The sequence below is a fragment of the Carassius carassius genome, chromosome 7 (assembly GCF_963082965.1).
Source record: "Carassius carassius chromosome 7, fCarCar2.1, whole genome shotgun sequence".
Classification (NCBI taxonomy): domain Eukaryota; kingdom Metazoa; phylum Chordata; class Actinopteri; order Cypriniformes; family Cyprinidae; genus Carassius; species Carassius carassius.
The window spans coordinates 11,039,297-11,163,474 of record NC_081761.1 but is presented as its reverse complement, the minus strand read 5'-3'; the positions used below and the strand labels follow the sequence as shown (position 1 = coordinate 11,163,474).

The 124,178-nt window shown below is 37.6% G+C and overlaps 1 protein-coding gene across 8 annotated transcripts; it reads right to left on the bottom strand.

The window, feature by feature from the left end:
- Nucleotides 1-2,780: 2,780 nt before the first annotated feature.
- On the bottom strand, nucleotides 2,781-107,908 carry LOC132143519 (protocadherin Fat 1-like). 8 transcript variants are annotated; one of them, XR_009434253.1, is made up of 31 exons: nucleotides 107,663-107,907; nucleotides 100,832-104,115; nucleotides 68,068-68,382; nucleotides 55,076-55,137; nucleotides 45,269-45,598; nucleotides 44,523-44,733; nucleotides 44,075-44,143; nucleotides 42,701-42,840; nucleotides 33,047-33,322; nucleotides 32,566-32,776; nucleotides 27,775-31,845; nucleotides 26,967-27,163; nucleotides 26,358-26,511; nucleotides 21,348-21,581; nucleotides 19,855-20,244; nucleotides 19,062-19,276; nucleotides 18,531-18,668; nucleotides 18,297-18,440; nucleotides 17,251-17,448; nucleotides 14,131-14,953; nucleotides 13,910-14,041; nucleotides 13,457-13,614; nucleotides 12,609-13,065; nucleotides 12,364-12,517; nucleotides 10,977-11,087; nucleotides 9,744-10,390; nucleotides 9,489-9,626; nucleotides 7,589-7,649; nucleotides 5,830-5,889; nucleotides 5,360-5,395; nucleotides 4,326-4,455 (listed from the first exon to the last, which is right to left on the bottom strand). XR_009434253.1 is itself a non-coding variant. In XM_059553799.1 (30 exons), exons 2-30 carry the CDS (start codon nucleotides 104,088-104,090, stop codon nucleotides 3,782-3,784), a joined length of 14,004 nt encoding a protein of 4,667 aa, XP_059409782.1. In that variant the 5' UTR covers nucleotides 104,091-104,115; nucleotides 107,663-107,906; the 3' UTR covers nucleotides 2,781-3,781. The 8 variants fall into 8 exon arrangements, 6 of the variants coding, with proteins under 6 accessions (XP_059409782.1, XP_059409784.1, XP_059409785.1 ...); XM_059553799.1 differs by lacking the exon at nucleotides 7,589-7,649 and having other exon boundaries at nucleotides 2,781-4,455; nucleotides 107,663-107,906; XM_059553801.1 differs by lacking the exons at nucleotides 7,589-7,649; nucleotides 107,663-107,907 and adding an exon at nucleotides 105,721-105,837 and having other exon boundaries at nucleotides 2,781-4,455.
- Nucleotides 107,909-124,178: the final 16,270 nt, after the last annotated feature.

Below are 124,178 nucleotides of genomic sequence, written 5' to 3'. Positions count from 1 at the left end.
GCACAAAAGATGTCTTAAACATAAAATTAACAATAACAATATTTATACACTCCTAAACATCAACATTTGAAACACAACAACAGTGTTTCAAATGATTTCATTTTATGTCAGCTGAGTTATATAAACCAATTTAATGCAGTCATTAGACTGTTATTAAAACGGGTATGTTCAACTGCTTTATCAATGCAGAAATGTTTTCTGAAAGCAATCGCAATTGCTGTAGAAGAAACAACTTAAGAAAAGTCGAAGTTCAAGATCCCAACTGATGGAAATACTTATCACCATGATGGTGACCTCAAACGAAACATTTTAGAATAAGACGTCAACATATAAACCTTTGTAAATTCTCAATAAGAACTTCTGTAGATGTGTGACACAAAGAAAGTCAATCTGGTTAGTAATAATTGAAGCTGGTAATGCTGTTTGTGGAGTTGATTGATAAGATCTTGAAAGATTTAATGTCTTTTAACTTCAGTTCATCTAAGGCTGTGGCTGAAGTTAAAGTTTGTTTTGTGCAGAAACACACAAGAAAGCAAGGCATGGGTTACAAACATGAAACAACGCCCCCATCGAACACAAGACGCTAGACAAGCCAATATATAGGGATGGGTAATGAGAAACAGCTGTTGCTGATGACAATTAACGGAGATGCCCACAAACTAATCAGTGCTGACGCGTAACACACAGACTTCACCCACAAAGTGCAAAACCCAGAGATCACAACCGTGACACATCATTTAAATAAAATTCTATTAACATTAAGGAAACTGGATATTTTTTTATGTTCTTGGAATGTTACAAATCAACGTTCCTGGATTGTTGAATTTTAAATCAAAATGAAGTTGAAAGAATGTTTGGGGAACATCATACTTTTTAAAAACGTTGCTCTAACGTCAAGACAACTGGATATTTTTTTAGGTTCCCAGAACCAACACTCAATATTTGGAGGACGTTCTTATAACACAATTCTGTGTACCAATTTTAATGCTATCCCACAATGCTATGCAGTGGCTGTAAAATAATGCTTCTACGGTGTAGTTTCAATAATATTACAGGACTGTCCATCAACTTCCCATCATGCATTTGCATTTACAGTAAAAACATGAATACAATGCATTGTTGTAAAATTTATTGTAAAAATGATATCAATTTCTGACAGTGTAGTCTATTTAGTTTATTTTTAGTTTATTGTTGGAATTATTATAGGCTACTTTTATTTGTAAAAATACTAAAGTAAGACTAGAGCACAGGTAAACGGTTAAATCGGTAACGCTTTACACTTGTCGTATTGATCGGTGGGATTATTATGCGTTAATAATTATCAAGAGTGTTTTAAGATAAAGAAGAATATAATTTGTGTGTGCAAGTATTTTTAAAAATCATAATAATTCTGGATTTATGTATCAGCCTTCCTGAAAATTCCTCACAGACAGCCACAAATTTGTCTAAATAGAGACACTGACACAAAAGCTTAAACAGAAATGTTTTAACTAATTTGCAACATAATGGCTTAAAACGCCTTATTTTAAAATTTGTATCATGATGACATATGGCCATGGAATTTTTGTCCTGGTCTGTTTTATTCGATTAAATACCACATTTCCCCCTTCAAACTTGTTGATGACTAATCAATTAATGTGCATTCAGGAGCAAGTAAAGCTGCCACAATCCCCCCAAAAATACTGAAGGATCATAGTGTTGTAGGCTACTATTAGCCTATTTGTGTCATTTAGCACAACAAACTCAACGAGTCTGTCAAATGATAGGGCAATAAAGCACATTATTATTATTTCAAACAGGCAAAAGTGCATATCAAAACAAGCAGTAGGCTATTTATAGATGTTAGTATTATACACAAGAGAGAGAGAGAGAGAAAAAAAATACAGGAAGACTAGTTTGTCAGAATGTAGTTGTCAGAATGACCCTCCAAAACAATGCACATTTCAGACTTTTAAGGAAATGTTTAGACTTCTATAATAAAAGCATTATAAATAAAATCAGTAAATGAGAATTTGCATGCAGTTGTTTCAGAATTACTTCAGATCAAGTGTTATTCAACAGCATTGCTCTGTGTTCATTCATTCATTATTTATTTATTTATGGCATCAAAGTGTTGAAAAACATGCCAGTACGTTGGCGACAAGTGACCATCTTTATGCACGAGTCATTTGAATCACTTTACCAATTCCTTTGAAAAGTATTTATGACTTTATGAGCAAGTGACTTTATGAACATTGAATCATCTAGGAAAACACACTACTGTTGAAGCATTGTGTGTTGTTTGGTTTTGCAACAGTTCTACTCTGGTTTTCTGTGGTTTGTTAGAAATCATTCTACATAATGGTTATCATTATAAAATTTGAAAAAAGTTTTTGCTGTTTAATATTTTTTTCTAATTTCTGGAAAGACGAGTTTTTATTTGAAATGGAAATCATTTGTAAGATTATAATTTTTGGTAAAGTATTTTGATCAAATAAATGCAGCATTGGTGAGCATTAGAAATGTCTTTCAAAAACATTAAACAGCTTTTATTGAATTATTTTCATGCCATAATGGAGCTGTTAAAATTCATAGAAAATTAAATGCACTACAACTAAGGGTTTCTAAAGAGGTTTGTTTCCCTTCTTGTTGCTGTCACAGTTGCTGACAAGAATAATGCATCTAAATTATAATCAACACAGCATGCTCTAATCACAGATCAACACATTGATGCATTGATCTCCCTTTATAATTGTGAAGTATACAAGTATAAAAGTAAATAAATGCATGCAAGACAATCACCCATTTTAGAGAATAATTTATTGCCAGTAGTAAAGCAGTTAAGCTAGTGGCAGTATTTATTAAAAATCACAAAACAAGACCATAGCATTGCTCACACACAAGCAGACCCTGAAAAAGTCACATGTCTGTGAATAATCTCGCACTATAAATATACTGGGTCATTTTCATGGTCAAAAAATAAAGATGTTTCAAAGTCACAATTTACAAACAACAACAAAAAAAGAAAAAGAAAAAGAAAAGAAAACATAACACATCACAAGAATATGTAGACATAATTTCAGGAATAAACATGTTGTGACGATCACACATTCACAACTTTGACATTTTTTATTATTATTTTTTTTAAGATTCTCTTGTGTTTTTTTCTTTGCTTGTCAATGAACATACAGTAAGGCTGATAATGACACAGCATTTGAGTTGGCACACTACTTTTTCCTGTCTTTCTTAAAAAAAAAAAAAAAGCATAACATATCTACAAAAACCTAGTAAAACCTTGAAATCAAAACTGTACATGAAAATTTACATTACAAATGAATGAGGATTTGTATAAAAAAATCAATTTGCATGATTATATCTATACAAATACAGATATCCCCTTGATGCTTGAAATGATGCTTTTCTCCCAGTATCCATGACAACATATCAGTTATATTTTCTGTGTAAATTGTACATCTCAACATGATCTTGTGCATGATAATCAACGTATTATTTGGCACAGCCAAGTCTAATGCTCTCCCCAATACTGTTAAATAATAATATTATTAATAACAGCCCACAAGAGCTAGCGAAGAGAAGTCATGTTTAAGCAAGTCTTTTCAAATCCTCTCTCTCGAGTGAGATACAGATGTATACAATGTGTGCGTTTGGATGTTTGGCATTAACGTTAAGTGTAAGACTACATTAGTGTACCGTGTATGTGGTGTGGTAAAGGTTTGAACACACAGTCAAGTCTCCTCTAGCAGGGTTTCATTTAGGCACTTTTGATATTCTGGATCCAGTGTCAGACTTCAGTATGCTGTTGATGTTGAGAGTCCAGCGGCGGTATGACGAGCCTCTGAAACTGCGCTCCCTCCTCCTCTCCACCGCTCTCGTAATCGCTCATCATCACTTCTGACTCCTCGCAGCAGGCAGACATGTCCGAGCAGGACGCTGTGGACGTGTAGAGCGACAGCGACATGTTATCGGCAGCAGGGGGATCGAAGTCACAGCCGTAGCCCAGCGGGAATCCTCTGCGTCCGTATCCTCCGGTGGAGGACGATGTGATGGTGCCGGTGGGGTTGGTCTGGGGTTCGGGGTCTGACGAGTAATGGTGGTTGGGAAGGAATTGGGTGAGGCTGTAGAGCTGGGGTAAGGGTGGGCGTTGGCGTACTCCAGACCCTCCAGGACTAGAGGGGGCGCTGTTTAACACTCGTGTGGCGGGCTGCAATGTGTTGTAGCGCTCGCCGTACTCCGGCACGGGTGGAGGAGGGGGCAGGTCATCGTGGGAAGGAAAGTCATTGGGTGGGGGAGGGAAGTCATTTTCAATGTCGTATCCGCCGGGATAGTAGTCCGTGTCCAGCAGGGCGGGGTCACTGTAAAGGGTGGGTGGGGCCTCCACTACCTCATACTGAGGAAACTCCTGGATTCCAGGAAGTTGAACTCTCGGCATCCAGTCAGACGTGTCCCAATGATAGCCTGTCAGACAAAAATAATAATAAATATCACAGTGCCACAATATGAAAAAATAAATAAAAAAATAAAATAAATAAATGATATATATATTATGATTAGATTAGGTTATACACATTGAAAAAAAGGCTGGGGTCAATTCAACTTCAGAGAGGTCAGTTTTAATTTTGAGAATGGCATTCATAACCTATTTTAACCTAATATTTAGTAGTATAAAAAAACGGAGGGTGAGCAGGAAATTGGTAAAACAATGCTAGCCACCAATCCATTGTTTTAACGCTTCTGCCATAACTTTTATTACACTAATGTTAAGTTGCATCATAAAGATGTTTTTATTTAGAATAATATGCATTTGTTTTTATACTAAACAATTATAATTGCAATTTATTCTGTGAACAGAAGTTGAATTGAATTCAAACCACTCAGTTAATACCAGCCAAATCATTTAAAACCAACAGCATGCAACGTCAGTATCACACCAACAAATATTACAGGAGTGCACACAAATATACACATCACACATGTACATTTAACTCTGAATATGTCTATTGTTTGTGGATTTACAAGACAACTTCACAATATCAGTTAGTCAATGCTTTCAAAGATCCATTTGTCCATTTTGAGGGAATTTTCGGGAGACGACACCAAGTTAGACTGGAAACACTCTCTCACACACACAAAAACTTTATGACATGAAGCTGTGACAAAAATTGCACAAACTCCATTCATTTCTAAATACCAAAAGTAGTGAGTTGATTTGAAAAGGAGAGTTAAGTTGACACTATTTTTGTCACAGAGTTTGTGGACATGCAGAGTTGTGTTATACTGAAGGGCGTAAGCAAGCCAAAATAAAACAAAAAAATCAAATTGAAAGGCTTCAGGCAAATTATACAAAATAAAAATAAATCACCTCTTGGGTTCTTGTGTTCATGAGCCGAGAAAGACTCTTTAGATAAAAGGCAAACAGAATTGCAGAGAAAAGAGAGTTAGAGAAAATGTCAAATACAACAAGATCAAAAAACACTGTTGGGAAAAAAAGAGTGCAGGCCAAGGTGGATACAAATGTAGGAACCGTGAAAGTATGACATGATCTTCATGCCATTTGCTTGCACAGAAACGTGGTGGGAAGGTGAAATCAGTCTTGGTAAGATTGCAATTTTCCACCTCAAATTAGCTGAACAATCATGTGCCACTGAAATCAAATAAGGCACCTGATTAGCTAATGAGGCATTTGATCGAATTTCTTAAGATGTGATTAGTCATTTTACATTTTTTGTCTTTGTAGATGTAATTTAAGTGAAGAAAATGGCATTTTGGAGACCCACCGAACACTAACGACACAGATACCCAATTATCAGCACTGAAGCAGCAAAATACTACCTTCTTTCTCCACCGAGTCAACAACAGAGCTGACAAGGTGGATTACTGTCACTAGGGAGGCTTGTAAAAGGGCAGATAAGAGAAATCTAACATTAATTTTTCAGAAGTAAACATGACAGGAAAGAAACACTGGAAGGCAAGATTGCAAGGGAGAGAGGAAACAGAGAAAAAAATGTTTCTCACGATGAGACATTGCATTCTGACATCTGACAAAGATGATGGATTTGAACTGATTGACTGGCACTGTCAGAACAACAGATACTAATTGGATTTATGGGATTTTGGCTTCTGCCAAGGGGTGATCTAAGAGATAGGTTAATGGCAAGAGGGATTCGGTAGTGTCGGTAAGGCACACGTCTGGGTTGAGCTCTGGTGAAGACAGTGGGAGTGACGGCTGATGTTGTGCTCATGATTACACACATTAACAGAGTGGTGAAAGGAAAGATCAGGAAAATTCTCAAAGATAAAATAGAACAAAGACACTCTCTGGCCCCAAACCAAAACCAGCAGATGGAGAAAAATGAAAGAAGCAGGGTTCAAGCTTTAGAGGAAAAACGGGTACATGGGCTTTAAGAAAATATGAATAATTTATTCAATATAATGCATTAGTGTTTATCAGAGATTCAGTGGGGGAGTTGTTAGGTCAAGGTCAGGGGTTGAAAAGGTCAAATGAGGGTCAAGAGTCAATGGTTAGATGACTGCAGTCCCCTTCACATGACTCATGTAAGGTCAAATGACATTTGAAAAATCATCTAGCAGGTTCAGACACGATTGTTTAGCGGTGCTGATGCATTCATTGTTTGGAGAGCAACAACAGAATTTGAGATGAGGTTTAAAAAGTTATTGTCTTTTTTAATGGTTATACTGTTGATGCTTAAATGGGACAAACCAAGAGATTAAACTAATACTGCTAAAATTAAGTTCAGCTTAATTTTTTGTAATTAAAAATGAAGCTGAACTGAAATCAAATATAGTTACAAAATTAAAAAATAACTATAAACATAAATATTAAAATATAGTTAGATCAAAACTGAAATAAGAACTGAAACTTAAATTAAATAATGCCAGATTAAATATGACAAACGCATATAAAATTACTAAAAGATAAACATTAAACGAAAAAAAAAAAGCTAATTCATGATATTAATGAATAATATAAATAATACTAAAATAAAACATCCTGACCCATCCCTAGTTTCAATACATTTCTCAACACAACTATCGTTTGTTGCTTTGATCAGCCAATAAAATCTGAAACTTACAAGGTTTGACAGTACTGCAAAATAGTGCATGCATGGATATGCTATAGCTTGACAGTATGTTCCACACAGTTCTGTCATAAGTCATGTGACAAGGCCTTCAGACACAGTAATCAGGGTCAACAGAAACCTTGTTTTGTGTGTGCTGGAGACCCATCATGTGTACTTGTCATAACCTGTTTTTACACTCTGTGCTGATGTCTTCAACCATCCATTGGCTTCATTAAGAGAAACAAAGAAAGGAAGGGGAAAAAAAGAAGAGAAAAAAAACCCCCCAAAATATGAATTTCACACAGAGAATTAATAAAGATACTATATGGCACATTCTCAGATGTTGCCCTGAAATGATGAAAAACTTAAGAGAAGTTGCTCTGGGCAATGGCAAAAGAAAAAGACGAGGGGGCTTAGAGGGAAGACAAGCTTTCTTCTTTTTATGCATTGAGAATTTCGCAGGGCCTTTAGTGATCACTTCCTTCCACCGTGGGCGAGTGTTCACTTACGAGCAGGCCTTTATTTAAAACCTTGCTCGGTGTCTGTGGTGCGATTTGATCCAAATGGGAGCTGAAGCCCCAGTGCAGCGATAAGGAAGAGAGAGAGAAACGACATAACACATGACCCAAAAAAATATCATCCTTTACACTCAGTTACATCAGTAAAATAAAGACAGACAGGGTTAGCAGATGTTCAAACTAAAAAAAAGGAAAAAAAGAAAAGAAAAAACTGTACAGGGGTCTGTCAACTAAAAGAACAAGCAAGAGATTAAGATTATGTTTGGAATAGAATACTGGTGAAGTTTCTACACTGTGTATGTACTGTGCAGTAGTGTGTAGAATGTTGAATGAACAAATATTACCAGATACAGGTTTATTTATGAGATGATAACTAAATATCAGTCAAGCTCGAGTAAGATTATGTCATAGTGTGCAGCATAGGACTGGTGGAAAAGTACAACTGTAATGTCTATGTTATCCTCATAAGAATAACGTTTTGACAAAAACAAATATTTTCATAAAATGATATGCTTTACATTTCAGAAATATATGAGCGATACAAGAAATTTGGCTGTATATCGATATGGCTTTATATATGATACACAGTCATATCTCACGTCTAAGAGTGTGATATTGTGTTTATACAACAGTTTGACAACACGAGTGTGTTAAAATGCGAAAAATTTCGTATATCGAAAAACGTCACTTTAGAACAAGTAGTTCTGTTGACAGCACTACTCACCACATTTGGTAACTCCGTCTTACAAGCTGTTATTAAAAGTTAAAATAACTTCCATTTCAGTCTCTTTCAGTGTAAAGTCTTTACTGCTCACTCGTAAAACAGTCTCTTGTAGAACAATGTCACTAAAATCACCGTCAGGAACACACTGTTTCCCAATACTAAATACTATTATCTATATAAAATATTATTTATTAAATAATAAACAACAACAACAGCCATCATCTTAAGTCTCTAGCCAATTCAGTCAAAAGTACAAATGCAGCGCTCTAATATACAGCATTAAATTTACATAAAATGTAACGTGATGAGATTTTGCCCTCAGCCAAAACTATTTGCTCTGGAACAAATTATAGATAAATGAGACCAAAGACTGCCTATAGAATTACCCAGAACTAATTATATCTAATGTTTAATTACTAAAGAGACATCAGAGCCAACGGCAAATTACAGAAGATCTGGCCAATTTGAGGATGCTCTTGGCGGGTTCATGAACGCTGAATGGCCGTTGACGCCCTCGAGCTCAACTCTCCGAAAATGTCGAAGCAAATTTTCAAACAGATGCTATCATTATTAACAAACCACATATATGAAGCCTTAACAAGTACATTATCGCCTAAAAAAATCTAAAAACTACCTTCCGTGACACAAAAACAGTATTATTTTTAAATTATAGTGGATTTGAATGTCCGCCATGACATTTACTGTGAGAAATATGGCAAGCGGAGTGATACAAATTTCGAAAGGGTGTTCCTGTAGCAATACCAGTACAATATCTCACGGTTCTCAACCAATAAGATTTAAGAACCAAAACAAACTGTAGTATAAATATAATATCCTTTTGAATTTTTGTGTTTGTATGTGCAGCTAAAGTAACTGTTTCTTCGCAAATGTTTTGGTTTAAATTAATATACGGCATTTGTCGTATACTGTCAGGATATATCCCAGTATAAGGTACATTAGGTGTTTCCATTCCAAACATAGCCTTTTTTGTCTGCTAAAGAAGTATTCTTTCAATAATATTTTTTCTTATTCTTTCTTATCTTGTTTACAGAGAAACATACAGTATAAATATCAAAGAAGTATTTCACAAATATTCTGTAGTTTAACTGGCTGGTTATGCTCATCTATAAGATGAGTAAAAGCAAATGCATTCTATTCCATACATACCATTGTCGTCACATGACTCGGACTGGAAGGAGCTGAGAGAGTGGACCTCAGACATGCTACCTCTGGTGTTGTAAGGATGACAGGCGCTGTCCTCTACCGGTTTCTTACTTAGACACGGATCCAAGTCCACTACTTTAGCTGTGAGGAGAAGAAAACGGTCACACAAACTTTCCCTCACTTTCGGAGCCCATAAAATAGATTGTCTTTCAAGTCACAAGCATGACATTTCGATTCCGGATGGGTCTCTGTACATACCATCGTAGTCGTAATCCCAGCTGGGCTTCTGTATGGAGTCACTGTCAGACACGGAGTTGGAGGGTGGGGGAGGAGGCAGGTTAGGTGCTACACTACAGACAGCCACCGTCTTCCTGTGCCCGTGCACTGAATCGGGGTTGAATGTGCTGAATTCTGGGTGCTCTGGTATGGCTGAGCCCTCAAACGAATTGCGGTCCAGATTGTTACGGGAGTCACTTGGAATGCTGGGAGTGTAGGAGATGGGTCGTACAGGGACCTGCGGCGGGATGTCGGAGTAAATGCTCTTGTTCAGTTTGGAGTCAAAGTACGGCCGATGGAGGAAGGCATGCGAGGCTCCTGTGCCTATGCCAAGCTTGTCGTCATCGTCAGATTTGGACTTTGAGCGCCGGCAAATACGCTTGCGAACCACAACGAAGAATAGGACCAGAATGAAGATGCTGGCAACGAAGACGACAATTCCGATTACTTCCTCCAAGCCGATGTTCCAAGAGGTGGAGACAAATTCGTTGCGGATCTCAGAACGGAGTTCACAATGATGCCCACTGAAGCCCACAGAGCAGTTACAGTTGAAGGAGCCGTACGTGTTCTGGCACTGACCACCATTGCCACAAGGGTTCTTCAGACACTCATCTACATCACTGAGGCACCTTAACACACATAAAAGCATGCACTATAAATACAAAGCTGCATATTCAGTCAACACTTTCAAAAGTTTGAAGTAAGATTTATGTAACGTTTCTGAAAGACATCTCTAATACTTGCCAAGGCTGTTTATTTGAACTAAAAAACAGTAAAAATGGGAATATTATGAAGTATTATAACAATTTTAAATAACTGTTTTCTATTTGAATATATTTTAAAATTTAATTTATACCTGTAATGCAAAGTAGATTTTTTAGCAGCTATTATCCCATGGAAGTTGAGAAATCACACTAATATGCTAATTCTACTAAAAAAAAAACTAAATTAGATAGTTTTGTTTCAGGATTCTTCAATGAATAGAAAGTTCGACAGAACAGAATTTACTTAAAATGGAAATCTGTCACTTTTAATCAATTTAATGTATACTTACTGAATAGAATATATATATATTTTTTCATTTAAAAAATCTCATCTAGGTATCATCTCAACAGATGTAGCATCTCAAAGAAACTTTTCATTATGCCAATTTAATATATGTTTGACTTATTCAATCAAGTCTCAAAGGTTTATTAGATGGGTCAAAAGATGTACCTGTCTCCTTGGAAACCCAGCTCACATTCGCACACAGGACCATCCAGGCTATCGATGCACTTGCCGCTGTTCTTACACGGGTTATCTGTGCAATATGGACCCAGCTGACACCTGGTAGAAAATTACAAAGAGCCAAAATGTCATTCAGAAACTTCACACATGCACAGCTTTAGATAAACTTTAAATAGGAAGAACTGTGTTTGGATAGTTTTTAATTGCAGTAGAAATTTCTCAGAGAAAATTGATTCTGTCTTACTGAATTAAATCTGATTATTAATCACATCGCCTCCCAAAGCTTCTGATTAAATTTCCAATTTAATAGGAATTACTGAGAATGCCACATGGACTTCTGAAGTTTTTTTTTTTAGTTTGAGTCACACCATGCATATTAATGAAGTTTAATTTATGAAAATATTGACAGAGCTTACTTTTATTTGCCCTACACATGGAGTGTACAAAATGACATTAAAATGGAAAAATAACTGATTTAATGAAATATCAAACTTTAAAAATAATTAGACAGAGAGGAATGTGGTGTAATGCTATAAGGTCAGTGTAAAATCTTAATTTGAATTAAAAGTATTAGGAACAAATCAGAGACTTAACATTTAAAATAAAAAAAGATTTAAAATTAGACACATTTATAACAGTGTCATATAATATGATATGATATATGATATGATTAAATATTTCTTTATTCAGACAGTGTAAAGTTATCCTAAAAATACCTGGGCACTTAAACCACTCTTACAAATGTATGATTGTCATTGCATTGCATCTTTTTTTTTTTTTGGAATAAAGATAACACATGTTCAGAATGATCCAAGTTATCAAAAAAAGATGAAATATTAATGTTCAAAAATAATATAAAAAGTACCTGAAAACCTTTTTAAAAGGTTAAAAAAAATTATCTATAGACATATTGAATTTGTACCAACATATACCGTATTTTCCGGACTATAAGTCACACTTTTTTCATAGTTTGGCTGATCCTGTGACTAATAGTCAGCTGCGACTTATTTATCAAAATTAATTTGACATGAACCAAGAGAAATGAACCAAGAGAAACATTACCTTCTCCAGCCACGAGAGGGCGCTCTATGCTGCTCAGCGTAGAACGCCCCCTCGCGGTTGTAGACGGTAATGTTTTCTCTTGGTTCTTGGGTCTAAATAAATGCCACTTATAGTCCGGTGCGACTTATATATGTTTTTTTCCCCCATCATGACGTATTTTTGGACTGATGTGACTTATACTCAGGTGCGACTTATAGTCCGAAAAATACGGTACTAAAATGACAGAGACTTCACATCATTTGATTACAGGTATAATGGAAATATTGCTCAGTGTCAGAATAACTTCTGTGGTCACAAGTGCATGTGTTCTCACCGTTGGCCAGAGTACTGTCCTCTGCACTGGCAGTAGAAGTCTCCTCCTTGTGGGATACATGTGCCTCCATAGAGGCAGGGATTAGAGGCACAGGGGCTGATAGTGACTTCACAGTGTGTGCCCATGAATGCAGCGGTGCACTTACAGAAATACCCTACAACACAATACAGCATATTAGTCAGTCTTATATCTGACTGAACTACAATGACTCCAGTCAAAAACCTAACAAAAATGGACACACATACCTCCGTTAAGCAGTGATGAACATGTGCCTCCATTGGTACAGGGGTTACTGGAGCAGCCCTGGAGTGGAGGAGCCAAGCTGCAACCGGGAGCCGCCTCAACCAGCTCCTCCAAGACTGAATGAACTCCTCGAACCTGAGATAACGGCAGCTCTCTTCCATTAAACACGATCCCCTCGAGACAACCCCGCAGCCCATTTACCACAAGTCTTCCTGAGCCAGATGTTGGCCGTGCATGACCCCCGAAGTACATGCTGGTGTCCAGGTTGAGGGTGCGGAGAGTCCCCGGAGCTTTGCCAGACGCAGCATGGACCTGATCTAGAACCAGTCTAGCGTAGTTACCATCTACCTCAAGAGAGACAGTGTGCCACTGTCCGTCACTGACCTGGGTACTGTGCACAGACACCACACCAGGTCCACTGCCACAGTCAAACTTGTACTGCAGGCGGCCGTTCACAATCTGAAACACACACAGATAGTTTTGTTTTTCATGCTGCCCCTATATAAGAATGGCAAACACGTGGAGTCCATTCAAATATTTAGTATCTCAAATCCACATTTAGGCAATTGACATTATATATTTCTATTTCTAAAATAAAATATCAGCTCACACAAACATGTCCATTAAGTTGTATGTTTTATGCATAAATATATAAAGGAGGGTCTCTCCAAATGCAATGTTTTTGGGCATGCTATTTTTATTTATTTTTTCACATTTTGGGCATCACCGGCATATTCTGTGTCAACTATTGTCAACTTATGATGGCCAAATATGTGTTCTCTTTTCTGTTTGTATTCTGTTTTCTCTTCTTTTTTTGGAAGGATTGAGGGGGTTAAGAGTACACACTCACCTCCAGTATGCTGTAGTCTGTGCCCTTGGCATACATGACAGTAGCGTGGGTGGAAAATGTTCTCAGTCTGAGGGACAGCTTCATTTCTTCCTTATTCTCGTTCTCCATCAGCCTGTACCGTGCATATCCATTTCCGCTGAATGTCAGTGACAGACGCTCTAAAACACAGGGCAAACTTATAAGTGCTGTTATCATAATGTTCACACCCAACATTACATTTCTAATGCAGCAAAACTAAATGTCCATTTCATGAACAATACAAAAATAACACTTATCTCCATGTATGGCTTGGTCTCTTTATTTAATATACATCTATTGCTTTGTACTATAAATACAGCAGGACAAGTTTAACTCAAGTAATATGGATACTTTAAGCAAGTAGCACTAATAAAAGAATGGGACATTAATATGGTTTTAATAGAGTGTGAGTTGCACTAATATGTGTGTTCATACCTGAGCACTCTTCCTGTTTCCCCTCAGGACAGATGCATTTGTATTTGGTGTGTGTGGGGTCTTCTACACACTCCATGCCATCAGGACAGGGGCTTCCCTCACAGAGTTTACTCAGGACAGGACACTCAGCTCCTATAATCACACATAGAAGGGTTATCATCACTCTAGACTGGAAGTGAAATATATCTTTGATATACTTGGTGTCTGTATGTCTGTGTTACCTTCACAGAGACATTTGGAAGTGCGCATGTGACGTGGCGAAACAAAACTAATCCTAGCCGTGCTGTAGGCCGACACTGCTCCCGTCTCCAGTGAAACGGTTTCTTGGCAGTAACTAAGAGGACAGTCCAAACCAGCACAGAGTTTCTTCACAACTCGTACAATACGGACTCCAGTCATCTCTTCGATTACCCCAACGGAGGCGTTCAGCTTCCTGTACACCACCTCCTGGGGCTGGAAAGGACCTCCTGACCGTTCTAGAGCTAGAAGTACTTCTAGGTCGCCGGAGGCATCGGCAGCAGGTTGCAAGCTGACTAACTGCACGTCTCCGCGTCTGACACCGGCGATGTTCCGTAAAGCCCGCAAAAAGTTACGCCAATAATCTCCGATAAACTCCTCTGGTGCTATTGCAGAGAATCGCACGCCGATGGAGTTATCGAGCGCTTGTGCTGTTGCCTGCCGAACGTGAATATTGACTCGGGCAGCTGCAGTAAAACGGCCATCTGTCACTGTAATGTTAAGGACGTATTGACCAGCATCCAGATTCCCACGGGCTACAAGTTTCCCATCAGCAGGAGAGACAGAGAAGAGGCCAGAGTTTTCGGAGGTAGAGGAACTATCGGGTGTGAGGCTGTAGGTAAGAGTGTCGTAAACATCCTGATCTGTGGCGTGGATTTTACCCAAGACCCCGCCTGAATATTCGTCTGTTGCCGTGGTGATAAAGATGTCCAGGGGGAGAATGACAGGAGGGTAGATGCTCTCCTCAATCAAACGTACACTGACAAATGCTGTGGAGACCAATGGTGGCCGACCACTGTCTGTTACCTAGAGCAAAAGAGCCAAGAGATTTGGGATTCAAAATTGCAACAATTAGAAATCATTAGTTTTATACTTAGGTGTCATGATTTCAAGAAGACTTATTATGCCCCTTTTTACTAGGGATGCACCGATTGAGCGGCCATAGATCGGAACCGGACGGTTTTTGCTTAATTTCACCTGTGTTTCCAGAAGTGCGCCCGCAATGTACTACAATGTATAATCATTCGCTATCATGTCATTTCTGTGGAAGTATTTCGAAATCTGTGCGCAGGACACGGGCAGCTGTTCAGCACTGGAAGTGCAGAGCTACATGTCTGAGGCACAGATAGCAGGAAGCGAAAAGCCTACTGCACAAAATAAGAGCCTTTCCTGCGCGCACTGAAGTTACGTGAGCGTACTGTAACTGTTCGCGCCCTACACACGTGTAGACAGTGAAGGGATGTTCAGCTCAACTTCTCGCGTGTTGGATGAGAAACGAAACTAAACTGTGATAAAACAGAAATGTTTTTTTTTTTTTGTAAAGTAGAACTTGCATACACATTTGAAAAGCCAGAAGTAAACGTCAGTTCTGTATAGGATGATTATTTTTATTTTACCTTCAAACTACATCGACTGAATTTGATTTTAAAATCACCTGCTGTAGCACACTGAAAAAAAGTGTTTCATTCATCCAATTAAAAAATTTTAGGGTAATGATTCACATCTATATTTTTATTTCCAGACAATAGTTATTTATTTTTCCCTGGCTAAAGTAAAAAATATAGATGTGAATCATTACCTTAATTTTTTTTTTAATTGGACGAATGAAACGCTTTGCATCTTTGTTTTATTCGCACCAACATTTATTGATTTTAACATTTTGGAATAATTTATTTATATAGCATACTTTTATTTAGTCTCACTGGTAAAGACCTTTTTTTAATTTAAAACCAAATTCCAAAATTCTTATTTGTTGCTTAAAGAAAAAAAAAATATGGAAATCGGTATCGGAATCGGCCAGCTGGCCTGTAAAAAAATCGGTATCGGAATCGGCCATGAAAAATCATGATCGGTGCATCCCTACTTTTTACAATACTTAATATAAGTCCCATGTATCCAATGAATATATCTTTGAAGTTTCAGCTCAAAATACCCCACAGATAATTTATTATATCATTCTGAAACATGTCTTTGTGCATGTTTCTTTAAATGCAAATGAGCTGCAGCTTCCCGCCACCTTTTCCAGAATAGGACTGTGCCTTTACAGCTAGGACCTCAGATACTCTGCTAAAACAATTTGTTTGATTTTGATTATCAAGTCTATAATGCGATTTAAACCATTTTAGTTAAAAGTTCTCATATGTGGTTTTTCTGAGCGCACACATTCAAAGCACACGCAAAGAAAGCAGCTGTCACGTGGTATGTGAGTATTAAACTAAGACAGAACTCATAAAGGAGTCAGTGTCAAAACAGTTTTGTTTTCATACCTCCTATGATATATTTCACTTCACAGCATGGAACAGTAAGCACCATAAATGTTGTTAAATAAAACAATAGATTATAAGTCTTCTACCATATGGTGCCAAATTATCAAGTCAGCTGTTTGAAGTGTAATTGAGTATTGAGGGCAGAACGACTTTGGCAATTATTTTCAGCCTTTCCATGCAAAACGTCCAGTCAGAGTCAGTAGAGGGAGCACTCGGGCCTGGATTTACTCTTGAAACAATAGACAGCTGCACAAGTTTGAGCCTGGCTCATGTTATTTACTTCTGTTCTGTCCTCTTGTACCTATCACTTTGCCTCCCATTTCACAATCCATATTAATTTCGCAATTTTTACAAAATGGGTGCAATCTGTAGCCCTAATAAAACATTAATGAAGTAGTGAAAAAATGTATGATATATACATATACATTTGTGACAATGTATTAATTCAATGACTAGAGGTCTAATTTAGTACATCAACCCCTGTTACTATAATAAACTGTTTTATATATCAAAAATATTCATAACAGCATCTGTCCTTTAAAAAAGTCAAATGCAATTTATTAAGACTTAAAGATATTGAATTTACTATCAAAATTGAAAAGTGGCCCATTGCATAGAAGAGGAGACTGGGAATAAGACAGCTGTAATGATTTTCTTGGCTGCTCCTTCATCATACTCTATTGACCATGCCCGGTCTGTGTGGGGAGTATTGAACAAGCGCTGCTTCACCTTAGCTCTACTATTCATCTATCCCTTCAGACCTCCAGTGATAACTGAACAAGACCCCTCTAGCATCAGTGGGAGTTGGAGAATCAGAGGGGGAGATTGAGGTCTCACCTGGGCCTGCAGAAGGTAGAAGTCTTGGCTCTGGCGGCTCAGAGTTGCTGCAGAGACCAGCATGCCCTGAGAAGTGATTCGGAAGGCATCACCCTCGTTCCCATTGATGATAGAAAATGTGAAAGGAGGTCCATTGTGGGAGGCATCACGGTCAGACACGGTCAGCTGGAGAACACTGGTACCGACTGGCTGGTTCTCCTATACAACATATGCAGAATGTGTTAAAGGTTTTATCATTTAGACCTACAACATTCACACTTTTTTTTAACATCTTAAGGCGAATTTGGCATGTAACAATTTTTACAGCTCACATTGAGAAGCTATGATTATATTTAATATGAGCCAGCAAGCTCTTTATGGTGACTAATAATGATTTTTCCTTAGAGCAATGTTTCAAAAGGCATATGGGAACAGTGATCAAAATGCTTTTAAATTTCATGATGAATTTCAGCGTGAAACACAATAATCTGTCGAAAATAATGTAGGGAGTCATTATTTCCTATTTTCTAGGACATGTTTTATCATTTATTATCTACTGATATTTATTTGCATCATAAAAAGTAGAAAAGATGATTGCTTACTGTTTATACTGAGTATAAATTAATTAGTAAATTCATGTACATTTTTATAATTTTTATTTATATAAATTTTTGTACTTATTTCAGTGATTTTATTAAATACATTTACATATATACATACATATATATATATTTTTTTCTTTATTTTTTCTTTATTTTATTTTTACTATTTCAACAAACAAAAAAGCTAAAGATTTGAAAGCTTAGGTGTTTAATTTATTGTTTTATGAAAAACTATTTTACGTTTAAGTGTATTTTAACTAACAAATAACAAGACACATGTTAGGACACATCAATATTAAGAATAGTTACTTTTTGCATTTTGAATAAAAAAACATATTCTATGTGAACATGCCAATGCATCTGTGTCTAGTGACCCTAAACCAGAATAAGAGTGAATTCCTTAGAATAAGCAGGTATTAGAGAGAGACTATTGATCACTGTATCATCTCCTCTGAGGAAACAGACCTGTATAATGATGCTGTAGTTTGCCTGAGAGAACAGAGGTGGGTTATCGTTTATGTCCGAGACATCTATGTTGACTGTAGCGCTGCTGGAACGAGCCGGGCTTCCATTGTCAAAGGCCAACATAGTCAGAGTGTAACCTGAAGTCTAAAAAACAAACAAAACAAAATGTCATCATTAGGTTTCAGGAACAGACTGCCAATGTACCTGCTGCCGAGACACCTGAGTGTTCTGTACCTTCTCTCTATCGAGCTGGCGGGCCACCTTGACCTCTCCTCTAATGGGGTCGATGGTGAAAGGACTGCCTTGATTGCCATCAATGATTGAGAAGCGCACCTGATTACTGGATGGACCATCTGCATCATCAGCCATGACCTAGACACACAGAGAAACACACACACCTGGTTAAGATAAAGATTACCACAGACTCAGGTATGCAACACCCCCGCCTTTCGCCCTTCTTGCCTCACGAGTCAGTAACTATTGGCTGAGACTCTCGCGGGAAATCAGAAGACACGCAAGTGAAACAGAGCTGGGTATCAAAGCCTCACCTTCAAACTGACAATTTATATTCAGCACGATAAGGCAAGAATATCTCTAATAAATGACCAGAGTGAGAGCGAGATAGAAGACTGCAGATTAAAGGTTGGTGTGGGTCACCGAGCTTTAGTTTGACATTGGGCTGTGTTGATTTTAGGAGATGATGTAAGACCTGAGCAGGACACAACAAAATCAGAAGTGCTTCAGAGAGAGAAGCTGATGACTCACAGTGAGCACGGTCTTTCCCAGTTCTGCGTCTTCGCTGATCACAGCAGAGTAAATATCTTGGTTGAAGATGGGGCTGTTGTCGTTCACATCAGTCAGGTTAATGTTCACTGTGGCCATGTCGCTGAGCGGTGGCGTTCCTCCATCTGTAGCCTCCACTGTTAGATAAAACTCGTGTGCCGTTTCATAGTCCAAGGGCTCGATCACGAAGACACCGCCTGGGAAGAAAACATCAGTGAGATGTCAAGGAACATGAAAATATCTAAATAATGAAGAATTTATTTCCCATATAATTAAATAAATAAATAAAGAATGAATAAAATAACCAAATAAACCATTGTTATGATAGGACAGATCAGAGCTGACAGGAAGTAAATTGAGAGAGAGAGAGATAAGGTTGGTGGGGGAGCGGGATCAGGAAAGGTCCTCAAGTCGGGATTCAAACTCGGGACACCAATGTCAGCGTGCTGCCCATAGCTATTGGCACCGACAAATATTTCAATATTTATTTTTTTTGCTTCACAATTTCATCTGAAAGTAGGTTCCACATCTTAGGTGCATATGTAGAAAAAGCTCTAACACCTAAGGAAGGTGGAAACGTGTTTGATGGACAACCGAAAGAGCACGCTGAGAAAAGTGAAGATTACTGTTTGGGGTATACATTGTTATAAGATGAGACCAATATTCTGGAGCCAGGCCATAAAATGCCATTCATGTAAGCATAAGACCTTCGAAATTGAACTGAGAGCCAGTGCTGCAGAGATCTCAACAGGTTCATCAAGGCTGTTGTGTTTACCTGTATGGGGGTCGATGCGGAACGCTCCTCTCTCGTTTCCATTGATAATGGAGTATGTAATCTCAGCGCCTGCTTCTGTGTCTCGGCTGGCTGCGTGTACCTGCAGCACCTGTGTGCCCACCGGAATGTCTTCTGCGATGGTGGCAGTGTACTCGCGCCGCTCAAACACTGGAGGGTTGTCGTTGATGTCCAGGATGGAAACACTGACAGTGGTGAGGGAGGAGAGAGGGCGCGGGCTCCCACGGTCAGTGACGCGAGCACGGAGGGTGTAGAGTGACTGCAGCTCACGGTCCAGAGGACGTTCCAGACGCACGACGCCTGTCTCCTCCTCGATGGAGAACACACCATCAGCAGAGTCCAGCAGTGAATAGAGGACCTCTGCGTTAGAACCTTAACACACACACAAAGCACAATGACATTAATATAGACATTTAACTCCAAACTTCTGAACAACTTCACAGTAACACTTGCTCTATCAGTTATATTTGTTAATTATTCCTTCATTTAATGCACAACTGAAACTCGCAATTTTTTCACCCTCTATTGCTGTTGTCATATTTTTTTAATAAGAAAGGACAAACAATTCATAGAGACTGCCAACAAATCAATACAATTTGCAGATTAAGACGCTCTCAAATCAATGGCAAAGCCTCCAGCAGTTATAATCATTTGCAAGAACCTATAGTGTGTCTGTGTCTCATTTGCTTAACTATAATGACTTATAAATTCATTCTACACAAGATTCAGTTGTAAAACCTCTGGTCCTGAGCTGCATATTAAGAAGTGAGTGAGTGCCACTTATTATATTGGGGAAAACACACACACAACAAACAAGACGAAGATAGAGTACACTAATCCCTCTAATGTATTTTTGAGTAAGCCTCATTTGTGGCTTGCTAGTACAATCCTATCTATCAAGACACACTCTCTCATTATAGCCAGTTAACACAATCTCTTGTGTTCTACAAAGTTTCAGTCAGACCAAATAACTGGAATGCAGCTGCTTTATGGCAGTTCAGTATGCATGTAAGTCTACTGATCACTTGAAAGGCAGCTTCATTTCAAGTCTATGATGCAGCTGGCTAGTTGTAGGCTAGTCTCATAGACCTCCACTATAAGTGCAGGTAAAAGCATATCATAGTAGTGGCCAATAGAGTTGAACTAGTATTTCACAACTTTAGGAGGTTTCAAAAAGTAACCGGTGATCCGAAGGTTGTGTGAGGTAAGAATAAAAGATAGGCAAGACTTAAAGTAAGTGAAATAGGAACATACACAGAGCACAAAATGTTTCTGCTTGAGGATATGGAGTGCAGAACAAAGGATGATAAGAGAAGAATCCATGAAAATGAAAATCAGAGTGGATTTTTACAGGCCATAGTGTTGCAAAATTGGAGAATATTTAGGGAAACCTATAGGCCTATATACAAACACAATTTCTATTTTGATATATTTTTAAATAAATATATTATTGATCTGGATACTGAAGATCTCACCTGTGTCCAGGTCTGAGGCATACAGGCGAGCCACAGGTGTGTTTATCTCTGTGTTTTCGAACACAGTGAAGGTGTAGGGGTCAGAGGTGAACTGTGGAGCGTTGTCATTGACATCTTCGACTGTGATTTCAACTTCTGCTTCACAAAAGCGTCCACCTCCATCCAGAGCACGCACCTTCATCTTGTGCGCCTCCTCTTCTTCACGGTCCAGAGGGAGCAGTGTTTTTAATTCACCTGATAAAACAAAAAAACACTTTATACTGCGTCCTAACAAGAATGTCATAAGAGATAACAGCTATTCCATGTGTAAAATGGGTCATAACTGTGTCAGAATGTTTTGCATTTTGAAGGTAAAACCTTCTAAACTTTTGGTCACACAACACAATGTCACCTTCACAAAACTTAGTTTTTTTTGTGTGTGTCTTTGCAACCATTTTCATCAAACGATGATTCAACAAGCAAACAAACAAACATTCATCTTTGAAATGTAAATTAAGATATTTTTAATGAATCTCAAGAGATTTCAGATTTTTATTTAGGATTTACCATATTTAATTTGAACTATGTATGTGCATTGATCAATGTTTTTATTTAAATAAAATGCTTTTTACAAAGTTTTAAAATCCCAAATTTTGGTTGTATGGACTTTAAATAGAGGGACAAAAATCTCTCAGGTTCTATTAGAAATACATGTAAAAAAATTCGCAGAATTTCCATTTTAGGGGAACTAACCCATTAATTAATTTGCAATTTCTGTGAATTTATGTAAACTCTACTTCGAAGGATCCCTGATGCTCAGTTTATTGCTCTCTCATTCTTCATTTCTGCAAAGCTTCTTTATGTAAATTTATTACAGTTGTCGCTTTCTAAAAACCCCAAAATTCACTCCCCATCAATCACTTTGAACATCAGCTGGCACTGCACTAATGAACAAGACACAATCCAATTCCACTTTAATCTATCTCATCTGTCAAGTGTAGTCAAGTCAAGTCAACAGGACACTCTAAATACGCCCTCAAAAAAAAAAAAAAAAAAAACCAGCAAGAGAACGAGAAAGTCATCTTGTGAATGATCTGACATAATAATTTCAGCAAGCATAAGCTAAGTTTCATTGGAGCAGTCACTGATTAAAAACTGCCATTTTGTGTGCCAGCTGTTTGGTGTCGACCTCTTAGCTGAAGCGCATCTCAAGGAGGAATGAATGCAGGGTGTCCAAAATTTCCCCCTTGTGGGAAGCTAAAATCATCCTTGTGCTGAGCGGCTTTAAAAAAAAATAGAAAAGATTAAAGAGGAGAGGGTTAGTGAGAAATGAGAGAAATAGCAAAGGAGAATAAAATACAGTCGGCATGTGGGCTCCTCAGACAGAGTGAGCGGGGAAAAGAAGCAAATGGAAAGTCACCCTAAGAAAAGCAGCCGCCAGCTTTCAGGGGTCTGGCTGGCTCGCACGAGAGCACACTTGGCATTGCTAACTTGCAATAATGCAACTCTTCTTTTCCATGATGGAACGAAAGGGAAAAAAAGCGAAGTGAAGAAATTCTCTGTGCACATTAAACCCACACAGAAGAACAGTAGTGCTCCTTCAGATTGCGAGCCAGAATTCCCTGCTGTCACACTTGTGAGTAGCGCCTTTACAATAGCTTTTGTGTTGTAGCTGTGTGATGCTGTCACAAACCCACTATTGATTTCTGCTCTCTTTCCGCCTGGAACTGATGTTTAATTCACACAGTTGAGAGACAGATGATCTGAGTTAATAGCTGAAGTGGGGCAACACTTGAAATGCTTTATTAAATATTTTGTGTGAATAAATCAGGCAAGTAAAAAAAATGAGAAGAACAATACTGGGAACACAATTCCACGGTATTCACTGTAAAAACTGTAATAATAGCCCAAGGGTGTACACCCTTCCCTGGAATTATACAAGTAATTGAATTAAAAATCATTATGGTTTTAAATGGGATGTGTGTTTGACTGCGGGCAAAAGTAAATTATGTTGAAAATGTTCTGTTTGTATGAAGCATATTTTTGTCTGGATGTTGAGACAATGGTCTTAGCCCGTTCAATGTTTTAGAAAGAATGATCATCAAGCTTGCATTTATTTCATAAAATATTTAGTAGAAACAGCAATATAAATGTGAATAAAGCAAAATATTATTAAAACATTGAAATAATGATTTTATATTTTAATACATTTTAAAATGTAATGGCAAAGCCGAATTGTTCAGTAGGCTATTACTGAGAAAAATGTCTTATTATCAGTGTAGATAGATACTTTCAATATTTTGTGGAAACAGTGATACATCTTCTTTCAGGATTCTTTAATGAATGTAAAATTCAAAATAACATGATTTATTTGAAATAGAAATCAGTTGAAACATTATAAATGCTGTTACTGTCACTTTTGATCAATTTAATGCTTTTGTGCTGAACAGCATAAATTAATCTTTCTGACTGCAAACTGTTCATCATTAGTGTTTGTGTGTGTATTAGTGCTGGCAAACGATTAATTGCATCCAAAATAAAGGTTTTTGTTTACATAATACATGTGTGTGTACTGTGTATATTTATTATGTATATATAAACAGAGGTGTCAAGTAACAAAGTACAAATACTTCATTACATTACTTAAGTAGAAATGTTGGGTATCTATACATTACTTGAGTAATTATTTTTCAGACCGACTTTTTACTTCTACTCCTTACATTTTCACGCAAGTATCTGTACTTTCTACTCCTTACATTTTAAAAATAGCTTCGTTACTGCCATTTCATTGCGGCTTGTCATCATTCAAAAAAAAAAAAAACCTATCCAGATAAATCGCGCCATTCGGATGGAGTGAATTTGATTGTGGTTGGATGAGAAGTATAAACATATACCATTCCGACATCCTATTGGTTTGTACGCGATCCATCGCACCTTCACGACACAAATCACATCACACCCTAGCCAGGACATAGCCAGTTTTGGGTTCGTTTATCAAAAATATATTTCTTAAAAGTAGGGTTGGGTATGGAACCAGTATTCGATCGCCTCAGAGTCAGTCCCCTTAAATTTCATATGAGACCGGCGTCAGACCGGTCTCCTCTCCAACTTTCAGCGCGCTCTTCAAACCGCAGACAGCGAGCGGACTCATACAGAGACAGAGGACACAAGGTATGTGTTTATCGATAGATTGTTAGAATATCAGTATCTGTGCAGTTCTTTGTCATAAATACAGTTTACAAAAGGTCACGAGGGAGCAGTCGGTTTCTCATCTAGCTACTGTAAAGTTTTCGTTTGTCACACCACATGTGTTTCCTCCAGCGAAAATCTAGCCCTTAACACAGATGAACGAACAAACACTTTAATTACACTTATTTAAATATACTTAATTTAATCATATGTACTTTATAAATACACTACTGTGCAAAAGTCTTAGTCATGTTAGTATTTTCACCCAAAAGAATGGCGTTCGGCCAGTTATTTATATATTTTGCTGTAGTGTGTCAGTATAAAATAACAGTTTACATTTCCAAACATTTATTTTGCCATTGTCAAACTGCTTGTGCATTCAAAATCGCACTAGATTGTTATTCAAATTAATGGCAAACTGATATTTCCTACTGACACACTAAAGGAAAAGATATAAATAACTGGCTTAAAACCCTTTTTTGGGGTGAAAATACTAATGTGCCTAAGACTTGCACAGTAATGTACTTTACAAACGACATTGTTGCTACTTTATAAAGAATGAGCATACAGTAATTTACAGAACTGATTAAAGACAGTGACAGACCGCACTCATCTTAACTTAATATCAGAGTGAGTGACAGAGATACAGTAGAAGCATTATGTGTGGTTTTGTATTAAATAATGAGCCAGATTGTGAAATTCATCTATTAGCCTTAGATTAAGGGAAGCACAACTTGAGAAATGAGAGCATCCAAGGTGAAAGCTATGGATTTATTTTAAATATTTGTAATGTTCTTTAATGTTATCCATAGTTTTTTTTTTTTTGTAGTTCTTTTTTTTAAGTATTGGTTCAGGCACCGATTAGGCGCCGGTACCATTATAAAAGTATCGAAAAGGCACTGGACCCTACTTAAAAGTTATTATTTCTCACTGGCTCATTTACCAAATGGGTGCTTTCTCTTCGTCCTCCACAAATTAAGCTACTGTAGGTACTTTGGTAGCGAGACGTTTTAATAAATTATTGTTTGAGATTGACAACGCGATTGACAATGTTGTGATAAGTAGGCTATACCAACTTTGTAACTCGTTACCCCCTCACACTGGACATAGCAGACGTATGTAGTGAATACAGGAAGCTATCAATCAAGAAGGTATCAGGATTATGAGTTATTTTTCATTTTTAGTTTTTGATTAAACACTTGGATTAATCATTCATTTTGACAGCACTATAACGTTCATTGTAAATAGACAACCATACAAGGGTAATTGTTATTAAGCCTGCCCTGGGTACACCAGTGTTCTTGTCTACTGCCCTCGCAGATTCCTGCAGCTAAGCTTGGATGTACATTTACATTCCATTTAAAGGTTATTGGTGACATGCCTCTGAAGTTTGACTTTTTGCACCATTACAATACTTATAGGCAACTAGTCATCATATCTCTAGTTCTTTAATGTATTTGCATTGTACTAAAGTGCGTTCATTTTCAATGGGCATATATGTGACTTCTACAAAAGTCTTTTTAAACCCTAGTATCTATACTTCTACTTGAATAATGAATTCCAATACTTTTGACACCACTGTATATAAATGCACACACATGCATGTATATATCTAAGAAAAAAAAAGTTTGTATTTTAAATTTATATAATGTAAATTGTATTATATTAATATAAATATACACGCAAATATTTTTGGAATTTATATTGTATGTGTATTTATATATACATAATATATGTACACACTACACACATATATTATGTAAAAAAAACTTTTATTTTATATACTATATACTAATATAAAATATATATATATCTTTACAAATACTAAATACTAATGCGTACCTGTCTCAGAGTCAATGCTAAAGTGCTCTGATCCGGCCCCGAGCAGCTCGTAGGAGATCTGTGCGTTGGAACGGATGTCAGCATCTGTGGCAGAGACCTGCAGGATAAGCCTACCGGCAGGGGAATCCTCTGGGATGCTTTCCATATAGAATGACTGTAAAGAACAGAAAGGGAGGCATGTGAAAAGTAGAAGTGACTTCACAAATGCAATGACAGGGCCAAAAAAAAGAGAAATGAAAGTAAAGAGAAAGGAGATTGGTGGTAATTGTGACCCCAAATTGAAAAAAAGTTCTAAAAGATTTTCACCGCAGGAGCTCTATTAAATTAACATTATTCAAAAAGGAACACAATATGTAAAAGAAGCACATTAGCCCTCACAAAACCCCTTCACAGCGCAAAATCACTCTCTTTGTTTCTTAAATGCTGCATTTCACATAAGGACCTTTTCAAATCCCTCCTGACATTCTCTCTTTCTCTCCAAGTCTCGTCCCATTTAGCATGCACAGCGGGTAGGCTGCACCTTCCCCTTAACTGACAGAATCAGACTACATGACATTTTGCTGCAATGCACTTCCCACACACACATACACACAAAACTAACATTCATACCTTCTCACAAATTGGGCTGTTGTCATTGGCATCCAAGACCTTGACTTCAACCACAGCCTTGGCTGTGAAGGTCCCGTCAGTGGCCGTAATGTTCAGCAAGTAATTGTCCTTCTCCTCCCTGTCGAGAGGCTTCCGCACCGAGACCTTCCACTCGCCTTGAGTATGCTCAATGCCAAACTGCCCCAAGGGGTCTCCACCTTTAAGAGAGCACACATGAGAAACGTCAGTCAAACTAATGTGAATGGCAGATGAAAATACAATTTATTTGTGTGGTTTCCTGTTGTAAGTGCAGTAGCTACAGTAATGGCTCAATTTAAAAATGCTTATATTTGATAAGTTATTGTGAGATATCTGTGCCATATATACTCCACGGCATTCATGAAGCTTTACTTCTTGTTTGCTTGGACTACACAATATTAACACAATGCGTCTATGTAAATAAGTGGCTGTGTGACTTGTTATGCCAATTTCTGTCATCTCTCTACGATCAGGCGAAGACGAGTGGATGTAATGAGACCGTTCTCTGCCAGAAAGTGCTCATCTCATCTCACGCTTGGCATCAATGTTCATGTTAATTAATTATCACCAGAGCTGAAACATTCTTGCTTTGTTTCAAAAGTGTCATTGGAAAAATTATCCAGTTTCCTATTTATAATCTCTTGACAATTTTATAGCACATCATAGGATATTTTGCTTTAGCTCTAAGTGGTTTCCCAAAAAATATTCATTGTTGGTACTATAAATTATTCTATAATAAATGTGTGAAGTTGAAGTTAAACTAGAAGTACAAAATCAACATAAGACTTACCTGTGATAAAGTAGTTGATTTGCTTGTTACTTTCCTCTGTGTCCAGGTCTGTAGTGCTAAGAATGGCAATGACTCCACCAGGTGGGTCATCTTCACTTACTGTGCCCTTATAGATCTCTGCTGTGAACCTTGGTGGGTTGTCATTCACATCTACCACTGTGACATCCACCTTGGTACTAGCCATCAGCTGGACTTTGTCTCCACGGTCAGTGGCTAAGACTGAAACAGCGTACTTGTTTTTCTTCTCACGGTCAAGTTCCTTTAATGTGGTAATCCATCCAGTTTCACTGTTAATGGCAAACAATTCTGCAATGTCTCTTGTCTCTTGATTGGGATCAAGATTGTAAAGCACATGGCCATTAGTGCCCGAGTCCAAGTCTGTGGCCTTTACCTGTATAACAGAGGTGCCACCTGGGAGATTCTCCACAACGAAGGCTTCATAAGGGTTTGACTCAAAGAGCGGTCGATTATCATTGACATCCTTGACTTGGATACTGATGTCCACAGCAGAGACAACTTTGTTACCATCATATTCGCTTTGTGCTTGTAGGGTTAGCTGATACCATTTGGTGCTCTCATGGTCAAGCTTTTTCTCTAGCTTCAAAGATCCTGAGCTGGGGTCAACCACAAATACCTCATCTTGGTTGCTCTCAAGAGTATTCCCTTTTACCAGGCTGTAAAAGACTGGCTGATCACTTTCGGCCTGAATGACATCTATTTCTGAACCAAGAGGAAGATCTTCATCTATGGCAAACCTGTAGTGAGACTCTATGAACTTTGGCACCGGGACCTCGGGAACAAGAATCCTGACATAAACGGGAACAACAGAGGACTTGGCAGGATTTCCGCCATCTTTTGCTCGTACAATAAATGTGTAGAGCTGGTTCTCCAATCCAATGAGGCTTTCCTTTGTTACAATGACACCACTAAACTGGTGGATTTCGAAATTCTCCTCTACATTTTCTGCATCTCCTTCAATAGAATAGGTGATGTCTGCATTACTACCTTCATCCATGTCGGACGCTGCAATCTTAAGAATGGTTGTTCCTCTTGGCAGGTCAGAAGCAACATTAACTCTGTAATCAGCAGCTCTGAACTGTGGGGCATTATCATTGATATCAGTTAAGATCACATTTACAGTGCAGAAGCCAACTTTGCCACCACCATCTTTAGCAATCAAAGAAATTGGAATTACTTTTTCCAGTGCATTCTCTCGGTCAAGACTCTCCAAAGTGAAGATCTCTCCATTTTCAGAGACTGAGAACTTGTCTTTTGCAATGTCATTGACTATATGATAAGTGAGTCTTCCATATGCACCAGAGTCCTCATCTGTTGCTTGAGCGTCAGCTACCAACGTTCCAACTGGTGAGTTCTCAAGAAGCTCAACCACATAATCCACCTGGTTGAATGTAGGACTGTGGAAGTTGGCACTTATAACATTAACCTTGACAATAGCTGAACTTCTGAATACACCATCTGATACAGACACATTGATGTTGTAGAGGGACTCCATATGGGGTTTCCGGTGGTTTGATATGACTATAGCCCCACTGTTTGGATCCATTGCAAAGTTTTGCCCCTCATTTCCAGATATAATTGAGAATTCAAGTTTACCACTATCTGAGCTGTCAGCATCAGAAGCCTGAACCTGGGTGACAAAGTGGCCACGAAGCGCCAGTTCACTAACCGTAGCTTCATAGACATTCTGTGAGAACACTGGAGTGTTGTCGTTAAGATCTGTTACATCAATTAACACAATGACCTCAGTGGAAAGGGCAGGTACTCCACCATCAACTGCTCTAATTATCAGTTTATGTGAAGGTTTTTCTTCATGGTCAAGCATCTGAGTAGTCCAGATTGTACCCGTGTCACGATCAATGCTAAAGTAATTAGAGCTCTTATCTTTATCTTCAACAATCTGATAAAAGAGCACTTGGTTGTTACCAGTATCAGCATCTGTAGCTGATACTTGTAATACGGACGTGCCGATCACTGATGCTTCTGAAAGACTTGCATTGTACAGTTTGCAATGGAACACAGGTGGGTTGTCATTAACGTCTTCCAAGATTACATCAACAAAGACTTCAGCTTTGGCACCGGTTAGTGAGTCGGTGGCCCTTACACTGAGTTTATAGGCTGGGTGGGTCTCGAAATCCAAAGGCTTTACAACCTGAATGACGCCAGTATTGAAGTTGATGGAGAACTGATTGACAGGGTCCCCTTCTGTGATTGTGTACACTATTCTAGGGCCTTCAGAGTCATTAGCCTGGATATGTACAACGGGTGTCAGTAATGGTATGTTCTCTGGGATCTCCAGACTGTAGAAGGCTTTCTCAAACACAGGCATTGCTTTGTTTACAACCATTATTAGCACTTCAACAGATGAGGAAAGTGCTGGTTCACCTCCATCTCTGGCTACAATGGTGATTACAAATTCAGTGTCAAGGGAGTCTCTCTCAAGCTTCTTTGTTAGTGAGATTTCACCGTCCATGCTGATCTGAACAAACTCATTTAGCTCCTGAAGATGGTAGCTGATCTCAGCATTTCTGTCAACATCTGCATCAACCGCAGTCACTTTTGTGATGATGTGACCCACCTCTGTGTCAACCTGCACCAGTGCCTGATAGGGTAAATTGACAAACACCGGTGGGTTGTCATTGACATCCTCGATTACCACAGTGACAAGGACATGGGATATGTCAGTTGACTTGTCTTCTCTGGTCACCTCCACCACAATGTTAAATATGCCTTGCTCTTCTCGATCAAAGGGTATGCCTGTAGAAGAGAGTACTCCTGAAGTACGGCTTATTGTGAACCTTTTATCAGGGTTCAGAATGGTATAAAACAAAGGTTCACTGACTTGGTTTCCCACTGCAACTATTACAGCTAAAGTCTTCTTCTCTAGAGAATTTTCTGGTACAGAGGCCTTGTATGTTTCTTGGGTGAACCTCAAAGTACTATCCTTATTCTCTCTGACATTTATTTTTACCAAAGCTGTTTTAGAAAACCTGCCATCAGACACCCTTACTCTGAGCTCATACCTGCTTCTGAGCTGAGTGACATTTTGAATAGTGATAACCCCTTTGACTGGGCCCATTTTAAACTTCTCTCCAATATTGCCTTCGACAATAGAGTAAAAGAGCCTTGAATTTGGCCCTGAGTCTGCATCTGTGGCATTGACTGTGATCACTTCCACTCCTTTGTAAGTTGGCACTAAGACTGTGGTTTCATATAGATCTTGGTTGAACTGAGGCGGGCAGTCATTGACGTCCAGGATCTCAATAGTCACGTTAGCAGCCTTCTCTGCAAAATGACGGGGGATTCCCATGTCGTGGACTTGTACAGAAAAGCGAAACACAGATCTTTGCTCGTAATCCAATTCACTGATGGTTCGGATTGCACCAGTACTAGAGTCGATGGCAAAGTAATTATGGGCAAATGGCTCAACAATCTGATAGACCAGTCTAGAGTTAGCATCATGGTCAGTGTCTAAAGCACGGATGACAAGTGGTGTGTTGTCTTTGGTGAGGACTACACTGTTCACTGGAGAAGACTCGCTGACCATTCCAGTGAACTCATCTTGAATAAATATAGGTGCATTATCATTCTCATCCTTCAAGTGAATCAGTAGAGTAGTGTTACTAGCCAGACCGGCCATGTTGGTTCCCTGAATGGTTAGTTTGTAAAATGGAATAGTCTCGTAATCCAAAACTGAATGGGTCACAACCACTCCAGAGTTGGGGTTAATGTCAAATGCTCCATTCACATTTCCATCTTTGATCTGATAGAACACAGATGATTGGCTGTTGGCATTAACTAGACTCACAAAGGCTCCAGGCAGAGCGGTTTCGCTGACTTCAGCTGAAAACTCCTTCTCTTCAAATTTAGGGATGGCATTGTCAGAAATAGTGACAGTTATGTCCACAGCAGCAGTAGCACTAAGTGGTGGTGTGCCTTTGTCAGAGGCTTTCACAGTTAGCTCAAATCGGTTCTTGCTGTTACGGTCCAGCTCCTTTGCCACAGTGATGGTGCCCAGGATAGGATCAATAGCAAATGTATTGGCCACATTTCCTAGGAAGGAATATGACAAATATACATCAAACACTTGCTAAAAGGATTAGATTTTATATTTCAGAACTCTTTAGAACTTGTTAATTAAAATTTTTGGTGTCAAACTGCTTTAAAGAATAAATTTAATTTAAGAAAATCATGGATGCATTTACTTAAAGTTAAAAATTACATTCATTTTGTTTGTTTTGCTTTATCTATAAGGAACATTTGAGTTTGTCAAAGACAGTAAGCATCTAATCGGATGCTTAAGTGCAAGTCAGTATGACTGAACAATGTTTGCTGTCTCTCTCTCTCTCTCTCTCTCACACACACACACACACACACACACACACACACACACACACACACACACACAGTACTGTACATTTCAATTAGCTTCTGTAATCTCAGACATTTAAAATATTGACGTCATATCTGTGCTATGTTCTGCTTTCAAAACTCGCAGTTTGGTGGACTGCAGGACCCTTGGCTGCCACATTCAATATCTCCCACGTTTTTAACTCTAAGTGGCCAGCATTGGCCACTCCTGTGGATCTCTTAGCAATATCCTGTGTTAAAACAAAGAACTAAAGACAGGATAGGCTTATATACTCTATCTGTTTCTAATTACTATTGGCTTTCCCATGTTCAGACATTTCATACATCATATGTATACAATATGTAGTTTCCTGGACAAATCTGATAAAAGTCGAGAGCAATCAAATCAATCAGATGGATTACCTGACTCAATGCTATAGATGATCTCAGCATTCTGCTCTTTGTCTTTGTCAAGAGCAGAGACCTGAAGCACTGCAGAGCCAATTGCAGCAGACTCAAACACACGACCCACATACGGTGAACCAGAGAACCACGGTGCATTGTCATTGGTGTCTTGCACATTTACAATCACACGCACCAGGTTCCGCTTCACAGGAATGTCCTGATCTCGTACCTGCAGTGTGGAGGGCAGAGGAAGGGGTATATAAAAAGCAATTCTCCAGTAATTTCAACACTTTAGTTATGAGCTTATATGAAACAAATAAAACTTTACAACATTCAGGAGATTCACCTCCGATGTGAATGTCGATTAAATTAAAGATAAAAAAAATGGCAGGACCGTTTATGGTGAAGGGTGGCTGAATGGCTAACATTTCTAAATCAGATAGAAAAATCAATTGGACAGATGATGCTGTAAAGCAGGTAGCAGACCACATGATCTTACCATGACAGTTAGCGTATGTTGGTGCATGGTTTCATGGTCTAGTCTCTCTGCAGTGTACAACACGCCAGTTCCAGGATCTAGTCTGAACTTGCGTAGACTGAATGGGTCAGTGCTACTGAGGAGGGTGTAGGTTAGCTTGTTCTTCTCATCCTGGTCTGTAGCTGTAATCTGTAACACCTCTGTGTCAGGCAGGGTATCTTCAGGGACATTTATTTCATACTTGGACTTAGAGAACTGGGGGCGATGATTGTTGGTGTCTATCACTTTAATAAGAACCTGTAAAAACAAACAATAAGTAAATAAATAAGGCCTTGTTTAATGATCTAAAAAGAAAAGAAAACCGAGCAAGAGAATTAATCAATAAATCAACGTATCAATGCTCTTAAAAGATCCATTAAAACAGCCACATACAACCTGCTTGGCAAAACTCTGGAACATAACTGTTAATTTACAAAAGAGAGAAAGATCAGTAGGTCAGTAAGGACAGGCCGGTTTAACAACCATCTAGTGATTAACGAGGTTGACTAGAGAGCTTGTCTATATTTAGTTACACGTTACTGCAAAGTATTTCAAAAGGATGAATTAAAAGACAAAACCTCACATCTCTCTGCCTGTCAGCTCAGGTAAACCCTCACAGGTAAGCTGTGTGTCTAAATTCATTCTCTTTAAAGCTCCGCCGCCAGAGCCATCAAAGCACCGCTTTTGTAACAAATGAATTGCTTTCAACAATATATTTCTAGACAATTACTCCTTGACTTCAGATAACCTGCTGTGAGTAAGGTTATGCATAATCTGCAGGTCTCCATTTGTTTGTGAGGACTGTGATGGTTGAGTGCAATGTTAACTGAAGTGTTAACCAGACTATACATAGACTAGTCAATTAAAAAAAAAAGTCCTTCATGACACTGAACTTATGTTTGTCATCTTAGACCTCAGGGGTTTAGATCTCGTATCACAGCTGCTTTGATATTAACCAGATCAAACCTGTAATAATCTAAATGCCTGGTTACTTATGACAATATCAGCAAATGATCAGCAATGAATGTTAAAAACCCAGCATGAGTTCAAATGAGTTCTGATAACACTGCATGTTGACATTTTCTTTGGTTACAAATTATTGTATTGTGAATGCACAAAGATGTGCTTTATAAGTCCTACAGTGACTGAAATGCCAAAGTTATTCCACTGCATACTTATGGGTGTTTTGACTCTTTAGCAATTCTCAAAAAAGAGAGAGAAAAAAAACACCTGTGTTCATACATTTATAATATATATATATATATATATATATTTTTTTTTTTTTTTTTCAAAGTTAACCATTTATTTAAATTCTAGGTCAGAATTAGTGAGTGAACATGATGCTACACATTCAACACAACCAAAGCAGTTAGAATTGACGTGTAAAATGAGTGTGTGCTTAAATAATCTGTCTTCATACGATCAGACATGCTTTTATAAAGCCAGGATAGAGAACAAAGAGGGTGAAATGGATTGTGTCGTTACAAGTTAGACACCCATGCCATCAGGGGTCGCTGTTTTACATAAAACAAACAAAAGCTTACAGCTTCGTGGATCCACTGATTGAAAACAGAATCCTCACAAATGGATTGGCCACATATGTGTCCCACTAGACTAGACACACGTTTTCAAGTGATTGGCGGGGAGAGAAAGTTGGAATATGTGGGACAGTTCTGGTATATCACAGAGTTATTACCTAGCAGCATCCATAAAATATGCATCATCTAGAAAGCCTTATACTTTATTTGCATCACATTTGCATCATATTTACAAACATCCGAGATTCTCATATACCCTAAACTTGGGATGAGTGACTGTGCTTACACCTATGTGTCATATGCAAATAAATATAAATACATTAAAACCTTATTAATATATTATACATGTACACATAATCCTAACTGATAATATTCAATACATTTCTGAGGGCTCAATTAGAGAATAGGCAGGTCTTGTAAATAAGCATTTCTTCTGGCATTTCTCATTGCGGTCACTCTGTTGTACATGTTTTAATGTTTTAAAATGCAATTTATTTCTATGATGACAAAGCTGAATTTTCGGTGTCACATGATTCTTCAGAAATCATTTTAATTTATTGATTTGGTGCTGATTAATTTTTTTTTTTTTATTATTTTTTAAACAATGTAAAAGCATTGACTGGCACTTTTGATCAATTTAATGCATCTTTGTGAAATAAAAGTATAATTTTTTTTACATTTTTTATTTATTTTTTTAATCTGACTGACTTATAACATTTATAACATTTTTTTAAAATAACATTTAAAAAAATCTTAGCTGTTAGCTGCCACTTGTTCTCAGCTCAAGATTAGTCCATGTGGGTGTGTGAGTGTGGGCAACACTCACACTTGTCCTGACAGCATCAGCACATCCCCTGTCCCTGAAGAACATGTTTGGTTTTATCGAATGCCAAAGGTCAGGGAAGAGAAATCTTTGCCTTTTTTCTCACACCTTACCCTGGAGACGTGCCACCTGGCCCTGGCAGCCTGGCTTTAAAAAAAAATTTTTATTCATGCCAGCACAGACAGTCAACTGAAAGCACCGGTGTATAAAGATGAAGCTAGTAGCTTGTATTTGTTTATATCCTGCCTGCTTTCAATGATGCTTTAGAATCAGCATGACAGGCTTCATGGCTGTAATGTAAATGTATGGGAAAAAACTCAAAGGAGCTTCACTAATGTCTAACACACACAGAGAAGAAGGACAGATGGAGGGATTCGAGAGGAAGTGGTGAGTGAGGGAGTGATTAAAGCAAAAGATCAGAGAGTGTGAATGACAGATGAAGAAGGATGTGCGTGTGAAAGACAGAAAAGGAGAAAGATGAGGAACAGAAGTGAGGCACAAGAAGCAAGAGCAAGAGAGCAAGAAAAGCAGAAAGGACTGTAACACTATATGAAAATGAGCTCTGTATGTGTGAAGGTGATATGTATATATATACACATACATCAGATGATCCCTGAGGGGGGCTATTCCAGAAGCTAGCAGCCTATTATTGAAGAGAAATTCCTGCTATAAACTCCTACCACTTACACTATGCATGCAAACACATTACCTCCCACACATGGAAATCTGATAGACTGGGTTAAAACATCTCAGATGCAATAATATATATATATATATATATATATATATATATATATATATATAGGCAACAACAACAGCAACATGGAACATACTAGTGCTACTTTTAGCAAGAGATGTAGTTTTAATTGCATTTTCAAATTGGTCACATTTTAGGCTTTTTGAAAATTGTTTCGTTTTGCACCTGTAATCCAATTTGCTCAGCCGATCTCTAATACTTGACCCTCGTGGCTGCCTCAATGCCTTGTTTGTCTCAAGCAGGGTTTAACTGAATCACAAGCATGCACATACCTTGAAAACTCTCTTATGCAATTACATGCATACTATTTATTGGATTTAACATCTTTATTGTGCCAGGGACATAGGTATGTGTGGTGTACACAGTTATTGGGGTCAGTAAAACTGACTTTTTCAGCAAAACTGATACTTTTATTCAGCAAGGATGCGTTAAATTGACCAAAAGTCACAATAAAATAATTTACAATGTTACAGCAACAACAAAAAAAGTTCACATTCGCACAGTGATTTTCACGTAGAGCTTTGAGTTATCCAGTCTTTTTCGGCTAAGGAAAAACGAAATGATGGATATTGTTCTCAAGAGCGCTCCCTCAAAAGAAATCAGAGGCAGAAATGGGCACGGTTCACCCAGATCACCATATTTCTTTGTATGTGACATGTCTTATGGAAAATGACTTTGGCACAGTCGCAAACACATAGAGTTGCCACACATTCTCCCAGAAGGCCTAAAATAGGATTACACCCAGCATACATTTTCCTCCCCCTCTGCATTCTTTTCTTCCCTTCCAAAATAATCATAATCCCTCATTGCCTGTCTGAAATGTGGTGCTTTTGTTGATATTTGGGTGAAAGAGAGATACAAAAAAAAGTGTGGAGATAAATGGCAAAAACAATGAAAATAGAGCATGGAGAAGGTCTGGCAAACCCATGTGGAATACACATGACTTTGATCTAAACAAAGATATGCGGCTTCACGAGGAGGAGAGAGCTAATCGCTTCAGGAGAGGGTCACTAGACATTCAAAGGCAAAAGCAGAGCCTGAATTCAGATTTGTGATTAAAAATGTGCGTTATGTGCGTCGGGTTGCAAGGGTAACAAATTCATACAAATAAATAAAATCCCCTCCTTGTCAGCTATAATCTGTTCAAGACTGTGTTTTCTTTCAAACACAACTGGCGCATGATATTGTTGCAGATACACTCGCTGGATCGCATGCTAAAATTGACTTTGGCTATGAGAAGCACTTGTTTTGGAACAGCTGCATCAAAATACAACAAGGTTCCAAACTCATTTGTTTGTCAATGAAGAAATTAAACATGAAACAAGTTTCAAACAGATTATATTACCCCATCTATCTTTCTCTTGCTTTGTAAGGCGAGATGAAAGCCTGCAGGCATGCGCTTAAAATCGTCTCTTTAATGTTTTAACCCTTTAACGCGTACGATCACACCGGTGTGATCAGTCTTGACTGGTTCCTGAAAAATAAGATCATGATTAGAACTTTCAGTGCATTATCTGCTTTCATGCTTTGGCTGGTGCAGAGTCAGATCGGACGTGCTGAGCGCTGGTCATATTATAACAAATATCCAGTGTTTTCAACCATATAATGCTTATTTTAGATTTCAGACATTTACCGTATTTTCCACACTATAAGGCGCACCTTCAATTATAAGGCGCACCTTCAATGAATGGCCTATTTTAGAACTGTTCTCATATATAGGGCGCACCTATATGGAGCTGTGCTAAAGGGAATGTCAACATTTTGACAGAGCGCCTTGATCTATATATAAGGCGCACCGGATTATAAGGAAATTTTTTGAGAAAATTAAAGGCTTTTAAGTGCGCCTTATAGTGCGGAAAATACGGTAAATACACATGAGTACTAGCAAAACCATACATTTACAGCTTGTAAAATACATTCTGATGTCTGTGGAAACGGCAATAATGATCCTTACAAATATAATCTGACGACATCTTTTTATTGATATCATATACAAATTGTGTAGGTAACTATAAAGTTTGATCCGGCTCTTCTCCCAGTATACCGGTGACCTACTTTAACGTGTTTCGGGAGGAGAGGATGAATTTGCGTGTTATAAATCCCACAGCTCGGATTCAGAGTGAATTAACATGGCGGCACCCATCAGCCGGTATAGATCTACTAACACGGTCGATATAAAAGAGTTTAAACTACCAAATATATTTACTTTCACATATTTCAGAATCTGAATATCAGATATTTCATAATATAATGAGCATGTTTGTGAATATTTTTAATGAAACAGGAAAATGAAATAAAAGTGATTGCTGTGTTGTCACATGACAAGCATGACGCGTCGCCATGGAAACAGTAAGGCGTTACAATCTAAAATAACAGTTGCCTAAAACAAACCTCACACTGGGGGCTGAGCTAGAATATTTTAAATTCACGTGCGAAAGGGTTAAGGGCAAATATTTGCCTGATTTGTTCGTTTGGCCTCGTTTTCTTTCTAGCACCTGCCTTAGCATTTACAGAGGTATTTGAAAGTGTTGAGTATAAACTGACTTTTGTCGTTACTAATTAGCCAACAGACTGAAAACTCATGTCAGGGTGGTCTAATGTAGTGAGGATGCCTGCAAAGGAAAAACAAACTGTCTTTCCCCGAGACACCTGGAAAATGTTAAAACAAGCAATAGATTCAGAAATGTAATAGGAGTTTTATTTATAGTATCAGTTAGAACAAAATGTTCATGTCATGTTTCACCAAAAAAAAAAAAAAGTATATATATATACACACACACACACACACACACACACACACATATATATATATATCTGAATTTAATTATAATTATATTTAATATTTAGCAAAAAGAATATGTCAAAGAATCTGAATAATGCAAAAATATCTTTCATATATTATGAATAATACTATTACATATATACAGACATTATAGTAATGAAAAGTCAAATAAATACTTTTTTCTGTCATTGTAAGGACCAATTCTCTCGATTAAATAGTTGCTAATTATCATTCATATTACTAGCCTATTGGCTGTTTATTAGCACTTACAAAGCACACATTAATGCCTTATTCTCCATGACCATACTTTAGATCCCTTAAGATCCTATCTCATTCCTAAACTTAACAACTAGCTTACTAACTATTAATAAGCATCCAATTATGAGTTTATTGTCAAATGTAATAATTAATAGTTAGTTAATAGTGAGAACTGGTCACAGAACTTAAGTGTGTGACCACACTTAAGTTTTTTTTTTTTTCAGTGCAAAATAATCAGTTATTATTTTCTCCCTTTGATTACAGGGGAAATAAAAACTATACTTTTTTTAATATTCACCCAAAAGCTCATTTGTTGTTTAAGAAAATCTTAATATCAGTTTTTTGTTGCGGGGGACAAAGAGTAGACCAGCTGACTGATCTAGAACACTGATGTTTCCCATCAAAGCCTCAGTCTTCAAAGGTCAACAAATTCAACTGAACCTCAAGCAGTAATGGTTATTAACACATCCACATGATAAACCCAACACAAAAATCTCACAAACCACAAAAATGGCCAAAGCCAGATGCAGGGCACTGAAATCTGCACTCTGTGCCCTGTGAATGTGGCAACTGTAACTGATTTGACTTGAAAGGTTTTAGGGGCCAACAATGGCTTTAGCTAAGCAGAGCTGATCGAGAGAGGCTTTTAAGAGCTGCAGCGCAAAGACTCACAGTGTCATGTCACTGTCTTTGTGTTTGGAAATTTTGTCAATAAGAGGGAGGGAGAGTTGGATGGTGGGGGCTTCAGCTCAGGGTATTCGTGGCGGTTAATTTTGTGTAGAGGAATGTATGTGTGCGGTGGTATCATTGGTCACAGTGGTCTGCTTGATCACAAGAGAGTTCCGACAGTGTTGCCTAACATATCTTGGGAGGAGGGTTGTGGAGCCGGTCACAATGCAGGCTCTGTTCGAGAGAGGGAGGGCACAAACACGGCCCTCAACCCGAGAGCCTGCTCTTCAGTGACCTCTTTAGGACCATATGAAAAGATTTATTCATGATCCAACAGGAAATCAGCACATAAACAGCGCAGCCTGTTTGGAGATGACAAAAAATGATGTAGAGACGACCAGGGGCAATGTGTTTTACACTTTCTGCCATTTGCTGAGTAAAGCAAATGCAAAGTTTGACATAAACTGACAGTAAGCCTGAAAACCGTGCAGAATCAACTTCATAATGCACATTATTGAAAGGTGTGGTTAATGTTCTCATGGGATAAAAATAAAACTGAATTAAAGAAAGAGTCAGACTGTCAGAGAAAGCCTAAATGAAAATGCAGGGAGCCAGACGGCTTCATCCTCCTCACACGCTCCAGGAACGAGACAATGGAAGAATCCAGGAACCCTGGCCAAAAACTCTCCGTCCGGCAGGCCAAGGAATGTCTGCCAGCATGATGTGACGTGAGGTTTTTGAAGAACATTTAGGGAACCTTCAGACATTAAAAAAAAAATTCTACAATAGCTAACCTGAATCTAACCAGAAAAATTACCTAAAGCTCGCTAGTTTGAACCTTTTTCCTAGTACAGCTTATAACCTGGCACACACAGAGCTTGTGCAGAATGGATCTACAAATATACCTAAAAAAATCATTGCAAAACATGTATTTGGATTAATGATTTTGATTGACTCATCTCCATCCAAATGAATAGCAAGATGTTGTGCTCCTTTTTTAATCCTGAAGTTTATTCAGGAAAGACCTTTGGGACCTACAGTGCCAGTGCAGCCAAAGAAGCAAACTCAATTTGGAAAGTTGCAAATGCTTAGGTTGCTTTTCCCTCCTTGCCACCAGCGAAATATACAGTCGTGGCCAAAAGTTTTGAGAATTACATGAATATTGGAAATTGGAAAAGTTGCTGCTTAAGTTTTTTTAATAGAAATTTGCATATACTCCAGAACGTTATGAAGAGTGATCAGATGAATTGCATAGTCCTTCTTTGCCATGAAAATTAACTTAATCCCAAAAAAACCTTTCCACTGCATTTCATTGCTGTCATTAAAGGACCTGCTGAGATCATTTCAGTAATCGTCTTGTTAACTCAGGTGAGAATGTTGACGAGCACAAGGCTGGAGATCATTATGTCAGGCTGATTGGGTTAGAATGGCAGACTTGACATGTTAAAAGGAGGGTGATGCTTGAAATCATTGTTCTTCCATTGTTAACCATGGTGACCTGCAAAGAAACGCGTGCAGCCATCATTTCGTTGCATAAAAATGGCTTCACAGGCAAGGATATTGTGGCTACTAAGATTGCACCTAAATCAACAATTTATAGGATCATCAAGAACTTCAAGGAAAGAGGTTCAATTCTTGTAAAGAAGGCTTCAGGGCGTCCAAGAAAGTCCAGCAAGCGCCAGGATCGTCTCCTAAAGAGGATTCAGCTGCGGGATCGGAGTGCCACCAGTGCAGAGCTTGCTCAGGAATGGCAGCAGGCAGGTGTGAGCGCATCTACACGCACAGTGAGGCCAAGACTTTTGGAAGATGGCCTGGTGTCAAGAAGGGAAGCAAAGAAGCCACTTCTCTCCAAAAAAAAACATCAGGGACAGATTGATCTTCTGCAGAAAGCATAGTGAATGGACTGCTGAGGACTGGGGCAAAGTCATATTCTCCGATGAAGCCCCTTTCCGATTGTTTGGGGCATCTGGAAAAAGGCTTGTCCGGAGAGGAAAAGGTGAGCGCTACCATCAGTCCTGTGTCATGCCAACAGTAAAGCATCCTGACACCATTCATGTGTGGGGTTGCTTCTCATCCAAGGGAGTGGGCTCACTCACAATTCTGCCCAAAAACACAGCCATGAATAAAGAATGGTACCAAAACACCCTCCAACAGCAACTTCTTCCAACAATCCAACAACAGTTTGGTGAAGAACAATGCATTTTCCAGCACGATGGAGCACCGTGCCATAAGGCAAAAGTGATAACTAAGTGGCTCGGGGAACAGAATGTTGAAATTTTGGGTCCATGGCCTGGAAACTCCCCAGATATTAATCCCATTGAGAACTTGTGGTCAATCTTCAAGAGGCGGGTGGACAAACAAAAACCCACTAATTCTGACAAACTCCAAGAAGTATTTATGAAAGAATGGGTTGCTATCAGTCAGGATTTGGCCCAGAAGTTGATTGAGAGCATGCCCAGTCGAATTGCAGAGGTCCTGAAAAAGAAGGGCCAACACTGCAAAAACTGACTCTTTGCATAAATGTCATGTAATTGTCGATAAAAACCTTTGAAACGTATGAAGTGCTTGTAATTATATTTCATTACATCACAGAAACAACTGAAACAAAGATCTAAAAGCAGTTTAGCAGCAAACTTTTTGAAAACTAATATTTATGTAATTCTCAAAACTTTTGGCCACGACTGTACATGTACAAAAAAATCCAAGCCATTTTTTGCCCCTCATAGTGATCTCAAAAAAGAATCCCAGGCCTCTATGGTGAACACACAATGCTCTGCTTCCATAAACACTTCATTAGCAATTCAATTACCTGCGTGCTGACAGATCTGTTGCCATCTGTTGCGTCCACCGTCAGGTTATAATGGGATTTCTGCTCTGCGTCCAGCGCTTGGGCCACAATCACTGTCCCACTCGCCTTCCCCACCTCAAATCGACTGTCAGAATTACCACCTGTTGAGAGGAGGTTTTCACCACAACCAAAATGGACAGGAAATTAGACGGCCATCATCACAAGTTAGGCAGTTGAAGACAGGAGAGAGAGAAAGAGAACGGCACAGGTGGCAAATGTCAGAGTGTCACGTTTGTGGTTCCACAGCAACTGTTTCACACTTTTTGTGTATGCTACTATAATGGCTGACTGACATACATTCTCCCATACTGCTGCCTTAGTGTGTAGTAGATAAAACAGGGTCCACAATAAACAAAATGAGGAAAAATATTTAAATAATGTAGTTTTAAAAAATAATTTCACTGACATTTTCACTGACAATTTTTTTTTTGCAATTATTTGACAATATTAGTAGATAGTGAAGAAGGTTTGTTAAACATATTTTAAGAAAAAATATTTAAAGACTGCTAGACTACTGAAGCTTTCGTTTCAAGAAACCAGGAGAGGTTTTTTCATTTTTTCTTTAAATTAGGACTCAAACAATAAAGCTTTCTTTAAGTTCTTTATATAAAAGACAACTAACAGTTATGTCTCCAAAAGACATAAAAATACACACATATATATATATATATATATATATATATATATATATATATATATATATATATATATATATATATATATATATATATATATATATAAATAATAATAAAAAAATCTTAATAAAAAGAGGTGCGCTCAAGATATTGAAAAAGCTGGAATAAAGTAATAGATTAAATATAGTAATATATGCAAATAAATATGCAGCATCTTTGACCTATACAATGCAATTTTGTGTGCATTTGCTATCATTAGTTCGTAATATACAAATGTATAAGTCATCTTTCTTTTTTTTTTTTTATCTTACCAGCAGCCACTGAATCACCAGCAGTGTTTTTTTTTTCTTTTTTTTCCCTGATTATATGACCAAACACAAATATAACAGTAATAAAAACACCATACATGAAAGAAAATGAGAGCACTGGGCCTTCAAAGTGAACAACACTAAGTGCATAGGCTGGCAAGGAAAACAAGTGAGTCTTTATTTATCTCTTAGAGTGGACAGAGACAAATAATTTTGCTTTAATGACTTAAATGTAACTCTTTCATTGCCAGCTCATAAGCACTTGAAAGAGAAACAACACTTGGGACCTGGTGCAACCAATGTGAAACAGTCACAACAGCATGAGTACAAAAGCACAAGACAGATCTCATAATGGCCACGCACAGTAGAATTAGGAGATCTGCGGCAGATACCTTCTGCAGTGCAGTTCAGGTCGCAAGCCATCTGAACGATGTAAAACTGCTCTTTAGCCGCCATGTCCTCTTCCAAAGCCAAGAAGAGGAGCAAGGGACAAAAAAGAGGAGGAAAGCGGGAGTAGAGAAGCATTCCAAAAGTAAGAAGTAGAAGAGAGAGAGAAAGTAAAAGTTTTCAGTGAAAGTTTGGTTAAAAGATAAAGGGACAGGAAGAGGATGCAAACTATTAAGTCATATTATGACAGTTCTATTGAGAAGATAAACACAAAGATAGAGGTTATTTCATGCAAAGAAACTTCCTCCAAAGAGATTCATTAGAAGATTTCATCATCTTAAATTGTTAAAAATCTATGAACTAACAAAGACGCTCATTAGAATTCAAGCTTCAGTATTGTAAAGCATGTAAAGTCCAGCCAACACAACTTTTCAAAATCTACTTCCACCATACCTGTTATTTCAAACCAGACTGGTGTTTCCACAGATTTCATAGTGATGACCCCGACCATGTGTGCCACGGGGTCACTCTCCATGACAGAAAAGGTGTAAAATGGCTCGTCAAATGCCAGAGGGACTTCGCTCGGCTTCGGTTTGGGGATCCATTCAATGTGTAGACGGCAGGTGGATGATTTCTGGGGTCGACCATTATCCACTGCTTTGATCTGGTGGATAAATGTTGAAAAGAATAGGTCAAATCAAATAATACAACTGCAATGTAAATTACAGTACGGCTTTGGAATTCATATGTTTGGGGAAAAGAATAATTTGAGCAAACTGTCAGCGATACCAAAAGTCACACTTCAAGCCCAATCAGGGAAAGATACTGCTTAATGTGGGAAATAGAGAAAGCTACCAGAACACCTGTCACTATGACTTTGGAAAGTGAAAGATTTTAGGCAATGAAACAATGGGATGTCTGGCAAAAAATGTCACTGGCCACATGGGCCGGCAGGAAGTTGACTTTACACTCGTAAGACCTCAATCAAAGGGACATTCAGGAAAAATGTAGTGTGTGTCAAATCTGAGAGCTCATAATAGCAGCCCCCTCAAACGCTGAAACTCAAGCTAGTAAGCAAATACATTCGCAATAAAAAGCATCAAGTTTTTCATTTCTTGCTATTTGCACATTTCTAATATTTCAAAAAGAGCAAATACGAACTTACAGAGTATGTGCTATAGAAATGAGAACATCCTCACCGTTAAGATATCATAATCTCCAGCAGAAGAAAACTTCTTAAAGGAAACCATGCCAGTTTTGGGCTCAATGAAGAACTTTCCCTGTTCGTCTCCATCCTCGATGCTGTAGGAAATCTCAGCGTTTGACCCTTCATCTCGATCTGAAGCGATAACGCGGTACACAGGATCTCTCCTCAGTGCACGCTCTTTCTCTGGCTTTTCACGCTCGGGCAGTTTGATTTTGTAGACTTTCTCCATAAACTGTGGTTTGTTGTCATTCTCATCCAGGACTTTGACGATGACACGGACAGTAGTGGACTTCACAGGAATGCCTTGATCAGATACTGTGATCTGTAACATAACAATATTAAATGCAAATTATTTAAAAACTTTTCCAAATGAGTAATTATAAGAATATTTGAGTATATTTTAAAACAAAATATTATTTCCTAGTCTTTTTACTTAAAAAAATTGCTCAATTCGGTCTCGCGGTTTCTTTTAAACTATTTTCACTCAAAAACTGTCACAAAATATTACAAACTACATCCCACATCAAACGATAGATGGGTATGAATAGACAGAGAGATAGACAGATAATAGAGCGTACTCTTTAGACTAATTAGGTGCGTAGTTGTTCAGACAACCCCAGACTAGTTGGTTTTGAAAATACGTACCTTTGCACATTCCTTCTTAAAAGTTTGATTTGTCTGGGTAGAAAGCTTCAGGGGGCTGATAGCAAAGCCCGTAATCGAGGGGGCGGAAAGATTCATTCACTCAGTTCTAGTTTTCTTTTTTCCTTTCATGTCGTATAACCCCAAAACCCAAGAGAGCCGGTGTCATAATGAACATTTTCAATTAGAGTGACAAAACGAGCGGTACTAAGAGAGGTGCACAGGACAATAATAGAACACACTCAAGAATATCTGACACAAGTGATTGAAAACCTTCATTATAGCGAGAGCTTCAATCAATCGCCGTTCAGAGGTAAAGAAAAATCTCCTGTTCAGTACACGGGGGCAAGTGTTCCTATCTAAGTCAATTGGCTGACAAAATTGAAGTAATTCCCCATGCGCTTAGCTGTCAAGCAATCTTTTCAGAGACGAGCAGCAAGGCGGGAAGGGTTTCCGGGGGTGAGAACAGACTGTTACGCATTTTTCTGTATGATTGTGGAATGACGTTTTTTTTCTAGATAATTTCTCTTTTATGACATCTAATGAAAAATATCATCATGAATGCGATAGCCAGACAGGTTACATAACCTAAAAAAAATGTGATTTAGATTTTTCTCAAATATAGTCCAATCGTCTAATATGACTGTGTTGTTTGCAGACCTAGGAATGATTACCTCAAAAAGACGGTAGATCCGTTTAGTTCAGTTAAAAAAAGAATAGATCAAAAGTTCACAAAAATGCACACCAGTTTTGATAGAAAAGCACTTTTGTCAACAATATGAACAGTTATATGTACAGGAGCTGCTCCAAATAGGCAGAAGACAGCAGCATTAAGCAGATGCTGGTGGTTTGTTGAGCATATACTCATACTCAGAACGCCGTGTCCAATCTCAGCTGGTATCCGTTAACCAGCTCATTAATTTCCTCTGGATATCGTCAGATAATCTCGGAAAATGCCCGTTTGAGGCGGCTTAATGGTACGCTGGTGCATAAGCTGATGAATGCAAACACACACAGAGATGCAGACATGCACGTTCTTTCCTGCTAATGAACTCAGCAGACTTGTGTACCATTGAATGCAAAATACAAAACTTCTACAGTCTATGGCAAAAAAAACCTAAAAAACAACAACAACAAAACAGGCCAACACAGACATTAAAAAGCATCTGTTCAACACTCTGTAAAAGCAGTCCAGCTATTGGTGTGACCAGCAAGTAGACCTATAATGTGTATTTGTTTTCAAAGCTGTCCAGTGCCATCCAACTGTTGGCCAAACAGATTTAATTGAACAGGAAGACAAGGTCCACTCTCCAAAGTCGAGCGTCTGTTTGTATGCCTGCAATGCACTGCTTTTTTTAAAAAACACTTCCAGCAACTGGAAAGAATTCAGACAGTTGAAATTAAATTTCCAGTTCAATAAAAAATACCGTGTCTGCTTTGAACATCAATTATTTAACTAGATTTTTACTTTTTCTGTGGTGATTGCTCGAGTCAAATAGCCCACAGGGTGAAAAAAGAGCTTGACTGCTTTAAGTTACAGCACATCTCTTCTCAGCAAAAAGTAAGATTTGTCATATTACATGACAGATTTTTGCTTTTGAAAAAATCTTTTAGGTGAACTATTCTCTTTGATTTCTATGCTCTGAGAATGTCTTACCATGTCATTCATTAAAAAAACTCAATGAACTTGGTAACCAAGCCAACCATGTTTGTTTAGGAGGTTCTGCTAACCGAATGAATAAACAGAAGGGGATGTGTTCAGAGTTCAGTTACGAAAAACGAAACGTGTTGGTTGAATGCTTCAATGAGTCATAAAACGCATATTAAAAAAAATGTCTGTCTCTGCATAGTGCTGTAACAATGTAATTTGCAAATGGAGATAGTACTGTAAATGAATCAGTGACCAAATCTGAACAAATCTTTAGGTGAGTTTCAAAAGTGTCAGTGGAATAAATCACCACTAATAGGTACAAGCATTTTAAACATTAAAAATCTGTTTTGAGCTTTTGGTGCAGCCAAAGCAGTAACACATTTCACATGCCTGGAAAACAGGGAAAGCAACGCCCAACATCTTCAGAAGCTCAGGGTGTATTCCCAGAAATAAATTTCATTTCTTTGCAAATCAACTTAAGTGAATCGTGGACATATTTTCCTGTTTGGTTTTATAAATTCAAAGAGCAACAGGGCAGACTCTGGCGTGCTGTGCATGCCTCAACATGTTCCAGAGTAGCCCCCCCCCCCCTCTCTCTCTCTCTCTCTCTCTGTTCTTTATTTTCTTGAATTTTCCTCCCTTCCCCTTCTAGGAGCTTTTGCACCTTACACCTTCCTTCCCAGCTCTTAAGTGTGTGTGAAAGTTTGCAGGGCGCTTTCCCATATATCTCTCACACATACACATATACACACTCAAATGCCCTCACTCTGGCCTGGTAAAACTGCCTCTCCCTCCCCCCAAGCATGTGCTGCCTCCAACTAACCTCAGTGAGCCCCAAGCACCAGCTCATTCCCCTGTCTCATGCGGTGCTGTGCCCAGCAGGACTGTACTGCCCCTGGGAGAGATACAGCCAGAATCCTGGGCGTGAGACTGGGTGAGACAAGACCCCTGGATGGAAGATGTCAATAAAGAACTTCCTGCTGCTGGACCCCTTGACTAAACATCGGCCTAAAACGCAAATTGCTAGGGTTGTCATGACTACTACAGTGGGCCACCGGTGCCGTGCAGGAAAAAAAAAACAAGGAGAAACAGGATCCAGAAGAATGCGTGTGAACAGTGACTGGACTGATGGTCATTTGTTTATTAGTCTTTCCCTCAGCCGGTCTAAAGCGGCGCGGTAATCAAATTAAACATGAGATTATAACAGTCCCAGAAGGTGTTTAAACAGAGTCTTCAAACAGGTTGCGAGAAATGTATCCAAAATTCACAGTATGATCTTTCTGTTTTCATGGACTAGATATCCGACTAGTCTAGTCAGCCTGCTGAGTTTTTAATTTTATTTTCAGATTATTTTATTGCCAGTGATGTAAGGATAAATTTAGGGCCGCTGTAATGAACAATTCAGTGTGCCTGTTGAGTTCGCCTAGGACCAGAAAGCGATTCTATTGGTAGAAATAATTTTTTATGACTGCAAAATCGCTTCATGGTTCATGCCGTCTGAACTGTTATCATGACCATTAATATTTTTTATTACACAATAGTATAGAAAGCAAAACTATAGATTTTGAAACAAAACTTTTTGTTCACAAATAGGCCTGTCACGATAAATATTTTTGCTGTACGATAAATTGTCCAAGAAATTATTGCGATAAATGATAATATTGTCGTTCTAAGACCAGTTTCAACTAATATAATGATAAATGGCATAATAACGCAGGTACACCTTTTCAAAGATCAATAAACTTTTATTTTATGGCAGTTTCAGAGCAAGAAATACCAACATGTTGACTTTGTGTGGCTTAAAATGAATTATTTTTTATGTTATATTATGTGTATGTGCCAGTTAGGGATGCTCATAATAACCGTTTAACCGTTAACCAAAAATAAACATTTTGACCGATGAAGGAGCACATATCACGTCTTTTTCTGTGCTCAAGTTCGTTATTTCAAATGCGGTATGCACGCTCATAATGGAAGCGACGCGGTACAATGCACTCATTTTTTCCAGGCGCGTCCGCAGCACATCTAGTTAAAATCTAGCTCCACCCACACGTACAGCGGAGACAACAGCAGAGACAGAGGTCGTTATCTCTAATCTCTATCCCACGTCAAAATATGAGTTAAAATTGGCACTAGTATGGGAATATTTTGTATATAGAAAAGTTGAATGCTTATTTGTACTTGAGGGTAGACACAGTTTACAAAAACTGGTCGGAAAGTGGCTGCAAAACGAGGAAACACATCGAACATGTTTACCTATTCAGAATATAATGCCTCAGAGCAGATACAGCTATGTCCCATTTATAATTTAAGGTTAATGCATTATGATTTCTGTGATGCGGTGTGAAGCACAGAATCCAGTCATGACAATGAATTTACAGTAGCTAGCTACTCTGCAGATGTCACATAAAATTGATGGATTTGATGGATTGATGAATAAATAACAAACAAAGCTGTAAAATAATGACAAAAGCACTGCTATATAAATATATAGGCTAATCTGTTTGTTTTGCAAGTCTATCTGTGAATGAGCGGCGTTGTCATGTACTACATACTCAAGTATGCACCAGTGTGGCCAGTGCCAGGTTTAACAGTGCTGCTGTCTCACTATCTGAGGACGTGAACACAAACACTGAGAGCCTCACTGAGAGAACAATTAATAATCATTTCATCATTTTATTTGAGAAAACCACTGTCAAAAACAAATACATTGACACTCAAAGCTCTCCAATACAACCCGCCCAAATAAAAGTCTGCTTTTTAACTCGAAGAAATTTACAGAAATTACGATTGTACTATAATGTAGCCTACATCTAAAATAATAATAATTATAATTTACATGAACATTAGGGAATATAATTTTTCCCTCATTTTAATTAAGTAAATCTCTGTTGTGCAGCCCTTTGCGAAAACATAAAAGAATAAATGTTTTAAAACATCAATTAAATAGTTACATTTCCATTACCACCATTTTTGATATATTTGTATTAAATCATAAGAATCCAGTAAAGAATCCAGAAAAATTAAGTCAATCCAGAATTTATGAATTTGTATGAATTATTATATTATTAATGATTAATACAAGTTATTAAACTAATAAATAATCAATGGTAAAATTTTCTTGTTTTTGATTAATGAGATTTGAATAAACAAATGCTTTCAAACATTTGGTCAACCCCTCCCCAAAACAAAACCCTGTTTTGATTGTTTAATACCGTATACTGTGATACCGTAAAACCGTGATATTTTCCGAGTTGATTATCATACCGTCAAAATCTCATATCGTTACAACCCTAGTTGACACACGCAACCACACGCCTACAGACATATTTAGCTGAGCGAGTCAAATGAAGCGAGCAAAAAGTAGGCTCATTTAGATCAGAAAGGGCAACAAAGTTACTTGCAAAACATGCTGAAACAAACTGTATTAAAATAAAGCAGTAGTGCAAGTACAATGCAATATCACTTGCGACGCAAACATCCACAAGCAAATGAAAGGGGCTTCCAAAGCTGGTCACTCTAGCGAAACGCTATCTCTTTATTCCCGGGACATCTGTACCATCGGAGAGGGTGTTTTCTGCCACGGGATGTCCACAGGCTGCGCTTCAGACAAACCCCACATCGCATCATGACATGCTACATTATTTAAATAAAAAAAAAATTTAAATTATCGCGGCCAAGAATATTATCAAGCTAATTTTTTTCTATTGTGCGATTGATTTATCAACTATCAAGACAGGCCTATTCACAATTTTTTTTCTGTTAGCAGTCTTATGTTTTATAGGCTAGTTACTTAATACACTAGCATAGCATATCGTTAACCATTTTTCGATTAGCCTAATAACTAAGCCTATCTATCTTAAAGGCAGGGTAGGTAAAAAAAATTATAAAAAACTTTTTCCAAATTTGTTTAAACTTTATTTATATATCAATACATAATTAAAATGTAAGTACTCTGAAAAAGAAAGTATAAAAATCGAGTGTCTGTAGACCTCTCACGACTGTTTTAAAGACAGCTCATTATTTCCATTCACTCCACCCCCTCCCTTCTGGGCTCCTATAACGTTAGATTATTTATCGTCTCTACTACGGCTCGCTAAGTAATGTTATGTTAGCTATATTACGCAGCTACGTATGCTAATGACACATGCTTCATGAAAAAAATATGTATGATCAAAATACAAAAAGAAAGATTTACCTGTCCAGCAGAAATAAAGCCATCAAGGAGTCACTTTTCAGCCCCTTGAGTTCCTTCAGTTCTCGCCATCCCTGGAAAGCCACGCCGATATTAAATCGCGTTTTATTTCATTGTTTATCCAAAGACTTTTTGTTCATTGCCTTTTCTTGTACTGTTTCTGTCTTCCTTTTTTTGCCTGGTTTGCCTTCACTAACTGCATAGACTGGTACTGTGAATTTTGCTCGCTGTTTCTCTGCCATTGTTTTGGTATTCCTAGGATCCGTGCCTCTTGAATTCTTCAAATCAAACGTGCGCGCGCAAAGTGGGCAGGTCATGTGTGGCAAAAGGGTGGTTGCCATGGTTGCGAGAGAGTGACAGTCGCCTAAGCCAATCCTATGTTTCGTCCCGAAATGGAAATAATGAGCTGTGTTTAATACAGATTAAACGGTCTAGAGTCACTCGATTTTTATACTCTTTTTATCAGAGTACTTACATTTTAATTATGCATTGATATATATAGAAAGTTTAAACAAATTTGGAAGAAAGTTGTTTGTACATTTATTACCTACCCTGCCTTTAAGTGTTGCCTAAGAGCAGACGGTAATCTTTAACTTGAGTAATCAAGGTTTCCAGTGTCATTTGCTTTTGCTATGGAAAGTTCTATCATATTTTCATGAATGCACTGGTTTGTTACACAAGTAGTTTTAGAGTTTACAGAACTGTTAACTTTTTAGTTATTTACCTATAGCCGCTAATGATTCAGAATCCTGTGCATTCTTGGGAGATATCTTACTTTCACGTTGAAAAATAGAGTGAATAATCGCGAATGTTGATCAAAAAATGTTTGTTTTTTGATCAGGCTACCTTTCAATCTACCTCTTGAAATCCTAAGCTGACTTAACAGGAAGACTAAATAGTTCCCAAAACACCAGACTTCTTGGAAGATGGTTAGTTGAGAGTTAGTAGGGAAAGATGGTTAGGAAGGGGTCACATGACGCGATTTCAAGTTTTCCTCAGTCTTTGGAGTGTTACATGCTGTTCATGCATATATACAGTAAGATGCATAAAGTTACAAAGACAAAAGTCTCAAACCATTAAGAGATATTCTTTATAAAAGTTATGACTTGTTCGAGGCTTCCCATATTTGAAAAACAAATGTTTTTGAAATGCCCAAATGTTAACACAAAGAAAGAAGGCATAATTTTTATTCTCGCTGTAGTATTGTTGCCGTTGCCACCATGTCGTGGAGACCTGGTGATTCCAAATATGGTAAGGGGCATAACATTTCCATTACATGCTTGAGGTATTTGTCCAATGACAATGCACTGGATAGCTGGCCAATCAGAGCACATCTCGCTTTTCAGAACGATGAGCTTTAAAAAAAAAAATTATGTATTTCAGAAAGAAGTGGAAAGTACGCTATGTGGAAAACAATGTGTTTTTTTTTAACCTTAAACAACATAAACACATTGCATTAAACAAAATACACCAAATAATGTTAATTTTAGCATCGTCATATGACCCCTTTAAACATCAAGCTATCAAGCACCATAAAGGACTGCATTTGTACAGGTAAAATAACTGGAAGCGAATGACAATTTCAAGCGACAAGTGCAAGGTTAAACCCATGGAGACAATAAATGTGGTTTAAAGTCAGAGCTGGATACCATCGCTTTTCTTTTTAAAAGTGCAATTAAAAGGGTAAAAGACAATGTCAGGTGAAAAGCATTCCTTACAGCTCCAGACAGCTTATATATGTTCATCCAAGTCGAATGAAACTACACGCACCACCAAACTACAATCTCAACAGTTAAAAAAAAAAAAAACCTTAGTTAATTAAAAACCAGAGGAACAGATTTAACCTTGAGGGGATCTTGGCACTACTAATATTTAGCTGAATTGTTGGCATTAGCTAATTATAAGCCTACTGTCTATCGGTCAGAAGGCTTTGCTTTGAAGTCAAGAGGAGCTCCTCACATCACTGAGGCATGGAGAGAGAAAGGGAGGACAGACACTGGATTAAGCATATGCTGCAGGGTGTACCATCCTCCCTGGTTTTATTTCCTGTCCGCATCCCTCCTGTCATTTACAATACAATAAGGGTCACAAAAATGGGCATAAAAGAACTAGTAAAGGCCAGTGCAAATTAAATGAGATGCCACAGGGTTTGAACTGAATTTGAATCTATGACAATAATTAAAAGAGCATCAATCTGTGCACAACTTAAAGCATCAGCAAACTGCGGTTGGGTTTTTGCCAAAGGAAGAGAGCAGGTGGTAAAGAGTTATTGAGAAAGAGAGGGAGAGGGAGAAGGTGATAGAAGCTTCCAGCTCAATTAAAATCCACAAGTATAAACTTTAGCTGGGCAGGGCGACGCTTCCTGTTCTGGCCTGCCTAATCCCGAGACGGTACACTGAGAGAGAACAAAGGCAAACCCCAACATGCATACACACACACCTACCCTCCACACACACCGGATATCTAAATCCCCTCTGAAGCACTTTAGAAGGAATGGAGGGGGAAGAATGCAGTCCGCTCACGTGCACAGTTTAGTTTGGTGGCTTGTTCCTTTGGTCTAAATAGTCAAGGCTAAAAGTTTTTTACTCAAGTTCAACCAGAAAATTCTTTATTTTAATATGGGGTCAGTAAGAATTTTTTAAGAAATAACACTTTTATTCAGTAAGGATGCATTAAACTGATTAAAAGTGACAAAAAATATCTTCTATTGTCTATATATATATATATATATCACAGTTTCCACAAATATTATTAAGCAGCAGAACTGTTTTCAACACTAATAATATTGATAAATGTTTCCCAAGCACCAAATCAGCATATTTAGAAAGATTTCTGAAGAATCATGTGACACTGATGACTGGAGTAATGGCTGCTGAATATTCAGCTTTGTCATTACAAGAAATTACACGTAAAATTACATTAAAACAGACAAAAAGTTGTTTTAAATTGCAATATTTCAGTTTCAACTGTATTTTTGATCAAATTAATGCAGCCTTGGTTGTTATAAGAGGCTTCTTTTAAAAACATTAAAAAAAAATCTTACAGACCGCAAACTTTTAAAATGGTAGCATATATAGTTGTTTTACGTTTTATATAATGCATTTCCTTTGTTTTTCTCTCTCTCTTTTTTGGTGAAAGAAAGGAAAGTACCACCGAAGCTATACAAATAGCTTAACTTTAACCCAGAATATTCCTTAAGAAAAAAAAAACAGATGAAAAAGTGACTTTTTAGGACTTCTCTAAATATGAGTTTCTAGGATTGTCTGCTTTGAGGAGTGTTGTGGTCAGTGGATGTATTCAGCTGGTTTTACCTCCAGAATATGTTCATCCTGTTGTTCTCTGTCCAGCTTCCGAGACGTGGTGGTGACCAGACCTGCAAAAACACGAACACAATTTGTAACCACATTAAAAGGGGTTTTGTCAGATTTATTTAGCTTCTGGGTGCAATATTGTCAAGTAGCACACACACACATACACAAACGTTAAATACCACATATTCAGCTGCAAAGAACTGCAGAAAGGGCGTTGTGCTTGTGTCAAAAATGTTTTAAAGCTGAACAAACAACCACACTTAAAAACACGTACTCACACTTCCTGAAAACAGACAACACACACCTCACAAACTAACTTCAACTAAACACACAATGCTGATAATGAACACCTTCAAGCACTGAAATAATGAGTGAAATGCCAATGCAACCGTCACTGCATTAACCCAAAACTGTTCTGGGTGTGGCTTCTTCTGTGGTGGGTTTTTAGAAGATTTCTCTCAAGGGCTTTACATTACAGGAAAATAAGTTCTGAGCACAACAGAAATCCAATTAGAAGTGAATTCAAATGCCGAACCCAGTGAAGAGAGTATAAACAGGCAGACAGAGATCGAACAACAATGCAAATGAGCACACGTTTCTGTAAAGAGCGTCTCGATTGCATATAATAAGCAGACTCGTGTTTCTCCGTCAGTATAATTGTACATTAGATGGGGTAGAGAGCACGGCAGACGTTGCCAGCACCGGCCACAAGAGAGATGCCTGCCGACCATGCAGAAAAAGGATTTCCGAAACCAGAAGCCATCAATGGTGCACAAGCAGGCAGCAGAAATAGCCCAGCCGCAACTCGCCTCCTGCTCCTGGCCTAATATGCTAGGCTGCAAACCATCTCTCTCTCCTATGCTTTTGCAGTCATACATAGGAATGAAAATAAACTCTGAATGCGGGCAGTCATCAAAAACTCTGCACGTTAAAACATTATAATAAAGGCAAAGCTACATTTATAGACCAAGAACTTGACTGGAATGGAAAAAGACATTAAATAGGGATATTTAAATAGGGACATGTTTTATAGGAATTAACAGGAACTTTTTTTCAGTGTTAGGCTAAAAAGTAATAATATTTAGCTGACATTCTCCCTGACGTTTTGGTGTTCAGAATACGCAGATATGACAATTATCATTACACACGAGCATATGAGTGTAATGCTGAGGTGTACGGCTGCTGGATGGACCTTAAGATTATGCTGCTAAAAAGACGCCTGTGTTTGTACCCACAATCCATTTCTTCCCTGGCCAAAAAAACAGTGGTCTACTGAACTGCGGGCTAAGCATGGCCAAAGAAAATTACAGTTCAGCCATTTTTGGAAAAAGAAAAACAAGAACGTTGAAACTGGGAGATGCAAGAGCAAATGTGAAAGAAAGAAAGAAAGAAAGAATCATCAAACTAAGGAATAAAAGATGGATTAACCAAGCAAAACATATAATTTCATACTGGTTTAGACTGGTTTACACTCCTAAAAAGGTTTCACGAAAAAAAAAAAAAAGGTTTGTACATTAATGCAATTGAAGAACCATTTTGGAAACTCTCTGTTCTTTTCTTAAAAGAACAATTTTTTTTTCTTAGTGTCAAGAACATTTTTACAATCTAAAAATATTTCTCAAATTATAGAGTGCAATAGAAAGGTCCATGGATGTTGAAGGGTCTTCATGGAACCATCTATGCCTATAAAGAACGTTTATTTATAATACTGTATGGTATAGTTTGGTCAGCCAACATCACTTTTCCAGATAAAGTTAGTCGACCCAGGAACGCTAGTTAAGTAGCCTAGTGGGGACTGGGATGAATTATGTCCTGTTTGCAAGAATCTCATTTAATTAGCCATCAGATGATGTTTTCCCTCATTGTTTCTGAGAAAGCAAATTTATTTTGCCAAAAGATTTCATTATTTGACCTGTCTGCGTAGTCTGAGGTACTTACAACTCAAGCATGTTTTGCTGAGCATAAGCGTGTGACACTCGGCTAAAATAGCCTCTAAAACACATAGTGAAAACACACAGTGAAATATTGCATATAATAATAGCACCGCCACACTGCCTCTGGAGAAGGGAAAGGATAAAATCAGAAATAAACCAGTGGGAAAAAAAAAGAGCATCCAAGTGTCTGGGTAAATGACACTCTGCCCTTTCCTCTAAAACACTTTAGCTTAAGAGGAAAAAGAAGTGCTATTTTCTCTTTCTGGCTCTCATGAACTCTCCATCGCTTAGACGGAAGGCCATTGATGTACTTTAGAAGAGGTATCATTTAGCAGGCAGGAATGCAACACCTCGTATCTGAGACTGAGACACCACATTCCTCATTAGGGGTCTCGCACACATGTTAAAGCGCACACACTTACAGAAACGCATATGCGCCGCTCTTAAGCACAGATGAATGTACATACAAAACACTCTCAAGGCCCACTAACAAGCACAAAACACTCCACGCCACAGCTACATAGATAAATGAGCGCACACACAAAGACATGCACTACAGTAGGCAGTCCTGGGCAACGTTCCCAAATGCACCCTAACCCTCCTCCCCATTCTAATACATACTGTGTTTGTGAATAGCAGCCATTTCAGAGTGGAAAGACAGAGAGAGAAGAGCAAAACTTGAGGTTGAGAAAGAAGTCTTTGCTGGGTTTGTGTCTCTCAGAAAGAGCCGTACACCATTAACCTCCTGCAGAACACTCAATACAGCCTATCAAAGAGACACCCTGCCACACTCGCACACACAAATATGTGCTCAGATAAGTCAAAAACATGCAAATGCTCAAAGATTTCAAGTTAGCCTATTATTAATTTGTTTTCCACAATAATTATTCATGTTAAATAGTGTAAAACTGACCAGTAAAAGGCCTTTACACTGACAGCGTTTTGTAGCTAAAAAGTAACCTAAAGTAATACATTTTTAATCAGTGTTCACAAATGGAGATGACACAAGCAACAGCAGTAACTACTAGGGATTCACCGGTATTAAAACTCTGGCTGATTTGAAGATTATTATTGTCATGTCATGCTAAGTTATACTAAATAAAATAAATAGTTATATTTAAATTAAAAACTAAAATAAAACAACAACAACAACAACAACAATCAAGTTTTGTGTATTTGTGAGTGTACAGTATATGTTATGCAAATATAGTCAATGAAATGATGATGTCTCCAGGCATTTCTCAAACTAGGACCTCTCAAACTCATTGGCGGACAAAGCAGAAATAATCTGAATAAATCCCATCAGTCTTGTTGAGTGGCTTCAGCTCATTCTCCACATTTAGCAGACAAAGGCCCCTGGAAATGGGGCAGCTGATGGTAGGAAATTCCTATCTGAGAGTGACTGAGATTACTAACACTGAGCTTTCAGACCTCCGCTCTATTTGGTGTACTAACTCCATTTAGAGTGTGGGTCACGAAGAGGGAGAGATATGAATGAACAAGAATAAAAAGACAAATCCCTGGCAGATAATGTCTCTTTCAAACATTATTTTTGATTTGAGTATTCCAGAGCTCAATGCTCACTCATGCATGGGGGCGACTTGGATTTTGAACACTAAATCACCGCATTCCCGCCTCTGTGTGAGCATATGTGTGCAAGGTCATGTTGGCATTAAGACTCTCTACATCACAAGGTATGGCACACTGCCATAAATGTATCTGTCCTGTCCTTTAAGGATGAAGTGCTTTTGTGTTACTAGTGGCACCAAAAGAATTTGCAAAAACTATCGATTGGCACTTTTCCAAGGCATGGTACAACTCGGCTCGGCTCGGTCTCGGCATGGCCCAGTTTGCGTTTCCAATGCAGTTTAGTAACGCTTTAGAGTAGGCAGGATTGATTATTCACATGTCGTTATAGTTGCTCCACCTCTACTGACATGACTCCTGAAAAACTTTTTCATTCCACGTCGCTGGTGGTACTGAAAAAAACCCAGTGGAAAACCCCCAAAAGTGATCCGTACCAAACCGTATCGTGTCATACCATGCAGTGGAATTGCAGGAGTGAGTCTTTGTTCAGCTTTGTTTGAATGAGATTTTATTATTTTATTAATTTTTTTTGGTTAAATGTCAGTAATACGGTATACGGTTAACACAAGCAAGATATTTTCACACTTTCTTCAATGACATAAAATACATCAACAATATCCCACTTGTGTTTTTTAAGCTTTAAGCTTGAAAAAGGCAGTGACTAACAAGTGGCTAAATGGGACTAAAGAGGTTTTAAGGGAATAATGAATGATTAATTAATTATCCCGCCAAACAGAAAAACTCATCTACTCACTAGTATTTGCTTGTTTTTCCAGTATCATTGCATTTATTCTCGCACATTTGCTAGCTATTTAAATTCCACTTATAAAACTTAAATATTTTTAAAGACTGAAAGAGTTGTTAGAAGCTGAGTGGGGGTGACGTTAAAGTCATGTGACCATTTTGGAGTTTGTTTATAGCCTAGCATCAGCTTTTCACTACTTCTGATTATATGTGGATTTCAAAAGCCAAAAGTCAAAAAAAGATCTTGATTAACAAAATGTTTAAGAATCATAAACTTACAAAGCTTTTTTAATTCAGTAATCCAAAAATCAATGGAAAAATCTTACTGCCTTTTTGGAAAGGGAACCAAGGTGATGCTAACTTCAGGTTTGGCTTATATGTCCCAGTTCTGACAGTTCAACCTCAAACAAGGCATTGGTCCAATCAGAAGTTGACATGTCAGGTCATTCAATCAAACAGCCATTGTGGAAGTCAGCCTTTAAATGGCTTACTTATAATTGCATGTTTAACTGGAAGAGATTACCCTACCCTAGCACTGAGGGGGAAAATGCATACTAATATTCACAAGCTTTATTTTTATTTTATTATTTGTTCGTGTAACATATGTAAAGATTCTGTCAGAGGTCAAATGCTTTCATGGACTCATGTTTGCTTGGCTGGGTTGAATAACAGGGAAATTTCTGGTGTGTGAAATCCGTAGGTTAGCAGTAAACAAGCAGGACAGGTGTGCTGGGGGATATGCTTCACAAGCCTCTAAAACCCTGCAACTTTATCCACAGGAATGAGTGAGAGGGAGGGGGAGTGATTTGTGTGTTTATGTGTTTTTTTTCCCTGAACTTCGCTTTAGTTTTCCATCCTTAATAACCTTTTGTACCTCGAGCCAACTGTGGGAGCCTAAAATATAGGAAATGACAGGAAGTCGTTGGACATAGTATCCATTTCTTTTCAAGCTGTGCCTACTTTGGGTTGAACCCTTTGAAAAGAGCGTGTGGCATTGTTGAATAACAACCCACACTTTTCCCCTCTTAAAAAAATAACTTGCTGAAAGTTGATAGGAAGGTGGAAAGGAGGAGAAAGGAGAGGAAAAGAGGCCTTGTGAATCATTGCAGCTATATCCTCCTTTCACTCCAATTAAACAAGCAGAGTAGAGCTCAAAGGCACAGAGGTGGCTCGTAGACTTCTAATTACCTGAGCTGATTTCTATCCCAGTAGTCAGTGTTCTTGATATTGTCAGTACAGCGAGCTAAAACTACTCTGGTAAGAGGACAAAGAGAAAGCTAATGCAGATATCAGGTATTACACCAGAGATCTGAGATTTCCAGAAATGTGTGTGTGTGTGTGTGTGGCTTGTATACCAGAACAAGAGCCGTCTGCATTGTAGTGAGCACAATTCTTTCTGCTTGTGCCTCCCAGCTAAAGAAATATTTCCCATACTCACACTACCAGCATACTCATGGTCCAAAATTAACACTCCACATGTGCAGTGTTATTTTAGTATTATTGATATACTATTATAACACATGTAGTTTATTTTATATTTTTATTTTCATATTTTCATTTACATTTTTTATTCAAATTCATTTTAATTTTAGTTGGTTTTAATTGTTGTTTTATGTATTTAAATATTTCTACACAGCTTTAATTCTTTTTTAGTTTACTTTTAGCAATTTCAGAACTTGAATTAAAAAAAAAACATTCTTCTAGGTTTTTATAGTTTTTCAATTTATTATTACATTTTATTTCAGCTATATAATTAAAATGTTTTACTGACTAAAATTAAACTAAATTAAAATTTAAAGACTTTTTTTTTTTACACTGTTACATTTTTAGTTTTATCGGGTATGTTAGCCAGTCAAATATAACTACAATAAATATGTATTATAATAAACATTTCTACAAAAGAGCAGCATGTGATACACCAAGTGGCAAATTTTTACTTGTCATATTCAGGTTCTATTAAAGTCATACTTCTGCTAAAAATGAAAATTTTTGAATCAGCCATACACCCTTGTGTCATTCCATACCTCTATGACTGACTTTCTTCTGCAGAACACAAAATGTTTGAAACCAAACAACATTGCAGCCCACTGACTTCCATTGTAGGGATAAAAACATGGAAATATTTCTCAAAATACATTTTATGTTTCACAAAAGCAAAAGTCACACCGGTTTGAAGTAGCATGAGGTTGAGTAAATGATGACAGATTTTTCATATTTGGGTGAACTATCCCTTTAAGCTGAAAATGCTCTTGTCATGAAGCATAGACTGATATTTGATCCCTCTCTCCACACATTCGCTTTCACTCTGAGAAATGAGAAGTCACGTTCACTTGCGCAAATACACCGCCTCAAATAAAACCTTTTCCTTTATCACATCATTCGAAGTCCAACTCAGCAGGGTGCTTTCGAAAGAAGCTTTCAGGCAGATAGGTTAATTTCTCTTCACCGACAGGTAGAGCATGAAAAGGATCTCTCTTACACATTCGCTTGAGCAAAAAAGCGTAGTGCAGTCATTCAGAGAAAGCATTTCACGAGGGCAAAGGAAAAGACAGAGAGACTAGCGAACCACCCACACACCTCACACGAAGCAAAGGCCTCTGGGAAAGACCTTAAAGATACAGAGAAACGGAGAAAATGATGGTATGAAAGAATGGTGTGGCAAAGGAACCATGTAAGCTGATGCATGAACGCTTATGCAGGAACACACACGTGTACGTACATACACACCACATTTATGCAGGCTCACACCCACACACTCACTTTATCACTTTAACTGACCTGTGCAGAAGGGATTGAGGTCAGTATGAGCAGGTTAACCAGACTCAGACTCTTTTGCATGAGCTGACTCAAAGAGGGGAACAATCCGTTCACCTGCAGTGCGTGTCATTATCCTCAGCTACACTGAACAAATCTGCGCTCACAGCGCCTCAGAATGCAGCTCTAGGACAAAACATTAATTCTGTAGGGATCCTTGTTTCTCTGCCAGGTATCTTCCCTGGAAAATTCTAGTGCGTTTTGTTGAGGACGGCTGTGGCGCACAGGTGTCAGAGAAAATTACAGTCTTCAGATGTTATGAGCTGGAGTTTTAAAGCAGCTGTTTTCTGCATATTCTTTATTGCCTGACTGTCTTTTACCTGAAGTCCTATGTGTGTGTGTGTGTGTGTGTATGTGAGTGAAAGAGAGAGAGAGAGAGAGAGAGAGAGAGAGAGAGAGAGAGAGAGGTAAACACTAAATAGACATTTCAATAAATTACCTAATATAGATATTATTTTTTCACCTATCCATGCATCCATCCAGCCACATACTATAACACATATATGCATAAATAAGATATAACAGATGGATGGATAAATAAACTAATTTAAATTAGCACGACTCACCGTCGCTTTACTGATAGCGCTGTTTCTCACACATGCAAAGAGAGAGAGAGCGAGAGTCTTACCACGCTGAATCGACACGCTATATGTAAACTATTCTTTGTTGTCTTCTCCTGTCAAAATAATGGAGTTCATTTAGAATTATTCATATTCATTTTCGAACAAGCTGAAGACATACCGCTTTCTCCGGTAGTGGGCGGAGCTAATGCGCAAATGGCAATTTCATTGGCTGGCGCTGATCTAGTACCGTCCCTGTTTTGATTTCAGCAAATCAGTTTGACCGAACACAGACAACGTGATTAATATTCATGAACCCAGCAGCTCATCAAATCATAGTGCATTGTATATACATTAGTATGATAGTAGAATTAGTAGTAGTATTATCTTTTAATAATAATTAATATGATCTATTACTATTTTTTTTTACAGAAACCCTCAATGACCAAAAATATCTTAAGCATCACCACCAGTCTTAAGTTCAGATAAAATGACAAATATGCATTCATTAGGCCTAAAAGTTAATTTTTACATAAAGGCATTGTGCTAGAAATATTACTATTATTTAGTAAAATGTATGTGATACTGCTAGTACTGTTGAAAAAAATTATAAAACTTTATTTTTTAAAGAAATAAATCACAATATTTCTTCCATGTTTTATTTAATTTTAAATTCCCTTTATTTACCAAAAATAAAATGTTTACATTTCATAAGTTAAAAGACAAATTAGTCAAATTAATTTGGGTGAAACTTGTTTACTGTTTTTCATAATTATATAACTTGTAGAAAAACTTTAAACACAATTGTAAATAAGTATAAAGAATGTCATTGGTTTTATTTTTAGTGCTAAAAAGTTTTTTTTTTTTTAATTAGCATATTTTTGTGTTTTGCTTTTGGTAAATTGGTACCGAGAGCCGTGGATTTTCACTGGTATCGGTACCGAATACTGAAATTTTGGTACCGTGACAACACTAGGTTATAGTTGTCTGATTTTTGTTTGCAGCTTAATTTCTAGAAATACTCTTATTGTACTGGTGTGGAGGCTTTGTGTTGTGCACATTCGAGTATGTCTATACAGTACAATAAACTCTTTTTTCCAAAATATCAAGGAAAATCCTGTTTTCCATGACACGTTCCCTTCAATGAAACACAAAAGCAGCACTAAGACCTGTTTACTGTTGCTCAAAAAAATATATATAATCAAAGCCTTTAGTTCCTCACACACACACACACAAACAACTAAACCAACCAATCAATATCATCCAAGGTGCTTTTGTGACCAAGCAGACAAAAATGTCAGCTGAGAAATAAACAATCAAACTCCAAGGCTGCAGATGTGCTCTTCACCGATCTACCAGCAAACCAACAAACAAGTTTATTCTGCTTCTTCCCACAGGTCCTATTTTTTGCAGGGCAGCTTTGTAGACGCGCCAACACAGGGCTCTGCTGTTTCTGAGCATGTAATTACTGAGGTTTGGCCTGCTGTATTTAACTGCTTTATCGTCATGCGTGAAAAAAAAGAAAAACTAATAATAGAGGTCAGCGGTGATAACAATTAAACTCCAGATTCAACGAAACCTTGTTCAAATATAAACAACGCAGGTAGCTATGGTGTTATTACAACCTGTGATAAAGGTTACGGGTTAATTGTTTGATTGCTTAGAAGCGCATGAAGCGCTTTTAAGTGTTGCAAAGAAGTTATGAATTGTTAAAATGACTTGTAGTATATTGTTACTGTCTGCACACCCTTTCTCTTTCACACAAGTATTTATGTATCGAGATTTAGTACGCATTCTCAGGGACACGTCTCAAAGTTTAGTTTAGATTTATCTCCCACTGTTTTTACGACAGTCACTGAAATCTAACCCAAACTTTCATTTATTAGAGGCAGTCACTTAAATGTTTCATTTATTTCTAAACAGATAGTGACCGAAACGTTTCATTTTCATTCTGAGGCTGTTTAGTGGTTTTTCCCTCATTTTCATTCTGAGTTAAGAAGTGAAATCTTCCATTTTCCCTATGGGCTCAAACAGTTGTGCAAGTCATTATGATTAAATGGATTATACTCCTGGTTATTGTGAAATGCTTAGTAAAGCAGGGAGAACATCATCTTCTTCATTCATCACCCATGATAAGCCAATGCAAATCTGCACTAAAGGAAATTCAAGCAGCCGAAATCAATCAACCTTGAGACAATGCTATTTTAGTATTTCAATACTATTCAAGTGTTTATTGACAGTTTAAATTTAGATTTTATTTTTACATTTTCAGTTTTAATTTTAGTTTTACAAATTCATTCAGCTTTTGTTTTAATCATTTTTTTTTATTTGTATTATTATTATTTCAATTAGTTCCAAAGGCCACATTTCTCATTAAAAAAAATTATAATAATTCTTAGACATCCTATTTTATTTACTTAAGTAATGGAAAAGACAATAGTTTTAGTTTTAGTTGTAGTTAACAAAAGCAAAAGTGCCTTGAGGCTGAATTTTAATCTTATTAAAGACTGAAAACCACTATCGTTTATTATTATTATTATTTCTTTTTAGAAATGGCTCAAGTAAATGGAACATCTGCACAGAAAACACCTCCTCCAATGAATTGTATCCATTGCCAGACATGTACACGCTGTGCAACTGTATGTTATCTAGGAAGAGACGGACCCATCCCTGATTACTCCCAGTTATATTATATTATGTCTGAGTTTGTAGTGTTTGGGTGGGTGAGCACCCTGTGCTTTTGACAAAAGATGTACTGTCTACATTGCATACCGATATAGTTATACAAGGTCAGTTATGCTTTGCAGAGCCCTTCCTCTGGAGATCTGATATGCACTTGCAAGATGACAAAATATTTCAGGAACTTCTGTGAACCATCTCGGTTAATCACTACGAATTTAGAACTTCCGGACTTAAAACTAACTAAGTGTTGCAAAAGCACTTTTTTTCTTAAATAGAGTCTTATCTCTTACCCTTGGTAACACACACAAATAGGCACTTTAACAACCCACACATTATCCGCCACTCCTGGTATGGTTAATATTCTACTAAAAAGCCAGACAGCCTAAATTTTCCTGTCTTTTCCCCCTCCCTTTCCTTTCTTTCTTTCCCTGGAGCAAATCCAAGTGTGGAACCGTTACTGAGAGAACACAGTCTGCTGGAGGAAAAACCCTTATGTGGTCTGAAAACTCTCATTGGTCAATGCTAGCAAAAATAAACTTTGTTATTTGACATTGGTGTATGTAACTGCATGGGGAAAAAGACCACACAAGTCAGTAAAACACTGTGAGAGAGGCTGGCCACCAGCTTTCACTGACTGGCCAAAACCTTCAACTCAAATAAAACTTCAGGGCCAGTTTCTCAGACTGACTGCTTTCAGCTTCACAAATTTGAACAATGCTTCAGTAAGCTTTATTGTTGCACATACTCACTTCATCCACATAAAGCTTGTGGATTTCAGAGATGTGTACCCGTCCCACAGGAAAGAAAAATTACAAATTAAATCTCTTAATAATCTTAAATGTTCCTCCTAGGCAGTAATGAGACTGAATGTAGAACAAAAGTTTTTCCTAAGAAAAAAAAAAAACGTTTTTTTCTTAAGAGATCTCAAAATGTTTTAAATTGTGTTGAGATTTGCCAAAATTCTAAAAATCATAATCCTCATGAAATTCTTAATATGTAGCTCAGTACTCTTACTGTACACTACAATTGAAAGTTTTAGTTTTTTAATTCAGCAAGGATTCATCAAGCTGATTAAAATTACAGTAAAGACATTTGAAATGTTTGATTTGATTGTAAGAATAGAAAAATAATAAACAATTAAATGTTTGATTTTATTGTAATAATATTTTACAATATTACTGTTTTTATTTTGGTGCGCATACAAGGTGTTCTACAAAAACATTTAAAAAAATCGGACCGACCACAAACGTTTGAATGGTAGTGTGTCTTAATGATTGGCTTGTATATGTTTTTTTATCTAAAACATTGTGGGAGCAATGGAACTGTAGCTGCTAGCTATCACCTTCTTCCTCAGTTATTTGTTCTAAGCACTAAAACATGTTCAGACAACAATGGTGGAGATACTGCAGGCCCTAGGTAATCTGACCTAACATGTTTCTGAAAAAGCCCTGAACTTGAAGAGTGAATCATTTCAAGGTTTTCTACTGCTGCCGGGCCTCTGGATCTGCTGTTTGCACCTTTTTACGCCTATTCTCCTCGGTATGCCTGAGAAATCAAGTTCTACCCTGAGGAAGAAAAGGACAAGAAGGAGGAACCATAGCTGTATAAAATATTCAGTGTGGGTCCATTTAACTAACCCCATATGCGTGCACACTGATCCATGAAGAAAGTGAGAAAGAGAGGAAAGCGACAGAGAAAGAGAGACATGGTGAGAAAACAAGAAAGCAGAGTAGATCCGAGAGCAGTTGAATGCGCCTTCGTACACTTACTCACTGAGCCTTATGCTTCAGTAGATTTACATAAAAAAACTGAGGATTGGGACTGATGGCACTCATAGAATCTCAGAAGAGCATTAGGACACAGCTAACCTATCTCTAACTATTTGTATGCATCCTGTAGATGGATGTCTTCTCTGATGGACCATTTTCACTGTACTTATATAGGTCAATGTGACATGAAAAGACTCTTTCGAACAGAATATGCTCTGCAAACCATGCTTAAATAGGAAATGAATCACTGAGTTGTGTGTCAGCTGAACAAATCATTAACAGAATTGCTGTTAGTTACCATATGAACAACCGTTTTTCAAATCTTCACCAAGGCCACATTTATTTAAAATAAAAAACAGTAAAAACTGAATACTGTGAAATATTATTGCAATTTAAAATAACCGTTTCCATTTTAATATATATATTTTTTTAATGTACTTAATTTAGGATATGGCAAAACTGAATTTTCAACTGCCTTAATATTAGACTGGATATTTTTATCTGCTTAATATTTTATGGAAACTTCTTCAAGATTATTTGAGAAATAGAAGGTTAATTCATCATTATAATACATGTCATTAGTGCCTTGCTGAATAAAAGTAAAAAAGTTACTACTGAAAATGAAATTTCAGGTTTTTCCAAATGTACGCTGGTATATAATTCATTCATTAGTGCTTTACAACATTCATAAGATATGAAAGATGTTTGAAGTGTCGCAGTTGCCCAATATGTGTGCTGAATCTTTTAAAATAAAAATAAATCTGCCTTATGTCCAGTTGAACCCACATTTGATAAATTCAGTTACTTCAAACTCTGTCTATTCCTGTCAACCTCTGCATCTTCAAATCAACTGCTAGAAGGACATTCAGATGAAAACAGAGCCCTTAAAAAAAAACACTTACCAGTCTTGGGGTTGATGCTGAAGAAACCCTGGGGATTCCCGCTAGTGATCTTATAGGACAGCTTTTCACTAGATTTGGTGTCTGGGTCAAACGCCTCAATCTGGATGATGGAGACATCTTTGGGTGAGTTCTCCATGACGGATGGATAATAGACAGGTTCGGAGGTCTGTGGGGCATTATCGTTGACATCCTGGACTTCGATGTAGACCTCGACGAAGGAAGACAGCGGAACCACACCACGATCAGTAGCATAGACCGTCAGCCAGTAGTGAGGTACGGTCTCATGGTCCAGCAGTTCCTGTGTCCGGATCACACCTGAGGAGAACATGAACAAACCATAGGGTCATCTCTAAGACACATCAACTGGCATTTTTTTAAGTAACACTTAAGTATGCTATGTACATCTAGGAGTGCCATTTAAAAGTAAAAATGAAGAAACTAATCACTAGTTGTGTATTTACTTATATAAAATAAATTAACACCTTGTTACCAGTTACATGTACTTACTATTATAATAACAATAAAATTAATTACAAGCAAGTAACCCCAAGCCAAACCCTAATCCTAAACCCAACCATACTCAAGTACATGTTCTAAATTAATACTCAGTACTTAAAATGAATAATGACAGTGTAACAATTACACCTTAAAATAGTGTTACCTTTAATTTAAAATCAGCCTTATCTTGTAGTAATTAAAGTATTAATTATTAATGTATTTTGTTGTTACATTTAACTACTTTCAATTAATTTAAAATAATAAATAAACAATTTTAAATGGTTATTTGTCCATTTTAAAACTTATTAATCTTATTTACATTTTTAGTGACTCTCCTAGTCATTAACAGGATGCAACATCACACAAACATTTTCAAGCAACAAAATAAATGGCCATTTGGCAAGTTTTCATCACAAATGAGTGCAAACCACTTCACAAATACTGCATGTTTCTTTCTGCAGGTGTCAAGCCTAAAGTAGACCTTTAAATAGCATTTCTACATTTCACAGCCACAACATCCTATACCCATCATGCTTTGCCTATGATAATGGCAGCTTTAGAAGCAGATAAGTGGCTTTGATAGATTCAAGAGGGAACCTAATACCTCCTATAGATTGTCTTATTCCTCCTCTAAGTGTAGAAAGCCTTTATTAAACTTGCTTGCTTAGAGCCAGAGTCACATGTTCAGCACTCTACCTAGCAATCAAATAACATTAGAGACGTTTCACATGTGTGCTGCATTTCTGTCAGCTGTGTCAACAGTCAGCCTATTCAGTCGGGCAAAACTCTCTGTTTCACTGCCATAAAGGAATGAGATGGGGGAGGAAGAAGAGGTGGAGGCCGTCAGTCAGCAAACAGCAGGTTTGCATACAAAGAGCACTCGAATCCATCACATATGATGGCAAGAGAGTAAAAAAGCAAAAAAAGCACTTGGACTGTGATCTCCAAGTTTATCCAGGCCATGCATGGTAGTGTAAGAAAGGTGTGGCATTATATATGCTGCAGAATGATTCATTAGATTTTATTGTATCTTATATTTTATTGTATCATACTGAATAAAGTGAATGCTCGGTTAAGTGCAAAAAACAATTGGCTGTAATGTTATCAGTAGCCGAGTGATCTCATCGTTACTGAGGGCAGGCAGGTGGGGTGTGTGAATGAAGAAAGAGAGCTAGATAGACACTGCCTGGCCAAAGTTTACTCCTGCCAGAACAGAGAGGCTCCTGTCATTGAAAACTCGATCCGATTAAACTTGAGCCCTTGAACTTTGAGATTATACCTAGCTGGTTCAGAAATTAAGATCTGGTGTTTATTCAGGTTGCAAACATTTAAAGAATACTCTCATTCATTCCAACTTCATTTAAGCTGACTCAAGCATTCATGTTTAGTTGCAAAGTACAAGTATGTCGCACAAGGACATAAGAAACAAGGAAGCAGCAAAGTTATCCGATTTGTTCCAGAAGTATATTTTTGCACAGTGCATAGTGCCAGTTCTGCTTCTTTGTCTTCTACACTTGCTCTGCTGGGCTTTAGCAAACTCACAGGACTAGATGGAGCCTTAAGGGTGTCATGTGAGAAAGAAGAGACTTACTCCTTTAAAAACAGACAAGAAAAAACTGCTTTTCTCAGGCTTGGGCTGTTTTATTTGACCTTCTTGGCCTTATTTTTCATTCATCATTGATCCATAACACCTGACTTTAGCTGGATAGCTTAAGGCTCCAATATCGGAGGTGAGAGAAAGGAAATGGATAGCTCACTTCATATTGCCCATGGCTGTCGGTGTAGGGTGGCCCATAGATCAGCACTGTTATATACTCAACATTGTAAAAGCTCTGCAGTTAGTTCTTAAAGAAAGAACATGCATAAGAAACTAGGCAAGTAGAAAAAGCAAGACTTAATTGTCGTTTTTTTTAACTAGATTTTTACATTTTCAAAAGAGTTTGGAGTCAGTGAGTTTTTTTTTATTCAGCAAGGACACATTAAATATAAACCGACAGAAAAACACGTATAATGTTACAAAAGATTTAGATTTAAAATAAATGCTGTTCTTTAGAACTTTCTCTTCAGAATCAAGAAAATGTGTCACTGTTTCCACAAAAATATTTAGCAGCACAACTGTTTTTTAACAACGAAAACAAGAAAGTTTTTAAAGTGCCCCAATTATGGATTTTTGAAAATTACCTTTCATGCAGTGTGTAACAAAGTGAATGAAAACATCCTGCAAAGTTTTAAATCTGAAAGTGCACTTTGTATAATGTTATTGTCTCTCAAAAGAAAGAATCGACTCTGAATCATTGAAACAATTTGTTTTTAAAACGAATCCCAAGCCGTTTCAAGTTGTCAAGTTTCCGCGTTGGTCTGATTGAAAATGCAAAATCATTCTTTGCCACTAGGTGGCGCTTTTGAAGTGGAAAAAATAGTGGTTTAACCGGTAACGCTTTACACAAAGCAGCCCTGCACAAAAGCTGCTTTATCAGGCATTACAGGCATGAAGAAATTAAAATAAGACCAATCGAACAAATCACTGCAGATTAGCGTCATGTAAAGGAGGGGTTTGGAAAAATTAACCATTTAGTGAATCGTTTGGGAGTCGCTGAGCAAGTAAGTTAAAAATAAATGCACATTATAAGACTATGAAAGTATTTTTTGACCTTACATGCATGTCAACCTGTTGTTGGTGACACCCAAAACAAAAATATGAACCTTTCATTACCCATAATAGGGGCACTTCAGTGATTATAAGAAACTCTCTGATGATAATCGGATTCTGATGTTTACCATGCCATAAAGGTTTTACACTTATTGTCAAAAGTCACTTGATTTGAGGTATCATTCATGTTGTAGCACAAATAATGAGGGATGAGTTGCATATATAATTTTAATGCTTAGGCGGGGATTTGTTTTAATCCCTTGCCACAAGTATGAGCAATAGTAATTGCAATTCTTGTCTTGGCAGAGTCATATATCATCTTTAAGGTTGTTAAACTGAACTTTGTAAAATATTCATTTAACATGTGTAGAAGTTTAAGGGTACTGAACTGAGGGTCTGTTGAGAAATAGTTTGCGCAATGCTTTAAATCTTAGACATTTATTTAAAATACATGTCTGTAGATATTTGGCTGAGAAGGACAAATAACGAAGAAAAAGAAATAACGAAGACAAACGAGCGTGTGTTTCTGTGAGCGGTTAGCAGGGTATGAGAATGTGTCAAATGGAGTCAGAAGAGCATAACGATAGATGCGGACGAGAATGAGGTGGTAGCAGAAGAGAGATAGGGTGAGACAGAAAATGAGCTTTGTCTCTGCCAAACGACTGTCCATGCTTGAGTGCTCATTTGGATGACTGGGGGATACACACAAAAGAAAAGCAGCTCCTTCAAAGCTCAAAAGACCATACTAAGCTAAAATTCACTTCATATTTTTTGTAGGGATGCACAGAAATCTTGCCCTCAGAAAAATATAAGCTAAAAATGGCATTTTTGGTATTTGTCCAAACATATAGGGTGTGGTGTGATGCTCTGCTCAATATTCCGCTCTATGAATGTGCGTACTGCTTGCTCATGCTCACCAGAAAAACTATGTGAGATAACGCGGCAACAGGAAATTTCTATGTGGTATATGTGGTATTTGCAATAGCGCTACTGTGCTGTAACATGGCAACACTGGTAAACTTACGCTACCCACTCATGAAGCTATGCTCTGTTCACATGCTCTGATAATATTAGCTTTGTAGGACTATACATTATTTTGATTATTAGTCAAAAATATAAATAAATAAATGATAATCAAATTTTATTGCACTATTTTCAATAAAAAGGTATAGATTTTTTTATTTTTTATTATTATCATTTATTATCTATTATCATTTATTATTTATTATCATTATCATTTTATCTCAAATTACTGAGTTACATCAAAAAGTCTCTATAGAAAAGAAAGAAAATATTAAAAAATATTAGAAAGAAAATATTATATATATATATATATATATATATATATATATATATATATATATATATATATATATATATATATATATATAAAATGCATTTTCGGTTTCTATTTTAAGCCATAAGTGCATTCAGAATTTTCGGTTTTGGCCCAAAATTTTATTTTCAGTGCATCCCTAATTTACTGTCTACTTTTAGCATTTCTGATGCTAAAATTTAAAGAGTTAACTAATAAAGAAACTAAATAGTTACAGTTCATTTCTTCATACTGACAAATCTGGTACCAAACTTTGTCATTCTATAAAGAAAATGTATATACATTTTAATATGAATTGTGTGTGTGTGTGAAATTATTAGTATAAAAATTTCAAACTAACCCATAATCTAATGAAATATTAAATAATACAAATCCCATCTAATTAAAAACATTCAAAAAGAGTTTGCACTCTAAAGCATTGCATATTTAATTTTTTTTAATATTTAAATATTATCGTAAAATAAAATTAATAAAATAATGGAACTTTGACTTATGAATATACCAATAGCATGGATTTACCAGCTGAACTGCCCATCAATTGTCTTCTAGAAGCCTGGTTAAGTGAACTGCATATGAATTGACGTGCAAGAACATTTACCTAACAATAAACATTCCCAACAGGATTCCGTTTCATTAACAAGTCTTTTACAATACCTTACTAAGATGAAGCTTTTGTTATAAAGAAGCTTCAGGCATTCATCACATTAAAGCTCAAGCTTAAATGTTGGTACAATCTTCTGTGCAACATTTTTATAGTTTATATTTCTATCAAAATATTTCCCCAATGTTGAATCATTTATCTACAAACTAGCAACAGAGGTAGCCTGGTTTAGTTCAAACAAGAATTGGAATTTGGAAATTCCGCACAAACGTCTTGGCGCATTCAAACACAATCCGTACAATCTGTAATTGTGATGAGTCACTCAGTGTATAAAAGTTGTTTCGGAGGTATTCTGCCACACCTTTCAATCCACTGTGGTAGAGGAAGTTGTGAAATCTGCCCTGAAGATATAGAATATGATGACGGAAATACAGCAGGTCTTTCTTTCTGACTTCTTTTTTCTGTTCATTTCTTCACCCCGAAGCGAGACATTTCACAGCAAGCTGAGTGCCTCAATGAACAACAAGAGCTGCTCGCACTGACTCAACATGGCTGACCTTGCACATAGGTGTGTGTGTGTGTGTGTGCATATTTGTGTGTTCAAAGAGAGACAGAAAGGAAGCTAATTTCATTCTCAGACTGGTTCGACATCCCCAGTAACTGATTAGATCATGAGACAACCATGACTACACCATCTCCATACTGAGTTCACAAGCATGAAGGGTTTCTGATCTTGACTTGACATGTTAAAGTTTGGTCCTGGTTGAGAGTATCAAGGGCCATGATGATGGGAATGTTAAGTAGATTGGGGAATAGCACAGCCTCCATGTAGCCTTCCCTCTTCTGTTTCTCAACTTTCCCAAAATGGGGGTCAGAGAGAAGGGTCTGGTTGGACACATGGCTTACTGGGTAGTATTAGTTCACCAAAATGCTGTGAGCTGATGGTCTTTCAACCCAATCCAGCTTGGGTCATTTCCAGTTCACTATCTCTTGAAATCCTAAAAATATCTGTCATAAAAAATATTAACTATTAGAAATTCTTTATTAACTATTAGAAATTATTATGTAAACTGCTACACTATAATAATCAGAATATGTATTTTTCTAAAAATAATGCCAGATCTACCACTATGATGCAATTAAAATGCAATTAAATTACTGCAATTAAAAACAATACAGTTCAAAAATTTGGGGTCTGTAAGATCTTTTGTTGTTTTCAAAAGATGATATGCTCACCAAAACTGCATTAAAATATAAACCATATATAATAACATTATAAAATGTCTTGAATTTTGTTCAATTTCACGCATCCTTGCTAAATAAAATGATTAATTCAAACTAAAATGCAAACTTTTGAATGTGTAGTTTGAGATGTAAAAATAAGTTTAGTGTACTAGTGGGCGATAAGGAAAAAATTTCATATGACAATTTTTTTTTAGATATATCACGATTCTTCGTCATATTGGTTTTAGTGATGCACGATCATGATTTTTCATGGCCGATTCCTATACCGATTTCCCTTTATTTTTCTTTAAGCAACAAACAAGAAAGAAGGAAAGTGTGCATAAACAAGATGTTTATTTGGTATTTAGTAGTCCAAACTGGCTTTTGGCTATTGTAAACAATAACTGTAACCATTTGAAATTAACGGCAGTAACTGCACAGTTAGTAGCCTGCATTTAATACAAACATAGATGGTACAGACATCAGCATTTAGCTTTTGTTTTTAAATTTGGGTTGAAACTACAGAACTGGCCTGAAATTAAAAGATTAACTGTAGAGCGATTCCACAGTTTCTGTCCACAAGGGGTGTAATGAACAAAATATATCGAATAATACCCAGTTGTTGTCATTTTTTTATTTTTATTTCACTAGTTTGTTTAAGATAGATGTAAGAAATAATAAAGTTAATTTTATCACACTAAGCCTTGGCTTTATAGTGTAATGAGACTTTTTTTTATTTCCGTCCCCAGAAACTGCGGTTGTCAGGGTGGGACATTCAGTGCATCTGGATTTTTCCTAAGTCATTTCTTTCATTTCCTTTAATAAAATCCAGAATTTTGGTGCATAACATTTATTTTGGTGTGTCTTCTACAAAATACTACTACTAACATTGCAAGTATAATTCCCTTAATCCACCACGATGCAATGGAAACATTTACTAACGTTCGTTACACCTTCTGTCCAGGCAGTTACGATAAGCAGTTAAACTATGATTCTAAAGAAAACAGACATCATTTTTCCATGTAATTGTATGAGTAGCAAAACGATAAAAACATCTTGAGCGATCGGATTCAAATCAGTCTCAAATGCGTTTCGGAGGGCATTTACACCTGGTCTTTTCACGATCGGATAGCTATCCGATCTGAGAAAACGCATGAAGTGGCCAGGTGTAAACAGCCCCTTTCTGTCACGCTTGTTCTGCACGGGAGAAAGAACAACAGGATTTCACGGATTTCGACAAATGTGGGTAAGTCTGTGGCTTCTGTCCATAAGTTTACGAACATTAAAATGATACGAACGTGGTAAACTTTGGTTAAGTAAACATTAAATAGGATCATTGTGGTGAGAAAGGATAGAAGAGTGTGCTAGTCGGATGATTGCTAGTGGTTTCGGACCGAAAGGGGCGTCGTTTTCATCGTGAAAGAGCATGCATGCATGGTGGTTGTATACATTCTGACAGATTCTGCACATCTTGTTCGTAAATTAGACGGAGCTTTTTAGTCTGTCCAACTTCGAACGTTGTTTTCTGAGTATTTTTGACTCAATAAGCTGTTCATGAAAGTCAACATCGTCAATGAATTTGCTGACTTTTTCCCGTTTTTTTTTTTCTTCTGTCCAATGTTCGTAAGAATATAGCTTAGGCTGCCGAAGTTAACACGTTAATAGTGCGTTAACACAATCTCACTTATGCCATTAAAATAAACTGTTGGCGTTAATCGCATAGATTTTTAAACAACTGGGCTATAATGTTAAGAAACACGCGCAGATTTTCCGCACTGACGGCACAAATAAAGCTAGTTTAAACATTAGCTTTGTGGTAAAATGAAGCTCCACAGCTTGTCAAATGTACCTTCATCATGTCCAAATTATGTAGTCCACAGGCGATGCGCGAGGTTACTTTCAGTTCCACAGGAGCTCCGTTTGATGGCAGCTAGAGCGTACCGTGAATTTGTGCTCATTTCCTTGCCTGTATTAGAGCTGTAATCGGGCCTTAAAAGTTAGGCCCGGCAGGTTTCGGCCCGAGCCCGACAAGTACATTTTGATTGATAGCTTTTTAAAAGCCCGAACCAGTTTACAGCCCGACATTATTCAAATGTGCGCACACACATAGCTCTTTTGCCTTTTGTCAAGAATGAGTCATTTATACATGTTTTAACATAATTTATTCATAACTAATCACTTGGAAGTTGGAATAAAAAAATAAAATAAGTCCTCTGTAACATCGTAACATCTCAGCACTCTAAACAGTCATACGCTCAGCCTGTAAATAGACCAATGCACGAATAAAAACGAGGCTTTTTTAACAAATTAAATTAAGATAAAGGCTCCACCTGATTTGCTTCGCCACTAGCAGCTGACATTTAATATTAGCGTATACTCCACATTATGCATTTTAAGACTCAATGAATATTTAGTTATCATTATCAAACCTTTACTCACAGAGATTAGGCTAAGCTTACATGTTTTTGTGGAGGAAAATGATTGAATCCACTGTAGATGTCTTCAGCAGGTTCCTGCGCTCACTGATGGTGCGTCATTATTCACTCATTATACTCATTATAAACATGGTCAAAACTTTTCCACACCTCAGACTTTGCTTTAGTTGCTGGGGCAACCAAAATGTAATCGCCAGAGGCAAGCCTCCGTTACACCTACTCAGCATCAATTTTCGCATCTTTCTCGCGCTAATCGAAACACATCACATGACCGCTCATTTACCTCGCAAACCAGAGCGCAAGCCAGAGCCCGCGTAAGATGATATAAATTAAGCCCTAACCCGACCCAACCCGTCGGGATGATCTTCAGCTTTAGCCTGTATTGGTCGATTAGTCATGCAATTCAGCGTTACCTCACTTAATTGACCAGTCAAGAGTCCAACTATTTCCTGAGTGCAAGTGTAGCTGACAGCCACAGCTCAGCAATAGCCTATAGTCTTGTGTATTATTTCTCCAAATCATATTTAGCACATCATGCCTAATAAATGTCTTAAGTAGCCTATTCATTATTTTAAAAGGCAGGCCTAAAAAAAAACTTAGTATCCAAAAAACTTTTCCAAATACTATGTAGGCCACCATTCATGCAGCATCATATTCTGTAAATCAGGATATGTAAATAAGTTGTTGACGTCCCTCATGTGAAGTTCAGGTTTCTACACAAAGACCCGGCATGCAACTCATTCTTGTGGCCAAGGAAAGACGACATTGAGTGTGTTCATCCAATGTGGATCTTTTATGGACCCGTTACCATAACAGGACACAACCCATTCAAAGTTTCTGACTTGTTTGAAGTTTTTTTAGCATTCCAGGACCGCAGGACACGGTCACAGTAGGTTGTACTGACTGCCATGATTGTCACTTGGCAGATATCAGGCTCACCCTGACCGCTGCTTTATCTGCCTCAACTGCCTTTCAATTACTTCTGCAGTAAATTAATTGTCCTTTAGTTTACAAATATTCATGGTTACTTTGCATGAAGAGTTATTGGTGCTCTATTCAGCAGAATTACTCATTTTATCTTTCCACGTTACAAATGTTATTTCATTCACGATGTATGATCTTTAAATTTGATAGTAAATGATGACAGGTTATTTTAATGTGTTATGAACTTGTTCTATTTGCCAATTTTCATGAAATGGTATTATTTTGTGTTACAGAGGCAATCTTGCAGGATTGTTTAATTTTTTCCGTCCACGTTACACCCGTTATAACTTTGCACACTTGTAGGAGTTACTTTGGCTTCTACATTTGGCAAATAAATTTTAAAAATATACCTGTGGTATTTGCTAGTAATTTTTCTGGCTTTCAGTTTATGAACATACCAGAATCAAAAATGCACCTTTAAGTTTATAGAACAGATAATATTAGATGGCCACCCTGCCTGCATAGAAGTCCTATTACCAGTTTTGTGAACCATACACAACACATGACTCATAATATACCAAATTAGGAACAAAGTAAAACATGAATTGGGATTCAACCAGAATTTTATTAAACTGAATTAGATTAAGTACACTTTCTGCTTGAATTTACACAGTTTTTCCGTCCATGTTACAAACGTTAAATTTTACATCAACTCAACTTTGATCAAAGTTTACTAGTATACCATTGCCAGATTTATCCTGCCTTTCACACAGATGTACCCCAGGTTTTCTCAGGATGTTAACCTGAGGACAATGGCTTTCCCCATGAAGATTGACTTTGCAGGCTATTGTCCTTGCAGTTAGGCCTAAACTGTGGAATCGCCCTGTAACCATGTGAAATTAAAGGCAATAACTGCATTGTTCTACAGTCCAAACAACATAATCAACACACATTCAATAAGATGTATCTTAATCAGCGTTCAGTATTTTAGTTTTTAAATTTGTTTTTAAATTTAAAACTAGGTCTTTACTAGTGAGACTAAATAAAAGTATGGTATATAAATACATTATTCCAAAATGTTAAAATCAAATAATGTTGGTGTGAATAAAACAAGGATGCAAAGTGTTTCATTCATCCAATTAAAAAAAAAATTAAGGTAATGATTCACTTCTATTTTTTTTTACTTGAGCCAATGAAAAATAAATAACTATTGTCTTAAGTTAAAAAATATAGATGTGAATCATTACTCTAAAATGTTTTAATTGAATCAAATAAACACTTTTTTTCAGTGTGCTACAGCAGGTGACTTTAAAATCTAATTCAGTCGATACAATTTTAAGGTAAAATAAAAATAATCATCCTATACAGAACTGACGTTTACTTCTGGCTTTTCAAACATGTATGCAAATTCTACTCTACAAAAAAAAAAAAAAAAAACTAGGGATGCACCGAATATTCGGCCACCGAAAATTTTCGGCCGAAAATGGCCAAAAAGTGCATTTTCGGTTTTCGGCCGAAACACTTTTATTACCGAAACAACACGGCCGAAATGTTATGATGACGCAAACAGAAACCGCGACCTGCACGTGCACCTGCATAGCGCAGACCACGAGCTCCCCGCGTCATTCACTTCACACCAGTGGGTCTTAATAGAGAACATTCTCTCTATTCTTATTCCTTTATTCGCAGCACTAAAGCGTCTCCTAACAAAGAGATTGAGACGGACCACGAAGTGAAAACAAAGAAAAGTACAGTCTTATAGAGTCTGTTAGCACACGTCTCACTGAGATCTTTTCGGATCCTCCGCACTTCATCGCGAATGTGCTTGATCCGCGTTATAAAGACCATTACTTGGACGCGGAAATATGGCAGAGCACACGAGAAATGCTCCAGGCCGCGCTGGATGCGGAGAACCCGCGTGGAGACGGAGAAGCGCCAAGCGCAGGAGACTGAGATCAGAGCGCAAAAAAAAAAGACTCGTCTCTGCATATATAATACACACACATATACATATACATGCATAATATCAGATTGTAGCCATATTTCTGCTAGATTTTTTGCTAGATTTCTGCTTTAATTTGATAAAAATGTTTATTTATGCCCTGGCCCTATTTAAATACACTCTCTCAAATATTTCTCAAATGTCAGGCAGATGACAAGCTCAACTGCTCAACAGCTAGATGGTTATCTGTCTGAAGTCCCCATCCCCAGAAGTGATAACAGTCTTGCCTACTGGAGAAGTAATGCACTTTCTAGTACTACAGAGAAAAATTTCAAATGCTCTTCACCTAAATGCACTTTTTATGAGAGAACAGTTAATTTTAAAACCTTTCTGCAGGCCAGTAGGTCTGTACATTATTATTTAATATACAGATGAGTGGGATTAAATTTTAGTTTGAATTTTATTTTATACTGTGCATTGTTGCAATGTGCTTAATAAATATTTGCATAATTTGTAATTATGCATTTTTATGTTTTTTTATAATTTATGTAATTGTAATTATCTTTGAAACTTTAATATTAATTTATGCAATTGCAATGTTTTAATTTTAGTAAAGTTAGTACACGGTCATAGCAATAAATGCAATGGTACTAATAATTGGGATAATTTCTTTCGGTGTTTCGGTTTCGGTTTTCGGCCTTGGTTTTCTCTTTTTCGGTTTTCGGTTTCGGCCAAGAATTTTCATTTCGGTGCATCCCTAAAAAAAACATTTCAGTTTTGTCACAGTTTAGTCTGTTTCGTTTCTCATCCAACACACGAGAAGTTGAGCTGAACATCCCTTCACTGTCTACGCGTGTGGAGGCCCCGAACAGGTACAGTACACTCGCACAACTTCAGTGCACGCAGGAAAGGCTCTTATTTGTGCACCAGTACAACAACGGTTGTTCGCATGTAGCTCTGCACTTCCAGTGCTGAAGGGCTGCCTATGTCCTATGCACAGATTTCGAAATACTTCCACACAAATGGCATCGGGAATGATTACAATGTAGTATGTGCACGCAGGCGCACTTCCGGAAAAATCGTCCGAAAAAAGACCAAAAACCGGCCGATTGCTGATAGCGGATTTTAAGCAAAAACCATCCAGTTTCGATTTATGGCCGGTCAACCGGTGCATCCCTAATTGGTTTTACTATTTTACAAGTTCTCTGAGAATTACAGTCAAACTAATTGCAAAATTAACATTTTATGTTGATGTATGAGGTGTTGTACGCATTTGGAGTCAAAGGTAGACAAACTGCAACTGATAGAATGTGCACTGTAGCGCAATACTACAATATTTCTTCAAAAGAAGATCATGGAGACATTTTTATCGTCCACAATCAAAAATTGTCATATCACACAAACCTAATCTAGTGTGATGCTTTCAGAAAAACTCCAGGTGACAATTCTGGCAATCCAAGTCAAATCCAAAGTTTGAACAAACTGAATTCGAGAGAGTGTGAAAAGTGTTTCAAGAGGTTTTACTAAAAGTGCAAACTTGCTTCTTCTTTATGCACACATTCAAACACATGGCACAGTTTCAGTTTGAGAAATTACAAATTGTATGTGAATAAAAAGATGCCAATTGCACCAAATTAGAAAGCCAGAAAAAGATTACCAGGGCTGTCAAATAGAGGATTATGATATGTAAAACCCTGTTTATCCCTAGTGCTCATTTTAAAAAAAAGAGACAAGTTGCCTTCAAAAAAACTGTCATGGTGTTGTATTTGGTTTTTTTTTTTTTTGGATGAGGATGCGTAATAAGGCAGAAGACCGCAGCTCCTTTAAACACAGTTGATGTTCACAGAACTGCTGTGAATATCATCAAAGCAAAGCCTGACTAACTCTGAGCAATTCTCTGACCTTCAGAGAGTGACTCTACACTGCTTTACATATGTAGTGGAGGTGGTGGAAGCAGAAGAATAAGTTAGGGCATCTTAAGATGTGTATTCCCTTGGTCTGCACTTTAAAAAGTGGTCCGTTTCTTTTTGAACTGGCTTGGTTAATTCTGTTTGCTTGGTTCCTGCATTCCTCAGCCTTCTTAGGCCTCTTGCTCACATGCTTATATAAACTTTCTCAGCGATTTTTCTCTCCACCTCCCGCTTTACTCTTTTCTCTATCTTTTTCTTTCCCGAGACTCCAGATAAATAGTTGAGATTCCAGTGTCAGAACCAGAAGTATTATGAGGGAACCCTCGGCTAAGCTCCCATCACTTTACCTCACCCCTCCTTTCCCAACTTCAATCATATCATGCTCTCGGTTCCCAGACTTTTTTCAGGGGCTTTAATAGGGCTCTACTCCACTTTTCTTTCACTTTAGGCATTGCAGCCTTAAATAATACTTGTACTATAAATTAACTCAAGTAAAATTACTTCATAAAACCATGAATAATATTTGGCCTCAGTAGAAGGATTTGGGCCACTATTTTAGATTTCGAACGGTCCTGCCAAAATTTTACTGGTGCCACTGCCAATATATATATATTAGGGCTGTAGCTATAGAATATTTTAGTAATTGAGTATTCTACCAAAAAAAGATTCCTCTGCCTCGAAGCCTCTTTTAATTTATTTCAATTCTCACGTCAGGTTCTTTCGTAATGATTTTTTTAATGTGACACAACGCGTTTACGTCACCCACAAAGCTGAAGGAGACACAAGGAGTAAGCAGTGTTTTGATTTGAGGGCACGGGCAAATGTAAAGAGAACGTCGTGGCGTGTGTCCATTGCAAGATAGAGCTGGCATACCACAACTAGGGCCCTATGATTTCCGCGATGCAGAAAACGCGGAATCCAGTCATAAAAACGGAATTTACATTGCACTTACATCAAATCACGATATGGACTAATATCTATAAATATTAAGCCGGAACAGTCTATTTAAATATGAATCCTGCATGTTTTGCATGTCTGTGTTAATGAATGGAGCAGAAGCACGTCTTCATTCATTAAACACAATGAAGCGCGCGACGCTCGCGGTAATTTCAGCATCTGCTGTCTCACTAAATAAGGATGTGAACAACATCTCAAGAACTGCTCTGACAGTCACTTCATGAGCATTTGACCGTTTGATTTGAGTAAAACTAGCGTCACAGAACTGTAAAGGTACGTCAACCCGTCAAAATAAAAGTCCGGTTAAAGAATATTGTTCAGCAGAATGTACATAGCCTACTACTACAAAAATAAACCTTTTTTTTTTTAAGGTTTAATCACACAACATTTCTTCCATGTTTTATTTTTTATATTAAATCCCCTTTGTTTACCAAAGAGTTAAGTTAATTTTCAATAATTAAAAGATACATTAAATTAATGTTTTGTGTTTAATGTGCATCTCAGAAAATGCTTTTTTAAAACCCCAACTGAATGGTACTTAAATGCACTAAATGCATTCCGCGTTAAACTGTAAGTTCCGTTTTTATGACTGGATTCCGCGATTCCCTCCGCTTTTTCTGCATCGCGGAAATCATAGGGCCCTAGTTGTGGTATGCCAGCTCTATCTTGCAATGGACACACGCCACGACGTTCTCTTTATTTTTGCCCGCGCCCTCAAATCAAAACACTGCTGACTCCTTGCAGTATGAGATTTCGGACGCAGTGCTTGTCACATTAAAAAAAATCATTGCGAAAGAACCTGACTGAACCTGAACTTGAATTTAAAATAAATTAAAAGAGGCTTCGAGGCAGAGGAATTTGCCTCGATAATTTTTTGTAATTGAGTTACTCGAGGAATCGTTTCAGCCCTAATATATATATATATTAGTGCTGCAACGACGTGTCGACGTCATCGATTATGTCAACTACAAAAATACGTCGACGTGCGTGAAATGCGTCGACGCGTCACATTGTTTACATGGAGATGGAGAAAGTTGCATTCTATCACAAAAACAGAGACCACTGTTATCAAAAGTATAGGAATACTTTAAACAGAGGCCAAATAAAATGGCCCTTTGTTTTCTTTGCAAAACCGATATGGTGTACCACGGCAGCACAAATGCGATGCACGAGCACCTCAGAGGAAAACATCCTGGTGCTCTCCGGTGTTACGGTTTAACTGGTTACCGTGTGATCTGGTGACCAACTTCCTGATTCAGGTCTCTGCTGCAGATGTGATGGAACAAACTGATGTGATATTATTAAGTGTCTAATAAACGCAGACTTGCTCATTGCATGATTCTGATATTCTTGTAAAGATTACAAGTTATTGGTATGATCAACCGTAGCGGCTGAAGTAAAGATAAAATAAAAGATAAAGTAAGTCTGTGTTCGCGTGGGTTTCGAACACGCGTTAGGGGCGTTTACATATCACAACTAAAAACACATGGAAACCGCTAGTTGTGCCGCTTTCTCCTTTCCAAAGCGCTCGTGCAGTTGCGCCCCTGTGGCGTCTGCCATTGCTAAACAACCATGACGTGCTCTCTCCATGAAGACGCGGAAATTTTAGCAAAGGATAAATGGATTTGCAGCACTAAAAATCGCTTGCTGTAGCTCGGCTACTAAATTTATTTCAAAATGGCAATCCATATACAGCTATGATCAGCTGTTCCCTCATCTTAGCTGAGCTTTCAACGTTGTTACGGGAAAGGATGAAGCTGATTAGTTAGTTCTTGTCACATGACCCACGGTGCGCTTGCGACATTCTGAAAAGTTGAGAAGTTTTTAACTCAATGCAGTGCGGACGGGCCTGTTTTCGTGTGCGCATCGCGACCACGTCACTTCCATTATGAGCGCGCATTCCCGCGCGCCTACATTGGAAATAACGAACTTGTGAATATGTGAATGGCCCCTTAAAAGACAGCGTGCCGTGAGACAACAGTCATAAACCACCGAGCTACCCCGAATCAGCTCCAGATCTCTGGAAACCATGCTAAACCATAGCAGAACACTGACTACATTTTATGGTTTGTGATGCTAAAGAACATTTCATGACTTCTCAGACAACTGTAAATTTGTGGCTACTGTGGTTTAATTATAAACGATATCGTAAACTCATATTTACCATAGTAAAATAATTTTCTTTGCCTCTTTATTTTTGTATACTGTAAAAACTTCAACCACATTGGTTGAAAATGAATAAAAGTTGAAATATTATATTAGAAGTTGTACTTATATTTTTTTGTAAAGTTATCCAAATGATTCATTAGCTAATCAAAAAAAGAACATTAGATTAATTATTTATTGTAATAAAAATAATCGTTAGAGTAGTCGACTAATCCAAAAAATTATCGTTAGATTAGTCGACAGAAAAAATAATTGTTAGTTGCAGCTCTAATATACAGTACAGACCAAAAGTTTGGACACACCTTCTCATTCAAAGAGTTTTCTTTATTTTCATGGCTATGAAAATTGTAGATTCACATTGAAGGCATCAAAACTATGAATTAACACATGTGCAATTATATATGGAATTATATACATAACAAAAAAGTGTGAAACAACTGAAAATATGTCATATTCTAGGTTCTTCAAAGTAGCCACCTTTTGCTTTGATTACTGCTTTGCACACTCTTGGCATTCTCTTGATGAGCTTCAAGAGGTAGTCACCTGAAATGGTCTTCCAAGGAGTTTTGAAGGAGTTCCCAGAGATGCTTAGCACTTGTTGTCCCTTTTGCCTTCACTCTGCGGTCCAGCTCACCCCTAAACCATCTCGATTGGGTTCAGGTCCGGTGACTGTGGAGGCCAGGTCATCTGGCGCAGCACCCCATCAAAACAAAATCAACCACCCCATCAACAAAATATTTCAGTTTACAATGCATAAAAATTAATGTAGTCCAGCAGGCCATCCTTAATGTTGAGCCCTAAATATTCAGAGTACTGTATGAACTTTATACCTTTGAAAAAGCAATAAATGCATGTGTGGGAAAAGATTGATTCTGTACTAAAATTCTCTTGGAAACCAACACAGATCTAGCTTAGAAACAAAAGAGACTGCCACTGCCAAGGTTATCGGCCTCTAATAGTGGATTGAGGAAGCAATTTAAGAATGAGTGCTTGATGACTTAAACACTGGCACACAAAAGCCATCTTATCTGCAGGGCATCCTGGACAACTGATTACAGCACAGCCTCTTGAGTCAACCCTCTATTTCCGTGTTACGCATCATTGCATCTTCACTATATCGTCCAGGCTAAGAAAACAACTATCAACCTGACTAACATCCGGCTGGAGGGAAAAATCATACTTAGGAGAAACACAATGATTTGACCGACTTAATATAGCTCACTGTCAAGCTCTACATATCATACCAATCTCATCATCTTAAAAGCAGAGGGCGATCGGAAATCACTGTATTTGCAAAACAAACCAGTTATGAAATAAAAATATATACTGCAATCCTGAGAAAAAAAAATGGCTAAGCTGGTTCACAAAAAAAGGAGCAAGAAAAAGAAGGGGAAATTCGTCAAAGAAACCAGGGGAGTTTTTCCTGCCTGCTTTAGCCCATTAATTCCAGCTGAGAGCTTCTTTTGACCCTTGCCCAGACAGATCCCATTGTATAGAAGACCTTGTTTTTTGCAGAGGCCTGGCAGTGAGCACGGCCTGTTTATTTAAATATCATGTTTGTACTTTAAGCATGCTCTTTCCCCCATGAATTGATCCAATCTCTGAGCCCTTCCTGATAACGAGCGTCTGTCCTCCGTTATAACAACATTTTTTCAAAGCATGAAATAGCTGCCCAGTGACATGGTCGGCACTGGCATTATCACCAGGCTGCCGCATTAGCATCCCAGCTCATGCCGGAGAGCTTTTCTCTCCTCTTTTGGGATGGCTGATAAGACTATGAAGTCAGAGTATGTTTCATATGGGGTGCTGCCTTGACATTTTGAAAGCCTCACTTCTTTTTTTCCTCTCACTTTTCTATTTATAAATGTGTTCTCCTTGGAGTGTTTCTGTGTGGCGAGGATCAAAGGCGTTTAAAATATTGCAGGGAGGAGTCTGGCGAGGCAGTAAAACACAGGGAATAAAAAAGTCATTTGGTTCAAACCCCAGATGTTTGACTCTTAACTAGGCTCCTAATTACACCTTTACATATCATTACAAAAGCGAATTTATACCTAACCGTTATCTAGGGGCAAAGCTGTGCAACCGACATTCCAAAACAAACACAGACACTGTGATATTGGTTTACATTAGACCGTTCATAACAAATGAACCATTCTAAATGAAGGCGTATGTTTCTACTTTGTTGTTTCTAAGGGAGTTTTCATGAACAGTCTTATGACAAGAAACCTGAAAATGTGCAAAGCCTTAAAGCTAGGCAAGCCAAATTGCAGCACAGAAAACATGAAAAAAATGCCAATATACATTATCCTTAATGCTGTTTTTACCTGCTATTTGAAAAGTTTAACACCAAAACACAATATGGGACTGTTCTTTTACATATTAACAGCTCATGATACTGTGTTTTTAAGCCAGGGTCCTGTTTTGAACAACAAACAACCTCTCTGTAATCAGACGATGCAATGATTTGTCATGCTTTTGTTCGAATGTTGGTCTGTGCTGCCAAAATGCACACAATTTGTCTAAACAGAGTTATACGCTATTAGTAGTTTTCAAAACAGGTGCAAGTTTATATCGAAAAGCACTGCAGTTTCGCTGAACGCTCAATGATGCAATGATTCGTTGTGCCTTTGTGGCAAGCTGTTGTGATTATCCATCAAGCTCAGAAGCCCAACAGTGAAATAAAAAGCATTCATCTTCATTTCTCATTTCTAACCTCTGAGTGGAAAAGCCGTGGGTGTGACATTCATAATCCCAGGATGTGTGATGCTAAAATGTCAGTTAACTTTGACGCACAGTCAGATTCATTTTGGGAGCAGATGCATCATACAGTTTGTCTCGCGTCAGTGGTTAGCGTCTCTGGTTTCGCACTCTGCTTCCACCGGAGCTGTGTTTACATTCGCCTTGGATTTATGTAAAAAAATCGGTGACATCACAGGGGAACGGCGAGTGTTGCAACATCGCCCACCGTAATGGGAATTGGCATGGCTGAGAGCTGGACCGTGGCATATGGAATTAGAGTATGAAATACTGGCTTAACGTCAAACCATCAATCCTGTAGCGCACATCTCGAAGACCAAAAACACTCCACTTCTGGTTTATTTTTGGCATAAGCCAGTCTTCTTTCACTCAACTGGCTTTTATTTAGGGAACATTAAAATAACAAGAGCACGAGTTCCCAAAAATGGGACCTGATAGTCAGAGACGGCAGTATACTTTTAACGAGGGAACGTGTGCTTTTCATTTAGCACCCTACAATCAACTCCTGATCCTGCATTCCAGAATCTGGTTGCCCCAGCAACACGGCTCAAGCAGAGACTACACGGAGTCAGCCAGTCATATACCCTCTGCAAAAAATTGAAAAGTAGTAGTCACACTCCTGAAAAAGGTGATGAGATGGCGAGATGGGTAACAGAAGAGAATAATCACACAATAGGCTCAATATTTTGACACTTGGTCAACATGCATAAGAGCGAAATAAAAAAAACAGAGCAAAATGAGCCAGATATGGCAACAGAATCATTATAAGAAAGAAAAACTCACACCTGACCACTTTTATTCAGATAACCCCCTTCCACTTATCCCTGCTCAGGCCAACCGAGAGGTAGCCAAACATGAGAAGACAAAGCCGCCTGCACATTCCTCTGTTATCTGGCATCAGAAAGAATCAGCCAACCTTTCTCCCCACAGGAAGGGCATATAGGGGATACGTCACAAAGAGCAGCACATGCACACTGCCAATGCCTTCCAAGCAAGAAAAGAAACGTTTTTAATATAGGTTGAAAACTACTTTTTAGTACTAAACTACTCTGATAGTGTTTTCTATATCACTTAGGCTATATAATGTATGGGCCCTAGGGCTGGGCAATATGGAGCAAAAAATATATCTCGATATATTTTGCTATATCTCAATATACGATATATATCTCGATATCTTTACAGAAAAAATAACCCTCAAAAACTACTGCAAAAACAAATATGCCAAATATTACATGTTTAGGGCCCTATGAAACGTTTTATTTTTTTCTTCACCATATGTTTTATTGTTACCTAATTCTGTGTTTTAGCATGTGTAATTATTTAAATGCATATAAACAACAAACTCTTAAAATAGCCTTATGTGAAATGTTTTTTCCCTTCAGAAATTCAGTGTAATTAAATTTTTTCTTGTTATCAAATGAAGGCATAAAACATTCATTTAATTTATCTTTTAATTATTTAAAATTAAGCAAACTTTATTTTTTGGTAAACAAAGGGGATTTACTATTAAAAATAAAACATGGAAGAAATGTTGTGTGATTATTCCTTAAAAATAAATGTTCGTTTCATTTTAATAGTAGTAGTGGGCTATGTACATTCTGCTGAACAATAGTAATAGATTTCTGGCAAATACTTTTTTGACGGGTTTACCGTTACAGTTCTGTGTATGTGAAACAACAATCTATGATGTGATATGACGCTAGTTTTACTCAAATCAAACGGTCAGATGCTCATGAAGTGACTCTCAGAGCAGTTCTGGAGATGTTCCTTATGTGTTTACATCCTAATTTAGTGAGACGACAGATGAAATCACAGTGAGCATCACGCGCGCTTCAGTGTGTGTAAAGTTAATGAATGAAGCCGCGCTTCTGTGCCATTCATTAACACAGACACGCAGAACATGCAGGATTCATATTTAAATAAACTTTTCTGGCTTAATATTTGCAAATATTAGTCCATATCGTTATTTGATGTAAGTGCGATGACCTACTTTTGATTATTTCATTCAAAATTTGACAAATTCCGTGACATTTCACGTTAAACTGTAAATTCCGTTTTTATGACTGGATTCCGCGATTCCGTGTGCGTTTTCTGCATCGCGGAAATCATAGGGCCCTACAGTAGACATCTGCCTGCTGTTCACCCGACGCCTTAAAACCGAATTATCGCCATATAATGGAGCCAGTTGTCCTTTTTTTTTTAGATGTTTTTTTTTTACTAGTTCTGTACACACAAGGGGAGGGGGGACAAAAGCAAGGAGTCGGGCGGCGAGCGAACGGGGGCGAGCACAGCACAGAGAAGGCAAACAAGCAAAGTGGCGGAATCAGAATTAAATATAAACAATATATCGATATATACGATATGTCAAAATCCATATCGTGTTAAAATATCGAGATATATTTTAAATATCGAGATATCGCCCACCCCTAATGGGCCCTGTGAAATCCATTTAATTGTTTTTTTGTCAAATTCTTAAAAAAAAAAAAACAGTTTTTCCAAATTTGTAAATGTTAGTTTTCAGAATTACATTCTTTTTTCATTTGAATTTTTCTAGACTCTGGGCCCTATCATACACCCGGCGCAATGTGACGCAAGGGGCAGCGCAAGTGTGTTTGCTAGTTTCAGTCCGGCGGTGACGCATTTTCCCGTCCAGTGCCACATCGTTTAATTAGCAAATGCATTTGTGCCCATTTGTGTGCCCATGTGCTGGTCTAAAAAAGAGGTGTGTTCAGGTGCATTGCTATTTTAAGGAGCTGGAAATAGACTGTGCCATAGACCAACTCAAACCTGGTCTAAAGTCTAAAGTCAATGGCGCAATGATGGATAGTCATTGCGTGTATGAGAATTACTTATAATGATGAATGAAATTGGCTAATTAATTGAACAATCATGCCAATGCACACACATATATTAAAACGGAGCTATTTGAAAGCCTGCATCCAACGCAGACGACTGAAAGATTGACTGGCCACTTAACAGGTAATTTCAGCAAAACATCACTCGTTGAACTCCTCAGTGTGTTTAATAAGTCAGTGTATTTTATAATGTTACGTATTTTCAAATTGTTCAGCCAAATGGAGTACTGAGGGTAGAGGCAGCAATGTCCTTAGCTGGCATTAGGTCTGGGGTGGCTGTAGGTGGCCCTCCTCCCATGGCCACCTGCTTTTTTTATTAGCAGCAAGCTTTTGTTTCCCCCATCTCCTGACATCATTGTACCTTTTTCGGCATTTTAAAGCCGTTCTTCTGATGCCAGAAGACGAGGACACAATCACTGCTACTTCATTCCACGCCTTCTTCATCTCGGGAAGCTTTGGTGGATTCCTGCTTGTCCTATAGATGATCTGCTTGCAAACTTTTACTTTGCACATGAGCAGATTGGTTTCTTGGCTTGAGAAGAGTTCAGCTTTTCCGCCAACAAATTCCACCATGTAAATAGCTATCGGCCATGGCACGAGCGCATCTCACTCTTAAAGGGAATGGGAGATGACACTCTGATTGGTTTATTGAACATTATGCCCATTACTTATTAAGAGAATAGGGACAAGCCATTCCAGAAATGCGCCCCGGCACACAAACCGTTTTTCCATCGTTAAAATACTAAAAGTGGATTTTGACATGCCCTGAGTGCACCTGTGCCGTGGGCTTTAGACTTTGCGTTTAGATTGTTAAAATAGGGCCCTCTGTTTTAATCGTTAAATTAACTTTTATTCATCAAAAAGCATGACTAATTAATTAAAATCATGAAACTTACAATATTTAACAGCAATTTATTAAAAGGTAAACAAAAAATACATTTTAAGGCCCTGCGAAATGTGTTTTATTTTTCTGCAAAAAAAATTTGGTAAAACAAAATTCTGTTAAATGTTCCTTTAAAAATAATGTTTTAATAAAAACTTTAGTGCTACAATGACGCGTCGGTGTCATCGATTACGTTGACTACAAAAATACGTCGACGTGCGTGAAATGCGTCGACGTGTCACACTGTTTACATCTCGTGTAATGGCATACTGGGAATGGAGAAAGTTGCATTCTATCACAAAAACAGAGACCACTATTATCAAAATATGGGAATACTTTAAAGAGAGGCCAAATAATATGGCCCTTTTTTCCTTTTGCAAAACCGATATGGTGTACCACAGCAGCACAAATGCGATGCACGAGCCCCTCAGAGGAACGATATGGTGTACCACGGTTGCACAAATCAGAGCACCTCAGAGGGAAACATCCTGGCGCTCTCCAGTGTTACGGTTTAACTGGTTACCGTGTGATCTGGTGAGCAACTTCCTGGTCATGCTGCAGATGTGAGGGAACGACCGCAGCAGATTCGGTGATTCTAAAAGCACAAACTGATGTGATATCATTAAGTGTCTAAAACGCAGACTTGCTCATTGCATGATTCTGATATTCTTGTAAAGATTACAAGTTATTGGTATGATCACTTGTAGCGGCTGAAGTAAGGATAAAATAAAAAATAAAGTAAGTCTGTGTTGGTGAGGGTTTCCAACCAGCGTTAGGGGCATTCACATATAGCGCCTAAAACGTGTGTAAACGCTAATCGCGCCGCTTTCTCCTTCTTTCCAAAGCGCTCGAGCAGTTGCGCACCTGGGGTGTCTGCCGTTGCTAAGCAACCATGACGTGCTCTCTCCATGAAGACGCGGAAATTTCAGCAAAGGATAAATGGATTTGCAGCAATAAAAATCGCTTGCAGTAGCTCTGCTACTAAATTTATTTCTAAATGGCAATCCATATACAGCTATGATCAGCTGTTCCCTCATCTTAGCTGAGCTTTCAACGTTGTTACCGGAAAGGATGAAGCTGATTGGTTAGTTCTTGTCACATGACCCACGTTGCGCTTGCGGCATTCTGAAAAGTTGAGATGTTTTTAACTCAATGCGGTGCGGACGCGCCTGTTTTCGCGTCGCTTCCATTATGAGCGCGCATAGCGCGTGCCTACATTGGAAATAACGAACTCGTGAATATGTGAACGGCCCCTTAAAAGACATACCCCGAATCAGCTCCAGAACTCTGGAAACCATGTTAAACCCATAGACTGTAAAAAAAGATGGACCACTTACCTTCGCTCTCTTCCATTGGTCAAAACTGAAGCCGCCAGTGTCCCGATATGGCGCTGACATCTTGGACTTGCGCCTGCGCAGATAGCGATCTAGGGACCAGTTCTGCGCAGTAGCTATGCGCAGTAGCAAGCAGGAAGTAAAGCCTTAAAGCCGCGAAATCAACGGCCCCGCCCCTGTGCCCCGCCCTCACTCTCCCTCGCAGAATGCACATACCGTAATCTGCACTGTTTTGGAAGTGGAGTCCTGCTCCTGTGAACTCTGTCTGCTCCGTTCCACTCCAATCTCATTAAAATAAGGTAAATACAATCTCCTCAGTAGGCTTGTTGCGATAGTCGGTGTTACCGGTGATACACGGTGTTTAACCCACCTACCGGTCATAGCACTTGACCACCGGCACCGTCCCCATCGTGTTGAAGTTTTAGCCTATAGCGATAAAGCACTTAATTCAGTTAGTGACTACGTGCCTTCGTAATTTAGCGTAAGCGGAACGAGCGCCGCAGTAAAGCAGCAGGTGTCCGATTTCATTTATCATTTGAGGAGAGTGAGACGAGCTAACTGGCAAAGGATGGCGGAAGATCTGGTTTCAAAGCGAACTGTTGCAATTTAAAATGAAGGTTTTTCGTTTATTGTTTCTCATTTAGCCTATTTATAATTTTTTTTGTACGGTGTATGCAGTTAATAGGCCTACCTCTTTTTTTAACAGCTTAACGTGAGTTTAATTTTTATATTAGTTTTTTTTTTTTGCACTTAAGTGTCCAGTGATTATTCGGGTAGGCTACCTTATTTAACGAAGTTTTTGATGTTCGTTCGTTTCATATTCGATGGTTGTGCGGTTTTTTTTTTTTTTTGCTGAAAAAGGCAGGCACTTTATTTAACGAATATTTATAATTATTTAACGAGTCTTGTTTGATACTTGCACGATGTGTGCAGTGGTTCGTTTTGTTAATAAATGCACTTTAAAGGTGTTTCATAAGTGCTTTCGTTTAGTTTTTGCATGGTGTGTTAAGTTATTATTCATTTTGCAATAAAGATGTGTGTAATACAAGCGAGTGTCTTATTGTTTTGTGCATTTTTATTAAGAATAAAATAAATTAACCCATGATTAATTCAAACAAATGCTACTGAATTGCCGCTAATTAAAGTGAAAGTAAATTGAGACGTGTGCACGTCTGCACGACCGCATTTTCGGCCTCCCGAAATCCCCGACACGCAACCCCGGTGACACCGGGATTACCGTTTATTTTACACGTCGATTAACCGGTGGAAAAAATCCGTCACCGCAACATCCCTACTCCTCAGTCCTCCGAAGATCATGAAAAAAGCCTGTTGACGCTTCAGTGCCTCCTCCGGCTCAGAGAGCTGTCAATCACAGCTGTCAATCACGACGTCACACCACCGTTTTTAGAGCATTAAATAACTATCTAAAAAACAACTTATTTTAAAAACGAACACTTGAATTTACATTAGTGTGATACAAACTACAGTAAATGACAAAAAACAGCTTCGGAAAAAAGATATTTGAAGGGTAATTTAATTGTTTAGTTGGTCTCGCGTCCCATTGAATAACATGGGGAGGCGAGGTTTATGACCTATACTAGGACCACTCACCAGGGGGCGATCGAGACGTTTTGGCTTCACTTTTCAGGGCTTGTGCGGCACGCTTGGTTAAACCATAGCAGAACCCTGACTACATTTTATGGTTTGTGATGCTAAAGAACATTTCATGACTTCTCAGACAACTGTAAATTTGTGGCTACTGTGGTTTAATTATAAGCGCTATCGTAAACTCATATTTACCATAGTAAAATAATTTTCTTTGCCTCTTTATTTTTGTATACTGTGAAAACTTCAACCACATTGGTTGAAAATGAATAAAGGTTGAAATATTATATTAGAAGTTGTACTTATATTTTTTTGTAAAGTTATCCAAAGGATTCATTAGCTAATCAAAAAAAAAACCATTAGATTAATTATTTATTGTAATAAAAATAATCGTTAGAGTAGTCGACTAATCGAAAAAATCGTTAGATTAGTTGACAGAAAAAATAATCGTTAGTTGCAGCTCTAAAAAACTGTATTATTAGCAGTAGTGCTATCATTACATTTCTGTCACCAAACTTTTATTTTGACGAGTTGCTTTAAAAACCATCAGGTTTTTGTTTGTACATATGACATGATAGAAATGGTCAAATGAAGTGACTCTCTGAATAGTTGTAGCGATTTTGTTCATGTGTTGGTGTACTCAAACACGATATATTTAGACAGCAGAGGCTGAAAACTCCACGAGTATCACGCATACTTCAGTATGTGTGTGTTAAATGAAAATGATGTCTTCACCATTCATTCAACACAGAGACATGCAGAACATGCAGAATTCATATTTAAATGTATTTTGGGGCTTAATATTCACAGACACTAGTCCATATCATGTTTTGATTTAAGTGTATTGACCTACTTTTGATGTATCCATCCAAAATTTTTCCAATTCCGTGTTATATGGTTAAATCTGTTTCTATGACTGGATTCTGTGATTCTGTTCGCATTTTCTGCATCGTGGAAATCATAGGGCCCTATATTACTATTTAGTGAAGCCACAAAACCACTACTGAATCTACAAAGCATACAACAAGACCAGTAAGGTTCGAATCATAAACCAATGAATTATGATCTGGTTCTTTTAAGGGAAATTACAAACAGGCAGAGCAGTGTAGTTGGATTCTAAAATCAATGAATCTTACAGGTTCTTTTCAGGGAAAGCCAAAACATACGGCCCCAACCACTGCAGTCTGATTCCTGACCTAATGACACTTATGAGCCAGTTCTTAGAAGTGCAATTCTTTTCTGCAAATATTTCTTCTCCAAAAGTGCTAAAAGTATAGTTAATGAACAGAGTACTTCATTTGCATTAGCAAGTATCAAGTGGACAGAGTTTTCAAAAATGCTTGCTACTACAAAACTGCATTTTGAAATGTACTAAAAAGATAGTGGGGTTGTGAGTCTTCAAAGAGAATTCAAAAAAGGCTTGCCAGAGCATATGGACTTAAAAGAGTGAAAGATGTTAACAGTTATGTTAATAAAACAACGGACGAAGAACATAAATTAAAATGCATTTAGAGACTTTGAGTGTTTGAAGATTTTGGCTTTCACGAGTGAATAATCAATCTCTGAAACAACTAACTAGAAGTTGTAAATGTTCTATCTTATAAAAGTATTGTTGTATTACAAGTCAGGCTACATTTTCTGACCATCAGTCACATGGGGAATGAGTGGAAAAAGTCACTGGCTTTCTATGCTGCTTCATGCACAAACAGATATTTTTGTGCAGCGAGTCAGGGGGATTAGACATGGTTGCATGCTCAGCATTATGGGGCACTCTCTGACCTAATGGTGTCTGGCTCAAGCAGGTATGTCTGTATCCCGATGTCTGAGTAGGTACGTCCCAATTTTCGTACTACTCCATGCTGTTTTATAGTAGTGTGAGCAGTCTGTTCACACTGAAAAGTCCAAATAAAAAGTACACTTCAAATGTCTGGATGATGCACCTTTTTATAACTGAAAGTATAGAATATATCATTTGGGACACTATTTACCGATCATGTCATCAGCATGTGGAGAGTTTTTTTTTTTTCACATAGTTTAGAAATGGTGAACTCTGTGATTTTAACAAAAAGTGGATCCAGTTATTTGATGGTTATTTGGCTTATACTATGGGATATTAAATAATAACTAGGGTTGGGTATCGATAGGGTTTTTTACGATACTGGTACCATTTCGATACTTAAATGGTACCGTCCCTAACCGGTGCCTGATTCGATACTTAGAGAGAAAAAAAAAGCCACAAAAAACTATGGATAACATTAAAGAACATTACAAAATATTTAAAATAAATACATAGCTTTCACACACTCCTTGCCCTTGCTCTCATTTCCCAAGCTTCCCTTACTCTAAGGCTATTAAATGTATTTCATGATCTGGGTCATTGTTTAATACAAAACCACACATAATGTTTCTACTGTATCTCTGTCAATCACTCTGATATTTAGTTAAAAGGAGTTCTGTCTGTCACTGTCTTTAATCAGTTCTGTGCATGACTGTAGTGTGTCAGGAGAAAATATCAGTTTACATTTCCAAACATTCATTTTGCCATTAATTTGAATAATCATCTAGTGATATTTTTGAAAGTACAAGCAGATCTCTTTGTGGAGCACCGGCTTTTGTCAGACTGCTTGTGCATTCAAAAATATCGCTAGATGATTATTAAAATTACTGGCAAAATAAATGTTTGTAAATGTAAACTGATATTTTCTATTAACAAACTACAGCAAGATATAAATAACTGGCCGAACACCATTCTTTTGGGTGAAAATACTGATGTGCCTAAGACTTTTGCACAGTAGTGTATGTATAAAGTACGTATAATTCGATTAAGTATATTTAAATAAGTATAATTAAAGTATGCATTCATATGTGTTAAGGACTAGATGTTCGCTGGAGGAAACAGCTGTGGTGTGATGAGCAGTGAACGGCGAGAAAACTTTACAGCAGATGAGAAACTGATTGCTCCCCAGTTACCTCTTGTAAACTGTATTTACAAGGAACTGCACAGATACAGATATTACAGGTTCCGGTACCCAACCCTAATAATAACACTGAAATGAATTAAATGCGGGCTACTTAGAGGGCGATGCTGATATGTTTATCAAATACAGAGTCATTTTCTTAAATTTAATGATCTGAAAAATGTGGCTACTCGGCATCTCAATGTAGGTGACCCCTGCAAACTTTCACAAGAGGTGTAAATTGCTATATCACATCTTGCATGGTCAACTGGGCAAACAATCTGAGCTGATTTCATTACAGAGCAAATTAATAATATAAAACAGAAATGTACAATTCTCAGAACAAAAATGAGAAAACTGCCTGGTAGATGTGTTCCTTTAAAATGTGCTTTAGCAGGAGGTGTTAGGATTAAAATGAAAGGTTAAACCTAATTGAGCATACAATGTCATTGGGCTCAGAATTTAAGAGCTGCTCAAAATTTGAGCTCCTTTGCACTACCTTTAATAAGCTGCTTCTGAAAGAAGTTTTTGACTGATCCCATTAAAAATAGCAAAACCGGACTTTCATTTCAAGGTAAAAATATATATTTATGGTGTTGTGATGATTTGGTTGATTTGGTAGAATTTAGTAGAAAGGCACAAGGTTCTTTGAGCAGCTCTGGTGACACCAATCAATTTAGCGCATACCACAATGAATTGTGCATCTGTGCTTGTGTGTGTGTGTTATCTTTACAAACACACACATGGCAGAATGTCCCTGACTTGAGCATTAAGGACTCACCAGAGCCCATTATAGCCCTTTGCTCTTGACATGTTTGTGAGAATCACACATGTAAACACTGCAAGAGGTTCTACAGACCGAGTTCTAGCTTTGCTATTTACTGCTGAGATGGAAAAGCAGACCAAATCACACCAGAAAAGACACACAACCTCAAGTAACCGTTCTATTTTAAAGCACTAATCGGATCGTATTCGAGTTTTATTGTGTCTGTAATAGTTTAATTCATACTGTGTTTCTCAGAACTGAGGTTTTTGAGGGAAGATTTTGCTCTGCTCAGACAAACAAAAATACATCTTTGGGAAGACGGGATATATGACGGAAGCCTCACATTCCTACAAGACTATTGGAGTCAAACATGTAGGGCTGAGGCGAAATGAACAACAGAAAACATTTAATTTGCACATTCCTTGCCCCCCCTGTGGAGTCTGCAAAAGTAGAGAATAAAATGTGCAGACAACACAAACACACTGTAAATGTAGTCCAAAGCAACAAATATGGCACAGATGTGTCTCAGTCTTTCTTTAGGTGCTCATTCTCATAAAACATGACTAAAGGTACACCCATGGCCAATGGTGACCCCACATTCTTGAAATACCTATTTAGTGCAAAACAACAAATGGGTCTTTATTACTATTCTCTAGCCTTGGTTTAAAGATTGACTCCTTGCTTAAAATGAGACATTCGTCCCACATGTAGTGACCTCAAACCTGAACACCTCCTACCCATCCCTCTTCTAATCTTTCCATTCCAAAGAGAGCTGCTGTTACATCTACGTAGCGCCATTTTGGAGAGTATCCACTGAACGCAAACAGAGTGCGCTATGTTGACTCGGAGGAGACATATTGTTGAATGAAGTTGATATTTTTGTTTTCTTTGCATATAAAAAGTATTATTTTAGCTTTGTAAAATTACGGTTGATCCTCTGATGTCACATGGTTTATTTTACAGATCTCCTGGCTACGTTTCTGTTCGTTGAGTGGCTACTTATGTTGCTGTCTATGGGAGAGTCAGAGAGCTCTCAGCATGCATCAAAAATATCTTAATTTGTGTTCCAAAGATGAATGTAGGAATTACGGGTTTGGAACAACATGAGGGTAATTAATTAATGACAAAATTTACATTTTGGGGTGGAGTAACCCTAGGGCTGTGATGGTCACCGCCCGTGGTGGTCGGCTGCCACCAGCAGTAGTGCACTAGAGGTCATGCACTCTATAACAAGCATAATACAAAGTTTTGTATGCAAGTGTAATAACAGTAATAGTTGCAAATTACACAGTGTTTCCTTTAGATTGGCAGGTTTGAGCGCAGGAAAATACAGTTTATTCTGCATTCAGCAAATTAATTTTGTGTTGGGCGATGGACTTTGTTGGAAAACCAAATAATATATTGCGATCTGGAGCCATCTCCTTTCAAGTCACCCTTCTGCGTTTGTACAAGTGTCTTCAATTTCCCATGATCGCAAACACCTGGCTTGTCAGGTTTCGTGAGGCTGGCCAAATACAAACGAGACAGCGATAAATCGTAGATGTTAACAAGAAATGTGGGAACGAGCCCTATTTCAAAGAGAGTTAATGCACCTGCTTGCATGGCGGTGGAACAGTGAACCCTGTCTACACTGGAAGCGACACCACCGTGTCGTAACGGGTTAAGTCTGTCTAGTGTCTACACAGTACATCTGAACTTTGGGTAAGTACCTCATAAAATGAACGAGGCGGTTTACTGTCATGGATTTGTTATATTGTGTCGCGCCACATCCAGTATAGTATCACTGATTATAATGAGTTCTACAGCCTAGTATTTTGTATGCACCGCTCGCATCCTGTAGACTGTATTTAACTTTCTTATTTAGGCTACTTTGTTGTTTAACTGTAATATTTCTTTGATATTTAATTTAGTGTTTTGCAGGCTACGTATTCACTGAAGGAAGTGCTTAAATAAACACACATTTGTTAATAGATGACTGAGACTCATTTATTATTATTTGTGTTTCAAAATTATATATATAATTTGTATACATAATATATATATATATATATATATATATATATATATATATATATATATATATATATTAACACTGTGCCACCAGCGGTAGTTTACCATCCATTTACCATCACAGCCCTAAGTAACCCTTTAATCCAAGAAAAATGCTTAATATTCACAGTCTTGTGAGCTTTGGGTATATGAGGCCTTCATTTTTTACTGGGTGGCCAATAGTTGCACAGTGTCAAAGACTTCCAGAATTCCAGTCTGCTTATTTTAAGATTTTGGCACAGGTGCGTTGAGGGGTCAGGGCAGCTGAGAGAGGTATTAATACATTCTTTGTATAAAGATAATGAGGCCAGATGTTGACTTTTGAAATGTTTGCTTCAAAAAGCACCATTCCCTAACTCTCAGCAGCGCACATTCATAGACGTTAAGTACCCTATGGCCTACATAACAAAATAATCTATAAATGAGAAATAGCCGGAGCTTGATTTAATTATTTAAAAAGAAAAATAGACAGAGAGAAAGAATCAAGTACAAAAATATCGGGGGCATCGAAGTACGGGGTGGGGAGCAATCCTCTTAATACCACGGCAACTAGTGTGGAATGTCTACAGCAGGTCCGAGAGACAGCTGCTCCATCTGTTCCTCCCATCAGTTCTCTCTCCTCCGGTGCAAAAATGAAAAGAATCAGGATTCTCTTCATCAGCTCTCTCAAAACTGCTTCCACCAACCTGTGCAAGTATCCAACTGATGCCACACAAAATAATATGAATCCCTCCTTCTGTACACCCAAAAAAACACCTCTAATACAGCAAGTCCTTTCACAGTTGCACCGTTCATATCACTGGCCACTTTTATGCATAGGAGATTTGTTTCTTGAATAATTCATGACCTGACAAAACATCCCCCGCTAGCCCGCCCCAGTCATGAACGGATAAAAGGAAAAGGAAGATAACTTACCAGTTTCTTCATCAATAGTAAAGATCCCCAGACCCGAGCCATCCCGAATGGAGTAACGGATTTCTCCATCTCTTCCTTTATCCTCATCCTGAGCTGTGATTTTCATCACTGATGTTCCAGTAGGCACATCCTCTTTGATAAATCCCTTATCCACAAATGATGAGAACAATGGCCTGTAGAGATTCTCATTTACGTCCACAACCTCCACCTCAATGTGACAACTTGAGGACAAAGATATCGGCTTCCCTTTGTCCTTTGCCCTTGCTGTGAGACTGTATACTTGCTTTTTCTCATAATCCAGATTCTGCACGATTCGTATGGCACCACTCAATTTGTCTACTTCAAATTTCCCATCCCCGTTGTCAGCGAGGCTGTATCGTACCTGGCTAGATGGCCCAACATCTGGGTCGTGAGCTTCTAGCCACATTATAACAGTACCAATGGGCAGATCCTCACGTACTCTCACCTGATAATTTGGTGGAATAAATTTCGGAGGGTTGTCGTTTACATCCTCCAGTGTGATTTTAAGCAACACAGTCGAGACAAGTTGGGGTTCACCAGTGGCCTGGTCGCGAGCTGCTATCTTGAGAATAAAACTGGATTGCACTTCGCGGTCTAGAGGCTTCTTCACCGTAACAATCCCTGTTTCCATATCAATAGCAAATTGATCTGTGTCTGCCAATATGGAGTATCTGACCACACCATTATCACCAAGATCTTTATCTTTTGCTTCAACTTGAATGATCTCTGTGCCCACCAGAGTGCTCTCGCTGATGTCCACCGAGTATGTGTCCTGTAAAAACTGTGGGCTGATGTCGTTAGCATCCAGGATCTTTACATCCAGCAGACGTGAAGATGACTTCTGGGGTATTCCAAGGTCATACACAGTAATGTTCAATGTATAGTGATCAGTTGTTTCTCTATCAAGAGGTGCGTACACTTTGAGCCATCCACTGTCCATGTCAATCACGAAACGACTTTCAACGTCACCCCCAGAGACAACATAAACCAGTTTTCCATTAAAACCGCTGTCAGAATCCGTGGCACTAAGATGGACAATCCTTGCTCCAACAGGCAAGTCTTCCTTGACCTCAATCACACTGGGAAAAGTTTCTGCAAACTGGGGCGCAGCGCGGTTCACAGAGTGAAAGTCTTGGAAGTGGTCTTCGGGTTCGTTTTGGCTGTGGATCTTGCTTCCTTGCAGAAGCTTTTCTGCCAGCATGCTGGCAACTCCAGTATCAACACATTTCACTTGGACTGGTTTACGCGCCGTAACGACAGTAATGTTCAAAAACATGGGCTGCGTTTCATGTTCTCCATCACTGGCTATGATCTGCAAACTGTGATAGGACACTTTTGCTGCCTCACCCTCACTCAAAGTCTGCTTTAAGGACAGAACGCCTGAGTTTGGATTTATTTCAAACAGATTCAAGTCATTCCCAGCTTTTATTCTGTACCTAACCAACTGCAACTCATCAGCATCGATAGCAGACACAGTTGTGATATGCTCACTAACACCATGGTCTCTTGGCACAGTTACGTCACAATCCACATTCTCAAAAAGTGGCTTGTTGTCATTCAAGTTGTTAAGTGTGACTGTAACCTGAGTTTCCACCTCACGTCGAAAAGGGGAACCCCAATCTGACGCCCGCACTTTCAAGGTATAAATCCTTGGCATCAGTTCATAATTCAAAATCTCTGAACTACTGATGACACCAGAGAAGTAGTCAATGACAAATGGCTGGGGATTCACATTGGCAATGCTGTAAGTAACATATCCATTTTCCCCACTGTCTAAATCAGTGGCCTTCACTGTTAGTACACTAGTACCTATAGGCATATTTTCATCAATGCTTCCTTTGTAAGATGTCTGTTTGAACTCTGGGCCGTTGTTGTTCACGTCGATCACATAGATAATTACTTTTGCGGATGCTTTTTTGTCGCTGGTCATAACTTCTAATTCATATCTGTTCACAGAGTTTGCATGAAGGGGCCCAGCTGTTGTAATCAAGCCTGAATCTGCATTAATGGCAAAATGATTTTTATCCAATTTGTGTCTAAATGCATACTTAAGTTGAGGATACTTTGGCACAGCTGTTACCATTACAACAGGTGTGTTCAGTGGTGCAAATTCACTCACATTGACTCTGTAAGTAGTTTGACTGAACTTAGGAGGCCCTGTTTTAAAGTGGGGGGACATGACATGGATGACCTTTGCTGATGAAAACTGGGGTGGACTTCCTTTGTCTTTGGCTTGCAGTGTTAGATTGTATCCAAAGGGCTGACTATCCCAGTCGACCTGCTTAACTGATTTGATTTTATATTCCTTACTGCCTGGACTTGTTCGCATGGCTTTAAACTGCTGAAGAGGGTCGCCCGCAACCACACTGAGAGAAGCTATCTCACCATTAGCACCTTGGTCACTGTCTTCCACAGTCACGACAGCATAAGTAGGGTCCTTGTCAGTGTCTGAATGTGCTAGGGTTACAGCAGTGATGACCGGAGCATGCTCGTTGGCCTGCTCCACTCGTACCGTTAACTTAGCCATGCTGCTAAATCCACTGCTACCATACAGTTTCATGCCTCGGTCCACTGCTAAAATCTCTAATTCATAGTGCTTTGTCTCGGAGTAGTCCAGCTTTCCGGTTAGTGTAACTACACCACTTGTGGGGTGAACCGAAAACATGTCCGTCCATTCTCTGAAGCTGTAGTAGTACTCTCCGTTTGTACCGATATCAGCATCCGTTGCCATCACCTTGGCTACACTTGTGCGAATAGCTGTGTTTTCTGGTAAAGATATGCTATAAGCAGTTGGGGAGAACAGTGGCCGAAGATCATTTGTGTCCAGTACCTGAATCCTGACTCGTGTTCGTGCCTCAGCATTTGAATTCTTTTCCATGGCTTTGACTGTGAGAATATAATGGTCTCTAACCTCCCGGTTAAGAATGGCACTGCTACCTCCTTTGGTCCTTATTCGCAAAAAACTAAAGTCTCCCAATTGATAGTCCTCGGCTTTGAACAGGTTCTCATTGTCTCCCGACACGACTTTGTACCGTATTTCCCAGGTAGGATCTGTGATGTAGATTCCCATTTTGACAAGACTTTCCACATAGGTCTTAGCAGCAGAGTTCTCATAAATGGTAGCATTGTAAACAGACTGGGTAAACAGAGGGACGGGGGCAGTGTCGAGGCTTTGGATCCCAGTGCAGCTGCACAGGAGCAGCAGAACCACCAGCAGTGAAGTCACGTGGTTCTGCATGATTGCAGCACACTCCTCACCGAAACTGCAAAGAAAAAAAGAGAGAAAAAGTTAAGATAACACTGCTACACTTTTAATAGATTTAGCACATTTCAGAGTCATTCATCAGAAAACTTTGTATCTAACACTACTTATATTATCATTAAGAAGGTATTCATGGGTGGAAGCAGAAAATAAACTGACAGACAACTTTTAAATATCTGTTTAAGGCATATCATCACTCAAAACAAATATGATTAGTGCATCTGCATCCACAGACACAACCGCTGACTATTTGTCTATATTTCCAGCTTCACCATAGACACCATGACAGCAGATAGGCCAAATGATGAATTGTTGTGAACACTGTGAGGATGGAAGTGCCTTTTGTGTATACACATTAAGTCACATTACACTGCCTCCTGAATAAATTATACATTATTCTCACAGCCTCCCATCCTGTCATACAACTTATTCAGCTAAGAACAATACAATGTGTACAGAGCTATGTATTCAATAGTGATCATAACATAAATAGAAAAACATTAACAATTATGTCAATGAATATGAAAAGCTTATCAATTGCAAAACTTTATTTTTCTGTTTCATCTCTAGTTTGACCTGCATTATTTATCAGAACTCCCTGACACACTATAAATAAGTGCTTATTACCTATTTAATCATATGTATTAGTGGTAATAAATGCATAAGGCATAATATAGTGGTTCGTAGTATTCGTAATATTGTTTATCCTATATTCTGATATGCTGCATATCAGGAACGTGCAATTTGCATGGCTAACCATGTTATACAAATCTCAAGAAAACTTTCAGCGTTCGTTTCATCGATTCGCATTTGCTAAAATACGCACATATTCGTCTGACTTGACGACGAAAGACGACGCAATAATGTATAAATTCCTAACATTAATACAACATTTAACATTTAGTAAGTGGTTTTGTGTGCAAATCTTTTTACAACAGAGGACTTCACACTCCGCGAGAGCGTGCTCGAGATTTCCAAATCTCCTCGCGACTATTCGTGCCCTCCGGCATATAAAACAGCAATACGCTCACAGTCGTTAAAATGACGTTTAGTTTAGAAATGAAATAAATATGACTGAATTTTATCAGCGACACCAAAGGACAATACTAAACAACCTACTAAATGAATTGTTTACATCACGAGAACCTCAATGTTAACTCTCCTAGATACACGACAAGTTAGCCTATGGAATGGAAACAAAATACCAAAGTAACAAAAGACGGGCTTCTGCTCCGTTGTTAAAGTGTATCCCCATCCCCCAGTCCGTCAGTTTCTATTCATTTCACGTCGCCACACTGATGCCTACATGCGTTGGCCAGATGTATGAACTGTTCCCATTTGAAAACAATTAGCTGACCACTTTAGACCGCTTATCTTAAATAATTCAACTGCAACTGAACACACTGAATATTCCAACAGCTTTGCCAAGCTACGGTCAACTTCAAAGCTGCCCTATTTCCACTACGGACAGCAGTAGAGGACTCCAAACAGCAACTTTACACCGCGAGCTGACTTGAAACTTTTACGCATTTATGAAAATAGCCAAAAACTAGAACGACTCCAAAAAGCCCTCGCGCAATTTTAAGACTTCCGAAATCTTACATACCTTTTTCAGTCCTAACGTCCTTTGTTTGGCGGCTTTTCATGAAGTTTATAAGTTCCGAATCTCTGCATGGTAACGACACTCTCAGTCACTCTCTCTGCTCACTGAACTATCAGATCCACACACACACACACACACACACACACAAAGCGCTCTTAGTATCTCTCCGCGCTCCTTGCCCAGCGCACGGATCTTCTTCCTGTTGGCATGAAGATGAAACGGCCGTCGCTCTCCCCTCACAGTAGGGCGGGAGAAGTCTTTGATGTTTTATTTTATGTGCCAAACCTCTGTTTCTAATGAAGAAATATGCTGAATAATGCGTTTTTAGAACAAAGCAGATAAATTATCTCCATGTCTTTTAGCATTTGAGATTCTCATGATGATAAAGTCCTAAACGCAAGGTACATACATTACCTATCAATAAGGATATCAAAGTACCACCCCCTTACGAAAGGAAAATATATTTACCAATATATTTCTTAAAATCCTTTAAAAAATTATTTTCCCTTTTTATTTTCTAATATATTATACATTTGAACACATTTAATAATATATTGATGATACATACCAATACCAATATATTTCTTAAAATATTGTAATATATTATTTTCCCTTTTTATTTTCTAATATATTATATAATTGAATACATTTAATAATATATTGATGATACATATATTACATAATATATTGCAAAATATACAAATGATTGCCGCTTTCAATATATTGCAATATATTGGAAAAAATAAATATATATAAGAATATATGCCTAATATATTACATGATATTTTCCAATATACTGCAATATATTTTTGTTTCATAAGGGTCGGTATTTCGGTAGCTTACCAAGTCAACAGAAAAATTAAAAAGATACATCAGTGGCAGGGATTTTTTTTCTGACTCACGCGACTGTGTAGCCTACTCTGTTAAAAGCATTCGCAAATGAACAGTTACACACAACTCATTCAAACTTCGCCATTATTAATGTGAACAAAGTTGTTTATGTCTTAGGTGAATATAAATATAAAAGGTGAATATGTGTCAAAACCTCACATTTACAGATTCGATCGTCCAGTGTAATTGCAGACGGTAGCTACCAAACATGAAAAGAGAAAACAATGTCAGCATAATTTTTAATCGAATAACGCATAGGCTATATCTTATTCAAATTAAAGTAACATTTGATTACAATTTTCTTGATTATTAAGCTTATTGCTATAAGAACCCTGAAAAACTAAAATCAAGAACTTAATCCTAGTTCTATTGTCTTTTTTTGTGCTACTTTTTGTCATTTTTCTTATTCTATCATTGCTTCACAATGTCTCTATTTATTTCAGAACGTAAAACAATATTTGCTTAATTTAGAAGTTGGTTATTGCCAATATACGCTGTTGTGTTGCGAATCACTTTCCGTGCTGGTATTATTGCAATGGAGTAAAACTGTGAGAACTCCATACATTCTTTACATGTTGAGGTGTAGCTATTTAATAAATTAAAACAAAAACAAAAATTCTAAAGCAATGTTCCATACCACATGGAAACCGGGGAAAAGTTGTATCGCCAGACGGAAAATCTTTTTAAAGCGTGGCCCCAAGCACACACATGAACTCTGTTGCTCGCGAATGATGGCGCTGTCTCACTGCTGTGCCAGAGGGCGAGCGATCCACGAGGCTGTGCGCTCTAAACCTCAATCTGTGCAACTCACTTCATAATGCTTACATCCAGTTGCTTGTGCCCATTACCTATGCATGACCATATAATCGCCTATTATGCATAATGACGGAGTTAATAACTGTGATATGTATTGCTGGTTAAGTAGCACAAGTAAAGGCGTAGTGGTTGTAGTAACAGTTGTAGATGCAGTAATGCTGTTTTGCCTTTTTTCTGCAATGCATTTTGTGCTAAAAGTAGTTGCATTCGTTGAAAACCTATTGTTAAAGAGGCTCACCAGATTCAGCGGGCAACAGCCTCCGCTCCAAAGTTGCGTCTAAATGATCTCCAGGATGTGTTGGCAAAAAGAGTATGTGAGCATATCTTCGCATGGAGATTAAGTCAAAACTCGTAATAAATCCGGCTCACGGTGTAGTAGCTCCTACATTTCCTTACGTATCCAAAAATCCTCGTGAGCAGGATTCCACGCGGCAGAGACTATCCACAACACTCACTAAGAGCTCTTGCGCTCAAGCAGTAGAGGAGGCGCGCGGATCCTCCGGGATGCCTGGCTGGCTTTCCGCCGCTGTGACGTCACCGCTCTCCCGGGGGAGTCGATCATTTGAGTCGGTGATCTCACCTCTACCTAACGCTTTGACGTTTCGCACTGACATTGAAGGCTGTTTATTGAATTATCAGCATAATGGAACTTCGTAATTTCAGACTGCAGCTGTCAGTGGCGATCCATTACATTAGGATCAATGAAGTAGGCTACTGTAGAGCATCCTGCCCCTCAGTTAGACTTTTTATTCAGTTTAATAGTTTAGTTCTTTGCCCAATCTGAGAATTTTAAACATCTTGATTTTATAAAGTTAGTATATTGACCTTTGTGTTTGAAGCTTTATTATAGCCGAAACGTGGAATGCTGCTTAAATGAGAACACCTGATGTTCATTAAGTTTGGACTCATAAAACATTTGCCCCGGGGACTCTGTGAATGAGATACATCAGGTCCCTTGTGTGTGCGTGTGTGTGTGTGTGTGTGTGTGTGTGTGTGTGTGTGTGTGTGTGTGTGTGTGTGTGTGTGTGTTTGTGCATTTATCAAGATGCAAAATCATTCAGTCACCCCCAACTTTGTGCCTCTTTACACACTCATGCAGATACTGCATCACTCTGATCCCCCCATAAAGGTTTAATTGGATTCCAGTCAGGTGACGTGAGAGAGCCGGCTGGTGCTTTTGAAGGTGCCAACACTGAGACATTCCGTTGCATGAAGAAGGTGCATCCAAGTACTGTATGTATGCGCACAGAATAAATGCTACTGGAAGTCTCAGCAATTGCAGAAAGTAACTTTTTTTAACTTGGCATTTCAGATTAGTGGTCATGAAGGGCTTTTAGATTTCTGTGGATTTTTCATTTCAGCTTTTGGGACAGATATAGACTAATTGGTTTCTGTAGTGCAATATCAAATAACCATCAGCAATGTTCGAAGGGATAGGCTAGTCCATCCAAATATAAATAATGAAAATTCTGTCATCAAACCCATCCTTATATTGTTCCTTACCTGTATGACTTTCTTTCTGTTGAACACAAAATAATATATTTTGAAGAATGTTTGTAACCAAACAGTTTCTATTGACTTCCATTGTATCCAACTTATTCTTCCCATAAAAATGGGCATGGCCATTTGTAAATTCTATTGGACTTGCTTCCCTTCTAAGGTGCCCTAGTAAAAAATAAATAAATAATATAATAATAAATCATTGTGCCTCGGTATATTTCTTATAAATCATTGTATGTCAACTGAGATTACTCAACGTGATCTCATGAGAATACGTGAGTATTTTTACGTTAAATGTGGTTCTACCACACGTATATTTACTTACGTTTTCATGCACATAAAAACGTACAACTTTGACGTATTTATAGCAGTAAAACGTACAAATACTTACGTGTTAGCAGCTAAAAATACGTAAATAATCTAACGTAAAGTGTGAATGTATATGAATTCCCATGTATTAATATTAAAATCGCGACTTTAATGATTTAAATATGTTGTATTTAATGGCCATATCAATACAGTTTACTCGTCTACTTAATAGGAAATAACATTTCTGTGCATGCTGCAAACTCATTTCGGGGGATTACATAATGTTAAAAGAGACTACACTTTGAAACCTTAAGATGAATACAATTTATGTAATTGTTTAACCATTTTGTAATATTTTGCTGTGCGATTGTCTCCTATCCAATAACTGACAATACAACCATAGATACACAAAAGCACAGCATAAAATTACAAATCACATCCATTTTATTTGTTTGCTGTACTCCATATCTTTAGAATCCAGATTTTTGCAAGGAACATATACAAATTCATCCCTTTATCAATCGATCTTCATCTTCATTCTCAGCAACAGCGACCGTCACAGTCAAAGCCCACGCTCGTTATGATTCGAATTTGAAAATAGCGCCACCACCCTCGATAAACGTTACGACAATCACAGATTGCGACATGCCGTGTTTCAGTTGGTAGACATTTGAAATCAGTACTGCGCCAGTGCGCCTTCACGGAGAGAAAACAGATACATAATTTCACGGATTAATAAATTAAATTCTGCTCTGTACCCTATAAAAACTATTACCTCCAGAGAGTACTGCGACTGGAAACCCATTATCATTTGAACTACTTTTGGTACCACTTTTGATATTTTCGCAAAAAATAAATGATTAACGTTATGTTTGTTTGTCTGTTATTTGTTTATTTATAACAGTAACGTTATGGTATTTTAAGAAATGGTTATGGGTAGGTTTAGGATTAACGTTAGTGGCTCAAAATAATGTTTTAATGTTATATTTTTGCTAAAATTGTGTTTTATGTTTTATTCTTTTAACATTCTGTATAAAATGGGTAGGTTTAGGTTCGGGTGGGGTTTAGGGATCTTACATTTATCAAAAAAAAAATTTAAAAAGGGAAAATATACATAAATATTAAAAAAATTAATCAGATACGCATTGAAAAGCAGCTTCATGAGCAAATTTCTATGGATAACTGACTGGTCAGAGAACACGTTCTATCTGTACGTATTTGAGGTTGTTTTTGCGTAAATTTAGATACGTATCGAACCTGTAATTACGTCCAGATAATACGTAAACGAAACTGTAAATACGTAAAGGCACATACGTATTGGACAGTTTTAATTTACGTCGAAATATGTACGTTTTGATTGTGAGATCAGGCTGGATTACTATATAACAACCTGAGAACCATTTTCCTTAAAAATATTTTAGCAATCTGGTATGTTTTGAGCTTTGACTTTCAAAATACGGGGAGTATAAAAGATTAAATTATGCTGACACTTTTTTTGATAGGGGGCCTGCGCTTCAGTAACAATTAAAGAATAGAAATGCTGCAAGGTTTTTAATGACATGATGATGAGTAAATAATGACAGAATTGTCTTTTTCAGTTGGACTATCCCTTTAAAGATATTGAGTATGACACATACTTTCAACCACTTTCTTCATATCAGTGTCTTTATTCCAAAAAGATTTTGATCACAGCAATATTTAATCACTAAATGTAATCTAAATGATTTATATATTTAAAAAAACATACAAACAGAAATCTTTAATTGATGTTGCTCTTAAAATACAAGTGGACACATGCAGTTACACTTATGTGATACAAAAGTCACTTAGATAAAAATGACTGCCTGCTTCATAAATCCTTCAAGCTAAAAGTCTCAGTATAATTGCCACTGTAGTACCACACCCCATACTTGATATCTATTCACTAAATACACCCTTGAAAATTATGGATGATCTCTACTACACTTTGGTTTTATTTGCTGTTTTGCCATCCTACTGAGCATGGCACATTTCAGAGGTTTAAAGATGTTTTATTTATTTATTTTTACAGCAATAGAGAGCTCTTTCTCACTCAGTATTATAAGCATTTTTAGCTACTTGTGCTAGTTCTCGCAGTGGTACAAGTACTAAATTGTCTTACATTGGACTTCCTACAGAGCTATAGTCCGGCAAAAGCTCATATGATGCATATGTGGATCAATACCTAAATGACAATCTTTTAATCTACACATTCTTTCTGTAATTTCACATATAGTCTGCCTATATTCTAGCATAGAATGCATCATGATCCAACTGATTCACATTTTGCATTTTTATTTCACTCATAAATGTTGCTCACTACTATGTCACATTACTTTCTCCATTGTTAACAATACCGGTTTAGAAGAGTATGTTGAATTAGAAAATCTATAGACTATGAAATATATAAATAAACATTTGTAAACTGTTTTAGAATAGAGAGACAAACTCAAGTGTCTGGAATAGCTTAGTCCCATGACTAATTGTGCCACGTCAGGCACTTGCAGTGTTGACAGTTTAGTTGGTTATAACTGAAGCGATCTACCTTTGTTTTGAGTTCCTGCTGTTCTGAAACATTTACTTGGTGAGGACATTATCCCATCCTTCAGGCCACTCATGGTGTGCAGTTCCTGGTTTGGAGCATCAGCACCCTGTCGGCGGAGAGGGGGTAATGGTGCGAGAGGATTTTAGGATGTACTGCAAGAAAAGTGAGACAATAGACCATGTCAAAATATATAAATGCTGCAGAGAGAATTACACGTGGATACAACCTCAAAGACAACACAGAATGCATGCTCACATTATGAGGACTGAATGTCTAGTTGAGCACTACAACAGACGTCATTCAGAATATCTAGGTCAGATTATCAAGGTATGGGATTAAGATACAAGGATCATTTTAGGAGCTATAAAACAGACAAAAGAGATGTTTACTCTAATCTCTATCATTTGATTTAAGAGATCTTGTGAGTGAACGCCCTGTCCGAAACTGATGTAATACCTTGTAACATCAACTCTTTCTCAGTAGTTTTCACAGCACTGCAAGTCTTTTTCCACAGCTGGCACACTGTAATTATGATTTTAATTATGTCATATTCAAAAATGACATGTTTTCCTGGATGAATGGCTCAGAAATATTGTGATTTGTGTCTTGCTGTTTAAGACAGGAACAATATCTATGATCTGAATAGGCTGGTTTGTTTTTAAAAAATAAGTGTCATGTATTTTTCCACACAGCTGGGTGTAAACTAAACAGCTATGAGTTGAGTTTCACTTAATGTAACATCAGCTTGTCACCGTACAATTATTTATGTAAGCATGAAAGCATTTCTGATGAAAAGTGAAAACATAATATTAAACCACAGGAAGAAAATAATCAGGGAAAGTGCATATGGTTTAAAAGAAAAGAATTGTGCAAACTGTAATTGCAGTTTTAATGGTACAAGACTACATGGGACAACCTTTTGAGCAATGTTGCTTAGACACTTCTCTAATGAGAATGGGTAACATATTTCTGTCTGGATACTTTAGATCGGTCGTGGGCCCTGTGTCGCACCTGGTTTCCGATTGACGCCAACATTAACCAAAATTTCACAGCAAAATTGCTCAAAACGTTGCCCTGTGTATCATCACCCTAAGAAAGCTACGATAAAAACTACGGTACCCAAATAGTTCACATGAAAATGTAATATATCTTCATTTACTCTCATGTTGTTTCAGACCTGTATGAATTTTCTGCTGAACACAAAAAAATTATATTTTGAAAGAATGTGTGTAGCCATTAACTTCCTTAACTTTTTTTTTATTTTAATTTATTTGTGTTGAATGTTGTTATGTTGTTATCATTTATGTATGGTATGGTTTTATGTCATATGTTATGTTGTCTTATTAATATTTATTGCATCAATTTTATACTTTTTTAACTCTACATTTCTGACAAAGAATGTGTTCTACAACACCTGTAACTGTTATCAAATACTTAAATAGACCACAAATGTAAAATTATGTAAACATTTACTAACTCACCCTCATATCAAATAATAATAATAATAATAATGAAAAATCAAATCTACAGTTTTGCATGTATCCTCAATCACCCTCTCCGGTTCCCTGCAGTAAATGTAAAGGTATATGTGTGTGCATCTGAACTGGTGCACATTTATGGGATAAATTCTCTGAAGGGTGTGTGAGTCAGAGTCTTATTTTGAAAGGCTTGTGTTTCCCTTGTCATGCTGGTTTTACCCCTTATTTTCTCTATTCCCCACCAGCCGCATTGCCCCTAATCTCATGGAAATAGTGTTGGATTACACACCAAATAAGCATTTCCTGCGTGGATTTGCATGCTTGGATTAGTATAGTCATGTACTTGAGGCATATGTTTTCCACACACATACACATTAAAACCATGTGGAGATTCTTTGTAAACCATCACTGTCTGTCTGTCACTGAAGTTATGCTCTTAATTATCCTTAAGCGTGTATTGGTTGTTTTCTCTGATGCATTCACAAAGAGCTGATTTTTGGATCAGAGGCAAACATACCAAGTCTAAGATTTTGTGGGATTGAACTCATGATTGATCTTATGGTCCCTTTGACCTCCCTGGATTTTGGTGCATACCCATCTGAGTTGAGTTTCACCAAAGCATTATTGTACAAAGACCACATGTATGGCCTACAAACACATGGGAATCATGCAAGGTGTTTTCAAGGTCTTAGGGGTCATTGTAGTAAATTTGAGCCAAGGTTACTGCTATAAAATAGAAATGTGGTATTATTACTCTGAGCTCTGAAAGTTGCCCCCCCAACCACTTTTCACAGGAAGTCAGCACAAACATATTTTAAGTCACACTTAAAATAAATATTAATACTTAAATGTCATAAGACCTTTACACTGAATCAAATTAACCTTCAACTTTTTCAGTTATGATTAGAGTCGAGGGAAATCCATCAAAGCATTGAGTCGATCCACTAAAGGATCGATCCACTAAAAAAAAATCATAAAATGTAACCCTGGATGTGCAATGTATCTTTGCACTGGACAATGGAGGGACAGAAAACTCTATGGTTTTATTAAAAATATTTGTTTTTCAAAGATTAACAAAAGGCTCATGGTTTTAGTATGAAATGAGAGTGAGTAAATTATTTTTTGGGTAACTGTCTCTTTCAAACTTGCAAACTAATTTTTGTGAAAGGTGAAATGCAAAGAGGCTATATTAAAGGAAAAAGCCACCGTTTTTCCATATTCCACTATGTGCTTCCCTCAACATAGATGATTTGATACGTACATATCCCATCTCATTGCATGCACTCAATCGCTGTAGCACTATGCTAGCGTTTAGCTTAGCACCATTAATTCCTTAGGATCCAAACAGGGATGAATTTAGAAGCTACTAAACACTTCCATGTTTTCCCTATTTAAAAACGGTTACATGAGTAGTTACACGAGTAAGTATGGAGACACAAAATCCTAAGCAGATAAAAATGATGAAATCGCCACTGTTTATTTTGAATGCTGCTAAGCTAAATGCTAGCAAAGTGGCACCATCCGTTGAGGGAAGAACATAGTGGAATATGGAAAAACGGTGGCGTTTTCCTTTAACATATTTTTAAGATTGTTTGAATAAACATTTACGGGCCACTTTAAAAAGTATTCGTACAAATATAGAGAGCAAGAAATCACACCCACGCAAATACTCACATGTACTTGTGCACTCTTGGCCTGTGTAAGAAGATCATAATATATTCTATAAGATTTATCAGGCTTATAGAATGCCCTGGGGTTACATGTTTCTAATCCTCCATCTCTGAACAGTGATACCGCCTTTTGACTGAAATAAGCTCAATTTTCCAGAGCTAGACTGAGCACATCTACCCTCAGCTGAAGCTGTGCTATTCTCTTCATGCTAATATAGATAAAACTTAAAATGCAGTCTGAAACCTTTCAATCCAACTCATGGTAATAAGGGCTTGACGATATCTTACCCAGGTCTCTGTAGAACAACTCCGTGTCATTCTCCCTGCAAATCGTGTTTTGCTAAGACATGTTTAAAGAACTGGTAGTTACTACATTTCAGATATTTGCATCCCATGGAAATAGTACATGCCATACTACCCTTATGCCTCTGCTGTTTACTCTATCAAAAGCAGGCAGTGACCAGTGGTTTTTTATGCTCCAAAAAGCATGAAGCATGCTAAATTCCAGTTCTGTTAAAGTCATACGATAGCTTTCTGTGTTATTATTTCATTATTTTGCTGTAAATAGGCCCAGAAGCTCTCAAATCCCATTCACACTTGAGTGCATTCAAACCTGGCACAACCAGATCAGCAAGGATACTTCTGACATTCAATGGCGACTGACGTCACTGGTGTAAAACCTGGTGCAACATGTCTTGAAGTGGCAGGTCTGAAGATGCTTAAGTGTGAAAGCCTCAAAGCTGCTATGTGGCTCTTGAAGTGCACAAGTGGAATTGACACATTTTTATGAAAACTTATTATTATTATTTTTATTGATCTATTTTTGTATTGGAGATTAATAGTCTCTTGTCACTGTATGCATTCACAGTATAGGTGTATCAACACAACAATATATGAGCATATAAGTCAGTATCAATATAATAAAATTACAATTTCTATATACCTCAGCAAACACTAATATGTTACTGAAAACACTCTTAAAAATAAATAAGTAAATGCAATCATTCTATATACCACAGAATAAACTGATGTCAGTTTTGCTGTGTTATATAAAATGATCGTACTGTATACAATATGATATTGAACACACTCTTAAATAAATAAAAAGTAAATCAACAGAATGTACTCTTAAATAAACAAATAAAATATTACTTAAAATAAACAGTAGTAAAATAAGGATGAAATAAACAAATTACAAGTGATAGAAAAAAATGTAAACAATAGAACAAATATATTTATATATATTAACATCATAATTAAGTAATTAAGCTTGATTCCGTTTTAAAAGGCACAATTTTCTGTGAAGAAGTTGTTAGTTATTCAGCTAATGTATTTGAGATCATACAGATCAAAAGGAAGAAAAAGGATGACTCAACTTCCCTGTGGAGGACCTAGACGACACTTTTGTCTTTTTTGTGTTTGACATTGAGGTTCCTGTTAACATTCTGAAGAATATGCACATTGACACTACTCTCATTTGCATTCCTCTCAACTAGTTGCATTGTTATGGCAGAATAATAACAATCCACTGTGTCCATCACTTTTACTCTCCTAACCAAGAGTCACCTGTAACATTTTCCTAATGTGTCTCTCTTTTGACCCCTTTCTTCAGTCTCTCTTCAGTCTCTCTCTGTTGCTCTTCCTTTCAGAAATCTTTTGCTAACCTTCAGGGGCAATAACACAGGGTCACTTAAGAGACCAAAGTATTTATCTATTTAGATAAAATGCTTCTCAGCTATTCTAGAAGCGTCCACTGGGGCTCAGATCCTTCAACTCTGAACAGCTCCTGTCCTTCTGATACGTACACACTCTCAAGCAAACATCACACTAGCGACTTTTACTCTGCGCCATTATGTCACACTGGTGCTGTTGGCGTAGGGATGATGGTTATAAAAAGGGACCATATGAATTTCAAGACTACATTTGTTTCACTGGAGAATAAGAAAAGTCTTTCAAAAAACGGGTCCAGCATTTGCGGCTCTTATAAGACATAGTTTGGTCACTGCACATTTTAAGGACAAATCAAAAATATTAGCAGGATGACCAGGTCATTTCATTCACTATCTTTGATCACCCTGCGCTTTCTAAAAGTGCCCTGGAGCAGTGTAATTTGAGTATTCCTGCTGTGGAAGATTCAGGGAGCATTGAAGATCAGCATGAATGTGCAGCCATTAGTATGTTAGCGCACTGAGTCAAATAAGAACCAGTCAGTTGCTACAGCTCATCAAAAGACTGTATGCTCAATATTAGATCTGGAATAATCTTTTCTTTCATAAAACTCCTGTTCTTCAATATGCTGAGATTTTGATCAGTTTTAGATCCATATACGTTGTTTTCCACTGCTATGTATATGTATTAAAAAAACATTTATCCTTTGGCTTAAATTTAGGATTTATTTATTTGAATTGCATTTTCCATTTATATTAGAAAGTGTATCATAAACTAATTAATCTAATGTTATGCGTATTTGTTAGTCATAAATAAATTAAAAGGTACTCAAAAAACCTTGGCATACTTTATCAACGAGTTGCATAGTTCTTTTTTAATGATCAAATCAAAATGGATTTTTTTAACAGTTTAGAATCAGCACAAACCTGTATCTTGTATAAAAAAATAAATAAAAATAAAAATAATAATAACTGTAGTGCTGTCAAATGATTAATTGCGATTAACCGCATCCAAAATAAAGGTTTTAGTTTTTCTGTAAATTTTTTCAAAATAAATGCTGTATTTGTGTGTATTTATATATACATAATAAATATACACATCACAAAAACATATATTATGTAAACAAAAACTTTTATTTTGGATGTGATTAATCCCGATTAATCGTTCGACAACACTATTATTAAGTTTAAAAGTATGAACATGCTTAAAATATGGCTAGCTGTGGAGCAAGCAATAGTTAAAATGTGTTAGATCAACTGAAACAAATTGGATTTATTGGATTTATAAATATATAAATCTGGTAATTGTGTATACAGCTTTAGTACTATTACAGAAATCTTACTTCCTTCTTACCTTTTTCATTTATAACTGACAAATATGCAACATATAAAGTTTATTCATTTGTTTAACAAATTTGCTAATAAGTGTTCTTAATACACTTGCATTACAATTACCGTATTTTCCGGACTATAAGTTGCACTTTTTTCATAGTTTGTCTGGTCCTGCGACTTATAGTGAGGTGCGACTTATCAAAATTAATTTGACATGAACCGAGAGAAATGAACCAAGAGAAAACATTACTGTCTACAGCCGCGAGAGGGCGCTCTATGCTATTCAGTGCTCCTGTAGCCTACCACTGAGCAGCGTAGAGCGCCCTCTCGTGGAGGTAGACGGTAATGTTTTCTCTTGGTGCTTGGTTCTAAATAAATGCGACTTATAGTCCAGTGCGATTTATGTTTTTTTCCTCATCATGAGGTATTTTTGGACTGATGCGACTTATACTCAGGTGCGACTTATAGTCAAATAAGTCAAATATAGTCAAACTCAAATATACAAGTTATGGTACATTTCACATTTGTTTTTGTTATTTAGTTTTATTATTTATCCTTTTTTTTTTTTAACAATTGTGAATGAGGTGAATGCTGTCTGTGACTGTTTTTCAGTGAATGAAAACACGTGTAAGGATAAAATACTATCCTCTACAAAAAAACAATGTCTGTGTGTGTATTTTTTAGAAGAAAAAAAAAAGTTAACCATGCCTCTTTATCATTGTGTTATTTCTGTAATAAGGCATTTTTCTACCACTGGTGCAAAAGAGCTGTTTAATTATAATGTCAATTTTTAGGTCAACCTTGAAGAGTAATTTACCATGTTCTCCCTTTGGGGAATATGTTTTTTTTAAATAGTGGTTTTCAATTCATGAGTACATAAGGTCTGTGGTTAACATTACTTAAAGACACTTTCACGTTTCGTTCTTCAACCTAAATTACATACAGTCACACTTCAAAGTGGATTTAGTGCTCTAAATGAGTAAATACCTGTGAACAAAGACAGCAAATGTAGGCTATGCTCATTTTATATTTTAGATACAGTGTTCAGTTCCAACTTATTTCCCATTTCCCAGAAGATAGATTGTGATATTTAGGACTGCAAACAAGAAAATCCGTCCAAGCAGGACTATCTCTTGCACTTTGTATTTCTATACCTGTCTCTGATTTGATACACTTAAATGGTGTGTCCTCTCAGGATCTTCAAGGCAGTTTGACTGACAGCTGAACAGAAAAGCTATTTGCTTGAATAAAAGACAAACACACAAAGAACGTTTGGAGGTCTGTTATTTCTGACACCGAGCTGTGTCCGAGACACAAGGATAGCAAGGTACCAATAAGAAAAGAGTGATTGAGGTCGAGTGGGAGAAAGTGTAAAAAGGACACAGTGAAATTAAAATATCCTACCTATCCTCTTCAATGGTTTTACAAGGTTTCCAGTCTCCCGGTGCTATGCCCTTGTCAAATGAACTCAATCAATATCACTCCATCACAACAATGTAACAAACCACTGTCTGCTTTATGATGGACCATCACTTGCATGTTTTAAAAGGTCACTCAGACCACACATGTCACAAATGGACGGGTTCAAAAGGACTCGTTGATGTTAAAAATTAGAATCAATTTAACTGTCATAAGGAGTTTTGCAGATTTGTAACTTCATGCACAGCTATGCCACATAGTAAGAAATAATGCATTATGCACTGATGGAAAATGGTTTTAGGAAGAGTCCTGAATAATTACATTCCTATTAGCATGTCTGTGAAAAACCTTTTAACCCTGCATGAGGTGATACTTAAGTTATTGCCATTGTAACATTGAAAACTTGATATTTAACCTCAGGTCATTCAAAAATGAGATGATCTCCTTGCAGTCCCCTTCTAAAAATATGAATAAAGCTATATATATATATATATATATATATATTATACTTATATATTTTATTATATAAAACCAATTGCACCTTTAAGGGGAGCATTCACTCTGTCATTTATTTGCACATTCCCACAACATTAGTTTTAGTGCCCAGTAATAGAAATGAGCCCACAAAATGTGTGTTAAATATAATTTGCATGGTGCATTTCCCAAACTTGCAGACCGGTTCTCAGTGCTAGGTTGTGGAGGATGTAGCAGATTACTACAATCTATCACACTATGCTGGGCCCTTTCTTTTAATGCCATTAGATAAAAAAAATTCCACAAAGGCCTGTTTGCATGCATCATTCTAATGCCTGAGCTCAAATGTCCTAATCCTGCTTTGCCTTTTGCTGTGTTTAAGCAACAGGAGTTCAAAGTCCCTTGCTCTCATGAATTCAAAGACCTGTAGAGGACAGGAGTGAGTTCAAACATGTCTCTACAAAGCAAAATTCCTCCTGGCTCTGGTTTTACAGAGAATGTGTCCAAAACAGAGAAGGAAAACAGCAACAGCCATTGAGGAGATGGAGAGATGAAAGTGATGAAAGTATTTAACACTTTAAATGGCACAGATGTGTGGGAAAGTGCGAGAGAGAGGCTTTGAACCTTTTGTAATCAAACTAGAATGGTTTAGAAAGGCTTTGTATCTGTCTTAGCACATTATATGTATATAACGTCACACAAGTGTCTGTAGAAGTGTCCAAATACACTCATTTCCCCAACTTTACATTCTTTTTTTCATATATATTTATATTCACTACATATAATATGAGTGATCAAATCATTGAGTTTGAACACATTATATGCATGAATGGGTAACATTTCTCATGACAGACATCTCAGCAGATTTCAGTCTTCTCTAGTCACAGCTGTTGTATGTGAACGTCTTGTAGCATCATGCTAAGACTTAGATCACCACTGGATATTTGACTGCACTTTCTAATACATAGATTAGATTTCAGGATTTGTGACATGATCTCTATAAAACAGATCTGAAAACAACTAAGATTTGTGTGCAGTGTGATCGAATGCTTAGTATCTTCTGCTGTTAATATAATCCTGGACATTTCTAAGAGTTTAATTTCTTTAGAACCACCATTGGTCCGTGGCAATTAAATAGGTGTGCTCTGGGGCTCCACTTTCATTGATGTTAACGCTTTTGTAAAAACATGAACACACTGGAGAACAGTATTGAAATATATATGGACAGTTTTTCATGCTTAATGTGAAGAATCTGCTTGCTTAAAAACAATCTATTGAATAAAGTGCTGTATAAATAAACATTGCATGATTTCACTGGAGGGTTGAATTGCAGAGCTTGTGCAAAACGTATACACATCGCTATGATCGGATGCTTTATAAACTGCTGTTTTCTCACCACTGTCATGTTATTTAGTTATTGAGAGGAAAGCGTGCAGCACATATTTACATATTCATCTAAATGCCACTCCCAAATGTATGGGTAATGCTGAAATTTTCGCTAACAGAATACTGCTGCTTAGATATTTCAAACTTCTTTTTATCCCTTAACAAAGAATGAAAAAGCATTTTAATGTCAGTATGTGGAAACAGTCTATCAGACAGTGTTTGAGTACAGTACTGAATTGAACAAATTCTCTTTCACATCCTCTTACGCTTGAATGTTAAAAATCAATTGAGTGTTTAAATTGGCAAGAATTAAAAACATATGCAAATGAAAAACTATAGTGATGATGTAACACTGGTACAAGAGACAATTCCATCAACTCTCCTAAGCGTCCTTCATGTTGATCCAGGGCCAGGGCAGTCCTTTCTGTCAAGATACAGTTTAGCAACTGCAGTTCTTTTACTTTCATATCTGCCTGCTTTGTATATTTTCATCCCTGTGTTTTGAGAGTAAATCCTTTCTTAGGGCTGCATGCTGTAAACATTAAGATGCTGTGAGACACACGCACAGACATATGGAGACACATATGCAGGCTTTTTTGTTCTTGTTACAAAACATCTCTTTGTTTTTCTCTTCCAGGCAGCAGCAGATAACAGTGATTAATCTACTGCCTGTGCTCTACTCTCAGGTGTAACTTTGAGTGCTTCCTAAAAGAAAGGAAATGTCAACAGAGGGACATAAAACCCAGACCAAAGCGGCACAGAATGGTGTATTTATTTACAGGAGTTTCTGAGAAAGACAGAGGGAGTAAGTAGTAAATGACAGTGCAGCTGTAAATTTCCCAGTAGAAGCAGAGGAAAAAGTCACTGTGTCTCAGCAGAATCTCTGCTGATGTTACTGTTTTCTGGAGGTGAGCTGTAACAAAACATGTAGACTCAGAAATCATCAGAGCTGTCACTCCTCAGAGAAACTGACAGTTGACAGGCAGGTTATGGGCTCTGTTCCAAAACTAAGCTGTCTACATATAACAGCTGACTTCTAAGGCAACATTTTACTGAGATAAAACATAGTTTGATTTGGAACACTGTTCATGTGAAGCCATTCCATAAACACATTTTATTGATGCCATTTTGAATGCACGGAGATATCATGATGAGACCCTGAGGCCTATTGGTGTGTGTTGCAAGGATCTGTACACAATTCCTGGAAGCTGAAAACATCCCAGTTCTTGCATGGCCAGCATAGTCACCAGACATGTCACCCACTGAGCATGTTTGGGATGCTTCGCACAGCTATTGAAGAGGAGTGGACCAACATTCCACAGGCCACAATCAACAACCTGATCTACTTTATGTGAATGAGATGTGTTGCACTGCGTGAGGCGAATGATGGTCACACCAAATTATAACTGTTTTTTGGACTCGCCTTTGATTGTGTCCAGCCTAAGGCACACCTGTGCAATAATCATGCTGTCTAATCAGCATCTTGATATGCCACACCTGTGGGGTGGATGGATTATCTCGGCAAAGGGGAAGTACTCACTTACACAGATTTAGACAGATTTGTGAAAAATATTTTATAGAAATAAGCCTTTTGTGTACTTAGAAAAAGTCTTAGATATTTGGCGTTCAGCTCATGAAAAATGAGGCAAAAATCAAAGTGTTGCATTTATAATTTTGTTCAGTGTAATGTAATATGTTTGGTACTTATTTGTTTGTTTCATTTGTCTTTTTAACTTTTGACATACCAAAATGTATTGATCTGATGAATCACAATCAGATATTTACGTTTCTAACATACTATAAATACTATAGATAAGAGTGTCGATAACAAATATCTATCTGGACGCTTTAGATTGGCTGTGGGTCCTGTGCCTCACCTGGTTGCCTGTTGACGTTAACATTTACCAAAGCTGCCCGACAACCTTGCTTCATTGAATATGCACATGTGGAAATTAGATTATGTTTTTTTTTCAGTTTGTACCTCACATATTTTGCTTCAGAAGATTTGTAATAGAAGCATACTAGTAGAGACAATTAATACAGTGTCCTTTTCTTTTTCTTTTGACAGTTCCTGTTGACTGAATGCATTCATTATATGCAAAAGAGAAAATAATGAACTTTCTTCAGAGCAGCCCTATTGTGTTACACAGAAGAAATTAAATTGTCTGTGTTTGGAAAAAACATGACCGAAAGTAAAAAAAAATCAAAAAAAAAAAAAAATCTAATTTTCAGCTGAACTGTTCTATTAAAAAGAGCATTTAAATACCAAACATACCCCTTTTGTTGTGTGTAGATGACAATACCTTGACTGGCATGATGTGCCTCGACTGCAGCATTGCTCTGATACTCACTTTAGCTCTGTGTGATAGTAATAGGATTCCATGACCTCAGTCTGCAGGTCAGTGGGCTTGCTGCTCTCCTCTTTCCCTTGTACCCGTCACTCTGACTGCTGGTGTGTGTCTGAGATCAGTATTTGGTAAAGAGACTTTTTCCCATGATGCCATGTCGCAAAGTAAGATTTAGAAAAGCTTTCTTGACTATACAGTGGTTAGACCCTATATTAAAAGTATATACTACTTCTATAAGTTGCAAAAATAATCTATAAATTAGTAGTGCCATTTAGTGGCATATAAAATAGACAGTGCCAGCCAGTCAGATTACAGGTTGCCAGATCATAAGGGTACATTGCGGTTTTATGTGCAGTATGCATCACCACTGAATGGATTGTGATGGTATATGCCGTTTGAGGATCAGACTATTCAATCATTGACATACAGTGTGTGCAGCATATCTGGGGCAGGAAATGATAAAGGTTACTGTTATCTTGTCTTCAATAATTGCCACTGACCTTATGAAGAAAAATGAAGAAGCAAATAAATCAAACCAATATGAAGCTTTGTACTATAGTAAATAGACCAGTCATTCCAGACCCATCGTCTACAAACATCTTCATTTG

Excerpts from the sequence above, each read along its gene's own strand:
- LOC132143519 (XM_059553799.1), bottom strand. The coding sequence starts at position 104,090 with ATGCAGAACCACGTGACTTCACTGCTGGTGGTTCTGCTGCTCCTGTGC. Across the intron at positions 14,042-14,130 it reads TTCCAAATGTCTCTGTGAAG|GAGCTGAGTGTCCTGTCCTG; the intron begins GTAACACAGACA and ends GTGTGATTATAG. Across the intron at positions 5,890-9,488 it reads CGAGTCATGTGACGACAATG|CCTCCCTAGTGACAGTAATC; the intron begins GTATGTATGGAA and ends CCCTTTTACAAG.